Source organism: Spermophilus citellus, assembly GCF_964194105.1.
Source record: "Spermophilus citellus genome assembly, chromosome: 10".
NCBI lineage: Eukaryota > Metazoa > Chordata > Mammalia > Rodentia > Sciuridae > Spermophilus > Spermophilus citellus.
The window spans coordinates 3,861,490-3,979,541 of record NC_138197.1 but is presented as its reverse complement, the minus strand read 5'-3'; the positions used below and the strand labels follow the sequence as shown (position 1 = coordinate 3,979,541).

Sequence of the window (118,052 nt, the reverse complement as noted above, 5' to 3'; positions counted from 1 at the left end):
CCAAAGAATGGGGTTATATAAAAAAAAGAGGATGCTTTGTATGAATGTCTTTCATCAGCATTAAACAAACTTAAATTGAACATTGTCATCAGCTTAGCTTTAATTCAGACCTGAATGACCAAACCTCCCCCCGCAAAAAAGGTGATTTTATCTTGAAGCAATTAACACAAAGCAATCTGTATCTCACAAATTAGTTGTTTAAATTTACTTTCTAGTGTGGGAGGGGATGAGTCACTGGACAATAATTACAACTATAGCAGTAATACTTTCAGGTTGAAACACTACTGCTTCACAAATGAAATGATTTTAGTAACTAAACTCAAACACAATTTGCTGGAGAGGACTTCTAAAACTTTTGAGATACAAAAGTATAATTGAATCAAGGGACAGTATTCTCTACACAACCTGTATATGGGCAGCTACCTTGGGCTTTGCTATAGAAGTGGTACAATCAGATGGATGTAAGGAGAGGCAACTATGGGTGGGTTCAGAACTGCTCAGATAAACTACGTAGAACGCATTATAACTTACTAATAGAATAAATACAAAAAAGGCTTTAGAGGGAAAACTACTGTTGCTTTGAATAAAATAATAAATCTGCCTTTCCTTGAAAATCTATCTTCCTAGCTGACATCACCTTTATTTAAATGCTATTTTAAAATTAGAATTTGTAGTAACTTCAGCATTGCCTTGTGTCCTGTAGAGGTTGAAAGATATATTCAAAATGTGTTTGTGACTTAAATTTTATTTTACATGGTTAAAAATGGCATAAGCTATTATATGGTTTTCCTCTTACACACAGCTGCTGCTTCTAATATTAAATGGAGGTTATGTAGATTGAATTCTTCCTAAAGGACTCAAATTCTTTTTGATTCTGAGTTATCTTCAGTAGTTTAGAGATTTTGTTTCACAGAGATTTTGTTTCACACTGAAGCTTTTGCCCCTATTTTGAGAATACTTAGGGGACATAAAAAGAACAATGATATGTTATGTTCTAGGTTTCAACAATCCTATTACTTTCTAGAATTTAAAAGAATGGAAGAATATGGTCTAGCAGTAAACAAAAGTACCAGGCTTTTATAATTTTATTTAAATCTTAAACCTCTTAAAATGTACTGTTAAAATTGCCATAATTAAAATTACAGTTCTGGAGAGCTAGTTCTTAGAAACATTGTTTTAAAGACAGTAGTTACAGATTCAGGACTTGCTTTAATTGATTTTTAAATAAAATATATTTGAGTATCTATCAAAAACAATAATTTAATTCAGCCCATAGTTGCTGATTAAAGACATTATAAGCCTTAGAGTTCCATTCATTCTTAGAGGATTATACTTTTCTAATTTTTTTTTATCATATTCCTTGAAAATCAGTGGCAAGGTATGGGAAAGAGAAGAGTGTGTTGTGTACATTTTTAAAAAGAAATTTCCTTATTTCTTATAGACACAACATACCACCTTATATTTTACTGTTATAATGCAATAATGGCAAAAGCAGTAGAACTTCAGGTCAAACAACTCTTGCTACTAATGTAATCTCATTCTCAGAAAACCATTCTCACATGGACAGTGGTTAGAAAAAAGTACATGAATGTGCTACAAAAATAGAGCCACAAGACTTCTCACAAGTAAAAGAAATCCTGTGTAGAAGTCCACAGTTGACCAAGGTCCAGCCTCCTTAACAGTGAGCAACAGGGAATATGCTGCCAAGTCACCATCTTCAGTTCTGTGAGTGAGTTTACATGCTTCCCCAATGGCACAAAGTCTCATGACGATCCAATGAATCAACAGACACTTGGGAAATATTAATAAACAATTTTTTATGAACTATTACAACAAAGAACTTCAGCAAGAAGGAAAATGAAGTGTATGATCTTTGAGTAAACATTTTTAGTGTAATAGTCTCTTTGACCAGATATTGAAAGAGAAAAAAATCAAGCTTATAAAACACCATTTCTCTGTTATCAACTGGAATACACTAAAAATAGGATAATGGAAATACATGTTCTTAAAGCATTTCCACAGGAAATGTCCATAATTATGACATTCTAAATCATTTAGCAATTGTATATGCTACATTAACTAAAACAAAGGTATTCCTTATTGCACATTTTAAAATTGGAAGGATACTCTAGCTTAAGTGGGTGATATTTAGGGGGAAAATATTTTGGCTCAAAATGTATACTGCGCCAAGGCAGCTTCATTCTAAAAACATAAACCATTTAAAATAAACTTTTATATTTTGAAGCCAATAATTCTTTAACTTGATGAATAGTTCATAGTCCATTTTCTGACTAAGTGTCAGAGGTTAATTTTATGGGCCCTGTTTTAACTCCTGTGAACGGCCCTCACTACTCTGAGAATTAGGTGTAGGTGGAGGTTCATCTTTAAAGCCTGAAGGCATTAAGTCTTTTGCAGCAGGTGGTGGCCCATAGTCTTGGGGACCATGAGTTGGAGGTGGTAATGGGGCACCAGGAATGAAGTACTCTCTTGGGCCAAATGAGCCTAAAGGTCTAAATGGTGCTGGTGCGGGTCCTGGAAAAAAATCAAGAGGGTCAAAAGGCAAATCCTGTTTTCCAGGTGGAACACCTGGTGCATATTCTCTGAAGCCTATTGGTGGACGCATACCAGGACCTGGAAAATAAAAAGGAAGTTATGTAAATACCCAGAAAGTTCTGAACTAGGGTGATTTCAAGTATGTTAATATAGTCTTTAATTTCTCCCAAGCCTAGAACATCAACTGGTGAACATCCTGACTTGCTAGATGAGGCAAACTGAGATGGAACAAGTTTAGGTTATAGCCTTTGACCAACCAGCCATGAAGCAACATATTAAGGATTTAAACATGGCTCTACCTAGCTCCAGGCTTGTCTTTTTTCTTTCCCTACTATATAATTGCAGAATTATTTCTATCTCACAAGAGCTCCATTTATATTTGGAAGTACTATATTACCATGACAAGATGATAGATTATGAAATAAGAACTTTACTACATCAAAGAAATTTTGATAAAAGGAAATCCCACTATTTATTACTGTATCCATTAAAAATTCATGAAGTATTTCAGCATGGACTTTACACATGCCATCAGAATCAAGGTGCATGCCCTCCTGGAAAAGGCCTTCCACAGCCACCTAATTAAATCAGCAACATTTATTAGGTCACTGTTAAATCCTCCTCTTTAACACTTCCCTCTGACTTTTCTCAAGGTAAGGAGGGTTTGACTTTTCCTTTTCTATATTCTATAACCTACTGCTTATGCTTCCATTATGGGTGATTACAAACTTTATGTTATAGGATTTTCATATCTGTGACAAAATTTTAAGTTATGGCATGTGTCTCATCCACCTTTCCATCTATTGCAGTGCATATCAACAGATTTTCAACAAACATCTGCAGAAGTAATATTTCTGGCTTTTCTGTATATAGCCCCTTATCCTTGTCTATGAGAGATAGCTATTGCCTATCTCAGTATAAGATTATGTAGTGTCCCATATGTCCCAGAAGAACTGGAGGAAAAGTTAAAATGTAGTCAGCTTTATCCTTTCATTGTTAAGACCTGAGATAGCAACCGTTTTAGCAAGCAATAGAAATGAAAGATGAATGTGATTTATAAGTCAATCACTACTGTTCAGATCATCATACCAAATGGTGGAGGAATTGGCCGAGGCCCAAAAGGCCCACCGAGCTGAAGTGGCGGTCCATAACAAATGGGAGGTGGTGGAGGCTGTCCCATCGGGCGGCCCATCGGGGGGCCCATTGGGGGGCCCATGAAGGGTACCCCTGAGAAAGGAGGGGGCCCTTTCATAGCCATATGAACCTGCAATTTAAGATTTGAAAGCAGTTAAAAGTTTTAAAATTCCTATATATTAAGACAAAGTACCAACACCAATAAAAGCTAAAACCCAAAACAGGCACCTGTCCAGAGAGCACCATCAGTGCAACAAAACTCTACCCACCCCTCCTGTGTATTCCCCCTGACAGCTTACAGAAGTTGGAAGGATGCCACAAGAGGGAGCAGTTTGTTACTGATTATATCTGCACAGGAAAGGGAAAGGCAAGAGAACTGGCAGAGGTTATTAACAGAGGTAATTTCTGACCAGTATGTCATGCTGTGTTCACTACAATCTATTTCAAAGGGAGTCTCCCCCTCCCCATCACTTCCCTTTCATCACAATAGCTCATTATTTCCATATTAAGAATGAACAGAATAAAATGAAAAATCCATTCTCTACCCATGTAATAATAGCTACTATTCAGAGTATCTTCAGTAAGTCTTTCATATATTATTCAACCTCTGAGATCTTTAAGTAGACTGTCTTGTTTTAAATAAGAGGGAACAAAAGCAAATGGAATATCATAATTTGTTGAAGGCCACACTGCATATTAAAGGAACTCAATTCCAGGTTTGCCTCCAAGCCATGTTTTTCCCAACTCTACTCCTCTCTAACAATGGGTCTTTGCTCTCTTTTAAATCTTCTACTACAAAGGGGTTTGGGGTCTAATCTAAGCTGCCCTTAGATTTCTCCAGAGATGTATATTCCTGGAATATATATACACTGGAACTTGAGAAGTATTTTCCAACACAGTGCTATACACACAAATTAGGAAGACAAGGCTTTAATATTTACTTTCATTTACTGTACACCATTTGAGATATTGATTTATCATTTCCTATGAGTAGTGGGTTTGAAACTAAACAATTAAAAATTTATTTTATTATAGAGCTGCAGAAGACCTACCAGATATAATAGCAACACAGTTACAAGAGAATACACTTATGTGAACAAATGAGACCATTTCTTGGGACTGGCTCAAGAGGTCATTTCAGATTATCATTGTTTCACTGAAACAGTACTTTACTTTCAGAAAATCTGATACCAGTCTAATTCAAATCACTCAAAATAGGGTTTGCACAAATGGAGGAATTCTTAAATAACATTCTTCCAAACAAAAATAAAAATGATGAATTATGTAATTTATAATGAATTTACTTTGCCTTAGAACATTCAACACAAAACACCATATAAAGTTAGAGTGATAACTTTTCACATTCTGTAGTTCATTATAGTTGTACACACTTAAGCAACATTCCCAAGTGAAGGAGAACAGTAAGCTCAATATTGCATGCAGTTTAAAGCAAACAAGATCAGTGTCATGCTCTGAATATCCTTTCCAGAAATGCACAGAATAAAACCCAATTCAGTTCTCAACCTCTAAGTACTTACTCCAACTGGATGCTCAGTCAAAGAAGTAATGGTGGAGACTGAGGGGGTCTCAGGTTCTTGGGGAACAGTTTGCTTTTTAAAAAAACAAATGGGATAGTACAAATAGAACACAAAGAAGGATAAAGCAAAGAGCAAGTACTGTAGGAAAGCTACATGTTCCTGCATGACCACATGATTCACAGTAACTACAGAACTTACCTTGCCCTCATTTGTCACCTTAGCTGGAGAAGAACTTCTGGAGCTGTTGTTCACGAGAGCTGGACCACATCCTGGGTCTGTTAGAGATCAAAGAATGGATTCAGACTTATTCTAACATGAAAAGAATAAAAATCCTCCATCCACAATTACAGATTCTTTGAAATTACTTGGTCCCTTTACCAGAGGCAACGGGTTTCCCAGATGCCTCAGAAGACCAGTACGAGGTAAAGGTCCATCCATTGACCCTTGGGAAAGGAAGATCAGAGCCCTTGTATGTATTTTTCAGAAGAAATAAACCACTGGTGGACAGGTCAGGGTTCAACAATAACTAGAAAGCAACATGAAACATGGGTTTCCCAGGGGTTGGGGTCATAGCTCAGTTGTAGAGTGTTTGCCTAGCATGTGTGAGGCACTGGGTTTGATTCTCAGCACACATTTAAAAAATAAATAAAGATATCATGTCCATCTACAATTAAAAATATTTTTTTTTAAAAAATGTGTTGCCCAATACGTAAATCACAATTTATGAGGAGACTTAAGTAAAATAAAGAACTGCCTTGGGTTGATAGAACAGCAGATTAATAAGTACTGGTCCTAAACTTTAAGCTATAGACTTGAAGTATGTATAGGCTGGCTTTTCTTTAGTCTGTATAACCTGACTTCCAATCTTACCAAGACTACAGTCCTGTTTAGAATTGGAAATAAGACTCAGTATTTCATGTTGGAAATATGTATGCTACATAAAGTTTAAGACTACTTTTATAATATTTGGGAAAGGAACACCATAGAGATTTAATTTAAAGATAAAGGTTTACACTTCACAGTGTAAAATTTAAAAGAAAAAAAAAAACAATACAGGGACCTCCAGGAAAAAAAAAAATGTTTTCTATTCTAGAACAGATTTTACAGAAAACATTCACTAAGATAAAGTACGAAATTATCTTCTATATATTGTTCAGGCCCAAATTCTATATTTTCATTAGAATATTCAAAAGGGGAAAAAAAAACAAAACCTTGAAGCAGTTTACTATAAAGCAACATGTGAATGCTCACCAAATCCGTTTCTAGGCATATCCTTTCGATTAAGAGTAGCAGAAGGAGGTCTCCCAGCTGGCTCTGTTGTCAGTGGAGGGGAACATTCTCCACCACTCACGGGGGATGGACCAAAAGAGCCATTATGGCTCAGTGGACCTAAAGACAACAATGCCATGTTACTACTTTAAGGCAGCCTTCTCCCTGACACCAACCCTCACCTCCCGCTTTAGCAAATCATTCAGATTATTTCATAACCATTACACACAGAAATAAAAAGTAATTTACATACATTCTGCACCAAGAAATAAAATAGCTCCTTTTACAAAGTGTCCCTTACCTCTCCGAGGAGGATTTTGTAAATTTGGTCTTCCCGGCATAGGTTTTACAATCACGGGTTCATATTGCCGCAGTGCCATCTTTTGGGCCATTTCCAGTAGTCTTGAATATTGAGAAAGAATGGGCTGAATTATGAAACAGCAATCTATTCCTTCATAGATAATATCTAGCATAACCTTAAAACACTATAAAACATATAGTAAGATACCAAAATCACATACTTCTGTCTCAAATTAGCAGCTTCCCTTTTCTCTTCAGCTACAGCTCTTTCTGCAGACCGAGCTTTGAGCTATTAAAGAGAAAATATTCAAATTCAGTTGCGGTAGGCTATGCACAAAATAAAGAAAAGGGGGAAAAAAATCTTACCCAGTTATCATGTGCTTTCTTCTCATTCATAGCAATCTGAAAAGGACAACACATTAAAAAATATGTTTTTAGGGACTCATTATAATAGCCTATAATTGTCTGTATTAGATATCAAAGAATTCTGCAACTACAGGACAGTATTAATTACTACCTGGTTTTTAAATGAGCGCTCGGTTTTCTGTAATTCTTCTTCCATCTCTTCAATTCTCCGCCTAAGAATTACAATTGAATAACATTTGAAACATTCTGACCATTTTCCCTTTATTCCATCAGCTATACTTTTAAAGACTTTATCATACATAAGAAAAACATTTCTATAGTTATATGAATCCAGTGTGATCAAAACTAATACTACAGGCCAGGTGCAATGCCACATGCCAGTAATCCCAATGATTGGGAAGCTGAGGCAGGAGGATCACAAGTTCGAGGTCAGTCTCAGCAATTAAGTGGGAACATATGCAACTGAGACCCTGTCTCAAAGTAAAAAAAAGGTCTAAGGATGTAGCTTAGTAGTAAAGCACCAAAAATAAATAAATAAATAAAATAAAAAACTAATACTAATAACTTCTTTATCATTTAATTGCTAGAGATTCTGAATGATAAATTATAATTTCCTTAACTGTTTATCAGTGTGTTCTCAAGTAATTCTGCTAGAAATATCTTCCTCCTTAAAACTTTTTTTTCTTTTTTTCAAATTATATCCATAGAAGATTTCCAAGGTCTATCAAATGCCACACTTTTGTGGGTCTTGATACATCACACAGCAAACTGATTTCTTAAAGAATTACTACAACATACAAAACCCTCAGAACTGTTTGCATTGACCAAGTTCCCTATGGTCTTGCCCATTGGGTATAAGTAAATTTTTGTTAACATTTTTCATTTGTAAAGTTGAAATTTATTTTTTCTCCTGTGTGAATTGAATGTATTCATATCCTCTTGTTATTTATACTTCCATGCTATTTTCTTCTATCTACATAATGTAAAAAAAAGATTAAAAAAGACAGCTAACACTAGTTCATTAGACATTGACACCCTCCTTTAGAAACTGAACTCACTTGTAATTTTTAACTTCCTGTACAGCGGAAACCACCTTTTCATCTGCAGCTGACAGCCACTGCTCTTTTTCTAGTCTCTCATATTCTTCTTGGCTTAGTTTCCTAAAATAAAGCCAGTTATCAAATCAAAAGTTTCTCTCTGTGAATATCACTTCCCACAATTCTATAAAATGCTTAAGCACATAAAATAGGAATTCAAACCTGCAATTTTGTAAATCAAACTCTGGCAAATCACTTACATTTTCTAACTTCTCCTCTTAATTCTCTACTTACCAGTAAATAAAATAAATGTGAAAACAACATGTGCCCCAAGGGCAAGTATCCTGTGTGTAAGATAATAAAAACTCACTTTACTTCAATGTGGAAGATCAGGACTGATGTACCTAACATCATTAAACATATTAGGATAAAGCAGGGGATAATTCTTTTCTCGTTTCTGCCATGGGTAGGACACTAAGTATATCTTTGTCATGGAGGAACTCTTTTCTCAATCCAAGACTGGTACCATAATAAAGATATAGTCAGTCAAAGAAAAAATCTTCTAGAATATGTCTTTTATCTATGCAATTAACCACAGAACATTTTTCACACTTTAGATATCTATTTCAAAAGAATTGCAATTAAGCAAAAAGACAAATCTGAGTTTTGATAATGTCTGTCAACCAGAAAAAGAAGCCAAACTGACCCACGATCAGAGTATTATCTACTGACAAGTTTTAACTCTGATCATGAAACTCAAGATGTTCATCTACTGAGACAAAGGTAGCCACATTTAATGATTTAAAAAATACTATTTTCTGCTATCCTTGTACTACTTTAGCCTAGTTCCAATTCAAAAGATAATTAACTTGAAACTTAATTTTCCATAAATCAGAAGAATTATAGTAAAAAAGGATTATTGATACCAAATAGAAAAAGGGGATTATATATTCTTATATTGCTTCTCATTTAATTCTTCAGCAAGTATTTTATGAGTGGCTATAATATACTAGTTACCTTGTAAGATGCTAAAGAATAAAAGAGCTCACTGTTTCAGGTATAAATGACGCCTAAAGGAATATAATAATTTTCCCCACTGGCTTAAGAAGGAATATGGAGAAAACTGAATCTTGAAGGACAGAGAGAATTTTGTTTCCAATTATCAAAGAGTCTGAGAGCACTAAGAACAATTAAAACATCTTTATAAGAATATAAAATTGTGTTTGAAAGGATCCAAGCTAAAAAGGCAGTGAAGATATATGTATGTGGCCAAGATCCATTAGAAAAAGGAATCTCAGAATTACAAGTAATGCTGGCACTTTAAGTTACTTTTCTCCTAGGTTTACCCACATATTGAAGATAACACAAAGATATAATGAGTCTGAACTAAGCCTTCATCAAATTCCTGGGCTTAGAGGAAAAAAGAAGTGTTTGGGGCTACAAATAAAGGGACCCTTAATAAAAGCCCTAGCCTTTGAGTTTAGATTAGAAAGTACTGCACACTTAAGTGATGAACAGGCAAAAAACCCAAAAGGAACAATACTGAAACATTGAAAAGACAAGTCATTTTTGAATTATCTTAATTGCTAAGTTTAAAGTGACAATCTTACTCAAGTAACCTCAACACTTTTCTATAAGAAGATAACTTCATCTTAGTCCTCAAATCTCATCTATAATTATCACAACAATGTTAGCCAATCAAAACTGACCAGGCACTCTGTAAGACAAAATTCTGTGAGAAAAAATCCCACAGAAAAGGAAACCACCTAATGGGGTTATCCGCACATGTTTTAAAATCACTGTGCTTTATATAGTCAAAAGTAAAGTCAAGATTATGAATTTCAGGGCTGGGAATATAGTTCAGTTGGTAGAGTGCTGCCTTGCATGCACAAGGCTCTGAGTTCAAACCCCAGCACCACAAAAGAGGAAAAAAAAAGATTATGAATTTTGTCAAAGGATTAGAAACTATAAAATCAAGAAATAGTTGGGTGTGGTGACCTACCTACAGTCGAAGATACTCAGGAGGCAGAGGCAGAATGATGAGATTAAAGATGGCTTGGAAAGCAGTAAGACACTAGTCCCTTATGAGAAAGAGCAAGGAGTCTGGGGAGGTGGCTCAATAGTAGAGCACATGGCTCAAGGTCCTGGGTTTGAGCTGTAGTACTGAAATAGGACTGGGGTTGTGGCTCAGTGGTGAAGCATGTGCAGGACACTGGGATCAGTCCTCAACACCACATATAATAAATAAAATATTGTGTCGGGCTGGGGATGTGGCTCAAGTGGTAGCGCGCTCGCCTGGCATGCGTGCAGCCCGGGTTCAATCCTCAGCACCACATACAAAGATGTTGTGTCCGACAAAAAATAAAAAATAAATATTAAGATTCTCTCTTTCTCTCTCTCTTAAAAAAATCCTATAAAAAATAAAATAAAATATTATGTCCATCTACAACTAAAATAATATTTTAAACCCTGAACTTATTAAAATCCTAAACTCAATGAATGATTTTAGCAGCAGATTTGGGAAGTAAAATAAATCCTAGCACTTTTAAGACAGGTCAGAAGAAAATATCCAGAAGAAATAAATCCAGAATGTAGGAGGCAGGGGAAATCAAATTCTAATACGCATTATTATAATCAGAAGAGAGAATGAGGTAAAATCAACATTTAGAAAAAGACTCGAAAATTCAAGAAATGTTTAATGGTCCCAAGCAACATAACTGCAAGAGGAAAATGTGGGTGGGGTGGGGAAAACTACACCTAGGCACTTCCCAATACAACTGTTAAAAAAACAGAGAAATGACTACAGGAACTAGGGGAGGGATAAGACCAAACAACAATGATAATGGACTCCTTAAAGAAAAAATTTAAAACAGATGGTAATTAATTGGATATTTTTAAATTGCTAAAACTAAGTAGCAGTCAAAATTCAGTAGCCAAAAGAAAGATCCTTCAAAAATGGAAACTGGTTTTAACTCTAATCATGAAGTACATGTCAACCTAAAACAGATTATAAAGGTAGTAATATTTAGTGGATAAAATACTATTCTCTGTTTATCCTTGTACTACCTTTGATACACTAATCAAATCTATCATTAAAGGACAATGTTCAAATAGAATGAAAATAATTTCAAATAAGAAACCAACAGTGTAGAATGCAGAACTACAGAAACTTTAAATATGTGTATAAATTGAATGAATGTCTTGTGGAGTTCACAGTATATGAAGTACTAACATACAATGCCACAACAGTTATCTGATTCAGGAGCTACTTAAAGCCCATAAAAAAATAATAAACCTATTAATCTATGTCAGGTTTTTATTAAATCCAGAATATATACCATGGCCTTTAAATTATGAGAAGATGAATAAAATTATAATTATATAATTATAATTCCATTATAATTTATGATTACATCAAGCTTATACAGGGGATGAGGAAAATGATTAAAAATATTTAAACTATTAAAAAGATACAAGGAAGAAAAAAAGAATAGGTCATCAAATAGAAAGCAAATTCTTCATAAACCATAGGCACATATTGACATGGACAGACTTATATTTTAGAAAGTCCACTCAAGCGGCTATAGAGAAAATTACTAAGAATTTGAAATAAATTATATAAAAATATAAATAACGGAGAATGAAGACAGATCACCTAGGTTAGAAACAGAAAAGATGACACAGGCATGAACTAACATAGTACCTGGGGATGAGTAAAAAGAGTACAAACCACAGATGATGACTGAATGAATTTTGGAGGAGTTGAGGAAAATAGTGCTACAATTTAACTGCATTACAAAGAAAATTAATTGCCATTTAGGTCATTCATATTACTAGTAGGGACAGAGAAAACAAGTGTTCTTTTTTAAAAAAAAGTGATAAAATGAGAAATGTTTCTTTGAAACAGGCCAGGCATTTAGAACTGGCCTGAACAAAAATTCGAGATTCTAAAAAGGTCGCTTGGAGATCAAAGAATTTTAGAAAAGTTAATGGAAAGGTTTCAATATTTAATGCATTAATTAGGCAACAGAAGTCAAAATACCTAAAAATAGTTAGGTCTGTAAGAAGGTCTGTCTTTGCTTTAACAAGATTATATATATATGCCGAAGAGTAAAATCAGGTGCAAACAAATAAAATATGACACAAAAAACCTATTTTTAGAGAATTCAAGTATTTTTGTGGATTAAAAACTTCAAATGAACTTTCAAAAAATAACTAGCTCCACACTGAGAAGATTAATATATAAATATATACTACAAACAAGTACTTCTGTAATCATAACTCCTAAGGTCCTTGCCACAGTTCAATTTTTAGTGTGAACATCTGAGATATTCAAGTCCAAAACTTGTACCATCAATAAGTAAATATTATTCCTTTTTGAAGTTTTTATTCTACTAAAACATGTCATTCCAAATCACTCAGTATTTTTAAAGGTCCAAAGTTAGAGATACAAGTTCAAAACATTAGAATTACATAACTGATCACAATGAAAGGTAATTAAAATAAATAGTGGGATCATAGAAAGGGTCTAGATCTTTGAGAGGTATCTCCACATCAGTGACTGTTAATATCAGTTTACCACTTCCTGCCTTCATATGAATTTGACAATTGATTACGATGTCCTCACAGCCTTAGTTTATGGTTCCAACTACCTCAGGACTCTTAAGACTGACAATGGAAAGAAAAATGCAACTTATAGGAAACAAAACACAAAGGAAAAAAGACAAATCTCTACTTATTACAACTAGAAGAAATTGTAAATAATCTTAAGAAAAGATAAAATTATCTGTTAGTTCACACAGTGATAACAATAACAAACAATGAAAATCTTACTTTTGTAATGCCATCTCATTTTGCTGGTAGAGTTCATTTAAAATCTTCACTTTCTGCCTAAGAGTTTTGCATTCATCTTCCAGTCCAACTTTAGAAGACCATAGTAAATTGCAGTCACTTTCTAATTTCTTTTTTTGGTCTGTAAAGGATAAAACAGCTTATCTCTATATGTGTACAAGGACTTAAGAACTTGTTTGAGGGAGTAGTGCCAAGAAAAGTAAGAAGCATGAAAGCAAGAAGCCATTCTTTATCTTTCCAATAAAATTTTAAGTCTTTCCAACATGGCAATTTCTTCTCAAGAAGAACCCACCTTCTACATTATATTTTGTGGACATCGAGGCTGTTAGCTTAAGTTGTACAAGTTTTAGATCCTCTTCAACTACTGATATTGTAGTTTGTGTCTAAAAATTGCAGAAAAGAGAGGTATTCTTAAAAGTGAGGCACAGGAAGAATTCACAGGCACTATGGGACTCTTACAAAAAACTATACCTGAGAGACATCCATCATCTGCTTAATTTGATCTTTGATCTTCTCGTTCCGATCACCTAAAAAACAAAAGACTTTAGCTTTTTCTTTCCTTACTTTTAACTCTATATTCTCCTAACTTCCCCAAACTAAAGAATGATTGTGTTCAAACACCAGAAGAAAAAAAATCAATTAAATAATTAAACTGATTAGACTAATGACTTTTAAGAGAATTGCAAGCTTAGATTTAAAAAAGAAAAAAAGAGAGAGGTGAATTTCAGACTGGGGTTGTGGCTCAGTGGTAGAGTGCTCACCTAGCATGTGTGAGGCACTGAGTTTGATCCTCAACATAAAAATAAATAAAAGTACTGTGTCTGTCTTAAAAAAAAAAAAGGTGAATTTCTAGTATGCACAACTAAAATGTTATCTATGCTATTCTTGTAAGATAAAAGCTTTTCTTCTCTCTCAGATCTATCTTCACCTGGGCAAGTAAGTGTCTTGTTTAGAAAGATTCAATCCTCTATTTTCTCCCTGAATCTACTACCAGGTGTGGTTTGAAATACTTGCTATGTAAGCAATATCCAACTTGGGAGAAAACATCTGGAAATATTTTCCTCATCAGTAAACACTGTTACACTCCCTCTCTAGCTTTCTGATAGTCTCTAGCCTCTGTTCTCACAGCCTTAGTTTATGGTTCCAACTACCTCCGGACTCTTAAGACTGACTGTGGACCTTAAAACCACAGAGCCATAGAGATGATGAGTATCAAAATCAAGTATCATCTGCATAAGTTAAGAAATAAATTTCTCTTACTGTACAATGTTCAATACTTAGAGGTATAGGATGTGACTATTGTAGCTGCAGTGTACTTACTAGTTTTCAATGGGATAGAAAAAGTCAGTGTTCTTCACATGCCTATTGCTACATTTTACCCCAGCAACCCACCTCTGCCAATGCAACAGACATATCTATAGATCCAGTGATATGGGTCTACAACCCTGAAGCTTAAGAAGAAATTCAGCCAGCTGAAAAGTAGCATCTGTATACTTAATTAAAGACAGGAAAGCAAAAAAGGATTCAACCTCCCTGAGACTGATCTTACCTGCTACCTCTCCATTGGTTAATTCATCTGACTCATCTCTACTTTGATCCTCAGATTCAGATTCACATTGTAACTGATTCAACTGTGTGATGCAATTAGTCAAAGGCTAGAAAAGAAGCAAAAGGTTGGAAGACTCTCGATTTTAATTCAGAAGATTTCAGGAGAATTCATGAGATGAAACATGTATTTGGAGTATAAACTTACATTAATAGTATCATCTTTGTGACTAAGAGCTACTTGTAAATCTTTCTGGGACTTCTCAAATGATTTCATTTGTTCACTGAGCTCAGCGTGTGATGTACTCCAGTCTTTGACTTCCTGCTGCAACTGAAAAGTCAAAACACATGAATTCCTATGGGTTAGGGAGGGGTTTCTGCACTGGATATATCAGGACTACAAGACTTAGACAAAGAAATAGAGAGCCATACTCCTCAGTGGCCTGCCTCAATCGAGGGGGTTGAGACCTTGGTTAAGGAAGAGGGCAGAGTGGCCCCAACTCTCACAGCTGCAGTAAGAACATCAGAGCTATCAGGAAGTTGACCCTGTTTATTGCATTCCCCAGAAAATTGCTGCCAATTCAAATAATTTACCTCCAGCAGGAATGGCTGGGCACATATGACTGTCTCCTAAATTTAGATTCCTTATCATGTAATCTTCCCTTGGCCGGTGAATCAGTAACTACTCAAAAGAGGATCATAAAATACTTAATTTTCTGGTTTAAAAAGTTTCTTTGAGGCTATGCAAGTTAATAACTGATTGACATTTGATAAGAAAAGCAATAATCCAAAAATCCAAAACAGATGGAGACCATATATATGCACTCAATTTGGGGAGCATTGCATATCTAGAAAAGGTCCTACATGAATATTCCTTACCTCAGAAACAGATCCAAGAAAGATACAAGATAATGATATTCACTTCTCTAGTTTACATTATGTATGACATCAAATTTTCTTTACCTGTTCATTCTTCTTAAGCATGGTATTTTCTTTCTGAAGCTGACAGCATTCCAACTTCACCTTCTCTTCATGAAGCTTAGCTTCATTAAGGACAATTTGAAGCTAATGCAAAACACTACAGTTAGTGAATTAATTCCAAAGAAAAAACAAAGTTATACTTTCCCAAACCAGACATCATATAGTTCTCATTTTTTGCACATTTTAGCACACCTCAAATTTTTGGTCTGCAACAAAAATAAGATGTAGTATTAATATCCGTTAGCAAGAGTTGGCAGCTTTACCTCTGAAAGTTCAGAAGTATTCACTGAAATGACATATTTAAGCTTCTCTATAGATTTCTTATTTTCCATTATCTGCCAGGTGAAAACAGAACACAAAATATGCATTATGATTTCAGTAGAAATACTGATATATACTAAAAAAGATAAACACAACAAAATTTTTGTCAAGCCATCCCATTACATTTCAGGTAAATGCAGGGGATCCAGCTTTGGACTAAGCAAAAAATCAAGAACTGAAAGAGATGAGGGAAATGAAGTCATAAATATTTCATGGCATCCACAACCTTACTGTTTATGAGATAACCAGAAAAAAAGGTCAAAGTATAGAAAATCATAATGCAATAAGTAAATAAAATGTTTTAAAGCATAGAAAATTAACTAATTAATTACTGTTTCAAGTAAAACAGTTCAAATTAGTAATTTTTTTCTAGTGATAGAGAAAAAAATTTCCCAAGATCATTTTTAAAATTTTCTTATCTGAAGTAAAAAATGATAAAATTTAAGGAAGAATAGACTAATCTCACATACAGAAGAATTCCAAAAAATTTATAAAGATACTCGCTCCTTAAGGAAGTGGACATAACTCTGCAATCTTTGTTTGCAATGCCTGGGATTGAATCCTGGGCCTCATGCATGCTAGGCAAGTGCTCTACCATGAGCTGCATCCTGAGCTTGTAACTCTTCATACTTTAACTGTGGGCTGTGCATGGTAACTTCCAAAGAATACAATATGAAAAGGATTGGAAAGAATTTTTACAGTGGAGAAATCTTATAAATACTACCTCAGCTAGGTGATCAAGCTTACTTGGGGGTAGGATATTTCAGAACACACTCTCTACTATCTTTTGCAACTTTTATGTAATTACAGAAACTTATAGAAATGGAAAATTAAATATGTAAGTAAATTTTTTTTAAGTACAGAAAATTGATTAATTCATTACTCTTTCAAGTAAAAAGTAAACAAATACTGTTCAACTGGACAATAGTTTTTTAGTTGTTCTGCATGTTTCCAAGGGCAGAGCAAAGCAATATGAAAATTATCTAAGGTTGAGAATAAAAATATTTCCTAGGCCCATAAAAATAATTTGTTGTATCAATACTTAAAAGTTCCACAAAATGGGCAGAAGTGGGTTCAACTTCCTTGACTCCTAATCTTACTTTAGTTAACAGCTGGACTAAGTTCAACTTAACCAATTTTACAAAATATTTCAAAAGCCAAATTGCAGTAACACTTAGCAGCAAAACTCTTACCAAGTCCTGATTCTTAGCTTTCTGTTCTCTCTCAGATTCTAACATAACATGAAGATTTTTAGCTTTCTCATCCAGAAGTTCTTTAACTTTTTCAAGAAGCTTCATTTTATCCTGGAAAAAAAAGGTGTCAAGATTACTCACTCATTACATTTACTTTTGAGTTTAAAATGTAATTCCCCCCAAAGAAGAGATTTTTACCTTATATTTATTTGCTTCATCAGAAAGAATCATATTTTGTTTCATGATCTCTTGGACCTGTTTCTTTGATTCCTTTATCTATGTAAATAAAGCATTCAGAATTAAGATACACAAATTATAGTGCTACTATACAAGTTACTTCCAGACAAGTGACCCTTTCTAGAAGAAAGCAGTACTTAATACATATGACTGCTTAGAATTTGGATGATTTGTAGGAAATAATGAAACAAAAATTTTAAAATACAATTTTTAAATTAAAACAGGTAGAAATGATTCAAGCTAGAACCAAGGGAGAAAGAAACAAAAAAATAATTATACCTTCTGTTCATAATTTGACAATTTCTGCATTAGTTCTTCATTTTCTTTCATGAAATTGTTCACCTTTTTGGAAATTTGCTGTTCATTGACTAAAAGGGGGAAATACACAAGATTATTACAATCACTCAATGAAATTCAATTACTCAATCTACTAAAAGCAAAGACATGTTATATGGTACTATGAGGAAATACTTCTTAGCATAACTATTATGCTTTTAAAAAGCAATCTATGCTTATTAGCAATAAGAGTATAAAAATTATTAAAATTTAAGAAAAATATAAGAACAATGATATTTTGCTGGGCGCAGTGGTGCACACCTGTAATCCCAGTGGCTCAGGAGGCTGAGCTAGAAGGATCCCAAGTTCAAAGCCAGCCTCAGCAAGAGCGAGACACTAAGCAACTAAGTGAGACTTGGTCTCTAAATATAGGGAGTTGGGGATGTGGCTCAGTAGAGTGCCCCAGAGTTCAATCCCAGGTACCCCTCCCATCCAAAATGATATTTCAATTTAAGCTTATTTCACAGATGGGAAATACAGTAAAGTGTTGTAGCTTGATATTCCTCCCTTCTCAAAATACTTTCTTTTCAGAAAATGGAATCATTTAATTCTTTGCAAAGAAAAACAGAAATGAAAACATACTGATTCACATTACCGTTCTTTAACTTATCTACTCAATTATTTAATGCATGATTAAATCATTAGCATAGAAATACTCTTCAAATGTAATACATCTGCATTACATCAATATTCAAAAGTTAATCTGCCCCAAATTAAAACTTATCATCATCTCCCTATCCACAATTTGTTCCTCCTCTTTATCTCCTATCTCAGAGCTGGAACCATCATCATCCACTCTATTATCCATGCTAGCAACCTAGGAATAGTAAAATTTTTAGGAGGTAAAAAAGATAATAGACATTAAAAGTCACTGTATCTACTTCTAACATACATAAAACACACATCAAACACCAATACAAAGGGTTATTACAAGTTTAAGAAACCTAAAAATTTACCTTGATATACTCTATCTTTTACCTAGAAGAGAGAAAAAAGATTAAATTTGATGTCAAACATCTGCTCAATAGAAATAGCATTCCTAAAACAACAGTCAGAATCATAACCAAGTGAGAATTTAATAACATTCTGGTTCAGGATAATAATTTATAGGATTAAAAATAAGTAAAGGTTAACAAGCCTTTTAAATTTAATTGGTAGTGATATTTCATAAATAGCTTCTGACATAAAAACACTAAGATATGTACCTTATTTCACAGTAAAGATGTGTGTGTGTGTGTGTGTGTGTGTGTACTCAAAATCATTTACTTGACAATTCTAAATAACCAGGATAAAGTCTAGAAACAATGACTATTCAAAAGGAATCCGAGGAAACAATATTAAAGGCGTAATCTTTGTACTAAGATATGCCACTTTCACTCACCAGAAAACATCTTAGAACTCCAATTTAAATTTGGCTGTTGGCTGAATTTAGAAACTAAGAGGCTACATCATCTTATTTCTGCAAACCACTAAATATATAGCAAGAAATCTGAAAGGGAAGACTGCTAGAAGAAAATGTACAAGCAACAAGAGAAATGACAACATATTCTGGAAAGGACAAAAACAATCATTTCCAAAAGACAGCAATAAACTGCCTGATAATAAAACCTAAGCAGAAATTTTTTTTTAAAACATCACTAAATTTCTTTGTAACTTAGCATATTACTTTCAAATGTTATAAATGGTGATGGGATACTCAGATGTGTCCATGGATCATCCATGGGATCTTCGTAATAGGAAATTGCATTCAGAAAACTCCAACACAGAAAGAAATGAACATTTCTTTAATGTCATAGCCTTGCTAACCTTTTACTCAAAATGACAACAGAGGAAAATGGGAAGTAGCATAAAAGCAGTCATCTAAGGTAGGAACTAAAGTTCCAAAGTAAATGCTGAAACTGAGGAGCAACAAGCTAGGAACCATATCCCACATAACATAGTGAAAAGAGAAACAGGTACCAGGGTTCTTGAAATGAAAGAAACAAGAGAGAAATATAAAACATTTTCCTGTTTTTCCCTTCTCTTTATCCTTCTATTTCCTTTTTCCTTTTAGCTGAGAAAAAGTTCAATGAGATTAGAAAATTCCTCACAGGAATCCAGGCAAACAATTCTTCTATTTAAGAAGGGAATACTTTTTAAGAGATTTTACACTCAATTGTACAAGGAGAGGAAACTTATCTTAACAATGATATGTCTGAAATAATTAAGAAATCAGAAAAAGAACACTCAGATTTGAAAAGATTTGTATCCAATGCTTTTGGCCTCTTTAACTGTTAGGCTTTTCATATGCAAAGTCCATTTACCTAAAATAATTTTCTTCCAATTATGTTAAATAACTATGAAACAGAATGACCTACAGTACAAACATAAGTATGTATAAGCGCGTGTATATATATATATATATATATATATATATATATATATATATATATATACACACACACACACACACACACACACTTATACATATATGTACACACATACACAGAGATAGACTAATTCTGCTCAGGAAAAAAAAAAACTTAATGAACAAAACATTTAATGGATTTTTGGACAACACATAATCTATACTTCCAAATAAAAAGGTATTTTCTGAACATATGATCAAATCATAAAATCTGGGAAAAATTTATATAAAAGACTGGAAAAATTATCTCATCTCCTTTTTCTCATTTTACTGTATTTCTTTGCAGCATTTCCCCGTTTATATGTGTTTATATTAACATACAGTTCATCAACATTTAAATCTTAGTTTCTGCTTTTTTTCCCACTTCACATTTAATTGTGAGCATTTTCTGTACCTCAAAGCTTTGAAATAAATAAATCTGCCTACTATTCCATTAATCGAACATACAATAACCCCTAAATGAATTATGTTCTAAGTCTTCAATCTAATACACTGTTCCATTGAAAAACATTACCAAAATCTTCAAAGCATAGTTATTTCTTTAAGATAGATTACTAGACATATACGCTACATAAAAGGATATTTATCTAACCTATCCCACCTTTTATCCCACTTTTAAGACTTCTGATACATATGAAACTACTGGTCAGGATGGCTGTAAGAATTACCAGTTCTACCAAATGCACCCACACTAAATTATTTTATAAGGTTAGTTTGACTTAAACCACTAATTTGTGTTTTAGCAACTGAAAAAGAAAAAAGGGGGGGGCAGTGACTATATAAAATAATCCTTGTGCTTATGTGCTAAGGTATAAGTAAGTTAATTTACTCACAACAAGAGCAGTTCTCCAAAAGAAAATGACAAAGGATACAATCCCAAAGAAAACAGTGAAAACTACAGGCTTCCATGGTAGTCCATAAAAATCAGTTCCAGGTTGAGTATCATCAGGCAATGTAGTAAACAGCTGAAACAGACAAATTAGAAGAAATGGGAAACCTTAAATTTATAACAAAACAGTCACAAAGAATCATGGCAATTCTAAACCAACCTCCTCATCAGAAATCCACCTCCTCAATATTTTCCAATAGCTTCTTCAAGAGAGAGGATACTGGCAGTCTCATATTTTTTGTTTGCTTGCAGTGTTTTCAAGTATAATGAATCTAAATACTTTTAAAAAAAATATTTATTTATGTATCTTTAGGTTTAGGGTGGACACATTGTTTTGTTTTTATATGGTGCTGAGGATCGAACCCAGTGCCTCATGTATGCTAGGCAAGCGCTCTACCACTGAGCCACAACACCAGCCCAAATCTAAATACTTTAAATTGAGCATACATTTCCAGTTTGTAACAGGCCCTATATCATCACATTGTCTAACACCTGGCTAGAATCCCTCTGGATCATTCTTTTCTCTTAGATAACCTGGTTTTTATAATTTAAAAAATTCATTTAAGACAAATACGAAATATATGAAAGAACTAATTAATTTTATGGCAACAAATAAAAACAATGATGATATATGTATAAGATTTTAAATCTTACTTCCATTCCACTCTTATATAAACAGATAAGTGACATGTAATTTCAGACAACTCTTGAAAACTGGCTTAGATAAACTTCTCTGAATTTAACATCCTTCTATAAAATTCAAAGCCTAATTTTAAACGGTTGCTCAAAGGCAGTGCAGTAAACACCTGCCTACTCTTCCCTGTTTTCACCGCCCTCTACACGTAATAGGAGATAACTGTCATTTGGGCCCAATTCCCCAGCAGTCTCCGTAGGGAAAAGACCTGTAGTAACGTTAGCTGTTTGGATTGTTGGCTGCATTTCGGAACATACCATGAGGTTGTCACCTCTATTCCGTCAAAAAAAAAAAAAAAGTGCAAGTGGGGAAAGCGCAAGTACACTCTCACCGGCCTCACTTAACAATACAGTCATGTCCTGCCTGCCTTGGGCCTGACACACTCCATTTCTCCGTTGCTGCGACAGTCAGTGCACCCACTCTGCCAGAACTCAGCCACCCGCCTGCCAGAGCTGGGGTCCCTCCCTGGAAATAGGACCGTCACCTCCAGTAGCTTGGCTATGAGGGCTGCGTAGAGCACCAACAGGGGTCCCAGGAGCTCCGGGTCCCCCGGGGAAGCAGTGACAGAAGGCACAGTGGCAGGTACTGAGTCCATGGTGTAGGGACAGCTGAGCGGAAGCGACGCTTCCCTGCAGAACAGCACAGGACCCTCTCTTTCGCCGTTTCCTACTTTGGTAGGACCCAGCGCAGGGGGCGGGTACTGGGAGTAAACTTTGCCTTCCTCCACCTCAGTACTTTCCGCCCAACGCACGTAAAACGCGTCATCAGAAGAAGCCCCTGGACGGACTGCAGTGAGCAGAGGGAGGATGCCGAGGGGCGGGGCCGGGAGCGGAAAGAACCATCTGCGGAGCCCGGCGGGGGACAGCGGGAGGAGCGGAAGAGTCCAAATGAAAGGACTCCAGAAGGAAAGAGGCTCACCTGTCCCCTGAACTGGGAGAGGACCGGCGATTTAGAAGGCCCTGGAGGAAGCCAGGGAACTAGCAGAAGGGGATTATAGGCAGAGACTAGGAAAAAGGAGAAAGTCAGGCCTCCCAGCCCTTCCCAGAGCAAAACCCTTTTGTCAATGTGTTGAGACACCAGGTACCTGCCCCAAAAGTGCAGACAGAAGAGGAGAAGCTTCTCCTGCTCCCTTCTAAAGGACTATTGCTCGGACTGGGCTTTCCTTCCCTGCTCACTCCAGTCCTGTTACTTTCTCCAATTGTGGATGACACTCTTTTTAAAAAGCCTTACCCTAAGGAATCATGTCATTATCACCCCACGCCAGTGGCTTCCTTTCTGGATGCCACATTTTAAGGTTGCATGACTTGTGGAAAAGAACAGAATCATGAATAGCCCCCGAAAAGCACGTGCTAAAAATTGAAGAAACTGGGGACGTTTAACTTGGGGAGGGAATGAACATCTGTGGATCTTTAAAAATCTGTCATCAAGTTGAATATAGTCAATTCAAAAGAACAAGAATAAGCAGGAAAGCACTGAAAAAGAAGAGCAATGAAGGGTACAGGGAGGGCAGACTATATAATTAATTCATGTACCCTCGTCCAAGCCCAGGAATACATAGAGATTGTGGGACAGAATAGAGAATCCAGAAACAGAACCAACTGGACATTTGGGGTACAATAAAAGTTAGTTTGGGGAAAATAGACTTTCTAATAAGTAGCGTTACCACATGAAAAATTATAAAATTCGATTTTTCTCTACTTATTCAAAAGATAAACTACAAATGGATAAGAAACATGAATGTAAAAATAGAAAATAAACAAGTACTAGAAAATATTGGGTGAAATTTTCTATGTATTATGAGTGGGCAAAACCTGCCTCATTGAAAAAATCTTTCCTGGATGTATCTAAACCTGCTACACACACACACACACACACACACACACACGCAGTTTGACAATGACAACGTGAGAAAAAATATTTGCAACATATTATTGTCCAAAGAATCATGTTCCTGAAATATAAAGAACATTATAAATAAAATGGCCAGCAAACCTATACAAAAATGGGCTGAAGAAATAAACAGATCTCAGGAAAAGAAATGCAAATAGCTATAGCATATGGAAACACGCTCTGCTTAGCTCATAATGAACAAAATACAAATTAAACCACACCAAGATACCATTTCTCACTTGCATTGGCAAGATCCAAACGTTTGACAACATACTCAGTAGGTGAGAGAATGTGGGGGAATACAAATTCTCAGACACTGCTGATAAGTATACAAAATGATACAACCCTTATGAATGAGATTTGGCAACATCTCCCAAAACTGCTTATATATTTACCTATTAACTCAACAATCCCACTTTTTTTTTTTTTTTAGTGAGAGAGGGGAGAGAGAGAGAGAGAGAGAGAATTTTTAATATTTATTTTTTAGTTCTCGGCGGACACAACATCTTTGTTGGTATGTGGTGCTGAGGATCGAACCCAGGCCGCAAGCATGCCAGGCGAGCCACATCCCCAGCCCCACTTTTTTTTTTTTTTAACTTTTTCAGTGCTGGGGAAGGGTATCTAGGGCAAGTGCTCTACTGCTGAGCTATAGTCCCCCAGCCCTAACTTCTAAAGATACTGGGAATACAACAACAAATGTTTAAAACTTGTATTTACAAAACTATGTTATTCAAGCATTAATTATAATAATACAAGATGGTCACAAAAGGCTGAAACAACCGTCATCAATGAAAGTTGTTGAATAAACCAAAGAAGAAAGAAAATAATTTTAAATACTGCTAAAAGCTGGTTTCCAGAATACATTTTTTTAAAATGAAGTAGAGAAAAATATTTATAGAATACTATTTGTATCTTAGAAAGTGAAAAAAGATGAATATATTATTTCTTATAGCTTTGAGGTAAAATTGACATGCAATAAATTACATGTATTTAAAGTGTGCAATTTGATAAATTTTAACATGAAATTATGAAATCACCATTATAATCAATATACACATCCTTTACGTCCAAAACTATTCTCATTCTCTAGGTAATTCTGCCCTTTGTCACCCTTCCTTCTTGCCCCCCACTTTCCCATTCCTCCAGCAAAATGTCTATCTTACTAGATTGCTTTGTATTCCTCAAGTTTTATGTGTATGGGATAATATATTGTATTTTCTATGGCTTCTCTTATTCAGCATAATTTGAGATTCATCTACATCAGTTTATCTATCATCTATTTTTATTGCTGAGTAGCATTTCATTATATGTACGTACCACAATTTGTCTATCATCTATTGATAGACATTTGGATTTTTTTCCAGTTTGGGGCTTTTACAAATAAAATAGCCAAGAACACTGATATAAAATTCCTCCTATTGCTATATAACTTATCTTTTCTTTGGAAAAGAATGGTTGGATATGACTGGTGTATGTTTACCTTTTTAAGAAGGTGATTCTACCACTTTATATCCCCACCAGCTGTGTACCCATCCAGTTCCTCCATCTCTTCTCCAACCACTCAGCACAATTGTCTTTAATATTAGATATTTAATAAGTGTGTAGTGGTAACTCTTATGCTTCAAAATTGCATTTCCCTGATAATTATGTCAAGCATTTTTAATGCATTTACTATCTGTTTATCTTCTTTGATGAAGTGTTATTTTACAGGACTATATTTTTTCTAATGAGTTCTAAGAGTTCTTCATATATTCTTGATGCAAGTCTTGATAAATGCTTTATAGTAATTTCCTCCCAGCTTGTGTTTTGTCTATTTCATTCACTTCAAAGTGTATTTTGAATCACAGAGGTTTTAGTTTGATGAATCCCACATTGTCAAATCCTTTTTAATGCTTTTGTTGTCAAATTTAAGAAATCTTTGCCGAATCTAAGTTCAACAAAAATTTTTCTCTTATTTTTTTCCTAGAGGTTTTGTAGTTTTGAGTTTAATATTTAAGTCTGTGAGTTAATTCAGGTGTCTAATGCAAGGCATGGATCAATATTTTGCATATAAATCTGCAGTAATTTCAGTACCATTTGCTGAAAAAACTTTCCATTCTCTACCTGTCTTTCCATCTTTGTCAATGACTGTTGCCATATATATTGTGTATCTATCTCTGAATTCTTGGCTCTGTTCCAATGTTTTGTCTGCAATCCTGATTACTGTGGCTTTAGAATATTTTTTTTCTTTTTTTCCTCTTCGTATGGTACTAGGGATTGAACACAGGACCTTGCATATGCTAGGCAAGTGCTCTACCACTGAGCTACATCCCCAGCCCTAGATTAAGTCTTGAAGCCACGTATTCTAGGTCTGTTGCAATCAGCTTGTCATTTTCTACAAAACTCTGCAGGGATTTTGATTGGAATAGTGTTGACTCTGGTGATTAAACTGGGATGAATGGACACCTTAGTCTTCTGACTCATAAATTAGGTATATCTCTCCATTTAGGTTCTCTTTAATTTCTATCAGCAATATTTTATAGTTTTTAATATATACATTTTAGTTTTTGCCACGTTTATGTTTAAATACTTCATATTTTTATTCTATTGTACATGGAAATCTTTAAAATTTCAATTTCTAATTATTCATTGTTAATATATAGAAAATATAATTGCTTTTAGATGTAAATTTTATCTGTCAACCTTACAATAGCTTTTTTCTAGATCATACCAGATTGTATCTATATATATTCATGTTATCTGAAAATAAAGAGAATTTTATTTCTTCCTTTCCAATCTGAGTGCATTTTATTTCTTTTTCTTGCCTTAGTATACTAGCTATTTCCTTACTGCACCCCAGTACAATGCTGAATAGATGTAATGAGAGTGGACATCTCTGTTTGGTTTCTGATCTTGGGGAAAAGTATTCAATTATCAACCATTAAGTATGAGGTTAGCTGCATTTTTTCAGAGGATGTTTTAAGCTCCCTTCCATTCCTAGTTTGTTGTTTGTTTTTCTACATCAATAATCAATGCTGAGGGGCTGGGGTTGATACTCAGTGGTAGAGCACTTGCCTAGCATGTGTGAGGCAATGGGTTTGATTCTCAGCACCGCATATAAATAAGTGAATCAAATAAAAATTTTTAAAAAAATTTTTAAATAATAATCAGGGCTGATTTTTTTTACATGTCGATGGGATTTATTGTCACCTACTTGTACATGCACACAAAATAACAATATAATTTGGCCAATATTACTCCCCAACATTTCCCCCCTCTGCTATATTTTTTAAATGCTTGTTTTGTATCTCTTGAGCTAAACACAAAGACTGTGCTTTTAGGTACATCAATGTGGTAAATTTCATTGATTTTCAAATGCTAAATAAATTTTGGATTCTTGACATAAATCCCCATCATCAGTCTAGTTTTTGTCTATGATGTATTTTCCTTTTACATATTGTTGTATTTGACTTAAATTTTTGTTTAGAATTTCTGTACAGATTCATTGGAGATCCCATGAGAGGTATGTGGTTTCCGTTTCTTGTTATATCTTTGTCTTGGTTTGGTGTAGTGATAACACTGGCTTCATAGGAGAAATATTTCCTTGCTTTAATATTCTACAAGGGTTTAGTATTACTAATACTATTAGGAATTAGTATCATTTCTTCCTTACAGGTTTAATTGGATCACCAATAAAGCTATCTGGGTCTTATATTTTTTTCTTTGTAGAAAGGTTTTTACCTATACCTTCAATTTCTTTAATAGTCAACAAGGTTTATGAAATTGTCTGTTTTTCTTGAGTGAACTTTTGCAATTTGTGGCTTAAATAGAATTTCTTCATTTCATCTAAATTGTCAAGTTAATTAACATAAACTGTTCATAATATCCCCATTATCAGTCTAGTATCTGTGAAATCTGTAGCTATATCCCTTCTCTGATTGCGGATATTGGTAATCTGTGTCTCTTCTTTTATTTCCCTCACTAGATGTTGATCAATTTTATTCATCTTAAAGAACTAGCTTTGGGTTTCATTGATTTTCTCTTATTTTCCTTTTTTAAAATTTTACTGACTTATGGTCTTTATTATATCTTTTTTTCTTGCTTACTTGGAGATTAACTTATTTTTCCTTTTCTAGTTTCTCATAGTAGGAACTAAAGTCAATGACTGGAGACTTCTTTTTTAATAAAGCTATCTTGGGCCTGGTAGTGCTATAAATTTTCCAATAACACTTTAGTGACATTGCACAAATGGATATGTTGTTTTCAGTTTTATTCAACTCAAAATATGAATTTCTTCTCTGATTTATTTGACTCAAAAATTATTTAGCAGTGGGGGCTAAGGTTGTAGCTCAGTGGTAAAGTGCTTGCCTCACATGTGTGAGGCACTGGGTTCGATCCCCAGCACCACATAAAAATAAATGTACTGTGTTGTTCATTTATATATATATATATATATATATATATATATATATATATATATATATATATATATATGTATGTATATATGTATTTAGCAGCCTGGCACTTAAGTTTTCAAATATTTGAGAATTTTCCAGATTTTTCCATTATTGATTTCTCATTTTATTGTGTTCAGAGAATAAGCTTTGCCTGACTTTGAATACTTTTATATTTACTGATAATTTTTTTAAGATCCAGAACATAGTTTATCTTGGTAAATGTTCCATGTGTACTAAGCTCCTTGGGGGTTTTCTATAAATGTCAATTAATTTCAAATGGATGGATTGATTATGTCATTCACACTTTCTACAACCTTACTTTTATTTTTCATTTTCTGCCAATTGCTGAGGAGAGGATATTGAAATCTCTAAATGTAATCTATAGGATTCATCATTTTCCTCATAATTCTATCAATTTTTATACTTCATTTATTTTGAAGGTCTAATATTAAAAGTACAAGCATTTAGGCTTATTATATAATCTTGACTGATTCGTTTATCATTAGGAAATAACTTTCTTTAGTCCTGATGATATATTTTGCCCCACAACCTCTTTTGGTTTAATGTAGCTACTCCAGATTTCCTTTGACTAGTGTTTAACATGAGATACCTTTTTCAATCATTTTAATTTTGACTTCTTTGTGTCTTTCTATTTACAGTGTTATTCCCTTAGACATCTATTTGGGTCTTGCTTCTTTAGGCAATATGACAATCTCTGTTTTTAACTGATGTATTTAGATACTTTCCACTTAATAGGATTACTGCTGTGCATAGGTGTAAGCTTAATATAATCTTCTATTTGTTCCTTCTGTTCTTTGTTCTTTTTCTTTTCTTTCTGTCTTCTTTTGCAGAAATACCACTATCGGTATTTTTAGTGATTCCTCTATTGGCTTATTAAGCTATAACTCTGTTTTCTAATCTTAGTGCTTCAGGGTTTAGAATATACATCTTTAATTTGTCACAATCTACCTTCAGATGATACTATATTACTTCACATATTCAATAAGAATGTTACAATAGTTACTACCCTTCTGAGATTTATACTGTTGTCATGTATTTTACTTTACATGTTTTCTAAGTCCCATACTACACTGATATTTGTCTTTAAACAGTCAATGACTTTTTAAAATGTTCAAATAAGAAAAATTATTTTAAATATTTATGCACACAGTCACCATTTTCAGTGTTCTTTACTCCTTTATTCCATTATTTCCATCTTCTGTCTTCGTGCAAGTGTAGGGTGAATTCTTTCAGCTTGTATGTCAGTACAAGTCTTCATTTTAGAAAGATATTTCACTGGGCATGATATTATCAGCCAACATTATTACTCTTCAAATATATTAAAGATATCACTCCACTATATTCTCTTATGCCTAATTTCTGACAAGAAATCTGATGTCATCCTTAGTTCTTCTCTACATAAATGTTTTCTCTAACTGCTAAGATTGCTCTTTATCACTGGTTTTGAGCAATTTATTTATTATATAATATACCTTGATATAGCTTTATTCATGCTTTTTGTACTCTAGTTCCATTTAATATCTTGGATCTGCAGATGTACAGTTTTCACAAATTTTTGAAAATTTTTGGCCATCATTTCTTAAAATATTTTTCTGAATACCTCTCATCGCTCAACTTGAAACTGTCCCACAGCTCACTGATGCTCTGGTTCACTTTTCTTTAACAGAAGAAATTTTCCCTGTGTTTCATTGGGGGTACTTCTCCTGCTATGTCCTCAAGTTCACTAACAATTTCATCACAATGCTTATTCTGGCATTAATCCCATCCCCTGTGTTTATCATATATTTTCAACTCTAGAAGTCTGATTTTCTTAAAATATATCTTCTATATCTCTTTTTACCTTTTTAATACACGAAATATAGTAGTAATAACTTTAAAAAAAAATGCCATCACCTCATTCTAACATCTCCGCCAGTTCTCAGTTGGCTTTGATTGGATGATTCTTCTCCTCATCATTGTGGATTATATTTTTCTTGCTTCTTTGCATGCCTGGTAAGATTTGATTCGATGCCATACATTACGAATTACTATTCTTAATATTTCGTATACAATTAAATTACTGGAAACAATTTGATTCTCTTGGGTCTGAATATTTGTTAGGTATGACATAAATTGTAATAGTCAATCCGAGGTAACACCCTTCTGATTATTCTACCCAACTTCCTTAGATAGTTTTTTCCAGGTGCTATTCTGGTCCCTGTGTTAGGACCTGTTCCTTCTAATCACTTAAGATTGTTTCTCTGACTTGCTAAGCATTTTCAGCACACTTATGTGCAGATCAATACCCTGCTGAACACTCAGAGAGCCTTTCACAGATTTCCAGAATTGTCTCTCAATGTAGCAACCTTCTTTTGGTACTCCACCCTGTGAATTCTAGTCACTTTGGTTTTCCTGGAATCTCAGCACCATCTCTCAATTCATGGTATCCTCTGGTTCTGCCTGACTTCCCCTTCTTTGTCATGGCTTGGGAATCTCTTAACATAGTAAAAGCTGGGACAACTAAAGAGCTCACAGCATTTGTTCCTTATGTTTCCAGAATCATTCTTTGTTGCTTGATCTTCAATGTTGCTGGATCTTCAAATTTTATCTGTTTGTGGGGTTTTTTCATATTTATTTTACTTGTTTCAGTTGGGAAGGTGAAGCCAGTACCTATATAAAGCTATCATGGCTAGATGTAAAAATCATTTGCTTTTCTTCTTCTTTTTATGGTGCTGGGGATTGAACACATGGCCTCATGTATGATAGGCAAGTGCTCTACCACTGAGCTACATATCCCTTTTCTCATTTGCTTATTTTTTAATAGCAGAATACATAATGAAATAAATTTTAAAAGTTAACTATAAAAGAGAGTAACATCAGGGTAGACAGAACTGGGACAAAAGCTAGAGTTCTTTCAAAATCAGGCAGGAGAATCACAAGTTCAAAGCTAGCCTCAGCAACTTAGCAAGTCCCTACGCAACTTAGTGAGAACTATCTCTAAATAAAAAATAAAGAGGCTAGGTATGTGGCTCAGTGGATAGGAGCCCTGGGTTCAATCACCAGTACCAGAAAACAGAAACAACTTATTTTTACAAATTAACTTTGGCTCTTCTAAATATTTAAATAATTGTAAAATAAACAAAAAAATCTTTAAAAAGTAACACCTAAATATTGAAAGCAAAAATGAAACAACCTGTGATATCATGTTGGTGACAAACCACAGAAAGGAATTATTTCAAACATACCTTAGTGGGATATAGCTTAAAGACAAGAGAATTTCATTTCATTTCAGGAATACATTCCTGAAAGTATTTTAAATAACAAAAATATAGTCGTGTGTTGCTTAATGATGGGAATAAATTCTGAGAAACACATCTTAGGCAATTTTAGTGTGTAAACATCATTGAGTATACTTACACAAACCTAGAAAATATAGCCATTTCCACACGTAGGTATTCATATATGGTATATCATCGCTTTGGGGATAAAAACCTATAAGATATTATTATACTGAATTCTGTAGACAATTGTAACATTGTAAATGTTTATATATCTAAACATATCAAAACACAAAAAAGATATTAAAAATACTAGGTGACAAGAATTTTTTAGCTCCATTATTATGCACTAATGAACAAAATGTCATTAAGTGGCACAAGACTGTAAACAATTATATTGATGTCATTGAAAACTGGAACTCCAACATCAGAGAAAGAAAAGACAAATCTAAGATAGATGAAGTGAAGTAAAATCTCTCTAGCATCCTGAATTTTCATGGGAATTATCTAAATGACATGATGAAAAATCCCCATATATTTCTGAGCTTTGTTCACTAAAAAGGCCTACAAATGACAGTCAATTTGAGCAATAAGCAATCTTAGTACTTGGAATGTAGCCTCTAAATATCATTTCCTATTGAAAGGAACCAAAGTTCTTTTAGAGAAATAGTTCCTTCAAGGTCTGGACAGGGAATGTTTAAGATGAACTTGGAACATCTCTCATAGTTCAAAAGCAAGGGAAATAGGTAACAATGACCACTAGGTGGTGGCAAAGGGTCCCAGGAGCCAAGATAAAGAGGCTTCTACAAGGCAAAAGGGGGAGAAATTGAGCATCAGGTAAGAACAATTACTATTCCTAACTAGATTAAACACACCAAATATTTTTAAATGCATGACATCATACTGACTCTTAAATAAAAGTTAAAAAGATTTCAAAAGCCCCTTTGGGTATCATTTGATAATGCTAGAATAATACCTTACTATTCTGAAAAGTGTTTAAATGAAGAAAAGGAATCAAATGTTTATCTCCTGCCTTAACTATACAAACCAAATATATGTGTAAAGAATAATCAATCATAGCCAGGCGCCGTGGCACACACTTGTAATCCCAGTAGCTTGGGAGGCTGAGGAGGGAAGATAGCAAGTTCAAAGTCAGCCTCAGCAAAAGCGAATTGCTAAGCAACTCAGTGAGACCCTGTATATAAATAAAATACAAAATAGGGCTGGGGATATGGCTCACTAGCCAAGTGCCCCTGAGTTTAATCCCCAGTACCAAAAAAAAAGAAAGAAAGAATAATCAATCATAAATTTTTATTTGTATAGGCATCCCAGCCTTTAAATGAAGAAAGAAAAATCCCAGCAACTCAGACCATTGCTATTTTGCAACCTGTAATATATTAGCAAATCTCACCAAGGTCACTGTTGACTAGTAGACAACATCAAAGGAGAGGACATGCAGATGTCAATGCAATATTTCCTATTAAGTTTTCATAAGAAACAGAATTGAACCTAACCACCTGACTACCAATTTCCAAGAAATATAAAGCAACAGAGAGAGGCTGAGGTTGTTAGCTCAGCACTTGCCTAGAATGCATGGAGCCTGAGGTTCAATCCCCAGCACTACCAAAAAAAAAAAAAAAAAAAAGGCAATAGAGAAAACAGGTTAAATTGTTGTACCAGGGGGATGTCATTTATTCACCCGAACTACAATATATCCTAGAAGTCCCACAAACATATTTTTTTCAATTATTGCAAAAAGTTACAAGAAAAGGAGAAATCAATAGAGAGTAACTTATATGAGACTTGTTCTCCCACTGAAAGCATCCAGAACGTTGGAATATATATATATATATATATATATATATATATATATATATATATATATTTTTTTTTTTTTTTTTTTTTTTTTTTTTTTTGGTACCAGGGATTGAACTCAGGAGCACTTGATCACTGAGCCACATCCCCAGTCTCAGCCCCATTTTGTATTTTATTTAGAGACAGGGTTTCACTGAGTTACTTAGCACCTCACTTTTGGCTTTGAACTCGTGATCCTCCTGTCTCAGCCTCCCGAGCCACTAGGATTAAGGCATGTGCCACCATGCCCAGTCAAAATATATTTTTAAAAAGCTATTTTTCAGATAGAAAGCCACAAGGGACATGCAACTGTCACCCCTAAGAGCAGGATAACAAATAGGTGAGCATTCTACCTGGAGGCACCCTCTAGACCTCAGTTTGGGGAAGGGGAACCCAAATGGGGCATAACAGTCTCACTGAGGAGAGAGAGACCAGAGTTTCAGGAGATTAAGCAGCCAAAAATATGTAGAGAAAACTACCAGAAAGATGGGAGCCACAAAGAAAAAGAGTTCCAGAAATCTGCATGGAGGTGGTCTTCAGTTTGGGGCTACATTCTAAGCAGTACCTGTGAGGGCCAAGAACAACTATAAGCTAACCAATCCCACAGTTGGCACTGAGCTGGGAGAAGTCTGGATTCCAGCTAGCCAGAGAGAGTTGACATACAAAAACAGTATGGTCAACAAGCTCATTAAGAAGTATTTGATCCAGGCATCATGGCACATGTCTGTAATCCCAGCAACTCAGAAGGTTGAGGCAGGAGGATCCCAAGTTTGAGGCTGGCAACTTATCAAGGGCCTAAGCAAGTTAGTGAGACTCTATCTCAAAAGAAAAAAAAAAGTTCACTCAATATCATTAATTATCAGGAAATAAACTCACAAAGACATACCCACTAGAATGGCCCAAGTGCTAGTGAAGATGAAGTGAAGTGGAAGTCTCCTAAATTGCTGGTGGAAGTATAAAATGATTGTGGTCATTTTTTAGCATGGCTTGACAGTATCACATAAGATAAAAACATACATTAAACGTAGGAGGCAATTGCACTCCCAGATATGAGTCCACTTATAGTGGCATATATATGAAATAGTACTGTAGGAAAAATGAATCTATAGTTTAAAAAAAAAAGTTATCAGTGGTTGCCTGGAACAGGTGGTGAAGGAACTCACTGGGAAGGATCCCAAGGAAACCCCTTTTCTAGTGAAAAAAACTGTTCTATATCTTGATTATGGTAGTTTTTACATGGGTATCTACATTTGTTAAAACTCAGAGTGTGCTTGCTTTGGCAGCACATATACTAAAATTGGAACAATACAGAAAAAATTAGCATGGTCCCTGAGCAAGGATGACACCCACATTTGTGAAGCATTCCATAGTTTTGTGGAACCAACCCTTCAGTAGATGAATGGATAAAGAAACTGTGGTACATATATGAAATGGAATATTACTTATAGCATTAAAAGAGAAAAAAATTATGGCATCTGCGGGTGAACGGGAATATCAGGTTAAGGGAAGTAAGCCAATCCCAAAAACCGAAAGCTGTATGTTCTCTCTGAAAGTGGATGCTGACCCATAATGGGGGTGAGGTGGGTGGTAAGGGGCATGGAAAGAATGGAGGAACTTTGACTGGGCAAAGGGGAGGTAGGACAGGTGAGGGGGCATAGGGATAGGAAAGATGGTGGAATGAGATGAACCTCATTACCCGAGGTACATGTAGGACTACACATGTGTTGTGTACAACTAGGAAAAGTTTTGTTCCATCTATATACAATGAATCGAAATGCATTCTGCTATCATGTATAACCAGTTAGAACAAATTTAAAAAAAACTCACTGATATTGGCTATCAAGGAATTACTGTTAAGTTGGGTGATGGTGATGATACTATTCTCTATGCTTTTCTTTAAAGCTTTAAAATTTATTTTTTAACTAGTACATAGAAACAAACATTATAATTATTGAAGTAGGTAACATGACATTTTGATGCATGTATACACTAGGTAACGTTTAAGTCAGTTAAATATATCTACTTCCTCAAACATCATTTCTCTATGGTAAAACTTTCACAATCTTTTTTTCTAGTATTCTAAAATATACAGTATGTTATGGTTACCTATAGTCCCCTACTATTCTCTCTGCTCTTATTTGAAAGTTTCCATGATAAAAATACTAAAAATAATTTTTAAATTAAGATATAACTTCAAATATTTAAAGGATTTCTATGTAGAAAAGAATTCAATTTTATAGAGGAAATCATGTGGAGAAAAATTTGGAGTCAATACAAGGATGAACTAGACAACAGAAGAACAGATAGTCTTGTAAGAGAGTGACTCATGCTAGGAAATACTGGTGTACAGGCCTCATAACTACTCGTCAGGGCCACAGTAAAGAAAATAACTATCAATGAGTGAGAAACAGCCTTCCAAGGTTTCTTCTAACACTAAGATTCTACTAAGATTCCATTGATCAATGAATCTGATTGGTGCACATCTCCCAAACACATCAGAGCCTATTACTCTCCAGTCCTATCAGATATCATACTACTTGTTTAAGATTTTACATTGACTTGTTCATAATTTTTGCATATATTTGTTAAGTCCTTTTCTTAAGGCTTTCAAAAATCACAATCATGCCTTACACCTGTTAGACTCTTTTAGTCCTCGAACAACGTCCTGTATATACTGGGCCATCAAAATGCCTTTTTGAAATCTCCTTTCAAATCAGTCTCATAACATTGTGCCTCTTCTTTGCCACTCACGTCTATGTCTTACCTATCACCGTACAATCACTGATCATACCTGCACCACATTCGTGTCCCCCGACCTAGACCTAGAGGAGGGCTCTGTGCATACCTAAAAATATGAATAAAGAAATCCTTCCCATATCGTGAGGCTGTTAACTTTCCAAGTGATGCTGATTCATTCTGATAATCAAATTATGACTGTGGAAGACTGCTTTAATCACTGGAAATATCATTATTCTAACTGCCTGGCTTGTACATACCCCTTACCCAGGTGGCTGCCACCATCATGAACAAACATGGAGCCAACTGAAAAATGATTTGTTTCTCCCCACCACATCTTTTCCACCCTGGTGGTCTTTCCTCCCCAGGTATTCATTGTCTTTATACCACCTTCTGACTGCCTACATGAGAATTAGGGGGTGCGTGGGGGTAAAACCCTTCAAAATGCCAGACACCTCACCAGACATTTTACCTTGTCAAATCATTTAATTCTTATTATTGGAGTAAGCATTATCTACATTGTTCAGATGAGGAAAACTTTTTTCAAAAGTTTAGTTATTTGCCCAAACTTCTAAATGATAACCTTGGGATTTGAAACCAGATCTACCTGGCTTCAAAATCTATACATTTTACAAGGAAAACAAGAACATCTTTCTTACACAAGCCTTGAAATAACACAACCTACAGGAAACAACTTCAGTTGAGGAGGATTACTGTCACAATGGCCCTAGGACCATCTTATCCTCCAACCTCTAAAAGCTTTCTCATTCCTATAATTAAACTCTAAAAGTCCAATATCAACAAATACCAATGGGGGGGAGGTAAGTCCTAAAATGCTTAGATAAGCTTCTAGACAGATTAAATGTCTTCTTTGGATCATGATTTTCTTTAGAAAGATCAGCCTTAAGGGACTCTTTCTAAGAAACAGATCTAACCTAATTCCTTTCATTCTTAAAACTTTCTAAGGATCCCCACTATTAATGGTCTAATGCTACTTTGGCTCATGACTTCCTTTAAGATTTGCTGACCTCTCCAACAGGCCCATCCCCCTCCAACTTCACACTTTACAACACCAACTATTCACATTCTCCTGCCCTCCCCAAATATCCTTTTCTTCATGTTTCCATTTCTCTGAACACATTTCTTCTGACTGCCAGCTTCCCCCACCACCCTCCACCCCAGCCTGTCTAATCAACAACAAACCACATGTCAGACTCCTGTTTGCCCTTTGCCTGTGTTTCAAACACATCTCAACTACTTTCTGACCTTATTGATCACCCTTCCAACCATAATAAATGCATTTATGGACAATAATGTTCTACCATCGAATAAATACCTCTCTTTCTGCCATTATCTTACTGTGTTTCAAGTGAATGCTGTTATCTCCCTGCCAGAATGAAAGGTTCTGAGGGGAAGAACCAAGTTTTTACAGGTGTGCAAACGTCCAGCCTTGGTAGACAGCAAATCTTCCTCATGTGCTAAACCAAGTAGCCATTAAAGCCACACCCCTATGGCTTTTGTTTCAGGAGGTATCTACTCAAAGGGTCAGGAGTCGTTTTCATAAAGACATTTTAAGTTCTTCACTTCATGACCAGAAGCCACTTAAAAACTAATAAATAATCAACATTCTAATTGAAGAAACTATGTCAAACTTACCATCTTAGACAAATAAAGCAAGAATGAATATAACAAGAAAAGTATGTTGTCCAAAAGGGTGGCATCTGCTGGCTCTTCCACCGTACCTTCTGTTATAAATAGCTCTAAAATTGAAAGGGGAAATGGCTATTTTATTTTATGCTATAGAATAAGAATTGTCTCTCTTCAGTTTCAATATTCATCGAGTGTTTCACTAAATATATGAGTCACAGTGCCTGGAATATGTGGCTCTCCTAAAGACAATTAACACAGAGAAGAAAACTTCAAAATCCTAATTAGAGCTTTCAGACCCTTCAATTATAAAATGAACAATCTCCAGTCTACTCTCCACTACTTCCATGGCCATACGACTGCTACGAGAACAATATTTACTCAAGGAAAATTTTTAAAACCAGAGATATATAAACAGGGTCACATTCAACAAACATGGATTTAGTGCTGGTGAAACTTTGTGTTTAAAATTTTAGGAAAGCTAAAAGAGAGGGAGTCTTGGTTTGTAGATTTGCAGGTGGAATGAGCCAAGGCTTAACACAGTATCTGGCACCTGGCAGAGATACTCAACAATTATTTATTGAATGGACAGATGACAGCTATTTAAAAAGAACACAGTAATACCAAGAGAGACTAAAGGGAATTGGGTACAGACCTGCATTGAGGCTCTGTGAATGAGGTAGAATTCCAGTTAGACCTGAGAGCTTGTAGGGGTGGAATTTCAGTATGAGTTACATGAGCCTGGGGTATGTTTGATTAAACAGCAGGAGTCCAACATGCAGTTATTAAGAAGTTGGACCAGTTGCCTCTAAGGTCTTTCTCAACCCTGAGATTCCATTCACTACTATTTTTTTAAGCTTTTGCCTAATTTTTTTTTTTTAGTTTTTGATGGACCTTTATTTTATTTATTTGTATGCAGTGCTGAGAATCAAACCCAGTGCCTCACATGTTAGACAAGCGCTCTACCACTGAGCTACAACCCCAGGCCCTCCATTCACTATTGGTCTATGAATTTGACTGCTGGTGAAGTCTGCCCCATTGGCTCAGCATCTCAGCACCTGAGACACATTAAATGACATTTGGGAAGATTTTACCTATAAAGGTCATTGACATCATTTTGTGGTGGAACCTAAAAGGCCAGGGAAATAATTCATTCTTAATTTTGTAAGCCAAGTTTTCCCTAATCTTGAAAGTTTTGGAGCATGAAAATAACAAATCTTAATGGTGCGTGATTCATTTTCAGAACCTTATGGAGTTAAAGACAGTTCAGAAGTCAGTAGTGTTCATATATGGATGCAATGTCTTCTGGAAAATCGGAGAACTGATATGTTATTCCTTCTCAAATTAACTGAATCCCCCCCCTTGTTATGAGTTCTCCTACACTCTGTGTGTGCAGATGGTGGGGGGGGGGGGTCAGATCAGTGCTGCCAAGCCCTTCACTGGTGCAGGATAATGCTATAGCTATGCTTACAGACCAGAACCTTTAAAAACACAAAATACAGTAATTACGGCTTTATAGCACCATACTGGATGGATAAAATAAAACAATTAGTCATCATCTAATTTACTGATAAAATGAGAGTGAGCAACACAAAAGTAGAATGCTGTTGATGCCATCATTGGGGATTTTTTTGAAAAATTGTTTCTCATCTCCCACTGGATACTGTGCACTATGATGAAGTATTCATAAGTGTCAGTCTAAAATGGATTGCAGTTCTGTACTGTTTCCTGTAAGTATATAGTATAAAGATCTGGACCATTGACTGCATTTGAAGAAGTTTAATTACCATGTCCAGGAAACAAGTCAAAACAGGACTTGAGCTATATTACATTCCATTTAGAAGAAAAGGGAAAAAACACAGAATTTATGAGACTATGAACAGTGATTATTCAAGCTAACTTGTACCAGGCCAGACTTTCCTGGAAGGCCTGCTAAACACAGATTGTGGGTCCCACCCCCAGAGTTTCTGGTGCTGTTGGTCTGGTTGAAAACTACAGTTTTAGAGCATAAGGCCTTTGAAGAATAATATTTTAGTTGTAAATGGTTTACACAAGCTAGTCATAGCTAAACATTTGCTTTTAGGTGAGTTACAGTCTCTGGCCTATTTTTGACTTCTAGTCATCTTTATTCTTGCTTTTCTCTCACTTAAGAGATTTTTTTTTTAACTCACATGTACCTATATCACTCTCTGCTCTATTTCGTACCTTTGGCAACAAATATCCTTGAAAGCCTTCATTATGATAATGCCTCTACTTTGTAGAGAAAAATTGGCAAGCTTTACCTGGGTCTACTTTCTCAGTATTTGGGATCTGAGACACTTCTGAGACACCCATGTCCTCAGTCACAGGTTGACTCAAGAGGCTGGGCTCTTCAGGATGGTTCACATTAAAATGATGATTCAGGAGGCAAGGCTCTTCATGAAGATTTCTATTAAGATGATTTGTGTTCTCTTTAGGAAAATCATCTTCATGGGGTGGCTGCATCTCTACAAGGGAGAAGAATGCATTGAGCCAGATGGATGATACTATCTACCCCCACTTAAGCCCAATGATCAGCACTCCCCCTCAGCACACAGCTCCAGATACCTCAACACTGCCCTCCATGTCCTGGCATGCGCCCATGAGAACAACTGGGCAAGGATACGGGAGGGTTAATTGTTTTCATCCCATTTAAAGGATGACTGAACTATTCAGTCAAATTTATAAAGAAGCCTTTAATCCAAAGTATTTCATAAACAAATACATTTATGATAGAGGCTTCAATAACTTACCTTCCCTTGGCAAACCAACATACACCCACATGAATAAATGTGCAGAAGAGAATTCTGGTCCAGAACAAAAATGTGAAGTGTCTATTCTGCTCAGAAATAACAGGAACTCTGTCATCTAAAAGTGTGCTGGTCTCAACGAGCCAGTATAGAGAAGGGAATTCCATAAGTCTAGCTTGCTTAATGTGCCTTTCAAATATGTTCAAAGTAACCTAGGAGCCAAATGGTGAACCTATCTCCTTCCTGAGCTCAGGACATAGACCAATAGGATCCAGAGCAAAGATTATCTCTTTACAGCTTAATATTCTACCCTGAACATTCACTTGCACTTTGCATTCTTATCCAAAATATATCTGCTTTGATTAAATGTACAACTGTTTTCTTTCCCCAATTATCAGGTAAAATTAGCACTCTTGGGAAGTAAATTTTCCAATGGCTTTATGTCCTTCTGGAATTCTTATCATATACTCTCAGTTGAAATATTTCATTTTGAAAAACAATGGATAGAGATGATCAAATATGAAACCAGGAAACAGAAAGCTTTTATCAGGATATTGGCTCATTGTCAGTTTGACAAATATTTAATTGAAAGTCTTCTATGTGTCAAGCACTACATTACAAGGCTTGTCATCCTGGTTCCATCCTTGATTAATATGAATGCAAGGACCTTAGAACCCAGTGGAGTAAATCCAGAATAAGTGACCTCTCCCCCAAGAGACTGGAAATAGCATGGTATCCACAAAAGATAAATGCTGGGGAGGGGAATTCAGGCAAGCTATCCATTAAAAGTTATTCTAGGGCTAGGGTTGAGTGGTAGAGCACTTGCCTAGTGCAGGTGAGGCACTGGGTTTGATCCTCAGCACCACATAAAAAGAGATTAAATTCTAAAAAAAAAAAAAGGTTATGCTAGTCACTCCACACCCACATGATCTAGTACAGGTATTTTATGATTAAGAAATTATGTTTAATAAAGCCCTTTTATAATTTTAACATAAAATGTGTACTGTTAACAGGTCTACTTTTGTGCATTAGTTTCTCATTTATATCTTTCTCTTTAGCTTTTTATAAAATTTCTTTTTGAACATGCTAACCAATCCCAACTGTCCTAAAGGGAAAAAAAGGAATAAGCAATGTCCTTTCATGCTCTAGCCCAAAAGAATGAATAAAGGAACATATGGGGCTCCTGAGTCAGCCTTCTTTCTCCTTTAGGCACATGGAAACTGAACAGAACTTTACAATAATACACGAAAACGTCTGGAAGAACAACTCCTTTTCTCCAGCCCAAGCCGCAGGCAGGTATTTACCTTCAGCTTTAGCCCAGATTTCCTCTAAAGGAGGGGCTGTTATCAATGGAGCAGTCTCCTCCACTGTGAAGTGCTTGTACCTCACAAAATAGATCAAGTCTTGGATATCATCAAGCACTGCAGCCTCTTCAAATATGTTACACTCCTTTATTCCTATGTCTGTATTATCATTCACACGATTATCAAGCATTTGCTCTGCTACGCTCAAAATGTGTGACTCAGAGGCACGGAAGACCTTATCTAGAACTTTTTCCACGTTATAGGGCAGGCTCTCCTGCTGTGCTGACTTCAGCTTTAAAGACATTTCTTGCAACATGGCTTCCAGTTCTTGGACATCAAAGTACTTCAGGAAGCATTGCAAGGACTTTTGTTCTGTAAAGAAGCTGTGGATTATGGGCAAGTCTTCCTCCTGATCGCTAAGCTCTGGCTTTAGGGCTATATGTGGACTCTCTGGGAATATATCATCTTCAAAGTCTGCAGAAGCAGGACCCTGGCTTTTTGCATCCGTGATATGCCCTATGTCCTCAAGGTCCTCTTTTGAGATTTCTTTTCCAGTTGCCTTTTCTGTAGACCCTAAAGTGTTTAGATGTTCCTTAGGGTTGTCTTTTTCAAGATCGTCAGAATCTTTATCCTGAAATACTTCACTTATCCCTGAAGTCTGAGTGTTTTCCTCGTCACTTATGTCAAAGAGTCCCTGGGCTTCCTCATCTGCCAGAGGACTTTCCTCCTTTCCCATTTCCATATCATCTCGTTCCTTGTCCATGATGTCTACCCTTTTGGCTGTGGTTTCAGTTTTCTTAAAAATCTCCCAAATTATACTCATTTCTTGTTTGTTTTCTTTGGTTTCTAGATCAGGATTGATAGTCTCTAAAATTGCTTTCTCAAGAACGTGCTGGTTAACATTCTGAATCCCAGAATGTTTTTCTTTTGACTGTTTTGCACTTACAGCATTTTCATCCTCTAGTAGTTCTTGAGGGGGATAATAATCCTCTTCTACTGCTGCTGGCCTTTCAGTACGGAGACCCGGTACTTCTACCTCGTCAGTTTGCTCTGTTTTTTTAATTTCCTGAGTCCCCTGTGTTGCCTTATGCTGAATCAATTCTTCAGCCGAGGACTGCTCTTTACCCTCATCCTTGGAAAGCCCTATCTTCTCATTTACTTGACTAACTGTAACAATCACATCTCTTTCTTGTTGCCAAGAAAGATTTTTTCCAGGACTGGGGACCTCTTCTTCCGGTTCTCTTAACAAACCAATTCTATCTAGAGAGGAGAATCCAGATTGATTTTCAGTTTTCAGAACTAGTCCCTCTTTAATTTCCTGAGGTTGATGCTCTACTGAGTCTATGTGCAGGGTTGATGTATTTACTGAATCTGGTTCCTCCATTCCATCTTTGGATGCATCATTTTGATTATCTCCCAGGAATGTTGTAATACCCAAGGATTCTGGTGGTTTACTCTGTTCTTGGGTCATCAGAATCTCAAAGCTATCTTCCAAAATCTTCTCTCCAGGTGTAGAGAGTTCTTCATTCACTTCTTTTGAGTCTTTTGAGGTATGGATAACTGCTTCTTTTAGGTCATCCTCTTTGTTTTCAAAGGCTGATTTTAATGTGTCCTTGCCCTTTTCAACAGCTGGTAATGAGCTGAGCTTATTGCTTTTGGGAGAAGTATATCCAATCATCCCTTCTACCTTCTCATCCTCTAATTCTGAAACATCTTGCATCAGGTGCTTCTTAGGCTCCTGAACATCTGTTTCTTTTCCTTTAATATGAAGTTCGATGTCCACTTTTGGCTCTTCATCATTATCTGTCTTAGAGGTTTCCACAAAAAGACCATATTCTGCACTTTCAGGATAAATATAATCTGTTGCTGCTTGTGGTTTCTTCTGTTTTTTATCTGGGACTAAAGCTTCCTCATCTTCTTTTTCTTCTTCTGAATAAGAATTCTCCAAATCCATGTGTACCAATAAATAAAGTATCCTCCAAGGTTGTCAGTATATTTTTATCATCATCTTTGATGCCCGGGGGCAGAGTTACCTCAACCTTATCTTCTTCATTTGAATTCTGCTCTTCACCTATTGAATCTTTTTCCACTCCAAACTCCACTGTGAATTTCATGTCTTCTTCATTTATAAAGGTTAGTAACGGGAGCTCCCCAAAGCTTTCCTCATTTTCCTCTTCTTCCTTATCAAATGCATAATAATCAGCATCCAATTCCTCGTCATCAAAATCATCTTCTAATGAAGTCACCAGTCTGGTCGTCTCATCATCAGACACAAGTGCATCAGCAGTAGAGCCAAATTTGGTTTTCAAGTCTAATGTCATTTCTTTTTTCAAAAGTTTATAAGCATCAGTCTTCTCCTGTTCGTTTGAGACCTGAGAAATGTTGCTGGTTTTGTTGTTTTCACCTTCTGGCACTTTCAATTTATCTGGTAGTATTTCTTCAAAAAGTTCAAATGAAGTTTGTTCACCCTGAGCATTATCTGTTTGACTATCTGCATGAGGATGGTTCTTCTGAGCCAAAAATTGTTCCTCAAGATCCATAGTGTTTCCTGAGAATGCACTTTCAATTTGCTCTGAGTTTGAAACTACTGGTTTAGGTTCAGGTTCAACATCTTGGGAGACTTCAGGAAATTGTTCCACTTTTTCTATAGCTTTCTCAGAATCTTCATTTGCAGAATCATACAATTCCAAAAATCCTAGAAGTTCTTCTACATTATAATTATCAAAATCATCTCTTCCACCATCAAAACACACAAAATCTGTCTCCTGTAAGGAAAAGAAAACCATTAGTGTGTCAATAACAAAGTGTCACAAAAGCAAACTCATCCACGCTCCCAAATTCAGGATTGGTTCTAAAGAATCTTTGGGGTCAACCAGATTACCCTCCTCCAACCCCCATTGGCTAACTCCATCTATGGCTGAGTAAATCTGTCTTTTTCTAGACTACAGTGTTAGAAAGTCTATTATTTCTTTCTTTCTTTCTTTTTTTAACATGGGTCATATTCTTTAAAAAGCATAATGAGTAAAAATGGTGACAATTTGGTCTCCAACTGCCTGACTCTTGGGTCTCTCTCAATTTGCTCTGAACTTAAGTAGGGAAAGGCAAGGTATCACTTATAGGATCCTCCAGCTCTTAATATCTACACCTATGTTTCAGAAATTTAACTCTTAATCAGGAGAAGCTGGAAGATCCTGCAGCATTGAGAAAGATGAATCAGTTTTAAAGTATCTTACTGAGATACAAGTACATTTGATGGAATAAAGAATGATATTAAGGAGGCTCCTCACATTATTACCACAAGAACAAACTGAAAACAAGATTCAATAAGGTATACACCTTTCTCTTCATCAGGGTTTCACAGTCACTAAGATCTCTCTCAGGACTATCTATATATTTATCTAGTCTTCCTTCTTGCCACTAGTAAGCAAATTGATATAAAAGGAGCCATAGTATGAATGGAAATTTAAAAAAAAAATTTCCATATCCTAATTAAATCTTCATAATATTCTGCGGGGGTTCCGGGGGTGGCGGAGGCAGTTCAATGTAGTAGGGATGAGTGATTTCCTCTCCCCATCACATGCATTTCTAAGCCATGAGGGATGCATGTAATGGGAAATATAATGAGAAGGCAGAGTTCAAAACAAATGAGTTCTCTGTAATCAGTGAACTGCTGTCACAGCTTAAATCCCAAGAACTCTCTTTACCAACAATGAAGTCCAACAAGCAACAGAAGTGATTTTTATGGCCCCTGAGATTATGAAGAAATTTTAGGAACAGCAACAACAAACAGGATGACTTTATCCATTCAGCCCATCTAATCTAAGAACTGTGCTAGCCTAGCAGCTTGCATATTCTACAGCCACTACAAAGAGCTGCCCAAAGATGTTTTAGTGTTGGTGGGCATCAATTACTATACAATTTAAAACTCTAGAAAATAATCAGCTGAAGTGAGAATTCTAGAACACGAAATCCTTTCAGTCACAAAATCAATTTAAGTCAGAGCACCACACAGGAATGTTGTATAAAGGAAGCAGTTGGGGCCTTAAAAGATCTGAGACTGAACATCACCTGAAACGCTCAGGTCCCCTTTTTCAAATCTATAACATGACTATGATCCCATAAATGACTGAGAATAAGAAAACCTTTGTAAGTACATATTTCTAGCCTAGTATAAAAGTTAGAGTTTATTAATTTAACCTAAATATACTTAAAATGTCTAATAACTATCCAATGAGTTTTGCCTGTAAAATGAAATTATTTACCTCTTAAATTTAATAGCCAAGTACAAATATATTAAATTATTTATTTTTCACATATAAAACAGAAGAGAAAAGCCCTATAGTTGAGTAAACAGCCTTCTACAAGAATATCTGTTTCAATATATTAGACAACTCTCAGGTAATAATATAATCACCCTTGAATGCCTTTCAAACTTTTTTTTTACAGGTAGTCTGATTTCAAATGAAAATCTGATACACAAATGTTAGATTGCCCCCCAAACACATTATAAAACTTTCAGAAGCAGTTAACTGAATATAACTGATGGATTTATAAGCCAGTTTACAATTGAGAACAAAAAAGAAATCCATAACTTACATCTGTTGGAATTTGTAGCTCTTCTTTAGTATATTCACGAACTACCTTGATGAAATCTTTTGGAAAGTATCCAAAAATACGGCCAACCTATAGTGCAAAAGAGACAAATATCAAATAAATTCTGTACAAGGAATATAAATAAGAGATTTCTCAAAAGTGGCAGGAAATATACACATAATAGATAGGTATATGGTATAACCAAGAAAGAAAGTTGCTATAACAATTACACTGAGATTATCATTCCAAATAAAAATTAAGTACAGAACTGTTAAAACAACATTTCCAACCACTGAAGTTTTCTTTTTTACATTTAGCTTAATTCTCAAAACAGAGCATATAAAGTTAAGACTTCTGAAGTAAATAAAAGATCTGCATAGGAGATTATTATATATTATATGGTTAAAACTATGTAAATCAAAGCTGGTTATAAATGCAATTCCAAATAACCTCTAGCAAGAATTTACCTGTACATTTTGTAGCATTGCTCATAAACCAATATTTATGTCTTTCTTAACCAATACACAATAGTCATAAAAATTAATAAGTAAAAACAATACAAAATCTCTAAAATGTATTACCACTATAGCAAATGTATTGATAGTATATGCTTTCCTAGCTTTTTCCAAATCTACTTTTACAAGTACTTGGGGAGAAAATAAAATTATAATATAATGCATATGAAACCACATATCAAGCTTCAGTTTCACCCAAAATAAATCCTCTGCAGAAAATAACCCCATTTATTTTCAGCACCAACAGCTAAATTATATGAAGTTACAAAAAGTGTACAAAAGGTATATAAAGTTCCCCTTGAGAAAGACACTCTTATTACTAACTACTGACTAAAAGGAACAGAAGATTCTTGCCTATAATTAAAGGAAACTGATAGGCAAATCAAATGCCCAAAAAAGAAAATTAAAAAAGGCATCTTATCACTACCTCTAAAATATCCCCGTTCATGAATGTTCTTGTTATATCTAGAAACCATCTGAGAGCCAGTATTAGTGGTAGAATACTGCCATAAAGATTAGATAAGACGGAGCAATTAAAAGCTTCATCACTGCAGATAAAGTCTGAGACTCTAGAAAACCAACAACATTGCAGAATGAAAACTAAAAACTTTAAAGGAGAATCATTTTGAAAACTAAAGAGTTTTTAATTTCATAAGTATAACAACACTCATGACATGAGAGGCGAGTCTGAGGGGAAATACACTTTTCCCTTCTGATGAAAATTCTATTAAGGTTAAATTTGGAAAAGGGAAAGAAACCAGAGATGTATGGAGAAAGGAAACACATTTATCTCTTCTTAATCTGTGTCAATTAAGACCATAGATTATATAAAGCTCCATAATCACACAATGGGTGGTATCCCATTTCTTGTGATATGAAAAAAAAAAGCAGAATCATGGAGGCTCATGACTGGAAATAATTTTTATATCTAATTTTGCTTCCATACATCATCCCTGCCAAGGTGCTGTTGATTTGATTTGTGGGTGGGGAGCAAAGAACTGCCACAAGAGAACAAATTCTGCATAAGCTACTATCAGAACAAATGTACTTAAGTGCCACTGCCCTGAAAGGAAATATTCAAAAGGAAGATGGATTAGACAGGGGTCCTTTCCTAACTGAGTTTTTCACTTTAAAGGGAGGAGCTAAGATAAAACACAACCTGACTTAAGACAAAGAAGACAAATGAATGCCACAGGAGCAATGCAAACAAAGTGCCACCCAAACACTCATCATTCGGCAAAGATCCTTTCTGGTCAGGTGCTGAAAGCAGGGCTCCTCAGGAAGACAGGATGAGTGCTGCCACCCAGAATGGCAAGAGTCCTAGGGATGAACATAGTTAACAGGCTACAATGTGACAGGGGAAAATGTAAATCAAGCCCATTTATCCAAAAGCTCAAAGAAGGGGAGAAAGACGACTACTATATGAAAAATGCCACTTAGGTACATGGAAAAGCAGTTCCAAGTTTAAAGGTTACCAATCCTATTTGATATACTTGAAAGAAACAATAGACGGTTCTTTATATGGAGTACTGCAACTGGGACTCTGTCTAAATATAAAGTTTGTACCTAGAGGCACCATGTTTCAAGATCATTCCCTAAGAATCAGAAATGGCAACAAAATGAAACTAGTTTTCCCATAGGGATTACTCTTATTTTCTGTCTTATTTTCTGCTGTGTGGTGTTTTATTTAGGGTGAGAACTTTCAAGGATGCAACCCGGAATGTCTCTAAACTGGAACATTCCTACAGTCATCAAAGACCCTTGCTACTATTTTAAGTAAACAATCTACATATCACATTTTTTTAAAATGAAAAGGACAATACTCATAAGCCTCTCAATGAGGTCACTGCTAGTGAATCTCCCCATTTAAAATATCAAAGCATGATATAAACAATGTCATGTCTTTCATCAGAAGATCCATACAACTGGCTGGAAGTAGAACCCCTGGGGGAACCTTCAGGCATAGAATATAGGAAAAGCAGGAAATGAATGACCCAGAAGTTGCAAAAAAGAAAAAAAAGGGGGGAAAAAAGCACATAATGAACATAATATTCTGCATTTTTAGAGTAAAAACATCACAAATTATTAGGTAAAATACACAAAAAATCAACTTTAAATATGCATGCCTGAGTTACTATCTCAGACTTAATTTACAGGATTAACTCTAATGTCCATGAATCCTTCCCTTTTGAAGCAGCAAAGCTAAGAATTGTCAGGTTTTCACCATGACAACCTTTATGATGTGTAGAGCCTTCTGGAACTTGATGTGAGGGGTAGCAACCATAACCAGTTCAGTTCTGTTTCAGAAAGTCTCCTGACTTTCTATGCTGTGCCAGGCCTAAGGTGTGTTAGGAGCACAGGACCTGGCAGAGAGGTCAGGTTAACTCTACAAAGACCCCAAGAAATCAGTCATTTAAATCTACACTGCTGAAGAACCCATCAAAAGTAAAATATAACACCTGTCAAACTTTTACTTACACTTCCGGCCCAAAGTTCTGGTGATACCTCTGCAAGTTTATAGTAGACATATACAGGGTCACCTTTTTTAAAATTCACAAAACGACAATCTGGTCCTCTGAAATCTTCAAGAGCTTCACCTCGATACATTAACACTGTATATAAACATTGAAAAAAGAAAAACAAACATTAGCATTTGATTTTTCACAGTCCATATTGACTCATCAGGAAATATGAATCCCACTCTGAACAAAAATCAAGTTTTTCCAGTACTCTCTGGAATCACTTTTAATTCACCTGCTCAAAGTATCTAAAATGCTTAGAGATTTTATTGCTATAAAATACAATATTCCCTGCAATTAGACAAGGGAAAAGGAAGCTTCTCTATTTTTCTCTGTGCTGAGAAATAAAAAGCAAAGTGGCTACCACCAACCATGGCTGGTTTCAGTGAAACTCTTGGTTCTTGCAGGCCTCAATTTTTTTTCTGTTTCATAATCATAAAAAGCTTCATTTTGCAAATATGTAAATCCAAGTGTAGACAGGGACAGGCTTAAGTATGGCTTCATGCAGAGGTAATAGGGAAGAGGTTAGAATATCCAGGAACCCCCAAGGGGTTAATTAACTTGAACTAACCGCTAAAAGACATTACCTTTAAGTGGCTGCAAGTGCTACCATGCAGCCGTAAACACTGTCAATTTCATTTGCAGCAGAGTTGCTGTCTCTGTGTTCAGGATCTGGGTAAATTACCAGGAAATGTATTTTCTCTGAGCAAATATTGTTGACTATATCCAACATTAAGATTGTTTCAAAACATCCTCATTCATATTTTTTTTTTAATAAACAAAATCAAAAGTGGGTATCCTATCTGACAAGGAACAAGTTTAACCATGAGAAAAGGTCAGGCAATACCTTCATGCTTAAAATGCAGGACTAGAATCACAATTGATCTAGAAACTAGTAGAAGCAACATTTTTCTTTTGGTTGACCAAATACACAGTTTCTGATTTAAGATGAAATGGACAATAGATGTATGTAAAAAGCACAAAGAAATGGAAATAACACTTTTTCTAAAAGCCAATTAGCAGTAAAATACACAAGAATGTGTGTTTTATAAAAATATATGTCTGAGGAACAAACACAGATTTGGAGAGGGTAACTTGTTTTTTTGAAGCTAAAATAGGACTATTTTCAGAACTCTCAGCATCCTAATTCATATATAATTAAGAGGCCAAGTTGAAGGTGAGAGACAATTTAAAGTGGGGAATTCTCATCACAAGTGGAAATGGCAATGTTTCTCTTGTTCCCCCTTAGGTCATAGAGGATTTACAAATCAGTAATATATTAGGTGACAACATAATGCATACTATGGAGCACCTATTTAGTTCTTTTTTTTTTTTTTGGAGCACTTATTTGGAAGGCACACAAGGACACCTGACATACACACCTCACTACTTCCTACAACACAACACAGACCCACCTGTTGTGTTTGGTCACATCCGTTTGGACACAGGCCATTTCTCAAGTTATGTTACCCCACTGAACCTTACCAACACCATGTCTTAGTACTGAGGAAGCATCAGTGATGAGATTGTCCAGGTAGCCCACGTAGGATAGCGCTCGATAGCAAAGAATAGCAAAACTGAAAGGAAATATCATGGCAGCTGCTTTGCTTTTCTGAGTGTTTATTTACTCCAGCCTTAGGGTTACCTCTAGGAACTGCTTAACATATATTGGAGACATCTTTTTTCTTTATTGGAGTGGAACAAACAATTCAAATTCTAAAATTTGTTTTTGGTAACACCAATTTAGGCATAAAGAGCTCAATGGTAAACTTCTTGGCCTTTTTAGCATGAATATTTTAAAATATGTACTGCTTACAATTTATGGACAACACGGTCATCAAGTTGCAAGGTTACTAGAAACCAAGCGGGAGGCCATAAGAAGTATTCTGGGCCAGTAAATATATAGAGGAAAGAGGTTCCAACAACACTAGCGACTGAGTCTAAAACTGAATTGGCTTATAAAAATCTTGGAGTATTTATTATTGTTATTGCAACAAACCTCTTCATCTGAATCTGAATGGCTACATCCTCCCCACCGCCCACCTCCAATCCAGGACTGGGAAGCAATTCTGTCCGCTTCCTGCGCACAGAAGAGGCTGCAGTTGCCAGGTGGCCGGTGCAGATCCTTGGCCTCTTTCAAAAGCAAAAGATTATTGGCCCACCTGCTACCCTACCTCAAATATGAAGGGAGGCTTCTATGCACAGAAATGACAGGATTGAAACAGAGTCAGTGGAGACCTCGGAACACATTGCGTGCCTGGACTCCTAAACTCTAGTCCCTGTTAAAAGGCAAAACCAGCCCAATCCCCAGTGCAGCAAAAGGACAAAGGAGCCAGTGAGCCTTTCCCAAGGAGCCCCACCATCAACCTGCCGCTGGGATTAAGGCAACCGAGCCCTGGAGAGCATCTGCCCTGATACCACACCGGCCCAGGTCCCTGTGGAGGGGGCAGAAAAGCGCTCTGCTACAGCGTGGGGAGCCCCGGCGCGCGGCGCACAACCCCATCACCCACTGAGATCCTAGGTGAATCCTGGAAGGGAAGAAACTGAGAGCTGTCCCTGGGGAATCGTGTTTCCCAACCCCACCTCAGACAGTAGAGAAACATAAAATGCTGGCAACAAGTGGGAGTCGAAGCCCCCGCAACCCGAGCGGGCTGGCCGGGGCTCCGGCAGAGCCGGAGGGGACACACGCAGGGTACCGAGGCTCTGTCACTCCTGCGCCCCACCCGTCATCCTGCGACCCCCTAGCCCAGCCCGCGGGGCTGGGGACCAGGGGATCGGAGCCCCATGCAGCCCCAAAGAGCCACCGCGGAGACCCCGGACCGCCCGCCAGCCTGCGCACTCACTGCTGCATTCGTCGTCTGCACAGAGTTTGTGCTTCGGGTCCGGTTGGCCCAGCACTCGCCAGGTAGGACAGAGCACGAACAGCCAGAAGAGCAGCCCCCGTGCCACAGCCATGTTCTGGTCACCTCCGGAGCCGGTGACTCTGTGGAGTAGGCTGCGGCAGGCGTTGGCAGGCGGCGCCGGAGGCGGGGCTCAGGGGGCGGGTGGGTAGCGAAGCGCGGAGGGGTGGCGCCCGGGAAGGCTTAAGCCTTTCCCGGGTGACACGTCAGCAGGGATATCTGGGGGTCGATCCACAGACTCTACTGGAGAACGCAAGGAGCCAGAGCTCCATCCTTCTCTAGTGGAGACTTCTCCTCGACTGAAGACCTTCTCCTCTAGTCGCTGCCTTGGCAACTAGGACTCTCCTTCTCGTCCAATCACCTGCCTTTGCTTCTGTGCCCTCACAAGCGACCCTCCTGTGATTCTAGTCGTCACCCACCCATCCCCCCCCCCACTCCGCCAACCGGTCCTTTCTGGCTTTCCTCAACATCTCATTTCTGGTCCATCCTGAACTAGCCCCCTCCACCATCACTCCCATCCCCCATTCCTGGTCTGGTACCTCCTTTTCTGAACTACCAAATCCCACCCCTGACTTGTCATAGCTAGTCTATGGTTCCAGGCTCCCTCCCCTTCAAACTCCTAAAGGTTCCTTGAAGCCCCACCCCAAGATCCCTCTGATTAGGAAAGGGGAAGGTGAATGGAACTGTGAGTGAGGGTGTAAACTGGAGACAGTGGCCTGCTTTATTTTTTAAGGCGGGGAGACCCTTCAGAGAGTTATTCACTTTTGCGTGCGTAAAACAGTCTGTTCGGTGGTCACATATTCTAAAACAATTCCACACTGACTTATATTTGAAAAAAAATTCATAGGACAAAAGTTTTCGTTCCTGTAGACTAAGTTGCCACTGCCCCTATGAGATAAACTAAAGGGCTCCAATAATTTAGTCTTGGTCCCTTACGTCTCACCCTAGTCCCCCTGGAACCGAAGCTGTCAAATTTTAGGTTTTCGAATAAAGTCTAAGATGCTCAGAAACATTAAGACAATTTGTCTTTTATCGTACACAGTGGTTTTAATTAGGAGAGATTGGGTAGGCCACAGAGTCCAGATCGGAAAAACTGAAGACCGAACTCGCTTTCTGGCTTCCCCAGGGGGTAAAGCTTTCAGGTCTTGGCCGCCAGGGGTAGGAACCTTCCCAAGACCTGGCCGCCTTCACCACGCTAGGGGACGGGGAGGGACTAAGAAAAGGGGCGGGGTCAGCCTGGAGACAAGATGGCGGCAGCGCGACGCTCTGGAACGCCTTGGTCACAACTCGGTATTCGGAAGTCCTCCAGTCTTCGCCTTTAGGAAGCGGAAGTAGAGGGGCGGCTGGCTGCTAGGCTTTTGCTCTGGGACCGGCTCCTGAGCCGAGCCGCGGGAAAGGCGCGTGTGGGCTTCTCACTGGCGCAGCCTCTGCCGCTGTCGCTGCCGCCCCGCCCCGGCGTAGTCACCCGCGCTGTAGTGGACTAAACGCGGCCGGTGCGTGGGCAGCCAGGGGGTCGCGAGCAGCGCGTGTGTCGCGGCTGCGCGACCAGTGACAGGTACCCAGGGGCGGCGTGGGAAGGCCTAGTGGATGAGGAGAGGGTCTGGGGCGCGAGGCGACCCTGTGCTCAGGTCACCTTGAGCTTCCGCCTTTACCCTGACTCAGTTTCTCTTCCTTCGTCTCAGCCTTCCTCCTCCTCAGGAGCCCAGGTTGTCCGCAGTGGTCGTCGGTGCAAGGTAGCTCTTGCTCCGGGGTGGTGGCGGATTATTGATCGGTCTCAAGCCTTCTTTGAAGAGCTCTCAGACCCACGTACGAAAGTGCAGATGGAGGAAGTGCCCTAACATGAATCTAGACCAAGCCTGACCCTAAGTAGGTCGAGAACCAGCACTTTGCAGGATTCTGATTGATGAACTATTTGGTATTTTTTATAGATTTCTGTTTTCCTTACCATGAATTCGGGGGAGGCATATTGGTTGCCGTTTTCATTTAATGCTAGGCTCTGTTGGCTGGAAATTGGATGATCCGGTTTCACTTTTAGTGTGGGACCTTCCAGAAGAATATCTGCGTGCATCGCCAATAAGTTATGAATGTTAACTGTTCTTGTTCCTTGGCCGAAATCTCTAACTTGTTTGTCTTTTTTTTTACAAATTTGTGAAGGGACATATTTTGTTTATTCTTAGTCCTGGTGTCTTATACCTTACTATGCTTTGGAATCATTCATCGGTGCACTTGGTGAACAATTTTAGTATAAAGTGCCCTCGTTTCTTGAAATACCTTGTACCTGGCAACACTTGAAGGCATTTTAAATAGTTTAACACCACAAAAGTGGAGATGATTGTAGCCTTTCCACTAGGTTTGCTTTTGATGAACTTATTTGAAACTTTTTATTAAGAGAAGTAAACATAATACGTTTTATACACACACACACACACACCACTGAGTCATATCCCCAGCCCTTTGTTGTATTTATTTAGAGACAGGGTCTCACTGAGCTAAATCGGGAGGCTGGCTTTGAACTTGTGATCCTCAGCCTCTGGAACAGCTGGGATTACAGGCGTGTGCTACCGTGTCCAGCTGCACCAACACTATATCTTAATGCAGGTTTAACTTCAACGGAATAAGTTTAACTACGAGAAAATTTAGTCATTACTTCTGCAGTTAAACTTCTCTGATCATTTTCAGGTTAAATACAATATACTTTTAGCTGAAATTAGATTTATGTTGTTCACAGCAAACGGCTTTGCTAATTGATATGCATGTATCGATGTAAATCTAATTAGTTGAGAAGTTAATTCTTAGAAGTTGCTTCCTAATAGTTTTTCTCTTTACTACCAACTATGTTGAAATTTAGTTGACCACATAAACTTGCAGATTGCAGGTTATTTTAAAAATGTTTGTTAGCTGTTCTCTCCACTGTAAAAATGGAAGATGAGAAAGTTGGTGATGACTTAACATCACTCTGCCAGTTGTTTTCTAAAAATTGAAGTATTAACCATACATAATTTTTCGTTTTATATACATATATTTTAATACCTTTATTTTATTTATTTTTATGTGGTGCTGAGGATCAAACCCAGGGCCTGCTTGTGCTAGGTGAGCACTCAACCACAACCCCAGCCCTAATTTTTCTTTTATATTTTCTATATCTTACTGTAGATAAATGAGCAAAAGGTATCATTTTAATTTAAGCATAGTAGTATCTTACAGATATTTGATGGTACAGTTGGACTTAGAACCTAAGAGTGTTTTCTATTTAGCCATCATAGTACAAGCATTGTGCCTGTGATTGTGCACTGCCACACTGCACAGTTTGACAGCTCTTATCACTCAGACTGTTCATCTTTATGAGCAACATTGAAGAGCCATTAGGATCTGAATAATAAAAGATCTCATAAGATGAAGACATCCACAAACAAACAAACAAAAAGCACTTGAGTGAGATTCTTCTGTTTCTTTGGACAGCCTTTTCCTGTGGTGTTACTTGTAGAAACAATGTGGGGTTAGGCAAAACTCTTTAATGTGTACCTTTTCTCTTGTTCTCATCTCTATTGGTGTTGTGCCTTCTCAAAAACAGACACTTTCTCTTTAAACAGAACAAAGGGACCTCTGGGTAACTCATAGATATGTAGGATTTTCATTTTCATCTTTCTTATAGTCCTAGCCTGTTTGTATGAGCTTTATTCTTGGGGCCACACTCCCTTCTTTTTTTATTTTGTTTTTATTTTGAGCAGAGGTCTTGAACTTCTTGGGCTCAAGCAGTCCTCCTGCCTCAGCTTCCCAAATGCTGGAGCTATAGGTGTACATCACCATGTGCCTGGCAAATTTTAGATGTTGCCAAACAGCAATTTGGAGGGGGATGTGCTGGGGAACAACCCAGTTCCATACTTCTTTCTGTTCTATTGGTTTTTTTCTTCCTTTAATGAATGAAGCTTGTTTATTTCAGGCCGAGTACCTCCTGTGTTCTAGGCAATATGCTAGGCACAGTGACCATGACAGAATTTCCTGCTTTTGGGGAGCTCACATTCAGTCCCTGAAGCTAGTCTAAGTATGGATTTGTCAGGCTTGTTTGTCAATTTGCTTTCATTCCAGGTTCAGGCCTACTTCCTTGGTTTTGGGTTGAAACTGTTCCTCTCTCAGCCACTTGTGTCCCAGGTTCTTGTTTCATGAAAAATCCTTGGATTTGCCTTGGTTCTCACAGTGAAGCCTTTGCTTATTCTCAGTCTGTGCGGTATGAATTTTTCTTTCTTCTAAAACCAGAGAACAAGGGGAGACAGGATGGTACTTTAGAACTTTAAAAACAGGTAGGTATGGGTTCCAAGGTGCTGTTTAGTAGTTGCCCAGTATGCCTTAGGTAAAAGCCCCTCTGAGCTTTTATTTTCTTGAAGTGGGGATGTTATTATCCATTCATGTAACATTTATGGACTGCCTACCATGCGCCAGGTACTTGTATTGTTTACTATATTGAAGAAAGCAAACAAGGTTGCTACCCTCAAGGAACTTCAGTTCCCAGATTATTATGTAAAGATTAGGTAACATGGTACCTTTAGAACATCTTTTTTTTTTCCAGTTTTTTCTTCTTTTTTTATTGGTTGTTCAAAACATTACATAGCTCTTGACGTATCATATTTCATACTTTAGATTCAAGTGGGTTATGAACTCCCATTTTTACCCCGTATACAGATTGCAGAATCACATCGGTTACCTTTAGAACATCTAACATGATGCTTAGCCCAAAGTCATTGTTCTGTAAAGGCTGAGGTTTCTCAGAGGGCTTTTATTGTGCCCTTAGTTCCCTAACCACAATCTACTTGCTGTCTGCCTGGGGTTACTGCGTAGTGGTGTTCAGTTGTCATCAGGAATCACCACTTTGTGGGTATTAAGCATCTAGGCCCTTTCAGGACAAATTTAAACATAGCCAGAATCATAATAATGCTTCAATATGCTTCATATGCTTTGTCTCCAATTTAGAAATTCAAGTGACTTTTTTGGAGGATTTTTTTTCCTCCTAGCCACAGAGAATAAATTTCCAGGGCCTATTTTTGATGATATGCCATTCTATAATTTACAATTTGTTATGATAAAATGTTTTACTACAGTGAATGATTCTGGGATAGTAGTTTTTGCACTTTACAAAGTGATTTTTGTATTGTCTTTTCATTTTCACAGTGATTCTGTGTGATAGATTGTTATTCCTATTTTATAGTTGAGAGTGATCTAAAGTTGTATGTATAAGTTGGGGTCCTTGCTCGCTCTTCTTTGGGATATGTCAATAACTTTACTAGATTCCTGTAGCTGGTAATCACTCCTTATAGGTTTCATTGTCAAATATCTGCTTTGGTTAGCTCTATTTTCCAAAGATTTTATTTTTTGCATATTTTCTTTGATAGCAGCAGGCATTCCTTGGCTTGCAGTATAATTGAATGTCTACCTGTCTTCACCTGGCATTCTTCCTGTGTCTCTTCATATTGTTTTCTGTTTCTGTGTCCAAGTTTCTCTTTTATAGCATTGGTTATATTGGATTAGCCCATCCTAAAGACCTCATCTTTATTGATCACTGTGTAAAGACCTTGTCTCCAAGTAAGTTCATAGTTTGGAGGTTAGGTTACTGGGGGTTAGGACTTCAACATATCTATTTTTGGAAGATAAAATTCAACCCATAATAACCATCATCATTTGTGTTCCATCTGTCTCAGCTTTATTGCCATGTTTTATAAAATCGGTTACATGCAACCTGCTGTGCCACCCACTGACTTTTATATTTCTGTTAGTATAGACTGGAGAAAGTGAACTGGACCCTCAGTAGGGAAGAATAAAATATTCTACCTGCCTTTAGTTATGTATCAGTTACTCAGAAAATATCTATTAGACTATGTAGCTATTAAGTGCTGTGTACCTTTCAAAAATGTTTGTTTCTGTAACTTTAATGTTATTTTGTGGCTCCTAGTATTAATATTGTTTTTTTTAATCTCTAGGTACTAAGATTATTATTTTGTGTCTCCAAGTATTAAGATTTAAACTTTACCATCTTTTTCCCCTTTTAGGGTTTTGCTATAAAATGGAACTTCTGATTGCACTCACTGGACTATGGCTGTTCTCTTCAGTAAAGGCAGATTCAAAAGCCATTACAACCTCTCTTACAACAAAGTGGTTTTCCACCCCACTGTTGTTAGAAGCCAGGTAAAAAGACATTTTTCTCTTTCACATATTGGAGTGTAAAAGTAGGCTCTGCCATGAATATTCAGGTGTTTTTTAGGGAGTGAGATTATGATCCTCAGATGCATTTATTAAGAGCCGCCCCTTTCAATGTAGACTATAATACCTCCCATAGAAAGCCTGTTAGGATACAGAACCTGTCTTTCCCTAGAACAGGGCTGTATTGATTCATAGAGACATTTAGGAACTTTCTTAAATAAATATTATGAAGTGATTAAATTATCATGTGATTTTTTTGTGGGAATAATGGAAGAGAGTATTATATTTTTTAAAAAGTCTTTGTTTATTTGAAGAAATGTTTAATACATAGAATAGAAGAGAGGTTGTTAAGGTAGGGGAATGAATGAAGACACATTTTTCCTAAGAACTTGGAAGAAGACCCCAGGACAAAGGAGAGCAGGGGGAGGGGAAGAGCTGAGGAAATGACCATGCTTTACCTGTTCTAAAATGTACATGGTTTACATTTTAACATTTCTCAAATCAGGATGTGTTTTTATCAAATCAGGAAGTTATCTTTAATTAAAATTGGTAGTATTTTCAACAAAACTCTAGTATGTCTTCAAATCAATAAAATATATAGACAACAATTTCTTGGGAAAATCTTGTATTCCCAGTGTGCTTTTTAGCTAGTGTTTATAATATAAATACCATATTTCAGTTACCTTTGTGGTTTATCTTTGTCATCTTCAACTTAGAATTTTGTCTTCTAATATTTTCTCTTTAATTCCTCAAAAAATATGAAAGCAGAATTTTGTTACATTGATTATTTATATGAGTAGTTGCCCTTTCTAAGCACAAAGCAACATTTGGTATTGCTAAGAGGGTCCATGGGCGTGGGGCACATAGAAGCTGAGTTGGACATGTTCAGGGCCGAATAGATTTTGTTTAACAGATTTTCCATTACTTCTTTGCGTCCCCTTTCCCAGCAGTGAAATGGCAAAAAAGACAAAAAGCCCCACCAAAACATACACTGTATTTCATAGGATATTACAATAACGAATTTGATAAATGTATTGAGCTCCTCAAATGTCAGAACTTCATTAGTAGTCATAAAATTGAAGTAACTGAAGGTTATTTGACTACCTGAGCCAGGAATCTAGTAACTAAAGTTTTTTTGTTTCCTTTTTGCTAATTTAATTTTGGATCATTTGTCTGGTATAAATCTAAGTCATTGAGATTCGCTGTTATTCTCTGAATAATCTTGAAGAATTAACCGAACCGTAACAGATGTTTTGTGATATTCTGCTTAACATTCTTAACTGACTTACATCTCACTTTTTTTTATATTAACTAATTTCTTGGTATTTGTACTTTGTCCTAGAAGATTTTTATGACATATACTTATGGATTTTTGGGAATGCCTGCTAAAATTGCAGCCTTAATTGCTTAATATTTTTTTCTTTTTAGTTTTTTTGATCACTATGAAATAGGTAGAATATGATGTTTCCTTCACCAACTTCCTCATCAGAAACATCTCCCCTTTTCATGATACCCCTGGTTGTTTGCCTTTTGGGTCATTATTTTTAGGCCTTTTCTGTGGCTAATTGCAAATAGATGTCCAAGGTAATGGGACTTATAGGCAACTCAGAATGGAACTCTTCTTATCTGAAACCACTCCATGTTTACCTCCAGAGCTATCTGAGGCCACTATTTTTCCCTCCTGTGTGTAATGATGGGTTATGGCACTTTGTCCGTTTGGTTGAGGATGAATGGTCAGAATCTTTTTCTACACATCAAGGTGTGTAGGTATTACAGACCGTTTTGCTTTCTTTGCCTTTAGCCCTTTAGGACTAAAAATATTCCTGCATATATTTTAGATTATGCCCAGTGTTTAATGAAGGGGGTTGTAGTTTCATGGTCACTAGTGTAATTATATGTATTTGATTGAAGTAAAACCCTGAATATGGTTTTTTAAAAAAAGATTCTTTTTAGATGTTGATGGACCTTTATTTTATTCATATATATGTGGTGTTGAGAATTGAACCCAGTGCCTCACACATACTTGGCAAGTGCTCTAACACTGAGCCCTAGACCCAGCCCCTGAATATGTTTTGACAACTATAATTACTAATAGAAATGTTACGTAAATAGTTATTGCTTTAAAATATATATATATATATGTATATATTTAATATCTTTATTTATATATGTGGGGCTGAGGATCGAACCCAGTGCCTCATGTATGTGAGGCAAGTGCTCAACCACTGAGCTACAACCCCAGCCCTGTAAACAGATATTTTTGTTTTTTGTTTTTTTTTTTTAGAGAGAGAGAGAGAGAGAGAATTTTTTAATATTTATTTACTTTTTTAGTTCTCGGCAGACACAACATCTTTGTATGTGGTGCTGAGGATCAAACCCAGGCCGCACGCATGCCAGGCGAGCGCGCTACCGCTTGAGCCACATCCCCAGCCCAACAAATATTTTTAATAAAGTTGAAATCAATACTCATTTATTGGGTGCTTAGTATTTTAATGGCCCAAGAGTGTAGCATGATAGAGATAGAAATCAAATAGACATGAATTTATATTCTGGATTTTTTCATTTACTAACTCAGTGCCCTTAAAAAAAGTTTCTGTTGCCTTCAAATCACAGTTTCTTTATTTAGAAAATGCTTATAACTGCTGGTAGCTGTAAGGATTTGTTGACATTGATAGATATGCCAAGTATAATGACTGCTGCATAGCAGACCCTTCTTATACTTAAGTCCTTTCCCTTCTCCTTCTAGTCCTGTGTAGAAAATACCTCTTCTGATCTCCAACAATAACTTTAGAAATCTAAGAAAACAAGTTAACCACCAGTTTGTGCTATCTGATGGATAGTTAGGTTGTTTGCAGGTGTTTCTTTCTTTCTTTTTTTTGTCATAAGTGAAAAGCTTTTTATTATAAGATTTCTTTTTTTTAAATATATTTTTTTAGTTGTAGTTGACACAATACCTTTATTTTATTTATTTTTTTATATGTGGTGCTGAGGATCAAATCCAGAGCCTCACACATGCTAGGCGAGTGCTCTACCGCTGAGCCACGCCACAGCCCCTTATTATGAGATTTCTTAGTAAGTAATTTTTTTCATGTCTTGGACATTTCTTTTATTTTTCCAGACTTTTGTTTTGTTTTTGTGGTGCTAGGGCTCAAACCCATGGCCTCTTGCATGCTAGACAAGTGTTCTATCACTAAACTACATCCTCATCCCTATTTTGAGACTTCAGAATGCTTACAAATGGAGAGAACAGTATAATCTGTTCTCCCTGTACCTTTTAGCAATTATTATTTGAAGTCCAGTAGCTATCACCACCCTTACCACCTTATCCCCTTCTCCACTGGCATATTTTTAAAGCAAAATCTCAGCTATTATATAATTTTCATCTATAAGACCGCAGATTTACTCAGTGAAATGAGTATAAGAAACAAAAGAAAAAGTGAACTTAGTTATGTTGTAGAAAAATGGCAGCGTTCTTTTTAATAATGTCTTCTATTTACCTCTTTCCTGGATTATTTCAGTAGATCCAGTAATTCATTTTCTTAAGACTCTTCTAAGTTAGACCTGTAAGACTTATTTATGTAGTGGGATGTAAAAGAATGTGTATTTCAAGAATTTTTCCTGTAATTGTATGAAAAGCACATATTTAGCCTAACTGAATCTTTGTTCTTATCACAACTGATGAGTATGTCACATACCACCCCTCTGCTAACTTATAAATACAGCTGTAATTCATGAATTTTGTGTTTATTTGCAAATAATGACATATGTTAGTACCTATTTTCTTAGACTGTAAGGTATTCTATGGTTGGTATTATGTCTATGTCAGTTACTAGAAAGCTGAGAAAAATAGTACCCTCAGGAGGCACTAAATAATACATTATGATAAGAGGTGTTTTCAGCAACCTATTTTTAGAGAAGCTGTGCATTACCAGGAAATGTTTCTTATTTTTCCCATATTTCTGTGTCTAGCTGTGGAGTAGAGTGAGAGTTGTACACCCCAGTGTTGACAAGTAATGGGAAAGTCTTCCTTTGGCTAGGTAAGCAGAGATACAGATCTGTAGTTTGCTTTAAGACACTGAAAGATCACCACTGCATTAGTTCTGTGGCTTGGAAGCTAAGATAACCAGTTTACATGAATCATTCTTTCAGTTATTACATGCATTTTCTCTTAGGGATTTTAAGATTATTTAATAAAGGGAAATTCAGAGTGGTCATTATTTTAGGGTAATAGTTTAAGGCTGAAAAAAATATTAAGATAACATTAAGTTCTGAGATCTGATTTTGTTAGATCAGTGCTAATTTTAGATTCAAGTTTGATGATCTTGAAAATTTGGATTTTTGGATGTTAGCAAAATTTTAGTCTCCTAAAATTTTTTTAGGGTTCATGTTTTCTGTGGGAGAACCTTAGGCAAAACTTTTTATTCTTTGTAAGGTCTTTCAGAAAATCACAGCAGAACTAGTACTAGAATTATCAATTCCTAATTCTGCTTCTATTACCAGTAGCATTTTTACTAATGAGGTTTCATACGCTTTCTTTATGTTGGGACTTCCCTGTTAACAACATTTTTATTACTCCAGGTTTCTTAAGAAATAGCTGTTAACCTATTAAATGAAAAAGTTATTAATAAGTTATTAATTGAGCTAATGAGCTAGTAAGACTTGCTTAGCGTTAAGAAAATATACATTGTATGTAAAAATGTATAACATATATTATAAATTAAAAGTCAAACTATGGACAATTGGAAACTTCAAAACCTCTTTTTATTCTCTGTAGTAATATATTTTATATTAGAAGATTTTATTAAGTTTTTTTTTTTCTGACATTTCCCCCTTCTCTCCCAGTGAGGTTTTAGCAGAAGACAGTCAAGAGAAATTTTGGAATTTTGTAGAAGGCAGTCAAAATATTGGATCATCAGATCATCACGGTAAAATTGAAGCAAATGCTTCTTTGACTTTGGTGTCTGGGAAAATATTAGAAAAAGTGATTTCTTTTATAGTATGTGTGACATGACAGTTAATGGAAAACATTTTTATCTGTAAGGGCTAGAGTTGTGATGGTAGGCAGGAAGAGCCAACACAGCACACATAGTTATTTATTTTTGGTGTTAGGGATTGAACTTGGGGCCTTGTGAATGCTAAGTACATGCTCTACCACTTAGCCATACCCATAATCCCCATAGACTTATACCAATTATTTATTTATTTATTTTTTAAGAGATGGGATCTCTTACTGTGTTGCCCAGGCTTTGAACCCCCCTGAGCTCAAGCAGTCCTCTGACTCAGCTTCCTGAGTGGCTGGGACTATTGGCCCAAATAATAATAATATCAACAATAATAATAATAATTATTATTATTTTTGGGACTGGGCATTTAATCCAGGGGCACTTTAGCACTGAGCTGTATCCCTTTTATTTTTTTATTTTGAGACAGGGTCTCACAAAGTTGTTGAGAGTCTCATTAAGTTGCTGAGACTGGCCTTGAACTTTCAATCCTCCTGCATTTGCTTTCCCAGTTGCTGGGATTATATCCTGGACCACTGCATCTGGCCCAAATAATTATTTTTGATGCAGTTTATAAATTTGAGTATAAGCCTTGACTTTTTGTCCCAGTATTTGTATTGTTCTTTTATTAGAGTGTGGAAGTACATTTTATTTTAAACCATTTAGTGTTAATTTAATATCCATCTGACCTGATTCACTCTCTTTTATTATGAAATAATTACACAAGTGATCTATTATCTATTAAGTTTTATCATTAAGTTCCTGCCATCCAGAATGTTTTCCATTATGCCTGCCAGCCACCCACCACTTGAGTGTTAAGGTATCAAATTAGTGATATATCCTGGGTCACACATTACTGTTTATGATGTGCTTTCACAAACATTCTCTAATTTGATATAAGTGACATAGGATATACAGTCAAAGATGCTGATGTTCAAGTATAGTCGTGCACTGCATGATCATATTTTGGTCAATTATGGACCACATATATGATGGTGGGCTCATAAGATTATATTGCCTAATGACATCATGGCTGTCTTAGTTTGTGTTAAGTACACTGATGTTTACACAGTGACAGAATCGCCTAATGATGATGATGCAGTTCTCTGAACACATCCTTTCGATAAGTGATATATGACTGTAGTTCAAACCTTGAGCTGGGCATGGTGGTGCATGCCTGTGATCCCAGCAACTTGGGAAGCTGAGGCAGGAGGAACAAAAAGTTTGAGACCTGCCTCAGCAATTTACTAAGGCCCTAAACAAGTTAGCAAGACTCTGTCTTGAAATAAAAATTAAAAAGGGCTGGGTATGGGGCTCAGTGGTAAAGTGCCTCTGGTTTCAATCCCCAGTACAAAAACAAACAAAACAAAACAAAACAAAAAAACCCAAAAAACCCCCAAACAACCCAAAAACAACTCATACCTTGAATATTACATTTACAGGTGTAAGTCCTTATTAAAGAAGAAATTTTGAAAACTATGTAACTGCTGTTAATTATTAAAATTGATTTTTATGGGCTGGGGATGTGGCTCAAGCGGTAGCGCGCTCGCCTGGTATGCGTGCTGCCTGGGTTCGATCCTCAGCATCACATACCAACAAAGATGTTGTGTCTGCCGAGAACTAAAAAATAAATATTAAAAATTCTCTGCCTTGTCTCACTCTGTCTTTAAAAAAATGTATATAAAATTTAAAAAAATTGATTTTTAACTCTTTTTTTTTTTTTTGAGATGTGGGTCTTGCTGTGTGTCCAGGTTGGTCTTGAACTCATGGGCCCAAGCCTTAGTCTCCCATGTAGTTGGAACTACAGCCGTGTGGCACCATGCCCAGTATAACTTTTTAATTTCATTAAAATAACACCAATAGAATAATATACATTTTAATAGTTGTCTGAATATTTTTTGGAGGATAGAAATATATAAAGGTTTTGAATAAGCATTCTTATATATATTTTAGAGTCAACTAGTATTAAGTTATCAAAAATCATTTTACTTCAGGATTTCATTGAACAAATTTATCAAAGTTGATTTTATAATGAGACTTGAAATTTGACATTTGAAAGGAAATTTCCTCAATATATTTGATATATGTTCTTGGTTAAAGTTTCAGGAGTATGAATTCTTGGAAGTGATCATAGAGTATATTAAACATGTTATTTATTTGAAATATTCATATTTCTACCACCCAAAGATTGACACCATTAATATTCTGGCAACATTTTGGGGTATTTCTTTCTGTTCTCTTTTTCTGTGTAAAAGATGCTAATATTGTATAGAACCTTTTATATTCAGCTTTTAAAAATGTTAATACTTTTCCTTTTAAAATTGAATAATTTTTTTTATTTTTTACAATATACAGACACGTGTGTATGTATACACACACACACACACACATATACACACACAGACAAGACAGATATATATCCTTATTTCTCATTCTTTTGGTAAAAAACATAGTTTACTATGTACATTATTTAGTACCTTGTAGTTTTTATTTACCTGGGAAATTTTTCATACTAATAGATTTTTTTATTCCCGTTCAAATAATTTGGTTCAACTTTTTGTTTAAATGTTTTTCAAACTTTATGAATTTATCAGTTTCTTTTAATGCCTTGAATTTTCTCATCACATTGCTAAGTTTCTATTTTTTTAAAAAATTTGTTTTAGTTATTTGAGTAAATAGCATATGCTAGGTAGAAAACATATGCTAGGTACCCAGGATACCCAGATAAATAAGTCATGGCCTCTGCCTGTGAGGCCTGAAGTTTAGTTTGGTGGTAGATAGACAGTGAATAAATAATTTAGTAAATGATGTGAAAGCAAATAAATATTCTGGGATCCAAGAAATACTGTAACTAGTTCATTGATGCATGGAGTAGAGATCTGGGTGACTTCCTAGAGTAGGTGATTTCACAGTTAAATTCTCCTTTTGAAAGTAGGGAAGAATAAGTCATCCAGGTAAGTGGGAAAATAGTCCAGGAAGAGGGAATAGTTTGAACCAAAGGATGAAGCGAAGAATAATCCAACTGCATTGTATATTCTAGGGAATTTTTAAGCATTTGACAAAAGTTCAAAAAACTATCTTATTTGGATATCTCATGTCAAATACAACTGTTTTGGTTAATTTTCTTCCTCAACAGGTACTGATTATTCCTATTATCATTCGATTTTGGAAGCTGCATTTCAGTTTTTGTCACCTCTACAGCAGAATTTGTTGAAATTTTGTCTGTCTCTTCGTTCCTACTCGGCTACAATTCAGGCCTTCCAGCAGGTAAATCTAGTGCTTTTAGCTAACAGCATTTTGAATGGTATATGACATGATAATTGGATAGATGACAGTTGTTCTGGAATTGAATTACGGAGCTATCACTTTTTTGCCTGACTTTTTCTGGGATTTGTGATTTATTTATAAATAATAAGCAAAACTGATGTTAAGTCTTCAAATCACAGATACTTAAAAATGTAATTTGCACTTATGTTTATATGAGAAAGGAAAAAAAATCTGCACAAAAAAGGGAACCAGATTTTGTGTGTGTAACACTGTCTGGGAGGTGTAATCTTGCTAAACCAATAAACCTAAATCTAATCACAGCCTTTAGATCTGAAAGCAGTTCACAGGAAATACAGGAGACAGGAAGTGTCAAGCAGCATCACAGGGATGTAATCAGGAAAATTTATTATTAGGGAAACTTTTTGCAGTCAAGTGATCTGGTTATTTCAATGAATAAATGATTAAAGGAAAAGAAAAAGGACAGAGCAACTTCAGGAGAGAATTTAAAAAATGTTTAATGTAGTGCAGGAATCTTGTTTGAATCTTGACAAAGACGGGAGCAGAAGAGACAAATATGTGTACATTAAGTGGACATTTGATACGAAAGAAAAGTTCATTTAAAAACCATTTTGTAATATTAAATAGGTATAGAGAACCACTCACAATGGATATATAGTATAAAGAATTATTTTATTTTTTTAAAACCTCTTTTACCTCTTTTTCTTTTCATTCATTCATTCATTCATTTTAATGTTTTATGCGATGCTGAGGATTGAACCCACTGCCTTTCACATACGAGGCAAGCATTCTGCCACTGAGCCACAATCCCAGCCCCAAATGAATTATTTTAAAGTGAGCATTCTTGTGATTTTCACCTAATCAGAGAAATAGGACTTAACCAGGCACCCTATAAGCTCTCCATGTGCTCTGACCCCATCACAGCCACCTTCTGTCTTCTGAAAGGAACCACATTGTCATGTTCTGTTGGAATCTTCTCCTATGATTCTCTATCATTTTACTGTGTAAGCATGCACATCGACTCAATTTAGTTAGTTTTGCCTAGTGTTAGAAAATTTGATATCTTTTTCCATTGTATGACTTGGAGTGTTTGCACTGTAGATTTTTTTTTCATGGACTATATTTTGTTGATCACATACTTCTGACACAGTTCAACTTTTTCCTCTGTTGTCTGTTTCCTACAAATTGGCAGTTGAGTCCAGAAGCTTGATCAGAATTGGGTCTTTGTTCAGTCTATAGGTAATGTTCTGTTCTTAGAGACACCTAATAATTGGTTTCTTTTTTTCTGATTTAGCAGTCATTATTGCCCTGTGCTAAATCTATTAATTCTTTGGGGGTTGTAAAGTGGTGATTCATCCTGTCATTTCATATTCATTTGTTTCTGGAATGTGATATATATCCTAATCTGGTATCGTTTGGTAATATTGTTCAACATAGGAAAGGCAGAACACCTACTTGATTCTTTGCCTTTATTTAACAGAATTCAATATCATCCTTCTAGTTTAACCATTTAGGTTTTTGTTTATTTTCTCCTTTATTTTGGTAAAATACATATAACATTTATGATTTTTGCTGCTCTTAAGTTTAAGTGTACAATTTATTGATACTAGGTGCATTAATGCATCTTCAGAACTTTTTTCACCTCACAAAAAAAGATGTTATTTCACTGTTGGCCACATCGTTTTACATTGCCATTAATAATACATGAGGGTTCTAATCTCCACATCTTCTTCAACACTTTGTATTTCCTGATTTTTAAATTGGCCATTCTAATGAGTTTGTAGTGGTTTGTTCTTGTGGTTTTGATTTGTGTTATCTTTAAGACCAATGATGTAGAACATTTTTTTATCTATTTAGTGTCATTCTGCATATCTTCTCTGGGGAAATGTCTTTTTAACTCCTTTGCCCATTTTTGAATCAGATTGTTTGATTTTTGTTGAGTTGTAGGAATCTTTATATATTCTGGATAGTAGTTCATATCATAATTTGATATATAAATCAGTTGACCATATATGCAAACATTTATTTCTGGGCTCTCTCTTCTAGTCTTTTGTTCTATCTTTATTTCCAGTACCACATTGATTGCTGTACCTTTGTAGTAAGTTTGGTAATCAGGAAGTGTGTATGTTCCACTATTCTACTGTTTTGTGTGTGTGTGTGTGTGTGTGTGTGTGTGTGTGTGTTTGTGATACTAAAGATTGAACCCAGGGGTTGCCCTGCCACGGAGCTACATCCCCAGTCCTTTTCCTTTTTGTTTTGATACTTTTTTTTGGCTTACTTTAGGCTAACTCATTTCATCTTAGTTCTATAATTATATCTTTATTACTCACCACCAGTCTAGGCAAATGTCTCTAATTATTTAGCTTTTTTGATGTTGCTATTGGCAGATTCCTCAAGAATGGCTCATGGGAATAATATTTACTCAGTTTTTGTATGTTAAGGTAATTGTTTCTATGTGCCCTTTGCACTTGAAGTCTAGATATAAAACTTTGGTTCATATTTTCATTTCTTGGATATCTTAACCATTCATTTCTCTTTCATCATAGTCTTCCACATATAATGTGATAATAATCTCAGTTTCTTTCCCTTGAAAGTTTTTTTGCGCTATTTTTTTGTCCATAAGTAGTGCTGAAATCAAACCCAGGGCCTTATTAATATGAGTCAGCTTCTTTACCTTTGAGCTATATTCTCAATCCTCTTTTTGTCTATTAAGTCCAGAGGATTTTTTCTTTTAAGTTATAATTTACTAGAATATTGGGGCTGGGGATGTGGCTCAAGTGGTAGCGTGCTCACCTGGCATGCGTGCGGCCCGGGTTCGATCCTCAGCACCACATACAAATCAAGATGTTGTGTCCGCCGAAAACAAAACAATAAATATTAAAATTCCCTCTCTCTTTCTCTAAAAAAAAAAAAAAAGAATATAACTTAGTGGTGATTTTTATGGATCAATATTATTTGGTATACAATATGTGCTTTTAGTACAGAATTTCAAATAGTTTCTTTATTTCAGATTTTTTTTTTACATTATAATTTGTTCTTTCCGCTTTTACATATTTTCTCCAGTGATTCATATTATATATGTTGATTTTTCTTTGCAGATCTTCATTTTTAATCCTATTCTCTTGAATGTCTTCTTTCTTTCTTTTTTTTTTTTGTACCAGCAATTGAACTTAGGGGTGCTTAACCACTGACCCTCGCCCTTTTTTTTACATTTTATTTTGAGACAGGGTCTTGCTAAGTTGCTTGGATTCTCACTAAATTGCTGAGTCTTTGAACTTGTCATCTTCCTGCCTTAGACTCTTGAGCCTCTGTGATTACTGTGTGTGCCCAGCTTTTTTTCTTTTTTAAATTTAAGAAAATTGCTTTTGTTTCTTTATTTCTCTGTCTTGTGCTGGGAATCAAACCCAGGGCCTTATGCGTGCTAAGCATGCACTGAGCTATACTCCCAGCCATTATCTTCTTTTTTTTGTTTTTTTTTTTTTAAGAGAGAGGGAGAGAGAGACAGAGAATTTTAATATTTATTTATTTTTTTTTTAGTTCTCGGCGGACACAACATCTTTGTTTGTATGTGGTGCTGAGGATTGAACCCGGGCCGCACGCATGCCAGGCAAGTGCGCTACCGCTTGAGCCACATCCCCAGCCCCATTTTTTGGTTTTGTTTTTGTGGTGTTGGGGATTGAATCTAGGGGATCAGACATAGGGCTTCACACATGCTAGCCAAGTGCTGTAACCTTGAGCTACTCTTAGTTTCTTTTCTTTTTTTTTTTTCAGTACTGGGGATTGAACCCAGGGGCACTCAACCACTGAGCTACATCTCTAGCCCTTTTTATTTTTGAGACAGGATCTTGCTAAGTAAGCATCCCAGGCTGGTCTTGAATTTGTGATCCTCCTGCTTTAGCCTTGGAAGTTGCTGAGATTACCGGCATGTGCTTCTGTGCTTGGCTGAGCTACTTTAATTTAAATCTTTACTTGTTGTGTTTATTTTCATATTCTTTCTAGCTTAGTTTTTATTTCTAAAATGATTTTTTAAAATCTCTAAAATTCTTTCTTGAGTTTTATCACCTCATTTGTGAGTTTTTCTAACTTAAAGTTATTTTTTATGTCTTGTAATATCTTTTTTTATTATTTTGTTGTAGATCGACACAATGCCTTTATTTTATTTATCTATTTTTATATGGTGCTAAGGATCAAACCTAGGGCCTCACACGTACCAGGCAAGCATTCTACACTGAGCCACAATCCATTGTATTATCATCTTAATACATTTTAACTTGTTTGTAATAGATTACATCTTTAGTCTATCTTCTGGCTGTATATTTCTGACATGGTTTTATTGCCTCTAGCTATATTGTCCAATATGGTAGGCCCTGGCAATGTGTGGCCTTTTAAATATAAATCAATTAAAGTTAAATAAAAAAAATTACCTCTTCACTTGAACTTGCCACATTTCAAGTGCTTAGAAGCCACATAAGGCAAGTAGCTACCACTTTGGACAGTACAGATATAGATAATCACTCTCTCTTCTTTTTTGTGGTAATAGGAGTTAACCCAGGGATGCTTTACCACTGAGCTTCATCCACAGCCCTTTTTTTAAAAATTTGAGACAGGGTCTCATTAAATTGCAGAGGCTTGAATTTAGGATCTTGGTGCCTCAGCCTCCCAAGTCTCTGGGATTATAAATTTGTTCCACTGTTCTGGGCAGATGTGGATGATTTCTATCCCTGTAATTTCTGTTGTATAATGCTCATCTATAAATGTTAATTCTATTTCTTTTTATGCCCTTTACAATGGTTTTTTTTTTAATATTTATTTATTTATTTATTTTGGTTTTTGGCGGACACAACATCTTTGTTGGTATGTGGTGCTGAGGATTGAACCCGGGCCGCACGCATGCCAGGCGAGCACGCTACCGCTTGAGCCACATCCCCAGCCCCCCTTTCCAATAGTTTTGTATGGGATTTGATATAGACACTTTTCTGCTCATTTTGTTGTGAGATTAGTTTTTCTTAGCTATTAGAAATTAACATTGCTCCCCCTGCTATTGATTTTATATGGTGTTAAGAAAATACAATGGCTTGTTGTTTGAGATCTCATTATTGTTCCCTTCCTGCATCTTTTTTTTTATAACCTTAGTGTTTTCTTTTTTTAAATATATATATATATACATATATATATATATATGTGTGTGTATATATATATATATATATATATATATATATATATATACACATATATATATATATTTAGTTGTAGATGGACACAACACATGCCTTTATTTTTATGTGGTGCTGAGGATCGAACCCGGGTCCTGCCCATGCTAGGTGAGTGCTCTACTGCTGAGCCACAATCCCAGCCCCCCTTCCTGCATCTTTATTTGGACCTTCTCTTCCATGGTTTGTGTGTATCTGGCCTCCTCAAGTTTTCAGCAGTTTCTCCTTTCAGTGGAGCTCTGTCCTGAAAGAGAGTCTTAGCTCATGAGTTTTGAGAGATTATACAGAGTGGCTATATCTCCCCAGCCCTTTTCAGCTTTACTACTGATGCTTCATGCTCACCTGTTGCTTAGTTGGACAGAAATCATTGGGCCACCTTCCTTTCCATTGAGAAACTATTGTCTGTTTTGGAGTTTTGTTGTTCGAAGGATCTTTGCATCCTCTGTTACTTCCCACTACATGACCTCTGCATGTTTGCAGGTCTTATTGTATTTTGTGTCATAGAAATGTCTTCTCATGGAGCTTTGCTGTTTAGTTACTCTGTTTTTGTGGAGTAAATTAGGAAGATTGAACAACTATGAAGCCGTTTGTCATCTTTGCAGAAGATTTAAAAAAAAGTATGATAGTGGTATATTTTTAAAAAAGATCTCTCTTATTGATATAAATAAGAGACTTTATAAATAAAACATTATAAATAAGTTATTTGGGAATTGTGTCAAAGTGGAGTATGGTGGAAAGGTGGATGAAATAAGATTGACAACCAGTTGATATTTACTGAATTTGGGTGATGGGAATGTGAGGATTTGTTATATTATTCTTTTTTTGGTTCGTACTTTTTAAAAAAAAATAATTAATAAAAATAGAAGAATGTAATGAAAACGTTAATATTTTCAGTTTTTTATAACAGACTTTCCATTTCTCCCTGTCTTTCTCAATTATTTGTATTACATATATAGAAAAGGACATCTTAACATTTGTATGTTACATAGATGATACGAGTGTACAAACCAGGGCTTGTCATTATATCTTTTCCTTTTCCTATCTGTCATACAACTCTTCAGAGTTCTTCTCCTTAAAGTTGCTGTTCATTGTCTCTTTTATTCCTTTGGTGTTAAATGTGTTTCACCCACTCCACACAAAAACTCATGTCTCATTCAGCCTTGTTCTTGAATATCTTTGTGCAGTGCATATAATTTTCCTTTCCATCTGAAGGGCTTTTTTTTTTTTTACTCAATTAATTTTTAGAGTCTGTAATTCTTCCTATTCAGTGAGGGGCTTAATGTTAATTTACATATTATCTTTAATTAGAACAGCATAATTATACCTTGGCACTTAAAATTGACATTTTGAGCTTCATTTTTTACATGCTACATTCTATATTCATTCCATAGATATCTTTCAATGTCTTCCAAGATGTAATTTTAACATTTATTTTGGAGAACTACTAGCACCTACCTCCTGATGTGGGAGGAACTGAGTGTATACGAAGAGCACTGGCCTGGAAACCTCTTACTTGCCTGGCTCAGAGTGGGTGTTGAGTAGATGTTAGTTTTGCCTTTATTGGTGATATCTTTTTATAATTTAATCACATATTTAGAACATACATGTTTTTAACTTGACTTTGGTAAGAAGCTGTAAAAAATTATCGATATTGTCTTCTACAACAGATAGCAGCTAATGAGCCTCCACCAGAAGGATGTGATTCATTTTTTTCAGTTCATGGAAAGAAGACCTGTGATTTTCATACTTTGGAGACTCTTCTACCTACAGCATCTGAGAGGTAGATTTTGTGTTTTTTAATTTAAGTGTCATGCATTTTTTTGTGTGTTTTTTTTCCCTGTACTAAGTCTTCCTTCTGATTTTTCTTTTCTATTTTATAGTCTATAGGTGTAATAGTTTATAGTGTGGATTCTGAAACCAGAGTTACTGGATGTGAATCTTGTTTCCATCACTTAAAATAATTTTGCAAAATGAAGCAAAGTACTATCTTTCCTATTCTCTCTTCAAAATGGAGATAATTACAGTATAAATATTCCTGTTGATTTAGTACTACTGTCTGAGCTATATTAACTTATTGTCATTAGCTTAGCAGGAAAACTGTGTGTATAAAATCTAGTGCCTAAAGTAATAGTATTAATGATAATGATCTCTCATGATATTATTAGCTTAAGACAAAGTAAAAGATAATTGCAACCTGATTTTAAAATGAAATTGGTCTGGAGGTATAGCACAGCTCAGTGGTAGAGCTCTTGTTTATTATGCACAAGGCTATAGGTTTGATCCCTGGTACTGTAAAAAAAAAAAATCAAAACCAACCTCCACCCCACCAAATTTGGCTTCTTTGCCTAAAGAGGTTTAGGTTTCTGTAATAAACAGCAATAATGAGTACCTACTTTGCTGTCTGGCGGTAGCAGCAAACCCTCAGTACCTCCTCTAATGCTGCTGTAAATATAATATAGTGGAGGTCTGCTCTATCAGAAATGCTAATGACATTTTTGGTGGTGTGACTCACCTTATGGACATTGTGTGCCCAGCTGTGTCTGCCCACCAAATGACATTAGTGCTCTTAGTGAGGTGACAACCACTGTATTAAATGTATGTTCTAGGTAGCTCAGGGTCAAGTCAAGAACATTCAAGAATGGCTGCATAGTAAAATGGTGCTCTCTTGAGCAAACAAAATTAATAACTTAAAATTCTTTAAAAAACTTTAATCTGTTATAACCATAATGCAGACCTTTATAAAGAGAGCAATGGTGTCTCCTCTTCTGAGAGGCTATAAGTATTTTTCATAATTTGGCATTTATCCTATTAGATTTTTTTCATGGTAAGAGGCATCTTTCCATTTGGTACATTTAGGTGTACCTCAGTGTTTTAAACACAGGCATAAAACTTTTATAAAAATGTCTTACTGATGGTTTTTCCATTTTTGTTTTTATTTCTTTCTGCTCTTCTAAAAAGGCTACAATGAACAACTTCATTCATATGTCTTTTCATTCTGTTGAATGCATCATAGTAGGGATTAGTAGGTAGTACATTAAGATCTATTAGTATCATGATCACCCTTAGGGATTTTTTTTTTTTTAGAAATTTTAAAACATGTGAGGAAACAGAAATGTTAGATCCATTAGTGGAAAGACTGTAATAGTTGCAATGGTACAGGAGAGACTTGATATAATTGGCATCAACTTTGAAGCTTTTTCCAGTATTTGTACTTAGGTTTTTAGACAAAAGAATGATCATTTTTATATGGTAAAAATATCCTGCAGAGTTAGTACTGAGAGATTTGGATATGTATTATTTTTCTTGCCTTTACCCCTTCTCTAGGAATTGGTACAATTATTAATCTGTGTTTGTATTTATAGTTAGTATTTATATAATGTATTTTTATTTTTTGTAATCATGAACAAGTCAGGCTTGCACCTTACAATATTCTTACCAAGTGAAGACTAAGACTGTGATACCATTTATATAAAGATTCTTATAATCTTTACTTAAGTCATTTAGCTATACTTTACATTTTGTACCTTTTTTAATGTTTAAAATCTTTTTTAACTTGATAATTTTGAGCTTTCAATATTTATTTCCAGACCCAAACCTTTGTTGTTCAAAGGAGATCACAGATATCCCTCATCCAATCCTGAAAGCCCAGTGGTGATTTTCTACTCTGAAATTGGCTATGAGAACTTTTCTAATTTCCACCACCAACTTATATCAAAAAGCAATTTAGGCAAAATCAATTATGTATTCAGACATTATTTATCTGTAAGTATTGAATTATTTTTTATTTTTTGTATATTAATTTGCCTTCCATGACCTTAGAACATAAGCTCATAATTTCCCTTTTTATGAAATAACTTAGGAGCTGGGGTTGTGGCTCACAGGTAGAGTGCTTGCTTGCTTAACACATGTGAGACACTGGGTTCAGTCCTCAGCACCACATAAAAATAAATAAACAAAATAAAGGTTTTGTGTTCATCTGCAAATAAAAAAATATTTTAAAAATAATTTAGTTATTTGAACTTCTTTTTGAAAAATCAAATAATTTTTATCAGATCTATTATTTGTGCATAGACATTGCCTGGCTTACCTTTTTGAAGAAATATAAAACAATTTTACTAAAAAAGTGGCTTAATAAAGTGTGCATTTTATTTCACAATTAATCATGTAAATAATCTTCGTTAAATTTAATATGGCTGTCATACTATGAAATTGATTCTTGAATTCAGTTCCTTTACATACCTTTTTTATTTTCCTTTTTGGCACCTTTTCATTTGTAGGAAAAGGAAGATTTCTAAAGAGGTGAAATCAGGCAGAATTGATTTAAAATTAAGCTTTTTGTAACATTTAGCATTTAAAATATTTTTATGTTAAGATTGTTAGCCTTCAAGGTTTGTGTATAATGATGAGTTTGGTGAACATTGGGTGCTAAATCTGTACAAGTAAAATAAAATTTTAAATGAAAATTTAAATGAGCAGAAACAAATTTTATCAAAGTCGAGTTTTAAACAACTTTTCTCCCTCTTTCTTCTTGCTAGACCCTTGTTGGTTTTGAAATTTAAACGTCTGAAGGGGCCAGGCATGGTTCTGCAAGCCTATAATCCTAGTTTATGTGGAGGTTGGGCAGGAGGATTTCAAGTTTGAGGCTAGCTTGTGCAACTTAGTAAGACCTTGTTTCAAAATGGAATAAAAAGAGCTGGGGATGTAACTCAGGGCTTACATAGCCCTGTGCAATGTCCTATGTTCAAACCTTAGTACAAAACAAAACAAAACAAGTTTAAAAGGACCATCATTTATTAGGATGGTGGTGAGCCTGTGGCATTTTGTTAGCTCATGCCCTGCCAGAAGCATTTAAATTTAGTAAAAAAAAAGGCCGGGTGTTGTGGTGCATGCCTGTAATCCCAGCGGCTCAGGAGGCTGAGGCAGGAGGATCTCCACTTCAAAGCCAGCCTCAGCAAAAAGCAAGGCTCTAAACTAAACTCAGTGAGATGCTGTCTCTAGATAAAATACAAAATAGGGCTAAGGATGTGGCTCAGTGGTTGCATGCCCTTGAATTCATTCCCATTACCAAAAAGAAAAAAAAATCAGTAAAAAACATACATATACACATATGGTACTAACAAAGCCCTTCTGGGTTTGAGACCTCACCAGTTTTCAACCCTGCTCTGTATGTAGGTTCTAGAGCTACTTGTTTTCATTCTCCATTTTCTCACATGGTTTAGAATCTTTGCCCTTTCAACTGTCCATTCATCTGATTTTTGCTTCTACATTGGAATTTTAATTCTCACAGTCCTGGAGATGCAATATGTAAAGGAGGCTAGGATTTTCTGGAGAAACATAAAGTTGTAATTGATTTTTTTTCCAAAAATAGAATGAATATTTTAATGGTAGATAAGTGCTTTTATTACTGTTGGTATGTAGCAAACTCTCTTGAACACACAGTTAATATCCTTAAAAAATAAGCTAAAGATATTTTAAGTACATGATCTTAAGTGATATCTAATAGATGCAATGTTAATGATGTACAGTCAAGTGTGCTGTGACACATAACAAACTTTTTTTTTTTGGGGGGGGGCTGTACTGGGGGTTGAACTCTACCACTCTACCACTGAGCTATATCACCAGCCTTTTAAATTTTTATTTGAGAAGGGTCTTGCTAAGTTGCTGAGGCTGCTCTCCAATTTATTATCTTCCTGCTTTAGCTTCCCGAGTTGCTAGAATTACAGGCATGTGCCACTGCACCTGGCTTATAACAAGCTAGGTAGTAATGATGGAATACTTGCTTTATCTGCAGAATCCCAGAAGGGAGCCAGTTCATCTCTCTGGTTATGGTGTGGAATTGGCCATTAAGAGCACTGAGTACAAGGCCAAGGATGATACTCAGGTGAAAGGTGAATTTGTAAAATTAAGACCAATGTGTTTTCTTTAAATATGAACTAAAAGGGAATTTGTTTCCATATGAAAAAGAACAGATTTAGGAGTCATTACTGCTGTTTTCTTTGTCCAATAATTCTTTGGAGGTTGACTTTAAAACAACTTCTCTAGGTCCTAATTTTCTCTCACTGTAAATGCAGGTGATGACAATATTCTTCTTTAAGTATTTTGGATGAATAAATAAGTAAAGAATTTAGCATAGTTTTTTTGCACAGAAAGTTTAATAAGTATTAGTAGTAGCTGTTTTTTGATGTTATGATTTGCAAATAACCATTAATTTGTGATTACAATGTGAAATTTTAAATATACTTTAATGAACAATTTTATGTTCTTTATTATTTTCTCAACTTAAATGGTTTACTCTGAATTTTTCTTGTTCTAATTTTGTGGGATTTTGAAATCATTATTTCAACCACAAGTTTTATATGCTGTCTTTTTTTCTTTTTAAGCATAAAAGTTACCAGTTTGGGTAGTGAAGCAAGTTGAAAATAGCCTTGTACTCATTTTGGTTTTTCAATAATTATATTTAGGATTAAGTTGCCTAATTGCAGGTTCTTCAGAATTTTTATTTTGAAGAACCCTTTGTTCATAATATTAAAAGCTGTTAATTTTGAAATTCTAGCATCTGAAATTTTTTACAGTTTATGGGAAAAATATTCTTTTTGATCACAGGAAATGTTAAACACATTTTTTAAAGACATTGCAAAATGTTAATTGGGGTATTTACATTTTAAATGGTTTTATTTCAGGTGTTTCTGACTTTTATTTTTACATTACTCAAATTTTATCAAATTATAACATTTGTATTTCTAATCTGAACCATTAGACATATATTTACTGTTTTTATAGGAACTGAGGTAAACACTACAGTAATTGGTGAAAATGATCCTATTGATGAGGTTCAGGGATTCCTCTTTGGAAAATTAAGGTATGTATGTATATTCTATTTATTTCTAAAAAAATGTCCTTTATTCTCTTTAAATCTTCAGAGTTCCCTGCATTCCTAGTGTCATCTTTTTCATGATTATTTAAGTACAGATCTAATAGCACTTTATATTTGTAGTCTAAACTGGAGAAATGCCCACTTTGCTTCTAATTAAAAGTGAGCAATTTTCAGTTATTGTGAAATTTGTTAATTTTATTTATTTATTTATTTTGCATTACTGGGGATTGAACCCAGAAGTGCCCTACTATTGAGCTACCTCTTTGTTTTATTTTGAGATATGTCTCAGCAAGTTGCTGAGGCTGGCCTTGAACTGGAAGTCTTCCTGCCTCAGCCTCCTGAGTAGCTGGAATGACAGGTATGTCCCATCACGCCTGACTAAATCTCTTTTTTCTTAAATGACCTGCCTGTAGCTTCGGTTAATTTTCTTTCCCTCTCAGTTAATGGAATAAAGTTAAATACCAGTTTTTGATTGAATAATAGGGTGAATCAAATTGTTTTATTTAATTTTTTTCTCATAGATGGGTGTTTAACTTGGAGTGATTGTAGCTATTTGCTTATCCTAAACATAATCTGAAAAAAAGTAAAAGATGTATAATAGATTTTGTACTTGCTCAATTAAAATACATTTTATTAGACTAGGCTTTATGAAAGGGGAGAGAAATTTTTCATTTATTTTATTTTTTTGTACTGAGGATTGAAGCCAGGGGTGCTTAATCATTGAGGCACATCCTTAGCCCTTTTTTTATTTTTTATTTTGAGACAAGGTCTCACTGAGTTCTTAGGAACTTGCTAAGTTGTTGAGGCTGTCCTGGAACTTGCTGTCTTCCCGTCTCTGTCTCCAGAGTGTTTGGGATAAGGCTTGCACCACCATTTCCAGCTAGAAAATATTCTCTTTTTTTTTCATACTGGGGATTGAACTCAGGGGCACTCAACCACTGAGCCACATCCCCAGCCCTATTTTGTATTTTATTTGCTTAACACCTCACTTTTGTTGAGGCTGGCTTTGAACTTGTGAATCTACTGCCTCAGCCTCCCAAGCCACTGAGTTTTACAGGCATGTGCCCGGCAAGAAAATATCCCCCCGGGCTGGGGATGTGGCTCAAGCGATAGCTCGCTCACCTGGCATGCATGTGGCCCGGGTTCAATCCTCAGCACCACATACAAACAAAGATGTTGTGTCTGCTGAAAACTAAAAAATAAATATTAAAAAATTCTCTCTCTCTCTTTAAAAAAAAAAGAAAATCCCCCCCTGCCTTTTTTTTAAAGAAATGTAAACAATTTTTTAAAACATTTTTTTTAGTTGTAGATGGACACAATATTTTATTGTTTATTTATTTTTTAAATAAATGTAAGCTTTTTAAAAAATATACCTTTATTTTATTTATTTATTTTTATGTGGTGTTGAGGATTGAACCAAGGGTCTCACACGTCCGAGGCAAGCACTCTACCGCTGAGCCACAACCCTAGCCCTGTTGTTTATTTTTTATGTGGTTCTGAGTATTGAACCCAGTGCCTCACATGTGCTAGGCAAACGCTCTACCACTGAGCCACAGCCCCAGATCCTAGAAAACATTCTTCTTCTTTTTTTTTTTTAAGTTGTAGACACACACAGTATCTTTATTTTTATGTGGTGCTGAGGATCGAACCCAGTGACTCACGTGTGGGAGGCAAGCCCTCTACCACTGAGCTACAGCTTCAGCCCCTCCTAGAAAATATTCTTTAAAACAAACAAAAAATTTTTTTGTGTTTATTTTTTTAGTTGTAATTGGACATAATACCTTTATTTATTTACTTAATTATTATTATTTTTTTATGTGGTGCTGAGGATCAAACCCAGGGCCTTACATGTGCTAGGCAAATGCTCTACCGCTGAGCCACAACCCCAGCCCCTAGAAAATATTCTTAATGATACTATTTAAAGTTTCACAATTCCAAACCATTTTTATGAAAACATCGTAGTATTTTATAAAGAAAAGTCTTCTTAGACATTATTTTATCCTTCTATTTATTTATTTTGGTTCTGTGAATTGAATCCAAGGGCATTCTACTACTCAACTACATCCCCGGCCTCTTTTTTTAAACTTTTTATTTATTTATTTATTTTAATTATATTTTCTTTTTTTTTTTTTTTAATTATCAAGGCTCAAGTTCATATAGGTTTTTTTTTTTTAAAGAGAGAGTGAGAGAGGGAGAGAGAGAAAGAGAGAGAGAGAATTTTAATATTTACTTTTTAGTTATTGGCGGACACAACATCTTTGTTTGTATGTGGTGCTGAGAATCGAACCCGGGCCGCACGCATGCCAGGCGAGCGCGCTACCGCTTGAGCCACATCCCCAGCCCCTAAACTTTTTATTTTAAGACAGGCTCTCACTAAGTTGCCCAGGCAGGCCTTGAACTTGGGATCCTCCTTTAGTTTCCCAAGTCATTGGGATTTCACCCATGTGCCACTGTGCCCATCTTCTAGAACCTCTTTCAAGGGAATAAATCCCATTTATGAAAGTTCTGCCCTCGGGCTGGGGATGTGGCTCGAGCGGGCGCCTGGCATGCGTGCGGCCTGGGTTCGATCCTCAGCACCACATACAAACAAAGATGTTTTGTCCCCCGAAAACTAAAAAATAAATGTTAAAATTCTCTCTCTCTCTAAAAAAAAAAAAAAAAAAAAAAAAGAAAGTTCTGCCCTCATGATTCAATCACCTTCCAATGGCCCATCTGCTAATACTGTCCCATTAATCGTTAAGATTTCAACATGAACTAAGGGTGTGGTGGGAACAGTCCATCAGTCTGTAGGCATCATCTATAGATTCAAGATTAAAAAGGCATAATCAATTATCTCTCTCTTTTTTGAAGAAAAAAGAGAAATAAGTGTCACAGTAGAATGGGTAGAGAGAGGTGATGGGAGGGGAGGGGAGGGGAGGCGGGGGATAGGGAGGGCAGCAGAATACAACTGACACTAGGATTACTGTATGAATACACATGGATGTATAACCAATGTGATCCTGCAATCTGTACATGTGGAAAAATGAGAATTCATACCCTATTTGAATCAAATGTATGATATGTCAAGATCATTGTATTGTCTTGAGCAATTAATAAAAAAAAATTATGCTACAGAAAAAAGTGAAGAAAATACCCTCCCCCACCTCCCCCCCAAAAAATGGCATATCAAAACTGGATATGGTGGGGCTGGAATTGTGGCTCAGCAGTAGAACACTCGCCTAGCACATGTGAGGCCCTGGGTTTGATCCTTAGCACCACGTGAAAATAAATAAAGGTAATGTGTCCAACTACAACTAAAATATAAATATCTTAAAAAAAAACAAACTGGATATTGTGGTGTATACTGATAATCCCAACACTATGGAGGCTGGGTCAGGAGGATCCCTTGGGTTGTTTGGAAGGTGAGGGATCTGAGAGAATATTTTAATTTCTTCATTTTGCATTTAAGAAATTTTAAGTTTCTAGCTGGACTCATGTAATTCCAGCTCTTTAGGAGAACTGAGTCAGGAGGATCACAAGTTCAAGTTCTACCTTGGGGATTTAGGAAGACCCTCTCTCAAAATAAAAAATTTAAAAAAAGAGTTGAGCTTGTATCTTGGTGATTAGAGAAGGCTAGAGTACCTCTTGGTTAGGGGAATTGAGTTTTTAACACTTAACAGAACATAATCTCCCAGCCATAAGTCTGTCTGACATAAATGTTACATCTCTGTCTCTGATAACTATTTCAGTAGCTTTAAATGGATTGTACTGTATTTCAGTATAAGAATTCATAACTGAGTAGACAATTTATCACTATATATAGGCTGGAGGAAATTCATCTTGGGACTGGAAGAAATTTTTACCCAATTTTCTTTGAGAAATTAAAAAGATCTAGAAAAGTATAGAGAATAATATATACCCATACAACTCACCGCCCAGAATTGATTGTTGGTATACTTGTTTTTGTATTCCAGAGAACTGCTTTGTAAAGTTTTCTTTTTTTCCAAATCCTAATATAAGACTTCTTTTACTTAAAAATAAAACAGTTCCAGTAAAAAACTACAGGTAAAGTTGAAGGCCCCATTTTTTTCTTCAAAAAAGAAACGCCTAGTTTCACTAACTTCTGCTATAGTTGGGAATCCCTATTATAGTGCTTTATATTTCAGTGTGTAAATTTTACGGTGTTTGAACTAACTGATTTCCTATCTTATTTTTAGAGGAATATAATTGTACTGTAATTTTTTTTACCTGTATCCAAGAAGGTTTTTTAGAGTTGAGAGGGGGAAATTGTGAAGTTGGAGTCCTTGAACAAGTGTACTTTGAGAGAGAAAAAACAATTGAGAGGAAAGGACTGATTTTATATTTCTTTCAGAGACTTACACCCTGACCTGAAGGAACAGTTGAAAGAACTCAGAAAGCATCTTGTAGACAGTACCAATGAAATGGCACCTTTGAAAGTTTGGCAGTTGCAAGGTGATGAAAATTTAGAGAGATCGTTTCTGTCCTTATTTTATAAATTTTGTTGTATTAAATGCAGAATTTGAATTTGATTGAATGTATTCACATAATTCTAAGATTTTAAAGACCAAGCAGGTATGATTAATTGACAAGAAAGCAAGTCCTTTTGTAGACAGAGAACATTAGGCCTTAAGTACAACATAAATGAATGTCAGATCTTTCAGTGACCAGACGTATAAGCTTGGATGTTAGAAATATGTATCTTGTCTTTATGTTCTTATATGTGTACTTTTTTGTTTTTGGTGATACAGAGGATTGAATCTGGTTCTTGCTACGCAAGGACTCTATCATTCAACTACAACTCTCATTCCCCATTCATTTCTTAAAATATATACCTATATAATGTGAAGGAATATAGGGGGTAGAACGTGCGTGTGTACTTTTCTGTTCTGAAGAGCAAGTTACCAAGCCCCCCCCCCCCCAATGTAATTTGCTAAATGTCTTAATGTTATATTGTGTGCTATATTGTAAATTCAGAAGAAGGAAAAGAATTTGGGCTTAATTTAACCTCTTCTAAAGGTGTTAGTAGGTGTCCTAGTGTTTTATTACAGAAAGATCAGGATTGGCTCAGTGAACACTCTGGGGATCCATGAGGTGGGAAACCTGAAATTGCACCATGGGAACTTTTTGGAATGGTTGCATTCTATGACATTCTTTATTATCAAGAAAATAGTGGGAAGAAAAGGTGGTTTTTATGTGCTTCTCATTGTGTTAGGCTAATACTTTCTAACTTGTATCTGGCATTGTTGCAGACCTCAGTTTCCAGGCTGCTGCCCGAATCTTGTCTGCTCCTGTGGAGTTGGCTTTAGTGGTGATGAAAGATCTTAGTCAGAATTTTCCTACCAAAGCCAGGTAACATTGAGTAAGACTTTGATATGTTCTTCTTCTTCTTAGTGATATACCAATTATCTTCATATTTACATGCTAAATGACATAAGTAAAATATGAAAATGCTTAGAAAATATAAATGTTTATTCATCACTATTGTGAGTGGAACCCTCTTTGTGAGAAGAGAACAAGATCATGCATGGTGTGGTTGACAGATGTAGGCAACATTCTTGGCTATTTACTAGTTGAAGTGACTTTGCAAATGAACAATTTCTATTTACATCACTATCTCAATGATAGAGTGGGAATAACAATACCTGCCTTTTAGAATTGAGTGAGTCACAGAGTATAGCATATGCTGATGTTACTAATCTAGAGTGTGCCACAGACCATGGCTTTCTCAGGGGTTGTACGTGTGTCATCTCATCGAATCTTGAAGAAGAAACTGAGTCAGGGAGATGAAGTGACTTGTTAATGGTGACAGAATATGGTTTTTTTTTTTTTTTTTTAGATTGTGCTGAGGATCAAATCCAGAGCCTTATGCATGCTAACCAGGTGCTCTAACACTGAGCTACCGCCCAAGAATAACATTTTGATTTTTTGTTAACATTGCTTTCTATTATTAAGATTATTTAAAATTGTTTTAAAAGCGAAATTTTTAGAAAGCGTTGAGATAAGTGGTTGCCTGCTTCTTTCTTGAGTCACTGCAGTGTTTTGACTTTTGATGTGAGATGCTTTATAAATAAATTTGTTTTTTACTTAAGTGTTGTTGGTCTACCATCCTACTTGAAGATAAAGATGGAGAATTCCACCTTCACCATAAGTGCTTAAAGAGGATGCACAATCTGCTGCCTTAGTTATTTAATATTATCTTTTAGTCTGTGAGCAGTAAAATCATATATAGGAGCATGGTACACATTTAAGTAAGAACTTGGAAACAACTCCACTTGTTTTAAAGTGCTGCTATTTGCTTCTTTTTGTTTTGTTTTGTTTTGTTCTGTTTATTTATATTTTATTTGTTTTTCAGTACTGGAGATTGAACCCAGGGCTTTGTGCATGCTAGGCAGGTGATATATAGTGATTTAAAATTGGACATGTATGAGAGTAGAAGTATGTTTATCAATTGTATAGGTTTAAAATTTTGTTCATTTTTTGTAATTTATTGAACAATATGTTTTATAATTAGAAAAATAGAAACTGAAGATTTGTCTATTGTGAGCGCTGATAATGATTTTGTTCCTTAGAGCAATAACGAAAACAGCTGTGAGTTCGGAACTTAGAACTGAAGTGGAAGAGAATCAGAAGGTATTAACCATTGGAAAATATTGACTGTTTTGTATTGTACCTTTCAAGAAGAAGTCTGAATTTAATCAGTAGCATTTAATACTGCTACTTTTCATTTATCAAGGATGGTGATATTTTGTTCATTTCTATCTTATGTTTTTAGTTTTTGACCAAAATTGAATATGAATGTACTTGAAAGATCAAGTGGTTCTACCACATTGTTTAAAAAACAGCATTATCTGATGTTTCACCCTGTTGAGTTCCTAACATGTTCCCTAACAGCATTTCATACTATGTTTACCTCTTCTTAGAGCATCCACTTTCAACTTTTAGCTGATTCTTCAGATAATTTTCTTCAGATTTCTAGTATGCCTAAGTTGGTATTTTATTTTTTAGCTTTCTATTTCAAGGATGATATTTATCTTTCTTTTACTGTCAACCCCTTAGTGTGCCATTACTTCTCCATATTGGTACTTGTCCCATTTCCTCAGCCTTCCCTATTGCAATTTTATCCAGTTTTGATCACTCAAATTTGGATAAGTTGCTTTTTATGTCAAATGTGTACAAGGCATCCTGGGGCTTTCCTTTAACCGCTTTTCTCGGGTTCCATGTCTTCTTTGTTTTTCCTCTCGTATTTTGATACAGTATATCCTTCTATGTGAGAAAGTTGCAAGGGAGGTCAATTTTAACCTTTGTAACATAAATTTTTCACTTGTTTTTATTGATCAGTTGCTAGGTATGTGGCTTTAGATTGGGAGTCAATTTAGAAGTTTGAAGGATTACTTCTTGAAATTTTGATGTCCATTGTGGTCGTCGAAGTTTGAAGCCTTTATATGAGACCTCTTTATGCTTCCTGGAATTATTTGGAACCTTTTTTTTTGACCCTAGTAATTTGAATAAACTGATTAGAAGCCTTAAGGATGAGACTTTTTTACTATAGGGTGTTCTGGTGTGGCCATTTCCTAGGGTACCCTGATTTGTAGAGACTGCCCAGGCCTATCAGATTCTTAGTGCTTTGCACTTCAATATGAGCAGTTAGCCACTTATCACTAGACACTTGAGGAAAGTCTCCAATACCAAAGACAAGAGACTGACATCCCAAACAGGCTGCTTTAGAGGAAGTGAGCTGGGCACTGTAGTCCAGCCACTAGAGAGGCTGACGCAGGAAGTTCATTTGAGCCCAGAAATTCAAGGTGAGACTGGACAACATAGCAAGGCCCTGTCTGGAAGAAGTGGGGGTGGAAACAAAAACAACAAAAAGAAGAGGAAGTAGGCATCGCAAAGAGAAGAAAACAAAGGCACTCTTTTCATCCTCAGAGAGCCATGAGAATACCAGCAAAGAAGAATTCAAGAGCATGAAAAACTCCTGGAATTTAAAAATTTGACAGCTGTAGGAAAACTCTCATCAAAGAGACTGATCAGTCTCCAGAAGATTTGTGAATTTTCTGCCTGGAGGGTATAGTCTGGCTGCCAGGGTTATAGAAACCTGGTAGGGAGAGCATTTGGAAACATCTTCAATCTCCCATTTTCAGCAGGGACCCCTGTGCTTATCTAATTTCCCACAGCCCACAGATTCTCTGTTTTGCTCTTTCCAGGCCATGAGCCTCCATTTTTCTGGAGTGTAGGGTTCAGTGACAATAGTCACCGGGCTGTGTGGGATCAACAGGAGGGCCATGTCTTTTTTTTTTAGAGAGAGAGAGAGAGAATTTTTAATATTTATTTTTTAGTTTTCGGTGGACAAAACATCTTTGTTTGTATGTGGTGCTGAGGATTGAACCCGGGCTGCAAGCATGCCAGGCGAGCGTGCTACCGCTTGAGCCACATCCCCAGCCCAGGGCCATGTCTTAAAGAGGCTTTCTGCCAGCCTCTTTTATACATGTGTCCTTTGGGTTGTGAATTCTTGAGTCTTTGGGTGCTCCACATGGTAACTTGGGTTTCTTATTGACTTTTCCTACCTTCTACTTAGCAATAAGCTTTCTTGGAATTGCTAGTCCAGTTATTACTCACCCCTTTCCCTTCTGCTTCCAAAATTTGTTGGCCTTTTTCTTTTCTGTTCTTTTTGCCCTGTGAACTCATAACTAAAAAAGGTTCTTTTCCTGGCTTTTCAGTACAGTTTCAGGAGGGAAAAAAATACTTGTGTTCAATTCACTGCCTTTACACCAAATTTCCTTAACTTTTATGTGTAGGATACTAATTAATTAAATAGTTCTGAGAAATAAGCAAACCAAGTATTTCTCAAATATTGACTGAATTGACAAAACTATTTAATTCAGGGGCAGGAGATATAGCTCAGTTGGTAGAGTGCTTGCCTCACATGCACAAGGCCCTGGGTTCAATCCCCAGCATCAAAAAACAAAACAAAACAAAACAAAACTATTTAATTCAAATTTCCAGAATAATAATATCAAATAATACTTAGGCTTTCCCCCACCAAGAAGACAGAACATTAAATTGTGCAGGATATATTGGTGTTTCCTGGGTTCTTATTGCTTTTGAGTAAAACATTTTATTAAAACATAAAGTACATAAAAAATGCATCCCAAAGTATAAAACATACAAAAATGTGCCCAGATCCCGAATCTTCAGTTTGATTAATTTTCCCAAAGTAAACTCATCTGTGTTACTAGTGTCCGGATCTAGAAACAGATAAAAACTGTATTTACCAGCTGAGAGTTAGTTTTTCTGACTCCGGAATAAGTGGACATGTGTAGTTCTTCTCTCCCATGGAAGAAATGCCAATTCTCAATTGATGCAACTCTGCATTGTCCCCGTACCCCCCCCCCCTTTTTTAAATTGGGAAGTATGTATTCGTGGTATACAACCCAATATTTTGAAATATATGTGTATTTTAATATTATCCCCTTATCTTGCTTACTACTTAATCCTGATGGTCATGAAGCAACAGCTATGGCTTCCTCATTGTTTTGTTCTTTTCCCATGTGACACTAGATCTTAAAAGTATATTTTTTCTTAGTCTGCTGACAATTAGTGGGTGAAGGGAGCTCAGTGGTTCCCTCTCCAGCTGTAGGATCCTAAGGGATTAAGTTTTGCTTCTGGTATCTAATTTCTTCTGGTTTCCACTATGTGGCTCAGTTTCCTGTGGTATAGAATATACCAATAATAGTTTATTTTGAGAGAAAGAGGAATTGAATGGAAAGGTCATTATTAACAGATACTTCAACATGAAATCAGAGCAATTTCCATTGGCTCAGGCAAATCTCAGGGACTGCATAGCCACCTGAGTGCAGGGCCATCAGCATCTGGGGACTGGCAGGTGAAAGACAGCATGGAGGCCAGATCTAGGCAGCAGGAGGCGTTGTTGTCCCCAGCACAGCAGCTTAGTTTTTTGGTGTGCCTTGGTTTGAAGGAAACCCTTTTTGGTGTGATCCCTGAACTTCATCAAGAGGGTTCAGCTGTTATTATTGACTGCTGTCACAGCCTTAATTGATATCACAGATAGGGAAAACAGCAGAAATGTAAAAAAGATAAGGGTAGAAAGCTTGCCCACTATTGTCTGGCACTGGTGAACAAAAGTAAGAGTCTTTGGGTGCTCCACTGAGTAACTTGGGTTTCTTGTTGACTTTTTTTTCAAACAGGTTTTAGAATTTCCCTTATCATCATTAGCATGAGGGAAGGAGGAAATGGAAGAAAGGTGTATGTCCTATGTATCAGCACTTTCATTTATTATATTGAATTCAAAGAAGATGTGTGAGAGTATATGTGAGAGTATATGGAAGGAAATCTTAACCCCACCTTAGAATATCAAGATTTGTACAGACACTAAACCCCAGCAATGCAGAAGGGTTTGTTCAACACTCTTTCACCATTCTCTAATAATTTCCTTTTTCTTTTTCAGTATTTTAAGGGAACTTTAGGATTACGGCCTGGAGACTCTGCTCTCTTCATCAATGGGCTTCATATTGATTTCGATACACAGGATATATTCAGGTACAGATGATATTTTTTTCTCATTTTGTAAGTTTTTATAATGTGTATGTAGCTCCTTGTGATGTGTTCAGATTGTTGTCCCTTCTTACTGTGGCATGAGGCAAAGACAATTTACCAGGCTGTACTCCCTAACCCCAAGGGTGTGGAGGTGGGCCCATGCTGTCCCTGGGGTGGACATTGTGATCTAGTGCCATCTTGTAACATAATGCATGTTCAAGGACTCTGTTTTTCAAGGATGCCCTTTTAGAGCTAAAGTTTACCTGTTAAGGATAGCATCAGAAAAGACCTCTTGCTTTTGGAATAGTGCGAAGGGGTTTATTCAAAATGCTGTCTCTGAAGGCATTATTATTTGAAAACCTACTTTTTTGTTATTCTTAAAATGTAGTTTAAAACTATTTAGCCCCAAATTATCTTTATGATTTTAGTGGGAGGGGAATGGATAGTCAGGTAGAATTCAGATTTTTTCCTTGGAATGAAAATCAAGACAGTTGTCACTGGCTTCCTAATTGCAAAAATAAAAAGTAATTGTTAATACTTCAGAAGTAGTTTACACAATAAAATATTTTCATATTAGTTATTTTAATTAAACATTTATGCCTATTTATTGCATTATGGAGCTAGTGATAAGTCAGTTAAATGGATATGAATACTTTAAAAATTGTTTTTATTGAATGGTTTATTAAAATCATATACAGTTCTTTTTAGTATATTAAAATGGTGTACTTGCTCATTAAAACCAATGCAAAATAATACAGAGATAAGGGAACTAAGAAGTAAAATTTCATCCCATCTTATTTTATCCAACTCCCTTTCTTCTTCCCCAGCAATTCTCCAGACTTTTTTCTGTGGTCATGTGTGTGTGTGTGTGTATGTGTATACATGCCTGTGTCAATTAATATTGATATAAACATTAAAGATATATAATTTAGTATCTTTGTGGTGTTTTTTTAAACTTTATTTTGAGATAATTGTAGACTCACATGCAGTTGTTAGAAATAATGCAGGGAGGCTAGTGTACTGTTTTTAAAAACATGCAGTGTAGTGTAGATTTAGAGTTGTTTCATCCTCAAATTGTATTTATACTTAGAGATAATCTATATATACACTGAGAAGTGTAAATAAATAGGAGCCAAGAAGCATGTTCTACCCCTCCTGTCTGCACACTTTGATGGGATAAAACAAGGGGAAAAGTTCCCTTGTTGAGTTTCTCAGTTTAATTTGGCACTGAGTTTGACCTGATGAATCTTCTTTTCTTTTTTTTTCCCCCCACAGCAAGGATCTAAATTTTTCTTACTAAATACCTAGGTTTGCTTTTTTAATTTATTTTTCCCCCTAGTTTGTTTGATGTATTGAGGAATGAAGCCTGGGTAATGGAGGGTCTGCACAGACTGGGAATAGAAGGCATCGCTCTGCATAATATTTTGAAGCTGAACATCCAGCCTTCTGAGGCCAACTATGCTGTAGACATCAGGAGTTCTGCTATTTCAGTGAGTATTCCTTTGAGGTATCAAGGGGCATTCTAGTCAGGCATCTTAATTATCTAATTTGTCTTTTTTGAGAGTTCAGCTATTTCCACCATCTTTTGTGTTGCCATCATGTATTTGCAACCGTTTATGTGGAACTATGCATATACTACACAGTAGCTCTTAAATGCTCCTAAAAGTTGAGTTATTGTCACTGCTTTGGTTGATAATGATCTCTGTCTACATTGTATCCCTAGGATTCAGCTGAACACCTCTCAGGAAGGAGAGTCTAGTTTGTGTTTTATCAGCTACATATGGTCCTATGAGATTTTGTGGCAATGTGTGTGATTTAAAACTGCTAAATAATTCAGAATTTTGGAGGGGGGGAGGGCTAGGGAAGAATAGAGTTACTTTAGATTAGATAGAAGGGAGTGAAGGGAGGGGAGGGAGTATGGGAATGAAGGATAGTAGAATGAATCAGGCATTATTTCCCTATGTACATATATGACTATATGACTGGTGTAATTCTACATCATGTACAACCAGAAGAATGAGAAATTATACTCCATTTATGTATGATTTATCAAAGTGCACTCTACTGTCATGTATAATTAGAACAAATTAAAAAAACTAAAAAAAGTATGATGTTTCGTTAATAACCTTCCTTTCTAGTACTTTATTACCTACTATGTGATCTCTCTGAGCCTTTGTCACCTTTAAGAAAGAATGTGGGGAGTAGTGTCATCGTAGGTGGTCATGGTAATAATAAGATTGGAGTAGACCTCATATGGCTAGTACATTTTAGCACCCTAGGAATTTTGATAGAAAAAACTGTTATGTATTTTCATGAATACTGTTATGGCATTTGTTTTTATGATTAAAATGTTTTACTTATATTATGAGTAAAGAGAATAACATAAATATGACATATTTATTAATAAAGGGGTTAACAACTATATGAGCCATCTATATACTTTCTAAATAATCATTTTGTGTCAAATCTCTGGGAAAAAATATTTCAGTATTTCCCTTCCCAGTTTCACTGGTTTCCTCCATGAAAATAATTATTCTCTGTAGTTGATATGCATTCCCCTGTCCCTTATTTTATTATGTTATTTCCTACTAAATATTTTAAATATTTGGATAGTCTATTCCCATATCATTGTCCTTCATCAGCTTCCTTTTTTAAGCAAGTTTTTTCAAGACTTGTAGGTTGATGTTGATACATAGTTTTTTATATCATATTTTATGTTTTACTTTTTTAAAGAAAATCTTTTATACATTTTTAGTTTTAAAATATAAAAGCTTTATGTAGTGCAAATCGTTATCCAGCCATCAGTTTTCTCCTCAGAGTCAGCAAGGATCAGCATTTAACTTACATCCTTCCAGAAATACTCTATGCATCCATGAACAAGGAAATAAACACATAATTCCTTCACCCCTACTCTTTTTAAAGAAATGATAGGTACATAGATACATACTGTTTGTTCATTGTTTTCTCTATGGATATTAAGTCATTTCTAATTTTACTATTGAAGCAGTGCTTTAATGGCTCTTTTTGTACATCTTCCCTTGAGCATGTGCATGTGAAATGTCTTTGGGGTAGATAACCTAGATCTGGAGTAATTAGGGGTAGGGTACGAATCAAGTCTTCAGCTTTATTAGGTCTGTTTCTCTAAAGTGAATGTTCCAGACGCAAGCATTGGGTGAGAGTTTATATTGCAGTACATTTTTGCCTGTTCTTGGATATTGACAAAGTTTGAATTTGTTTTCAGTTTAATGTGTTGTTTTAGTTTATATTTCCCAGATTATAATTGAGGGTATATGCTTTCCTTGTATTTATTGCCCATTTGGATTTCTTCTGTAAATTACTTTCATATTCTTGACACATTTCCTTTGAATTGCTTGCATCTTTTTTTTTTTTTACTGGTATTTCATGACTCTAGCCCTTTATTGTTTTTATTGGCTGAAATAATTTTATTTATTCTGTGGCTTGTCTTTTAGGCACTTATTTTTCTACTTGATTCTTATGTCTTTGAAAAGGGTCTTGTTCCGTGTAATTCTTCTCAAAATAAAGTCTTAACTGCAATTTTAGTAACTAGTGACTAAAGTATATGTGCCATGTTGTGTTATTTTTTTCTAGTGGGTCAATAACCTGGAGGCTGATAGCAGATATATTTCATGGCCTTCTAGTCTACAGGAGTTGCTTCGACCTACCTTTCCTGGTGTTATTCGGCAGATTAGGAAAAACTTGCATAACATGGTAAATGAAACTTCTACTTATTGTTTGCCTGTGAACTCTGTTTCTCCCTTCCCCTCTTCCTATCTTTTTGTCCTTTACTAGTTGCTTCCCCACAACTACTACCATCATCAGTTCAACTTCTTGTTCAAACAGAAAGGGCTTTGGAATATATGGATCTTTTATTGTGCTGAGATGCTACATCAGCATTGCAGCCTGTATCAGTGTGTGAGGAAATGCTCCGCATGTGTAACACAAAGCTTTAGATTTAGGCTACGTCATTTTAGTTTTTTGTTTGTATTTGTTTTTGCAGTGCTGGGGATTGAACCAGACCTCACATATATGAGTCATACATTCTGCCATTGAGCTCCAGCTCCAGCCTCTGGTTTAGTTAACACTATTTTTTAAGAGCAGTTTTAGGTTCATAGCAATTTAAGTTTTAAGACAGTTCTCCTTTTCATTTAGAAGATGCATATTACTACTGGTTTTCTTTAATATCTTTTTTTTTTCTGGCAGTACTTTTGATTGAACCCAGGGTTGCTCAATAACTGAGATACACACTTTAAGTGTGTGGTCTTTACTAACCACATTCTTTGACAAAGATGGATACAGCTGCTGGTTGTCTTAATTCCTCTTTTATGTGGTTCGATAGTAGATACAAAAATCTTGGCTTCATGTAAGATGACTAATTTCTATTGGCCCAGGAACATTTGAATAAATGTCATTTCATGGGTTCTTTTCCTTACCCTCTCCCTACAGGTTATCATAGTTGATCCTGCACATGAGGCCACAGCAGAGTTGATTAACACAGCTGAAATGTTCCTCAGTAATCATATACCATTAAGGTAACACTAGTATTGATTTGATAATCTCTCTAATTTAGCTGAGGTTTTGTTTGTCATTCCAAAGTATAAATCTGGGTGCTACTGAATTGTAGGGTAATTAATAGTGAGGATCATTAATGGCAATTTTACCTTCTACTTGGAATTGAAGCCAGTATCTTTGGGGGCTCAGAATTTGATTCTCAATGAATAGGAGCTTACCACCATTGAATTATTAATAAATACCTATTTAAAAATAGTTCGTGGTTTCAGCTTGCTTTCCAGTGCAGGAGAGTTTTCCTACGTTGAGTGACCACATCACAAAGCCAATTTCCACTTTTGGCAAACATATAGAGCTATGCCATAGTTGCTGTCAGACCATCAGGGACTAAATGTTACAAAATGTAACACAGCCTTTTATAGTGCAGACAGACACATTTATTTCACTTTACAGACATGGAAATGACTGGAATGATTCTTAATGACGTGTAAATGATTTCTATTGCTTGGCAAGTCTATTGGTATTTTGATTTTTTTGTATTTGTGGATATGTGAGTTGATTAATTCTCTGTAATAAATATATATAACTTTTATCTTGTTTTGAACTTATTGTACCCACATTTTTGTTTGTTTCTTTATTTTTGGTATTTTTATTGTTTTTCTTTCTAGAATATTCCTCAGAATTTTCTCTTCAAATACTTACCTTTTAAACCATTTTTGAGATGCAATTCCATGTAATTACCCACTTAACGTGGTGTTTAATCCAGTGGTTCTTAGTGTTCAGAGTTGTGCAACCATTACCATAATCAATTTGAGAACATTTTATCACATAAAAGGGAAATTTATTAAAATTATTTGTTATTTCTGATTTCTCCAAACTGGACTCAAATAACCATCATCTACTTTTTGTGTATTATATTTGCCCAGTCTAGAACCATTTTTGAAATACTCCTCTTAGATAAGAATGAGTATTGTGGAAATGGTTAGAATACCCCAATCTGCGGATTGAGTACAATCCCTTTCAAAATAGTGATAGCCTTCTTCACAGAGATATGGGGGCGGGGGGAAAGAGTCCAATTTCATATGGAAACAGAAAAGACCTGAATAGCCAAAGTAATGTTAAGCAAAATGAACAACTCAGTACACTACCTGCCTTCAAAATATACTGTAAAACATGCTACTGCCATCAAACCACACATAGACCAATGAACAGAACACAGAGTCAGAAATAGGTTTACACCTTTACACCCACCTGCTTCTTGACAAAGACGACAATAATTTAGACTTGGGGAAAGAACAGTTTTCAATAAATGTTGCTAGTAATACTGAGGATCTTCACATAGTTGTTAAGCCCCATTTCCTCTTTATTCCCTTTCTGGGACTGCAGTCAGAATCCAGTTTTCCTTATGGTGTTTGGATCACTATTCTGGTGCTCCTCCCCTCCCACTGTTATCTGTGTGTTTTAGTTTGGAAACTTTTTCTTGCCCTATTTTTAAGTTATGGATTCATCTATGTAAGCCTATTGATGAGTTCATTAAAGAAATTCTTCATCTTAATGTTGTTTTAAATAGAAATCTTTAGCATTCCCATTTAGCATTAGATTATTTTTTATAGTTTCCAACATTGTACAGAATCTCTCCATGTTCACGTATGCTTTCCACTTTCTCCTGAATTCTATTGTGTATTCGTCAGAGTAGTATCCAAGTTCCTTTGTGGTATTTCCAATATCTAGGTTATCTGTGTCTGGTTCTCTTATTTTCTTTCTTACTTGACTAGTGTGCTTCTTTTCTTTTATAGTCTATTTGTGTTTTATTTGGTTGACTACCAGATATGTAAAACAGTAAGAACTAATGGGGAGTTTATGTCAGTACATGCACACATCCCCTTTTCTGTTGAGTAAATCTATTCAGGAGTTATATTTTGGAACAGTCATTACTTTCAGTGTGTTACAAAGTTCACATTTTCTCCTGGTGGAATGTGGTTGACGCATTCTTAGAATAGAGACTAAAGTGCTGGGGTGTTCTCATACTCCTTCCTCAACCCTTCCCTGCTAATGGTCCCTGTAGTCCTCTGCCATGGAGAGAGTCCTCCCCTTCCTCTTTTCTCTCTAGCAGTATTATGCTGCTCTTCCATGTGGCTTGGTTCCAATCTTAATCCAAGGATGGGTGTGGGATGGGGGTTCCTTTGATTATCATCTATAAAAACCAGTTAGGTTTCAGAAAAGACATCCCCATTGCCTTATGTTGCAGTATGAAAATTTAAGTTAAGAATATATGTACCTTCAAAACCAAAATTGAATTAGCTGGGCCATTATTTCTTATATTGGAAGACTAATCTAGCTAATCCTTATGTAGCTGTGTTCAGACATTGGGCTGGTGTTTTTCAGATTTTGCCCTCTCCATCTTATGACAGCCACACATTGCATTGGATAAGGTTTTTTGGTTTTTTTTTTGCCAAGTGTGAGTCCTTTGTATTTCCGCAACCAGCATGATGAAACCTCTACTTTGTACTGTTTCAAAGGATACTAGGCCCAGGGGACCCACTGTTCCTCTTTTAGGTATAGTCAATTTTGGTTTATGCAAAAGTAAAACGTACACCTTCACCTGAACTCTAGGGAAGGGGATAGTTTACACGTGTGAGCTCATTTCTGGGAAATGGCCTAGTGTTTCTGCCCATGCCACAGCTTTAAAGGATTCTTTCTTTCCTGTTGCACCGTGAATGAAATTTTTCTCTTGTCTCTTATTGCGTTCCTAATCTCTCTTGTATACATCCATGGAAAAGAGTTTCAGAGGGAGTAAAAATGCCTCTTTATTTGTGGGTTTCTGTTGCTTTAATCTTACAACGAATATACACATACTAGTTTATCAAAATATTAGCTTAGTTTTTTTTCTCATTTTCTTTTATGGCTTTATAAAATACATCTCATTTGCCTGATAAAATTCCAAAGAGCAATAAAACAAAATTCACCATGTTGTAAGAAAAAAAATGTTTCGACTCAAAAATATTTAACTAGTCAAGCTGCTCTAAATGTACAAAAAGTAGATCATTAGTCTAGATAACAGTTCAAAGGGGAACACCTGTATGAATAAGAATTCTTCTTACATAGTTTGAACAAGAGTCCAATAAATTGATATCTGTCAAATCAATTCCATTTGAAAGGGGCAGAGTATCCTTTCAAGTAATGATCATCTTCTGGTTCTGATCTTTCCCAGTTGAAAAAAATATATTTCTTGTGATTCAATTCTTAATCTATACTTCATTGAGAATATATTTCTTTGATAAAAATATCAAACAAAATGATTAAAACTTTACTATATTGTTCTACATGTAAAAATCATCTAGGAAAATTTTTATAAAAGGTTTATTTTTCATCTATAAATTCCAGATATGTTTTTAAAAGGCATCCTAATTGTATTATATTGCAGTATGAAAATTTAAGTTAAGAAAGTATGTAGCTTTAAAACCAAAATTGAATTATCTGGGCCATTAGGTTTCTTAAATTGGAAGACTAATAAACTAGCTATCGGAATTCATCTGATACCAAGCATCTTGTTTTCGTATATGAAAGTTCTGAACGGGGTTTTAAATAAATTTAAAATTTGCATGGTCATGCTAAAAATTAGAACAAATAGTTTCAAAAAGGCATAAATACACTGTAAAAGTGCAAAAACATGACATTTGGCTATTTTTAAATTTGATACAAGAGAAAATTATGTGTGTTCTGGGGAATTGTGGATGTTTTCCTATAATGTACGGTATGTTGCTTAAATCAAGTTAAACGTACCTATCTTCTTAAACATATCATTTTCTTATAGTGAAAATATTCAGAATCCTTTCTTCAAGCTTTTTGAAATATAAAGTCCATAATATTTATGGTCATCCTACTATGCAAGAAATAATTAGAATATTTTACTTGTACCTGATGCCAGGGGGCACTCCTATAATCCCAGCCTCTTGGGAGGCGGAGACAGGAGGATCAAGAGTTCACAGCCAGTCTGAGCAAAAGCAAGATGCTAAGCAACTCATTGAGACTCTGTCTCTAAATGTAACACAAAATAAGGATGGGGTATGGCTCAGTGGTCAACCTTTCCTCATTTTCTCACCTTTCTGCTCTCCCTAGTCTTCGGTAACTACCATTTTATATTTTGATGATAAAATTTAGAGCCATTTAAAGCTTTTTTTCACAAGTCTTTATGTTTTCCATGGTTTTCAACTTAAGGATGTTAATTTTGTATTAGTAAACACAATTTTAAAATATTTTTACTCTTTTATGATTTATAATCAAAATGTTATAACATTTTTAATTAAATGATTTTTTAGTATACCTAGATCTTAGCAGTGAGTACAGTTGCTTTGCATCACAGAGCCATGTGTAATTTTCTTTTTCTTGAAATATTTAATTTTTTCCAATTTTTAATATTAAAACATTGGAGTTTAAATAAAAACTCCTAAAGAATTAAGAATAACTTAAACATCTTGTGGTTCTGTAGTATTAAGAATATAAGTGTACTGATTTTAACATTTATAAAAGACTGTAAAGAAGTTACCCAGGAATTTTGAAAAAATATACTGCCTACTAATCACAGTATAAAATATATAGCCAAATAATAAGATTAAGTGATAATTATTCCTTGATTCTCCTTGACAGTGTAATATCTATAGTTAACATAGTGTTATTTAGAGGAAAGATTTTCAAGAATAATTGGATTAACTTGGCCACTATTTCTTGTCTTCCTGACTACAATTATTTCTACCTGCATCATTGATTTAATCTTTTTTTTCCCAGGCAGAAAAAATATTTGTTCATGTTCTTCCTATAAAACATTGTTTCACTTTGAGGTTTGAGAATGTTGGCATTTAAGATGATGTGGTAGAAAAAGTTTATTGTGAATCTCAAGATTTAGGTTGGAGTCTCAGACTTATTTCCATAATGGTGTCAGAATCCGGGCTGTAGTCCATCAGTATTGTGTGTCTTCAAGATCATCTTGAAGACACAAGAGAAAATGAATGAATATAATTTTAAACAGTGCTGTCTACTTTGGAATACTATATTATACTCCATCTGAATACCTTAATGATGTCAATTATTTTGATGTTGGAGGTTTAGTGATATTGAAAGTAAGGGACATTAGCATTAACAGCATTGATTTATACAGATATATACTTAACTCTTCTTTATTGCTGATTCTTCGTATACAATAAGTGATAATTATTCCATTCCTTGATTCTCCTCCACAGTGTAATACCTTTATTATTCATAACACTCTCAGTTTGTTTTAAAATTAAAGATAATAAAATATTTTATAGTATTATTTCATTTTAAAATGGCCCTTTCTTTTCTAGTGTCATTAATTTTACTATTTATCTAATCATAAAGATTTTTGGATGGCAGGCTGCTTGATATCAATAAAGATTTTCAACCATATTATGGGGAAGGAGGCCACATTCTGCAGATCCGGACTCCAGAGGCAGTGACCAGCATTAAAAAGTGAGGAGAAAGTTTAGGATACACAGAAGGGACTCTGTTGGCTCTGGCCTTCATCATCATCCTCTGCTGTATTCCTGCCATCTTGGTGGTCTTAGTCAGCTACAGACAGTAAGTATTCAAGGACACTAAACATGGATTGTTCTTTGAAGACCTATAGAAAATCATCTCTTGTAATGTGGCTTTGTAGTTGAAAAATATTGGTAATTCAACCATTCTGGGATTGCTTTATCTTTTTTGAACCAAATCACCTTCCTCAAAAGGAAAACATTACAAGCTTTCCACGTACAGCTCAAGGTCCCTGTGCTCCTAATATAATCTCATTCAGTAGGAGGATTAGCTTATTTCCTGTGGTTTTATTCATTCTTTGGATTAAATCCCTCCTGAGAGAAGCTCATAAGTATCCTAGAGAATATAACAATATAATCTTATATCCATATACCCATTTTACAAAGTTCCAAACAAAGGTATGAAACCTCACATATTTCCATGATAGGTTTTCATCCATATGGCTAAATTTACCTCCATGCAGATGATGATAGTGTTAACAAAATCATAATAAAATCATAGCATATCACATGTAATTCTCCATGTGGTTTCTTCCTTCCTTGATCTAAGCTGTCTTATAATAGCTGGTAACATGTTTTGAGTGAGTAGAGCCTTAATTTTCCATTTCCTACAGTGAAACTCTTCCATTTATAATATCTGTGCTTAAAAAGTTATTTGACCCTTCAAAATAATCAAGTAATTATTACTATTTAAATGTATATAGTTAAGGCAATATCCTAGCAATATCCTTGATTTGATATTAGGCATCAGAAACTTTGTGACTGATGCATACACATTTTAAATATATGTCTACTGAAAAAAAATAGAAAGCTGGTCAAGAAGTTAGGTAACTCTGAGGGTGCTACAAAGAGAAAATAAATAACAGACATCATGAATTATATAAATTACTTGATGTAACAAGTAGTAAGAAATAGTAGTAGAGCTGTTATTAATTATGTAAAATGTTTACTGAAAATGTAAACTCTCAAACACTGAAAACTTCCTTCTGAATTGAGTATGGTAAGGTGATTTCAACCTGAAGTTGGAAAATTATGATCTACATGAAGATATTAGAGGAATATTTTCATCACAAAAACAATGTGAAGTTGCCAACATAATATTTAGGTTGATATATTGGAGCTTAATGTTTCCTTAATATGTCAATCAATATACTAAATGTGAAGGTATGATATACTAAATCTGAACAAATGATACTGGGAAAATTATTTTAGATTATTAATCCACTAATCCAATATTAATTTTCAAGTTTATTCTGTATTGTTAGTTGTCCTTTTTCATCCATCTTTTTCCCAAAGGAGCAATTTTATATCCTGATAGGAAAGAAAATTAGTGAGAAACGTTCTTATATTTGACATGCAATACAGTGATCAAAACTGAAGCATTCATGTGATATTATCAGCAGTCTGAAATTAAAAAATAATAAGATGCTTATATTTAAATGTTTTATAGATGATTATTTAATTTTCTTTTTAGTACACATTTATTTCAGTTATTACTTTTTTTTGTAGATTAACAGAATCACACAAAATGAGTTTTGCTCTGCTCATATATCAAAGAAAAATTCTAACATGTAAAGACCTAATGTTTGTACCTTCAAATTTTGCCTGTAAATAAGATTAAAATGGCTAGCTATTCTTTTATATTATGATGTGTCTTTGAAATTTGCTAGGTATAAAAAAGTACAAAGCAAATATGATGAAAATTGTAATGAATTTGATACTCTGCAGTTCTACCTTCCAATTTCAGCTTCAAAGTAAGGCCAAGAGTGGAATCAGTGCTTCCTGTAAGACTCACTTCATTCCTTTAATTTTCTTCAAGCTGAGTGAACCAACAAGTCAATTAGAAAGACCATCTTCAGTTTTTCATTTCTGTTAGAATTGAAATTCTCGTCACTGTGTTTTAATCCAGTTTTTCCTATTCCATTTAGCTCATTTATTTATTTTCCTGTAATGAATGTTTTAGCCCCTTTTATAACTATAATGGTAATAATGAAGTGCTTCCCACTTTCACTTTTTGAATTGAAATCCTTAGTCTCCCTACTATATCATTAATGGTCACTATGAGTTTAACCAGTAAATTATTCATGATTTAGAATAAGTTATATGTTAAAATATTATGAGCACAATATCTCTAATGTAGTTTTCTCTTTTTTCTTACTCATTGCTTTCCTAAACAGGTTTAAAGTGTAAGTATAATTATGTATATTTTGCACATGATTTTATGTAATAGAAAAATAGAAACCATATATCATGTTGATCAAGTGGTCATCCTGTTCAAAACTATGTACTAATTATTTGACTGGCATTTATAATAGTTGTTCACTCTTTGGTTTGATATATATGGAATTGAGCTGATTTTAGAATTGGATATAACTGAAGTAAATATGAAATAAAGTGTTCTAATCATTTGTACCCTTTAGCAATATGTGCCCATAATAATAAAAAAACAGTGATCCATCTCTAACACAAGAATAACAAGTATTCCTAAGAATAAAAAAAAATACAACATCTAACCAAATCTCCCTTCTGTATGTGCACACCTCACAGCCTCTGTGAAGTAATGTCAAAAGTATTTGAACAGTTTTTAAATAACTTTTCTCAAAATAGATGAAAAATAAAGGAAAAATATCTTTTATATGCCTCATTTAATGAAGATATCCATTAAACTTTTAATTATGCAATACAGTTATACAATTATTTTTAAAATTTTAATGGACATATAAAATTGTACATATTGATGGAGTTCCATTTATTGTTTTTATATATACATATATTGTGTAATGTTGAATTCAGGGTAAGCTTATCTGTATCTTCAAATACATATAGTTTATTTGTGTAAAATCATTAAAAATCCTTTTTTTCCTACTTTTTCAAAATATTCACTGCATTAGTGTTATCTATAGTCACCCTACTATGCAATCATACAATACTACAATTTATTTCCTTTATCTGTAACTTTAAAATTATTACTTAATTTATCTTGCAAGTACTCCTATTAATTTTCCCCCTTCTTCAAGGAGCAAATATTTTAAAGAACTGAAGGACAAGTATAAGTCAGTGATATTTATGAGAATGCTTTTGTCACAGTATCATTTTATGAGTTCAAATAATTATGTAAAATTTTATAAGTGGGCTCCTCTGATAACTGAACATCATTATTAAGATAGCTTGCTAAAAAGCATATTATTTCTAAAAAGAATTTTACAAAACAATCTTACTTTACCCAAGACGGCAAGCTGAATGCACCAAGACAGCACAAATTCAATCTGCACTACCTGCAGCAAAGCCAGCAGCACCAGCGCCCACTCCCATGGCAGCGCCTCTGCCACCCCCACCACCTCCAGGGGCACATCTCTATGAAGAACTTGGAGACAGCGCAATGTAAGTAGCCTTTCAGAAACTTTCAGAAGTAAATGGGTTTTGTTAGATACGGAGTGGTGTGTTTAATTCTAACCAGATGAAGAAATGCATTTTCAGTCTATTGGACCGTTTATTTCATTTTTATATATAAACAGAAAAAAAAAAGTTCAGAACCAAAGTTTAAAAGTAATAGCAAAAGAAAAAAAATCTAAGAGAAAAGTAGTACTTGAGAAAACAATTATAAATATATTCCTAGGACATTAATATTATATGGACTCTCTCTGATGCCATGGTCATACAGACATCATCCCCTAAAAAAATCTGGGGAAAAAGTTTTTACACATGAGATGAAAAATTAAACAATCCTAAAACAGTCATTCCTTATTTGGGATCAAATCCAAACCCCCGATTTGTAATTGAAACTAAATTCTGTAGTTTAAAATCATAGCCTTTTATAGGACACTATTTGGTGCCATTATATAAGATCTTAAGATCTGCATAAAATGAATCCATGTATTAAATGTCCAACTACATACAGAAAATACTTTTCATTATATTATTCTTACTTATATTTCATTGAGTAACTGTAGAATGGTCACCAGTCAACATTAACATAAATTCAAGAGTATTCTGGGCTTCCTAATCTTGCAATAAACATTGTTTAGTAATATTGATTTTATAAGTAATATTGGCACAATCTTTCTTTAAAGTTTCACATAATAGTCACATCTCACCTTTTTGCAAAAACTTTGGCAGAAAATATGACAATGTGTGGTGAAATACAGATAGATTGCTATGGTTGCTCAATATTTCTCCTATACTACTTAGAATCTCCAAACAGTATTAAGTCATATCTTTAAAAAAGACAACTTAGTGTTAAAAGACTTAAAAGCTGTATCTGTCAAATGATTGTATTCATATAATCTGATTGTTTTGGTTATGTTTAACTTGTTTATATTTTTAAGATTCAAGAGTAATTCTTTGTAATGTTCTATAAAATTACCAAGTATATTTATAAATGTTTGCATACAGCTAAATTAAATTCAGAAACTAGAATTTGGTTAAGTAGAGGGACTGAAACATATCTCTATATTTGTAGCATTTACTAGTAGGAGTAAAGCAAGCCTTAAAAATAATGAAATTCACCTGTTAATTAGAAAAATGGTTTAAGCAGAGGTATTATTATTTGTTTGCTATATTATAATTTTATACTAGATTCTGTCTAGTTTCAGTAATGTTAAAATTATTATTAATGCTATTTTGACTAAAACTAAATTTAAAATTGTGTTTAATATTTGACATTCTATCTCTAAAATAATAATACAATATGGGATATTTGCTTCAAATACATGTTTTCACTGTTATTTTCATAAGTTGAAAATGAGGGTCTTTTTTTGAACTACTGGTGAATGTAGGAATTGAGCCAATATGATTTGATTCTCTTCAATCTCTTTAACCACCTCTGCCAGCAACAACGTTAGAAAGAAAAAAAAAAGCACCATGTGTAAAGTTAAGTGTGTTTCTATATGATAAGAATGAATGGTATGTGAGAATTTTAACAAAGACAGGCATCTGAATTCAAAGTAGTTTCAAAATGGTGATTTCCAAGAAGCCACATTTGTGAACTATTTTTACTAGAAAAATTATAATAGATTTAGTAAAATATTTTGTAGTTATATGTGTTAAAATATTTTAAGTTCTTTGTATTTAATTATCTTTAGGAAATGTCTAACTTATCTATTCAAAAACTTTAATAGGAATTCTAATGATAGGGTACTATAAAATAAACTGGCTCCAAGTGAATTATTTGAAATCATTTTAAAAAAAATAAAAATATCAACTCATTTTGTAAATGTCTTCAATAAGTAATCAATAACTTCACATAGTTTAAAATTTGTTCTATAATTGTCATCATGGTACTTCTGTGGTACATCATGGTACTTCACTTTCTCCCAAACAAAATGTATCTTCTTTATAAATTAGTGTGCATTAATCTATTTGTTAGAGTTAAGGCATAGCAATTTGTAGTCTCATTTAAAATTTCTATTTTAGGATAATAATTATTCATGTTTCATACAGGCCAATTTATATATATATATATATATATATATATATATATATATATATATATATATATATATTAGATACATTGCTGGATATATTTTTTGTGATAAAACATCCAAATATATACCATGTGATTTTATTTAGGACATTATTAAATATCATGCTTAATAAACACACAGAAAATCTTTAAAAACTCATGAATTTTTTTCTTGAATATAAGTATTAAATGTTTAAAGAAATTCCTGTTAGTATTTTTATAATCATCTCAAATTAACTATAGTTAAAACTTTCTTTTTTCTATCACATGTTTTCTCGTTCTCACCTGTGGATACATAGGCATAAGTAAGTAAATAATATCATTCTAATACAAGGGCATTAGAAAATAGATGTGATAGAATAGATTAAATGGTATTTTACTATAACTACAGTGATCTTCATCTTTTACCACAGAATCATTTTCTTTTAAAAGGAAAACGTTATCTTCCACATCCAATTTACTTTTGGTGTCTTGAAATGCCTGAGCTTAAAACCACTAATCACAGTGACAAGCCTGTCTTTCAAGTTATCTTTGTTTTTAAATGAATACAAAAATATTTATAGATTCCCTTAAATTATAAATTATGTGATATCATTATTTAGATCATTTTGTCCAAGAGAGAGCAAATCAAGACCAGATGTCCACAAAAGCAATGACCAAGTAATGTGCAGTTAAATAAATTTTTACATACTTTAAAAATGTCTCTCCAATATCAGAAAACATAAAAGTGTTGGCTGCCATATTATTCCAAATTGTCAGCACTTTCTGAATCACTCAGATGGAGCTGAAACTCTAGGTCTATCACTTAGTATTCTTTTTAGAACTTGTGTATTTTTGCCACATAACATGTTAACAACTTTAGCTTTATACATCATTTTATTGCCTAAACTATTACCCTGATTTTTCAATGTGGCTATTTAGTTCTTATTCAAAATACCCCCCCCTTTTATTTCCATTTTAATGGAATGTAAATATTAAACAATTACTAAAATAAATTTGGTATTCTCTTTGCACTGGAGAGTAAACCCTAATTAGAGACAAATTTAAACTCTACTACCCAGAGGAAAGTCCCCAAGCTTTCAATAGAGGCACTTAATTTGTGTTCTTTGGCTTTTCCAAATTTGTTTATATCTCAAAGCTACCTATGATTCACCATTTACAGAGGAGCAAATCTTCAATGACATTAAAGCCATATAATTTTAATGTAAATATTCTCAATAAGGGAAGTCTTTTCTAAAAATTAAATGAAGGAAATACCAGCAGCTCCTCAGCCAATTGGCATTATTTATAATGTTTTAAAATTAAGTTAAAATTTAAACAGGAAAATCATCTCTCTTCAGGATCATAGCATAAATTCAAATGTGATTTTGAATTTTGTGAGAAGTCTCCCTCTGTGTTTGTGGACTGTTAATTCTCATAATCTGAAAAATAAAATATCCCTTTCTGTATTCTTTTGCAAAATTTCTCACAGATCAGAGTACTTTTAGCTCTAGGCCAGAATTATCGAGATGAAGGATAGTGGAGATATACTGATTCAGATACAGCCAAGGATCTTTTATGCATAACTGTCAGCTCTGAGCATCCTCAAGCAAGGCCAAGGATACAGAATCAAAGGCCAAGTTGCTTGTCTTTAATTTGGAGCATTGTGATTTATACATGAGTGAACTGTTATGTGAAGAGCTGGATACTTTGCTGTATCAAACTAACTGGGGTGGGGGGGGAAAAGCAGTCTAGAGACTGACACATCTTTTTTAATAATTTTTTTATGCTACTCCCAACTCTCAAGATTTTACTGCCTTATCTTTTTGAGAATATGAATTTGAAAGTAATGTTTTGCTTCAGTAAATTAGTGTTGTTTGGCATTTTATATTTTGAAGTAGTAATGAGAACCATAAAAACATCTTTCTCATGAAAGCTGTCACAAATTGTTTCCTTACATTTCATTATCTTCTTTTCTTTCAAGTCTTTTCCTTCTCTACCATTTTCAACAAAGCAGGGGAAATAACTCACTCTCAGAAGACAGGACAAATCAGCAAGTTGTGATGCCCTTTTCTTCCAATACCATTGAGGCTCACAAGCCAGCTCATGTAGATGGATCACTTAAAAACAACCAACAGAAGTCTCCAAGAAAATTCACATTTCTATCCGATAAGGACGGCTTAAGTACTTATAACCCCCTTTATAAGGAAAAGATAGGTCCAATATCAACACATTCAGACACTTCCTTGAGAACAGATTTTGAAGACCCATTTTTAGTGGAAACACAAGTCAAGAGTCAGTCCCTGAGGGGCCCAAGAGAAAAGATTGAGAGGATGTGGAACCAGCTAGTCAGCTTACCTAGGAGACTGATGAGGAAGGTTCCAAACAGACCAGAAACCATAGATCTGATGCGATGGCAGAACACCTGGCAAAAAGCTGAAAATAAAAGCAATGGAACCTACTCCAACAAAAATGGTAGTAGTAATCCATTGTTTACAACCGAAGATACATATCTGACCAAGAGAGAAGAAATAAGGCAAGATGAACCACTGGCTATGAAAGAAACAGAACAATTGAAATCTCTAGCTTCAGACTCTTCATTTTCTTCTTCTTGGTCTCACCTCTCTTTCTCCACTTTGCCAACTATTTCAAGAAGTGTGGAACTCAAATCAGAGTCTGATGTTATCACTTCTCCTACTGAATGCTCTTTGGAACTTTCTCCTGCAAGGTCTTGCGTTTCAAATTCTTCAGACTTTAAGAGACAAACACCCCCGTGTATGTTGGATATTGAAACCAAAAGGAACGTTTTTGAAAATCTTCCCCATCCATGTAACATCTCTGTCTTGTCTCCTTCCCCTCCTTCTCCTCCACTTCTTCCTCCTCCTCCTCCCCCTGCTCCTTCTCTTGTCCTAACTCCCTTTTCTTTTTCCTTTCCTCCTCCTCCTCCTCCTCCTTGTAGTCCTCCTCCTCTTCCACCTCTTCCTCGTTCTGTTCCTACTGTTTTTCCCCTGCTTCTTTTTCTCTACCCCCCTTTCCTCCTCTACCTCCACCACCTCCTCCTCTTCCATGCCCACGGCCTCCTTCAGCTTCAGCTCTATCCACAGAGGGTGTTTGTATACCAGATATAAATGCACTACATATATAAATCCTGCCAAGGAAATCAAAGCTGCTACAATGCACCTATCCACATCAAAATCAGTGTGTAAGACAGACCCTCAAAAAGAACCAAGAGGCATCCTCAAACATATTAAAAACTTAGCAGAACTTGAAAAATCAATAGATAACATGTACAGTCAAATACAAAAGAACCGTCCACCCACAAACATCTCAAAACTTCAAACATCTTGCACTTCAGAGATAACAAATATGGGAATCACATCTGAACAAAACCAGGAGAATTCAAACAATACTGTGGAGGGAATTGAAAAACAATCGCACAGTCAATCTACTGCACTGTAATGTTGATTTTCCTATTTTAACTGTGAATCTTTTGTTGATCATAACTTCAAGCTGAACATCAAATTTGAACATCAAAGAAGATTCTACTGTTTTACCCCAAACTCAATGCAATGCTGTTTTTTTCCATAGTTTTAATTTATTAACTTCATCACTACTAACTCATGTAGTAGATTTACCTTAATTTTCTTAACTACAAAGTAGCATTATTTGTCCTACATTTATTTGAAAAGTAAGTAATTTTAATCTGTTTTTGATGGGGAGATATGGGCATGAAAGTTAGATACCCAACCTCACAAAAAGGATTGTTTATTATGTTGATGCTTTCATTTTACTTTTTGATCATTGTTTCATATGAATGTTCCAGGAAAAGATAGCCTATTAAAAATAAGCTAAAAGTCATACCATATATTCTGTTTTTCTTTTTTTGTTTTGTTCTCTTGATGCCTATGTATTTGGTAGAAAGAAATACTTCCAAAGTAATATGCTATTTACTCAGAAATGTAGGGGATGACAGGCTTAGGTGTTTCAAAATAAACCCCAGGTGCTATAATAGGTAGTCATCTGTTTTCTTTTAACAACATCCTTTACTCTGGCTTGCTTTTGTCTTACTAGTATGCTCATAAATTTGATAAATCTTTTACTTTTTTCAATTGCTGTCTTATTTATTTCTCATTGTGCATTCCCTTCTCTTCTTTATAATGCAAATAAATCTTGAGATGTTGACTTTTGTAAGACATTTCATTGTTCCCACAAGTGTTTAAAGTGCTATTTAATTTTGCTCTGTCACATTATTATATCATCTCTTTAATTATAATTTTAAAGATTCTCCATCAAAGAAAATATTTATGTCCAGTTTAATTAATGAAATAATATTAAATTTAAATACAAAATCAAGAGGTATTATATTTGGTGAACTATCACCAGTTTTATCTAGGCCTTTTGCTCCTTGTTTTCAGCAAGAAGATAAAAATTTATACTATGGAAATAAATTTCTTTAGTTCAAATAGTTGTTAATATCTTAGAGCTCTATTCTTGTTAAATTCCTAAATATTAGTTAAACTAAGGAAAATCTTCCTAAATTCTTCACTTAGCATATTTTAGCCCAATTTCATATTTATACATGCATATACATATTATTATATACAATGATATATATGCATGTCTGTATATGTGTATATAATGTATAGTATGTGACCATCAAGTAATTGCTTTGTTTTGCCCATAAAACATGTGGAATGAATTTCATCTAGTGGAAATCCCTAGTTTTGAATGGAAGTACAATTATATTTTTATTTCTGGAATTTTAATATTTTAGAAGATATGTCTGCCCAGAGAAAGGTACATTTGTAAATTAGCTCTATATGTATGTTCCAAGAAACAGCAGAAATATTGCAAATAATCTATGATTGTTATCATAGATTCTCTTATTTCTTTGAAATAACAGAAACTTCCATTCAAGTTAAGCTTGATAGTTAATTAAATATATTCACATAGTTTGAGGGGCCTACATTTTGCCATCTTAAAGATTTGTTCAGCCCTGATATTATCTGACATTTCTTTGAGAATTTGATCTGGCATTACTAATTAACAAGGTTATATTTTTTAAAAAATCTGTAAGTTTAATTATTGTCATTAGCTCATCTGCTTCAGATTCTTTTCATCCGAAACAAGAGTAATTTCTTGCTCGGGATTCTTGAACCTGATTTTTTTCTCTCTTTCACTGAAAAACTTCAGTTGGAGTTTTTGTTGGCAGCTGGTCATATGCATGAGAACTTGTGCTAGTTGGCAGACTCTGACAAGGTTTTTTTCACAATTACGTGAGCATTTAATGTGAGTGTGTGTATTTTTAAGCTAATTTATATAACTTTTGTGAAAGTTATTTGATATTGAAATTTCTAACTAGTGACCAACAAAATAAAATTCAAATAATATTTTTGTGTAAGGACCTAACCATTATTAAATTGTTATATTGCCTTTTTCTATAATATTTTAATATTTGTGTAATCTAAATTCTTTAATATTTTATAGTTTTCAAATGAAACATTCTGTTTTATACTTAATAGTCTTTCATTGACACATTGCATTTGGAGTTCTCTGAGTTCCTCATAAACGTCAGTTAAAATATCTTCTGTAATATGAGACCTATAAATATTATTTGAGTATACAAGCTCAATAACCTAATCTCTACAACCTGACAACTAGTCTCTAGAAAGGGAATATTTTTATACTATATTTGTTGAGATCCAATTAACACATAAGGAGCTATTAGATATCTTATTTAAAATACATATCATTGAATATATGCTAAAATTAAAATGCATAAATATTACTGATTTTATAAATATCAATAGTTATGGTTTGAAAACATACGGGAATTATAAACATTGACTCTATTTTGTAACACTTTTATTTCTTCCTTTGAGCTAAACCAAGCAATATAAATAACTACCTGAAAGGCAACAAAAAGATTAATAAAAACAGTATTTTTTATGTCTGTTATTTAGGGAAAACACAAAGAGCAAAGTGAATAGATTCAAGGAAGTGAAGATGTTGGGTCTCAGGAGATGAAAGAAATTTTCTCAATGCTTAACTGTCAATTTCTCTTTTTTTAAGTTTATAATAATTTAGGCCCCTCAAAGCAATTCATGAGAGTGGTTTTCATTGCATCTTTGTCTAAATTGAGTGCTCTCATTAGAAATCTTTGTGAATTTGGTTGAGAAAATTTCTTGTTCATAGTTGCATTTCTTGGATCGAGCAAACATTTTTTTGGTATGCTATTATCAAATTAATTTTCCTCTTTCATCAATCTTGTTCATGCCCTTTGCCTATATGTCTACTTTTATTTTCACAAGTTTTTCCTTATTTGTTTGGTTTTCCTCTTAGCCCCACATTTCCCTCAAATTTGGGTCAGTTCTTATCTATTTGTGTGAAGCCTTTATATATTTAGACAGTACTCCTTTCATTGAAATTTGCTGAAATGATAATATTTCATTATTTAAACTTTGATTATTTTTTGATGTCTTTTCAACTTTGTTCATGGTGGTTTTTGTCAAATGGAAGTTTCCCATTTTTATGTGGTACAAACTATCAATCTTCTCCTCTGTGGTTTTTCCTTAAAGGTCTTGCTTTGTGGAGGCCTTCCTTTACTCTGGGGTTATATAAATATCCAGTGAGATTCATTCTTTCCTTTTAGATATAAGAAGTAAAGCCATAAATCTTAATTCTCTGTGGAATTTAAGAATATCGTATGTGTAAAATATATTTTCTCAATAGATAACAGGAGGTCCAAGGCTAGATGATCAATTAGTCATTCAGGAGAATGGGGTTTACAAAGGGAGGTATGAAAGGAATCTATTAAGGGGTATTAATAATATTAATATTATTATATATAATTAATATATACGAATTAAGGGGGCTACAGGTTGGTAATCAGTACCTTCTGTGAGTTTGTCATCCTGTAAGATTTTTTTACTGTACTGGATATTTCAGACCCTATCCTTCTCCATCCTGCTCCACATCCCAGGAGGCTGCCCCATATGGACTATGTCAATAGACACCCTTTCTCTCTGGCTTTGGCTTGAACTTGGCCATCAGTAGAGTCACCTGCAGAAAAGGGCAGATGAGAGAGGCTGGGGTATTTCTTCTCCAGCCTACGCCCTGCTTAGCCATGAGCTGGCACTGGTCACCCTCCTCTGCAGAAAGTGACAGCTCCTGTCAGACAGCTCTTGGGATCCTACAGTTTGCTTCCTCTTATGCTCCACCCTCCCTTTGCTATTCCTAGCAAAGTTGGCTCTCCTGGACCTTGCTTGTCCTTTGATAGTAAGTCCCTTGATGTTCCTTAGTTGCCTGACTGGGTTGCTGTCTTTTCCTGCCAAGAACCTGGCTCTTGCAGTTAGACCTGTGTCTCCCTAAGAGTAGTTGCTTTGTCCCATGGATGCACCAAATTCTGCCACTTGGAACTAGCGTGGGATCTGTCCCTGGGAAAACTTCTACTCTTGTTTCTCTAAGCTTGGCTAACTTGGGCCCTAGAGTCAGTCTCCAGGAGACCACACAAGTTCCTACTGGAAGGAGTGGACTTCCAAAACCTGTTTCCTACCACCCCCACCTCTGCCTCTGCCCATGACAGATCTGCTTCCAATCAGAGACTTACTCTCCTACATAATTTAATGCAGGTAAATGGCAGTGCTAAAAAGATGCCATATGATAGAAAACAGAAGTTCCTCCCATCCTGACATATCACTGTGCTCTCTTTCAAAACTGGTTCCTCCTGTTTAACTCCCTCATCCCCGAACACACTGACAAATTCTGCCTCTAACCTTTGTTTGTCCTGTTTCTAATCCCCTGAGACACTGCTGAATAGGTGACATTCATAACCCTCATCATTCTCTCAGCTTTACTTTAAGGAAAACACTAAGTTCTACCTGCTCAGAGAAGCTCTCTCTGATCCCCAAATACCTGATATTTCTATTTTCTTTGACTTTCTGAAGTATGTATTACTTCAAACAATCATGTTACTCAATAATAATGAATCCTGTTTACCTACTTGTTATGATTTGATTCTGGAATATCCTCCAAAGGTTCACGTGTTGAGGACTTTGTCCCCAGTGCAACAATGTTCAGAGGTGGGCTTTGGGGAAGTAATTGGATCATGAGGGCCCTGACCTCACCAGTAGATTGATAATTGGATGACATTAATGGGAGGTGGTGGAACCTGTAAGTGGTAAGGCCTAGTCAAGGAAGTAGGTCACTTGGAGCAGGCCCTGGAAGACTTTTTCTTGTCCCCATCCCCTCCCTGCCTCTGCTTTCTGGTAGTGATGAGCTGAGAAGCTCTGTTCCACCGTGGCTTCTTCCCTATCACGCTCTGCCTCACCACAGGACCACAGCCATGGAGCCAGCTGAACTTGGACTGAAACCTCTGAAACTGTGAGCCAAAATAAGTCTTTCCTCTTTTAAGTTGTTTTCCTCAGGTATTGTTGCAGCAATGGAAAGCTAACATATTAGGGTTCAGTATGTACCATTCATGGTCTCATGTGTTCCTTCTTTAGATGAGTACCAATATCTTCTTTTTATAGAGGCTCAGAGATGTGAAGTAAATGGTATAAGATCACAGTTAGCAAGCGAGCAAAGCCAATTCTGAATTGTCTGCCTTGCTATTGCTATGCTGTCCTCTATTTAAGATGTACAACATGATGTTTTGATACACATATAATCTTGAAATTGTACCACAGTTAGGGAAAGTAAAATATCCATCACTACACATAGTTAATTTTTGTACATGTGGTAAGAGCTCCTAAAATCCCTCTTAGCAAATCTTCAGTTTACATGCAGTGTTATTAACCATAGTCCTAACTATATACATCAGATCTCTAGACTGAGGCATCCTACCTAACTGCAAGTTTATACCCTTTGACATACTTCTCCTGATTTCCTTCCCTCCACACCTCTGGTAACTACCTTTCAACTCTTCATTCCTTTGTATTTTTAATTTTTTTACATTCCTCATATAAGTGAGATTATGCAGTATTTTTATTTCTGTATCATCTGGTTTATTTCACTCAGCTTAATTTTCTCCAGGTTCATTCTTATTGTTGCAAATGACAGTTATCTTGTTCTACTTAAAGACTGAATAATATTTTGTTGTATTTCTCCATTCACCTGTCACCAGACACTTTAGTTGTTTCTATAACTAGGCTATGTGAATGAAGCTACAATGAGCATGGAGGTGTAGATATCTTCATGAGGTAATGATTCCATTTCCTTTGGGTGTATACCTGGCAACAGAACTGCTAGGTCATATGGTAGTTCTACTTTTAATTTATTGAGGACCCTCCATAGCATTGTCCATAATGGCTGCACCACTAACAGTGTACAGGGTTCCTTTTCTTCTGCACTTTCACCAACATTTTTTATCTCTTATCTTTTTCATGATAGCCATTCTCACATATATGAGATGCTATCTCATTGTAGTTTTGAGTTGCACGTTCCTGATAATTAGGAATGTTGAACATCTTTTTATACACTGTTGGCCATTGTATGTCTTCTTTGGCAAGATGTCCATTCAGGTTCTTTTCTTGTTTTTTAATTGTTTTTTTTTAGGGTTTTTTTTTAATGCTATATTTTCAATATGTGCTATTCACACTTATCATTACATTTACAAATTCAATTTCAGTTTGTACTCTTCTTTTGCATATACTTTACCTAAACTCTGTCCATGAAATGAAATGTTGAGTTTTAAAAATAGTGTGAATAGTGTATGTTCTCAGAGGAGATGACATTTGAACTATGCCTTGAATGTTGGAGAGAAGCCACCATTGGAAACCACCCTGGTTTTCAAGCAGGTCTGTACAGAGAATCACCTGGGGAGTTTAAAATAAATGAGCAACCAAACCCAAAATAATCTGATGCTTGAGTCCACTCTGAGATTCTGAATTAATTGGTTCGAGATGCAGCCCAGGACGCAGATGGCTTTAATGTGTAATTAAAACTAAGAAACATCCATCTAGGGGAAAACACTCCCGGCTGAGAGAACAGTGAGTGCAAAGGACCTGTGATAGGAATGCCTTCATGGCTAAGGAAAAGCTTATGGAGAAGGTCGCTGTGCTGAATCCAAATGGTGGAGGGGAAGTAGACCTTGGGGTCAGAAAGGTAGGTGCAATCTCTCCATAGAGGACATTTTAGATCAGATGAAGGAGTTTGAATTTTACTCACATGCAACTGGAAGTCTGGAGGGTTTTGAACAGTGAAATATGATTATAAAGCAAGTAGCATTTCTAAAACTACCTAATTCTTTTTAAGGAATGTATACCCCTCTGGATTATGGATGTACCATAATTTATTCAACCACTTGCCTGTTGATTGACATTTGGCTTGCTTCCAACCCAAAGCTATTACAAATAGAGCTGCAGTGAATATCCATGTGCACTTGTGCTTTTGAATTTTTGTAGGATAGAATCCAAAGGCTTTAAAAATTTAGATAGGGAACATGGTTAGTGGAAAGGAGAGAAAATCATTTTAAGATTCCCTGTCATTGCAAAGGAGAGAGATCTCTTAAGCTCAAGTATCTTGAATGCACATTTCACATCAGCCTGGGTCAAGCCAGGTTTAGCAGACCATCAAGATTTTGTAACCAGCCACTGGAGTGTCCTACAATAACACCAAAGTGTGAGAAAGATGGCCACACCCACAGTTTCTGAAATGAACATTTCATTTCCCTTTAGGTTTTTAAACTGATCACATTTACTCTGCTTTCAGTTCTATCCAAGTTTAGCTAACATATTGTATGTTTAGTCAGCTGTTTAAAATCCTATCATAAATCAGAAGAGAATTTTCCTTTTAGAGAAATGTACTTTTAAAAAATAATTTCCATTGTTTAAAGAAAAGGAGGCTAATACGAATGCTTCTGTATCTAGTCAAAGATTTTTTCCCTTAAGTCATTTCTATTTTTTTTCACATTGGCATATAAATAAGTTTTGATTTGTTCATGAAATTAATATGTATTCATACATGGAACTGAGTGCTGGGATCCCAAGATAAATCACATTCAGTGCTTGTCCTTACTGAATTATCAGTGCTGGAGAAGAGACAGGCCAATAAGCAGAGAATCACCTCTCAGGGTGAGAGGGCTTCTTGGGAAGCAAGGGAGCCCATAGGATGGCCACCTAACCCACACTTGGCTGGAGATTAGAGGTGGGTAACCTCAGGTGCATACTAAACAACTGGCATTGACATTTTGTTTTCATTTCTTTGTATCTAAGATAGTTGTAACTCTTCAGTTCTCCTTTTCATCATTTTTTACTTCTGAACAGCACACATCATGCTGGAAAGCCCTATTTTCTCAAACTTGTATCTTGGAAATCTCCTTTAATTAATATAATCCTTACATTTTGTAATTCTTATCATCTATAAAATCATTTGAATTGAACTTGCTGACAGAACACTCCTAAATAAATTTGCCAGCATTATAAGCCATTGCTACTTTCTCAAATTTTAAATGATGTTAAATACCTGCCTATCAAAAAGTGTCTTTTGTTTATCCTTCTTGGAAGTTCTGGGAGCAGGTTGTTATCAGTAGAAAGAATACGTTTTAAATTGCTCTACAGAGCAAGGGTCAAGTCTCAATGCCTGTAATTAGAAAATCACAAGTTTCAGTTACTTAATGATCAAAACTTGGTATAAACTTAGGCAGAGGTTTATAGAGAGTTTATAGACCAGAGACCCTGGACTTACTAGAAGATAAAGCAGGTCCAACTCTCCATCATGTTAATTTAGGTACTGAGTTGCTTAATGAGACTCCAAAAGCACAAGAAGCAAAATCAAGAATCAATAATTGGGGCAAAAATAAATAAATAAATAAGAGAATTCAAACTGAAAAGCTTCTTCGCAGCAAAGGAAACAATCAAGAACATGAAGATAGAGCCTACAGAATGGGAGAAAATCTTTGCCACCTGCACTTTAGATAAAGCATTAATTTCCAGGATATATAGAGAACTCAAAAAACTTAACACCAAAAAAAAAAAGAAAAACAAATAACCCAGTCAATAAATAGACAAAGGAACTGAACAGGCACTTTATAGAAGAAATACAATTGATCAACAAATATATGAAAAAAATGTTCAACATCTCTAGCAATTAGAGAAATACAAATCAAGACTACTCTAATATTTCATCTCACACCAGTCAGAATGGCAGTTACCAAGAATACAAGAATACAAACAATAAGTGTAAGCAAGGATGTGGGGGGAAAGACACACTCATACATTATTTGTGGGACTGCGAATTGGTGCAACCATTATGGTAAGCAGTATGGAGATTCCTTAGAAAACTTGGAATGGAACCACCATTTGATCCAGCTATCCCACTCCTTGGTCTGTACCCAAAGGACTTAAAATCAGCACAGCCACATAATGTGTATAGCAGCTCAATTCACAATAGCTAACCTATGGGACCAACCTAGATGCCCTTCAACAGATGAATGAATAAAGACCATGTGGCACATATAAACAATGGAATATTACTCAGCCATAGAGAAGAATAAAATTATGGCATTTGCCAATAAAAGGGTGGAACTGGAGACTATCATCCTAAGTGAAAGAAGCCAATTCCAAAAAACTAAATGCTGAATGTTCTCTCTGATACGTGGATACAAATGCACAATAAGGTTAGGGAGGGAAGAATAAAATTTCACTAGATTAAATAAAGGGGAATGAAGGAAAAGGAGGAGGGATAGGAATATGAAAGACAGTAGAGTGAATCGGACATAATTTTCCTATGTTCATACTTATATATATGACCATGTAACTCCACATCTCATACAATCATGAGAATGGGAAGTTATACTCCATGTATGTATAATATGTCACAATACACTTTACTGTCATGTATATCTAAAAAGAACAAAATAAATTCTTTTTTAAAAACTTGGTATGAAAGCAACACATCAGATGTCTTTTATAAGCTGGAGCACTTCCTACTGCCAATTGAGAAGATGAGGAATATGGGAAACCACTTGCTGGAACTTCCTTCTGGAGTTAGATGGCAGCTGATGTCTTTCCCCTACTCAAATATTTGCAGCACCAGGTAATAACAAATGGCTGCACCAAAAGAAGGAGCCGTCATTTGGCTGGAAAAGTTTAGTTTTCTTTTTTCTCCCAAATTTCTTTTCTTTCTAATGCATATTGAAATTTTAATACATGATTTTATTAACCATCATGACTCCTGAGCCCTAAATACAATGCTGAGCTGTCTGACCCATGTTTAATCTTTTAACTATTGAAACTGTTATCTAAAGATCAGGAAAAAAGTAAGAAAACAGAATTGCCAGTGAACAACTGTTTCAAATTATGACTTGGTTGATTTAAAAAGCAAAATATCA

General features: G+C 35.3%; 1 protein-coding gene and 1 pseudogene across 2 annotated transcripts; one reads left to right on the top strand and one right to left on the bottom strand.

The window, feature by feature from the left end:
* Positions 1-1,800: 1,800 nt before the first annotated feature.
* LOC308659074 (transport and Golgi organization protein 1 homolog) lies at positions 1,801-52,620 on the bottom strand (annotated as a pseudogene). The gene is made up of 28 exons (XR_014024299.1): positions 52,035-52,620; positions 49,151-49,284; positions 46,161-46,247; positions 41,565-44,329; positions 39,775-39,978; positions 37,502-37,605; positions 20,902-21,033; positions 18,618-18,639; positions 17,605-17,693; positions 17,287-17,364; positions 17,089-17,199; positions 15,838-15,909; positions 15,557-15,658; positions 14,802-14,924; positions 14,598-14,703; positions 13,520-13,575; positions 13,341-13,431; positions 13,031-13,169; positions 8,219-8,320; positions 7,312-7,372; positions 7,161-7,196; positions 7,016-7,083; positions 6,796-6,896; positions 6,477-6,614; positions 5,424-5,500; positions 5,226-5,297; positions 3,643-3,817; positions 1,801-2,631 (listed from the first exon to the last, which is right to left on the bottom strand). The product of XR_014024299.1 is annotated as a transport and Golgi organization protein 1 homolog (transcript).
* Positions 52,621-53,450: 830 nt separating this feature from the next.
* LOC308659071 (UDP-glucose:glycoprotein glucosyltransferase 1-like) lies at positions 53,451-99,221 on the top strand (the record flags this gene model as incomplete). Its single annotated transcript, XM_081312063.1, has 16 exons — positions 53,451-53,646; positions 58,130-58,265; positions 63,123-63,205; positions 66,417-66,547; positions 73,443-73,555; positions 75,363-75,537; positions 77,567-77,663; positions 78,556-78,634; positions 83,001-83,101; positions 83,899-83,998; positions 85,219-85,279; positions 89,115-89,206; positions 90,543-90,693; positions 92,813-92,932; positions 93,668-93,753; positions 99,122-99,221. Exons 2-16 carry the CDS (start codon positions 58,144-58,146, stop codon positions 99,219-99,221), a joined length of 1,611 nt encoding a protein of 536 aa, XP_081168189.1. The 5' UTR covers positions 53,451-53,646; positions 58,130-58,143.
* Between the last annotated feature and the right edge of the window lie 18,831 nt (positions 99,222-118,052).